The sequence below is a fragment of the Microtus pennsylvanicus genome, chromosome 9 (genome assembly GCF_037038515.1).
Source record: "Microtus pennsylvanicus isolate mMicPen1 chromosome 9, mMicPen1.hap1, whole genome shotgun sequence".
NCBI lineage: Eukaryota > Metazoa > Chordata > Mammalia > Rodentia > Cricetidae > Microtus > Microtus pennsylvanicus.
In genome coordinates, this window is record NC_134587.1 from 47090991 (window position 1) to 47228699 (window position 137709).

Below are 137709 nucleotides of genomic sequence, written 5' to 3' on the forward strand. Positions count from 1 at the left end.
TTTGTTTTGAACTCTCAGGCAGTATTCTCAACCTCATTTTACTTATTCATTTTGAGACAGGGGCTCGCTGTGCAGCCCTGGCTGTCCTGGAGCTCATATGTGGACCAGGCTGGCCTCAAACTCACAGAGCTCCGCCTGCCTCTGCCACCTTAGGGCTGGGATTAATGGTGTGCGCCACCACAACAGGCTCTTAGCCCCATTTTACTGACAGGGAAACTAAGGTAAGTTGCTTAGTGGATGGAGGCAGGGTCCAGACCTGGGTAGCAGGCTGCTCCATCCTGTTACTGTCCACTGGGCTACTTGTGCCTGTTGTAATTCCAAATGTTGGGATATAGATGGAGGTGTAGGTCTTCAGCTGGGGGGATGTGGCTCCGTTGGTACTTGTGGAGCCCTGGGCTTGAATCTCAGCACCAGAATGAACTGGGTGCAGTGGTACGTATTTGTCATGCTGGCGCTTGGGAGGCAGAGACAAGGAAATTGGAAGCTGAAGGTCACCCTGAACCTGGAGTTTGAAGCCAGCTCTGCTACAGGAGACCCTGTGTCAACAGGCAGGTAGACATGGGTCCAACAGTCTGGACCTACTGACGACCTGAGGGAACAGAAACATCAATAGCGATGATCCTTGGGTATTCCTGTTTTGGGTGCACAACCTCTCTAAGAGTCTCTGGGAAGGTACCAGTCACCCCTCTCTGAAGGGGCCAGGAAGGTACTGATGCTGAGTGTTGTTGGAGCGCAGTGGGCTGCTTCCTGCCTCCCAGCTACTGGCTCCCGGCTAGTTTTACCCAAAATAATTACACAGAAACTGTATTCTTTTAAACACTGCCTGGCCCATTAGTTTCAGCCTCTTATTGGCTAACTCTCACATATTGATTAACCCATTTCTAATAATCTGTGTAGCACCACGAGGTAGTAGCTTACCAGGAAAGATCTTAACCTGCGTCTGTCTCAGAGAGGAGAATCATGGCGACTGCCCTGACTCAGCTTCTTTCTCCTAGCATTCTGTTCTGTCTACACTGCCTACCTAATTTTCTGTCCTATTAAAGGGCCAAGGCAGTTTCTTTATTAACCAATGAAATCAACACAAAACAGAAGACTCTCCCACATCAGCTGAGTCTAAGAATGGCAAAAAGGAACCAGGCAGAGTGTGGAGACACCAGGTAACAGAGAACAGCATATACAATGCGCCCTGAATGACATAGCATTTTTCCAAAGGTCACCGGGGCACTGGTCTCTGTGACCCTGTTCCACCTTCTCCCTTACCAATCACAGGCAGATGTCTATAGCCTTCTCTCTGGGGATGGACTCGAGATTGGATCCCAGGTGTCCTGAAGGACATAACCTCCGTGGTGCTGTCTGCAGGAGTCATGATGAGTCAGGGAATGGGTGCCGGGCTGACGGAGGAAGGGAACAGCCTGCAGATGCTATCAGAGGCTGGCTTCCCTCCAAAGGCTAATGTGGGACATTCCCAGCTTCTCTAATGAGTTAGAGGCAATGCTGCGCTTTTGACAAGTGTTTTCAGCTTGGCCACTTGGTGAAACTTCTTGACAAGCACCATCCGTTTCCGGACTTGAATGGCAGTAGCCAGATCTGTCACCAGGAGGGACTGGACTGGACTCTCACCAAATAGGACTACAAAGAGGCCTCTCAGCTAACCTGTCCAGCAAGCCGCACTGCAAGTGGGGTAGGAGGTGGGGAACACGCATGTCCTCTGTCTTCATTGACACAGACATATATACATGCATACTAGTTTTTTTTTAAGGGTGGGGGTACGGGACTGGAAAGATGGTTCAGTGTTTAAGAACACTGGCCCTCCCAGAGGACCCAGGTTCAATTCCTAGCATTCTCATGGTGGCTCCCAACCATCTGTAACTCCAGTTCCAGAGTAATTGACACCCATTTCTGGCCTCCAAGGGCTCCAGACACACACATGGTGTACATACGTGCAGGCAAAACACTCATACACATAAAAAGAAAATGAAAATAGAAACAAAAACAATCTGACCACACAACTACAGCAACCAACAAAGTGAGCAGGTTTAAAGACAGACAGGACAATGCAAGGAACTCCGAGCTAGCAGCCAGTCTGCACGTATGTGGTCAAGTGATTTTTAGCGAGGTTTGCAAGATCACATGGGAGGAAAAAACAGACCTTCATCAAGTGGTCCTGTGAAATTTATAACACACCGGTTATAAATATTAACTCAAGGTGGATCAAAGACCTCAATGTGAGGCCTGAAAACTGCAAAACTCTCAGAAGACAGCAAAGGGCAACAGCCTCGTGACACTGGATTCGGCAATGGTCTCCTGGCTACGACATCAAAGGTAACAAAAGAAAATTGGACCTGATGAACGTTTTTGAAATCATAAATTAGCAAAACAGTATCAGGGGGCTGGAGAGATGGCTTTGTGATTAAGAGCACTTGTTGCTCTTGCAGAGGACCCAGCTTCAGTTCTCAGCACATAGTATATGGTCTCACAGCCAGCTGTAGCTCCAGTTAGGCTCTGAGAGCATGCACGCACGCACGCACACACACACACACACACACACACACACGCACAACCAAGACAAATCTTAGGGCTTGGGCTGTAGCTCAGTGGCAGAGCACTTGACTTGTACACATGAGTTCCTGAGTTTGATCTCCAGCATTGCAAAAATAGTAAGAATGTCTCAGAAGTTTAGAGAATGTGTTCCTCTTGCAGAAGATCGGGATTTGATTCCCAGAGCCCAAAGGGTAGCTCACAACCATCTGTAATTCTAGTTCCAGGAGATCTGAGTACCCTTCTCACTTTCAAGGAACCTGGTATTTACACAGTTCACATAAATACATTCAGGAAAAACATCCATACACATAAAGTAAACACATGTAAAGTTTTTTGGTTTGGTTTGGTTTTTCGAGACAGAGTTTCTCTGTGTAACAGTCTTGGCTGTCCTAAAAACTCACTCCTAGACCAGGTTGACCTTGAACTCACTGAGATCCACCCACCTCTGCTGCCCAAGTGTTGGGATTAAAGGCGTGGACCACCACTGCCTAGTTTACATGCAAAATTTTTAAGTAAATTTAGAAAGGGTGCACTCAAAATTTGGGCATGATCTGATGGTGCGGGTCTACAATCCCAGACATTCAGGAGGCTGACCGTTCAAGCCCTGTCTCCTCAAGAGAGAAAACAGGACTGAAGATCCAACATGCCTTAGGTGGGAGTGGACTTGCTCCATGAGCAGGAGCCCCGGATCTATACCCAGCTCCACATCAGCCAAAGAGGTGGCATGGTGGATGCTCCTGTAACCCCAGCGTTGAGGAGGTAGAAGAAGGTGGATCAGGAATTCAAGGTCATAATGATTTTGAGGCTAGCCTAGGTTACACAATACCTAGTCTCAAGGCGGGGCGTGGTGACTCACACCTTTGATTCCCAGCTCAAGGCAGGAGGAGGAGGTGGCAGAGGCAAGGTAAATCTCTCTGAGTTCAAGGCCAGACTGGTCTACAAAACGAGTTCTAGGACAGCCAGACTGTCACACAAAAATATCCTATTTTGATAAACAAAACCAAACCAAAATAACTTGTCAAAACAAAACCCCTAGAAAATAGCAGGCCGGGCGGTGGTGGCACACGCCTTTAATCCCAGCACTCGGGAGGCAGAGGCAGGCGGATCTCTGTGAGTTCGAGACCAGCCTGGTCTACAGAGCTAGTTCCAGGACAGCTCCAAAGCCACAGAGAAACCCTGTCTCGAAAAACCAAAAAAAAAAAAAGAAAATAGCAAATACGGAGGGTATGAACACAGGGTAAGAACACAGCTGCTAAGGAAAATACTTCAGTCGTGCCTCAAAAAGTGACAAATAACAAGTCAGAACAACTCTGAGATTCCATCTTACACCTGAAAGAATGGCCAAGATCAACTTATGCTGGAGAAGTTGTGGGGAAAAGGGAACACTTCTGCATTGCTGGTGGGAGTGCAAGCTGGTACAGCCCCTCTGGATGTCAGTGTGGCGATTTCTCAGAAAATTAGGAAACAACCTTCCTCAAGACCCAGTAATACCACTTTTGGGTTTATATCCAAAGGATGCTCAATCGTGCCACAAGGACATGTGCTCAATTATGTTCATAACAGCCTTGTTTGGGGCTGGAGAGATGGCTCAGAGGTTAAGAGCATTGCCTGCTCATCCAAAGGTCATGAGTTCAATTCCCAGCAACCACATGGTGGCTCACAACCATCTGTAATGAGGTCTGGTGCCCTCTTCTGGCCTTCAGGCATACACAGAGACAGAATATTGTATACATAATAAATGAATAAATATTAAAAAAATAACAGCTTTATTTGTCATAGCGACAGCTTGAATTTTGCAGGAAAATGGATGGAGCTAGAAAACATTATTTTGAGTGAGGTAACCCAGACACAGAAAGACAATTATCACGCATACTCACTCATCGGTGGTTTTTAAGCATAAAGCAAAGAAAGCCAGCCTACAAACCACAATCCCAGAGAACTTAGACAACAATGCGGACACTAAGAGAGTCTTACTTAGATCTAATCTACATGGTAAGTAGAAAAAGACAAGATCTCCTGAGTAAATTGGGAGCGTGGGGACCTTGGGGGAGGATTGAAGAAGGGAGGGGAGAGGCAGGGAGGGGAACAGAGAAAAATGTAGAGCTCTATAAATATCAATAAAAAAAGTGATGAATAGCTGGGCGGTGGTGGCGTGTGCCTTTAATTTAGCACTCAGGAGGCGGGGCACGCGGATCTCTGTGAGTTCAAGGTCAGCCTGGTCTGTAGAGCAAAATTCAGGACGTCCAGGACTACACAGAGAAACCCTGTCTTGGAAAGCCAAACAAAAGTGAAAAAGAGAATTAGCCACATGATCCAGCAATTCCTCTTCTGAGAGATACTTGCTCCCTGCCCCCCCTTCACAGCAGCCTCACTCACACGAGGTCACACGTGGGGGCAACTCCAGTGTCTGTTACCAGATGAATGGGTAAGTAGGATGTGGTCTACACAACAGACCATTATCCAGCCCTGGGAAGGCAGGATGTCAGGATCTGTGCTAGAACATGGACAAGCCTGTTCTTTCTTCTAGGTGGGTCCTGAGTTTTGACTCTGGCCGTCAGGCTCGGTGGCACTTGCCACCTTTCCCCGCTGAGTCACCTCACCACCCACACATATTCCTTCATTCCTCCTGGCTTCGTTAGGAGTCAAACAGGGCATGTTGAGCAAATGCTCTCTCACCAAGTTACATCCCTCGCGGCTCTGGGCAAGAGTTCAGGCTCCGTCAATGACTCCCTGACTACACCCAGGCACAATGGTCATGCTCTCTTTCTGTGCCTCTGTCTCCTCATCTGTGAAAGGAGACCTACAGCTGGGCAGTGGTGGCGCATGACTTTAATCCCAGAACTCGGGAGACAGATGCAGGCAGAGCTCTGTGAGTTCGAGGTCAGCCTGGTCTACAGAGTGAGCTCTGTGACAGCCAGAACTACACAGAAAAAACCCTGTCTCAGGGGGAAAAAAAGAAGAAGAAAGAAGGAAGGAAGGAAGAAAAAAGGAAGAAAATAAAAAGAAAAAAGAGAAGTAGGAAGGCTTCCATGCAGGAATTTGAGGCTTAACCTCTGGGCAGGCTCCTAAGTGCCATGAAGGGCAAGGTCCAGCAGCTCTGAGCAGGAGGAAGAAAAGGGGACACGCCCATCACACAGCACATGAAAAGGGGACATGCCCATCACACACCACAAACTGGATGTTTCTGCTCAGCCCGCTGCAGCAGCCACAGACTATTTCAATAAGGAAACTTATTCCTGCCCCCGGGAGCTGCAGGGCTCTCGACTCTTGGCTTTAAGTCCTCACTGTCCTCCGGCTCAGTTGCTCACTTACTCTCTGTCCAGTGGTCACTTTCTGGACCCTGCTGTACAGGCCCTAGGTTGAAGGCAGTAAAACCTTCCTGGGCCTTATTCCCTCTGAGATGGAGAAGATGAGGGTAGCCTTGGAAGGCTGTAGTTGGCATTGCAGCATATCTTAGTTATCTCAGGGTACAGTGTTCAGGCTTAGGCCAAAACACGGTTGTTATTACCACTGTTTCCAGCAAACACAACGGGGAACATCGTGACCTTTAAATAAAGCAGGGTGCCCGACACCATGCTGCCTTGGGGTTGTATCAAGAGAGGGTGATTTGGGTCTCTCTTGCCGTAACAAACCTCAGGGGCTATGGTTCCCCTTTCTCTCCAGTGCCTATAGCAGCACCCTAGCACACACAGCGAGGACTCCATTTTTTACATTTTAATTTATTTCTTATTATGCCTATGGGTGTTTTGCCTGCAGGTATGTCTGTGCACCATGTGTGTGCTCTGTCCGTGAAAGCCTGAAGGATGTTTGATCCCCTGGAACTGGAGCTACGACCAACTGTGATCTCCCATGTGGGTGCTGGGAATTGAACTTGGTTCCCTCTGGAAGAGTACTCTGTGTTCTCAACCTCTGAGACATCTCTCCAGCCCTCCATTTTTTAATTCACTTCTCACAAACACCTTCAAAATAGACTAGGATGATTCATATCTTAGAGCTCCAAAATGGAAGAGCAGAGAGGTTAAGCAACTCGCCCAACCTCACTCAGGGGCAGAGGAAGAGCCTGAGGCTGAAGCGATCCTTGCTAACTGAGGAGAGGCTGGGTACAGAGTCTGGAGTCTCTGGGTCTAAAGGGAGAACCAGAGGACAAGGCCTGGAACAAGACCAACCCCGCCCTGCCCTCCACGGTTCCCCAAGTGTGGGCTGAAATGTGGGAGGTGGCAGAACCCTAAGCTTAGGCAGAATGTTAAAAATTAGGGTACCCAGATCCCAGGCCGTCAGGAAGTTGAGATTGATGGGAAACCCCAACAGTGCAAGTTCCCTGCTGTCCCTGGGGAGGGTCGAATGAGTAGAAACAACACATCCGATGGCTGGGCTCTCTGTAGCGAGTTGGTAGAGTGCTTGCCTAGTGTGCATGAAGCCTGGGGCTGGATCCTCCACATCCTGCCAACGGGGTGCAGCGGCACACATCTGGAACAGGAGCATGGTCATCCGTCCAAGGGCATCTCTGGCCATATATCAAGTTTCAGGCCAGCCTGGCAGCTGTAAAGTCCTGTCTCAAGTAACACAGTATTATTATGTTATATATTATGTGTATATTAGTAGCCGACATCTGATGAGTGCTTCTAGGTAATTCACAAGGCCCTTCATATGCATTATACAATGCAGAAAGGTATATTCTACACCATAGACTGTATAAGTTTCTTGAGTACTGTCAGATACACAGGTTAGCAGGACCCCAGAGTGAGAAAACTGAAGTGCAGGAATGCCACACCTGGCTCCAGGTTCCAGAGTCGAAGGCACAGAGGTTGCCAGTCTCCTGACTCATACCTGTGCCTCCCCTGTCCCTTCTATCTCCCGCTGTTCCCATCTTCCCTCATTTCACCACTACACGCCACCACCACGCTGCCAACGTTTTTAAAAAGTTGCCGTCTGAGGTAAATGTGCGGAGCTCAGCGAAGGTTGAAGCGGCCTGTATGTGCAAGGTCTAAGGACAGGGCAGTGACCCTGGAGTGAGCACAGCTCTGATCACTGGGTGAAAGGTCCTGCCAGGTTATGTAAGCTCCATGCCTGCCACCCGTATCTGGCCACTGGATCCAGAAGACCCAGTCTAAGATGAGCAGGTGTCTTGGGAGGAGGCCTAGCGTTTGGCTAGGCTGACCAAGAGAGATCTCAGCCAACCTATTCCCCACCCCACCCCCACTCCACTTCCTGGGCATCTCTGTGGAATGCCCATTTCCCTGGGCCTTACGTAACCGAGCAGAGAAGGTGTCCTTGTCTTCCTTTACAGGTGAGGACACCCAAGGTGAAACAGGTTACTGATTTCCTTGAAGTCACAGGACCAAGGAGTGGCAGGGCTGGCTTCTGAAGCCCAGTCGTACCTTGGACAGAAAGAAGGCAGGTCCAGGCAACTGTGTATATGGGAGGTGTTTTGAGACCTGGCAGCAGCTAGAAAGGAAAGGTGGGTGAAGGGGCTAACTTCTGAGTCCTAAAGGCCATATGGATCTGGTTTGGGCTTACTGTCCCCCGTCTGATACCTTCCATGGCTTCCCATTACTCAGATAAATGCAGCATTGTTAATGTGGCATTGTGCGATTGGGTCTGTATTCCTTGCTAGCTTTGCCCATCCCTCTGGAAGATTCTGGACTTTCTCTTAGTATGAGCCAGATGTCTCCTCTCCATCAGTGCTGCCTCCCCTACCTGACTTCTACGTCCTCAGAGAAGCCGGCCTTGACTACCCGCATTCCATCACATCAAGCCTCTCTGGTCCCCATGCTGCTGGTCCTGCTGCCCAACCACTGTCACCAGACGTGGTCAGTCACCATGGGAACCACATCCGCCTGAACTTTTCTGCAGCCAAAGCACATAGTGAAATACACCTGGGACAACGACGTGAAAGAACAAAAGGCCCTGTTGACTTGGAAGGGGGAGGCAGGAGGGGGGACGGGGGTAGGGGACTGAGGGGGTGAGGTCTTTGTGAGTCGGGGGTGGGCCTGCTAGGCTCATCTGTGGGTTGTACAAAGAACAGCACCCTAAGAGTGGGGCCAGCCCTCCCTGGCTAGGAACATGGGCAGCCAGGGCTACTTTGCCCTGTGGTTGTTTGTAGGCCTTAGGGGATGGCCTTTCAGAGCTGAAGTGGGGTGTGGAAGGTGAAGCAGACCCCAAGGGCCGAAGGCAGAGATGGACAGCTCTGTGAAGACCCTCATGGGTCTCTGCGTAATCACACCCCAGGTTCACCCTAGGAATCAGGTCTCATTTTTGCTACATCAGGCTAAAACTTTTATTTATACTCATAAATCAAAACTCCTGATCCTTTTGCCTCTCTCTTCTGAGTGCTGAAAATTGTTAGACCTGGGTATGACAACATATGTCTACAATTTCTAGCACTCAGAAGTAGAGGCAGGAAAAAGGATCAGGAGTTCAAGGTTAGCTTTCTCCACTAAAGTCTGGGGTCAGCCTGACCTATGGGAAGACAGTGTTTAAAAAATAAAAATGCAAACAAACAAAAATAAATAAAAAAGAGAACAGGAGTAAGGCATGGTGGCATACACCTTTAATCCCAGTGTTCGTGAGGCAGAGGCAGGAGGATTTCTGTGAGTTTGAGACTAGCCTGGTCTACATAATGAGTTCCTGACCAGTCATGAATACACAATGAGACCTTACTAAGAATAAAAAACAGAGGGGGCTGGAGAGATGGCTCAGTGGTTAAGAGCACTGACTGCTCTTTCAGAGGACCTGGGTTCAACTGTCTGTATGTAATTCCTGTTCCAGGAGATCCAACATCTCACATAGTCATACATGCAGACAAAAACACCAATGTACATAAAATACAAATAAATAAATTATTAAAAATCAACCAAAAAAAATAACAAAACTAGAGTTGGCTCACCAGGGAAAGGCCTGACAACCTGAGTCCAGTCTCTCAGGCACATGGTGGAAGGAGCGACTCCTGAGATTTGTCCTCTGTGGTGTGCTCTCATTCACACACATACAAACACATAAGCAAAGAATAAATAATGCAACAAACAACAAAACCATGGAAGTGAAAACCTAGGCTCCTTGACTGGGTACGACAGCTTTAATCCCAGCACTTATGAGGCAGAGGCAGGTAGATCCCTGTGAATTCAAGGGCAGCCTGGTCTACAGAGCTAGTTGCAAGACAGCCAGGGCTACTCTGAAGTGAATTGACTCCTGGGTATTATCTCAGGCTTAGTCAGGGGTCCCTATGAGGAAAAACACTAAACCAAGTCTATAAACGAGAGCAATACTTAATGTATATATAAGAGCAGTTGGTATTTATGTTATAAAATAAATCACTACAAATAAAATATTACCTCAGTTTAGAAATAGACAATGGAAATAGACAATGAAAGTAGAAAATTCTGGCCGGGCGGTGGTGGCTCACGCCTTTAATCCCGGTACTAGGACTGTTATACAGGGAAACCCTGTCTCTAAAAAAAAAAAATTTATAGAAAAAATACAAATAGCTTAAAAATAGAAAAATGTGCTGAAGAAAGCTAGGCAAGCAGAATAATACTGTTTTTCTTGCTTGCTTATTCCAACGGATTAGGAAGGTGGGAGAGGCGGGAGTGTGCCTGGTCCACGCACATTGGTGGGACACGTCAATAGCATGTGTCCAGCCTTTTCAGGAGGCAGCTTGGGGGCATCACTCAACAGCAAATTTGCAAACACCCTTTGACTCAGTAAGCCTTGGGCCCGGCGCTGGACGGCTGACTCCAGATCTCGTGCTGTGAACCATGACTTCCCTGTGAGTGATGGACAGGCCTGGGCTGAAAAGGGCAGAGTTGGCAGATTATTCAAAGGACTGTGGACTTGGCCGTGGGAGGCATAAGCAGGGTGGATTGCCGTGGGTGAGTTCTTTGGAGTCTTTATCTCCTTGTGTGGCTGGCTCGGATGGGAGCAAGGAGCCCAGGACAAATCAATATGTCCTTGGTCAGCTGCTTTGGTGGCTCGGCTGCCATTCCGGTTCTGCAAATAATTGGAGCCCAGTCACCGGTGAATCAGCACTGACTGCCCTTGGCAAGCCGGGCCGGGAAGCTGCTTGGTGTGGCATGGCTGTAGGAAGAAAGCTCTGTGCTGGGGGTCAAGTGACAGAGAGCCTGGGCCAGCTGGGTGGCTGCCCTCAAGGGGATTCGGACAAGTGACATTTACCATGCCTACCTTAGTTATTCCTGTGTCTGGCTCTCTCTTTTGATCATTCCCTTCCCTCTTCTCACCCCCCCCCCCCCACTTCTTCCTTTCAATTAATATGGCCAGGTGTTGTCTGAGTCCTGGGCAGGGGAGAGCAAACGGGACCCTAGGTTCGGAACCCTAGGCTCTCGTTTTCTGTGCATGTGGGTGTTTGGTACCGTGAGGCCACAGAGTCAGGAGCAGTCACTGAATAAAGGGAAGGACGATGTGATGTGTGGATGCGTGAGCTAGCGTGGACATTGAGTGATGTTATCAGATGGGCAGTAGGGGTCCGAGGGAAGCAGGCAGAGGGTCAGAGCAGTTGCTTCTAAAAGACTCTAAACACCAGGCTGAGAGAGAAATGTGGCATGACATTTGTTATATATATATATATATATATATATATATATATATAATATATATATATATATATATATTATTATTATTAGAGACAAGGTTTCTGTAGCTTTGGAGCCTGTCCTGGAACTAGCTCTGTAGACCAGGTTGGCATAGAACTCAGAGAGATCCACTTGTCTCGGCCTCCTGAGTGCAGGTATTAAAGACGTTCACCACCACTGCCTGACATGGTCTTATAACTGTATGTTATTAAATGACAAAAACTAATTCAGGTCTGGGATGTAGCTCAGTTGTAGAGTGCTGGCTGAGAATATGGAGTCATGGGTTCTGGGTTCTGACCCCAGCACTGAATAAACTGGGCGTGGTGGGACGCGTCTGGGAGGTAGAAACAGGAAGATCAGAAGTTCAAGGTTGTCTTTGGCTACACAGCAAGTTTGAGGGCAGCTGACTCCGTACTGGATCCTGTCTCAAACAACAACAAATTCTACTATGAAAATCAAAGGCCATGAGTATTTTCTTTGAATGAACTCATTCAAAGTGTGTGTGTCTGTTTGAGTACACATACATGTCTGCATGCATATATATGTGCGTGCGTGCATATCTGTGTGTGCATGTGTGTGCGCGCATGTATGTGTGCATGCACATGCGTGGTGTTGGCACTCAGTCTCCCTGTGCTAGGTAAGTGCTTTACCACTGAGCCACACCCCCACCCAGAAGAGCCAGGAAGAATGAGTCAAGTAATCATGTCTTTCTTTCCAAAGCTTCTCCTCGGGTGAAAGCTTCTGGTAGCAACCCTTTGGGTGTATCCCTCCAAGATCCTTTTCTACATTCACATAAATAGCTCCCCCCCCCCCACAAAACCAAGCTTATCCTTTACACACTGTTCTGTGAGAAACGTGGCCACCTTCCACCTCAGCACACACCAACCTCCTGCTTGACAGTCTCTCAGGAGCCCATCGATGTCACCTGCCTTCACAGGACACTTCTTTGCTTGTTTGTTTTTTGTTTTTCGAGACAGGGTTTCACTGTGCAACATCCTCGGCTGTCCTGGAACTAGCTCTGTAGACCAGGCTGGCCTCGAACTCACAGAGATCCGGCTGTCTCTGCCTCCCGAGTACTGGGATTAAAGGTGGCTGCCACCACTGCCAGGCCTACAGGACACTTCTGGAACTAAATGGAGCGGGGAATAAAACACAGTCCTTGCCCTGGAGGCCTCCTCCTTCCTCCCAGTATCTCCTTGTGATACACGCATGCCGGGCTAATGTTTCTTTGTAGACAGCCTCACTATATAGTGCTGGCGGCCTGAAGCTCATTATGTGATCCATGCTGGTTTGTGTATGGATCTTCCCATGCACGTGAAAGTATTACAGTTGGGTCATTTGTTTTTTTTTGTTTTTTTTTTTTTTTTTTTTTTTGGTTTTTCGAGACAGGGTTTCTCTGTGGTTTTGGAGCCTGTCCTGGAACTAGCTCTTGTAGACCAGGTTGGTCTCGAACTCACAGAGATCCGCCTGCCTCTGCCTCCCAAGTGCTGGGATTAAAGGCGTGCGTCACCACCGCCCGGCCAGTTGGGTCATTTGTGAAAGGAAGTTTGAGAGCTGTGTGTTGAAGACATATGCTTATAACCCCAACACTTTGGATGCTTGAGGCAGAAGGACTACATGAGTTTGAGGACACTCTGGGCTACGTAGCAGGTACAAGGGCAACCAGAGGAGCATAGCATAGCCCTTGTCTCAAACAAAAGGAATTCTGCACAAAAGTTGTTTTTTGTTTTTGTTTTTGTTTTATGTTGGGGTCCTTGTTTGTTAACTAGGCTGACCTGGAACTCTTAGCTGGAGCAGTTTCCTGCTTCAGCCTCCACAATGACTGGAACTATACACATTAAATTTTTTTGTTTTTGTTTTTTTGAGACAGGGCTTCCCTGTAGCTTTGGAGCCTGTCCTGGAACTAGCTCTTGTAGACCAGGCTGGCCTCGAACTCACAGAGATCCTCCTGCCTCTGCCTCCCGAGTGCTGGGATTAAAGGCGTGGGCTACCACCGCCCAGCGTCGTATTAAATTGTTAAATTAAAAAAATGATTGTGTGTGGTAAGTGTGAGTGTAGGAGCACGTATGCCATGGCGTACTCGTGGAGGTCAGAGGACGGCTTTCAGGAGTCTGTCTGTCCTTCTGGGGATCAAACTCACATGATCAGGCTCACCCAGAAAGCACTTTTACCCACTCAACAGTCTAGTCCAACAATCTTTATCACTCTGAACGACTATTTTAAGGAGTGGAAATATAATCACTCATCCAAGCAGCCAGGCATGTCCACCTGTCTACCCACCCATCCATCCATGCATGTACCCATTCCTGTATCTGTTTGCTATGTACCCATCCACCTATACCTCTACATACACATATGCATGCATTTGGTTACGGTTTAGGAACGTGCACCGTGTGGAAGGTTTTGGAATGGATAAAAGGACCCTGGGGGTGAAGTGCTTGACTGTGCAGTTCCTGCTATAACGGGACAGAGAGCTGTCAACAGCAGCAGGAGGCTGGCGTGCATTGAGGTGGCAGGTGCCCATAGAGTACACCCGTGGCCAGAGATGGTGTCCTAGTTGGCTTTCCATTGCTGTGATAAAGACCGTAACCAAAGCAACTTGGGAAGGAAAGGGTTTACTTGGCTTGCACTTCACCACTGAGGCAAGCCATGACAGGAACTTGGGGCAGAGACCAACCAGCTTGCTTCCCATGGCTTCCTCAACCTGCTTCCTTCTATAACCCAGGACCACCTGCTAGAGCGGGCGTGGCCCTCTCCTGTCAAACATTAACCAAGAAACTGCCCTTGTCCACAGGCCAGTCTGGTGGAGGCATTTTCTCAACTGAGGTGCCTTCTTCCCAGATGACTCTAGCCTGTGTCAAGTTGACAAAAAAAAAAAAAAAAAAAAAACTGCTCACAGGCCCAGAAGGTGAAGATCCTCTATGGAGTCCCTGTTTCTGCTGGTTGCTCTTCTGTTCTGACAGCTGTGGTCACACTAAATTTCTTCATTCCTGCTTACTCTGTTCCCATGCCTGAACCCTTGCTGACTTTCGCTTAAATCTAATCAAGAGCCCTGCAGAAGGCATTCAATCAAATTAAAAAAACATTGAGAATATTCAGTGGGTGGGATGTCCTTCTTGGACTCTTTAGTCTTGACCAGGACTTTGAGTAATTTTAAAAAAATGTATCTGGGGGACTGGAGAGATGGCTCAGTAGTCAAGAGCACTGGCTGTTCTTCCAGAGGACCCAGGTTCAATTCGGAGCATCTACAAAGTAGCTCATAACCATCTGTAGCTTCCATTTCAGGAGATCGGATGTGCTCTTCTGGCCTCCTCGGGCACCAGGCTCAAATGTGGTGCACAGATGTGCATGCAGGTAAAACACACATACACATAAAAAGTAAAGATACAGAAAACTTCATGTCACTTAGAGAGGCACAGTCACGCAGCCATGTAAATCTGCCCAACTGTCCCTTTTCTTCACTCTCTAAGCAAGCTCTATCTCTCTACGCAAGCTTTTCCTAACACTTCAGGGCTTTGCTCCTGGTCTAAAGTTCCCTTTTCTTCCCCGAGGCTGCTGGTAGGCCCTGTGGCTGACCTCCATTATCAGCCTAACTCAAGGCAAGGCCTTTTCTCTCTTTTCTGGCTTCCTCTTCCAGGCAGTTCTAAAGATCTGCAGTTTGACGCTCCCAGTTTTCCTCTTAAACTCTACTAAGGCAAGGTCCAGGAGTCAGTCTTGTTTCTCCATGGCAGGTCCCGGGGCTCAGACTCAGGCTCCTGTGCAGCAAGCGCTTCTGCTAAGCCACCTCTCCAGCCCTCGCTGGCACGACTCCTGGTCCACATGAACTACCTACAGGACTGGCTTCAGCCTCCGTCTCTGTCCCTGTGTCTTGCTACATGGCCCTGGCCAGCCTGGAACTTGCCGTGCAGACCAGGATGACCTCCAACTTGCAGCAATGCTCTATCCTCTAGGTTCTGGGATGACAAAAGTGTGTCACTGTATCTGGGTCCCCCTTGTGTTTACAGTAAAATCTAAACTTTAAGGCCCTCAAGGGCCTTTGTAATTAGTGCCCCTCCTGCTTCAACCCTCCTTCTACCCCTTCTTATTCCATTTCAGTCACATAGAGTCCCCTAAATATGCAAACTTGTGCTTCTGCCCCAGTGCATCACGTGCCTGGATCTCCGAATTACCGAAGTCTCAGCTGAGATGGCATCTCTAGCAGACCTTGGCCAGCACATCTGAGTCAGAACCTCCAGCTCCGACAGTCTCCCTAGATTTCCCCCCAGAACCGTTTGTCTGAAATGGTCCCGCGTGGCATCAGTTAGGTTCCTTATTCATCTGATCAAGGCCTCGACAATGTCGAGCAGTAAGGGTTGTAAGAGTTGCTAACTGGGGGCGCAGGAGGACTGTAACCTGCTGCGAGGAGACTCCCATAGAACACTTTGCTCAGCTCCCTGTCCCTCTAGTCCTGAGTCTTTCCTGGGCACATTCTAGAAAAGTTGCAGGGGAAGAAATGACAGCTTATAGATAGGAAAGTTGAAGATGTCTCCTTTGAGGTCCCTTTCCTTCCCTTCTCCTTTCTTTCTAAGATAGGATTAATCTTGGTGGGATCCTCCAGCTTCAGGCTATTGAGTCCTGGGATTACAGGCACGTGTCAGCATCACTACTACACTCGGGAGTGGAACCATCCTGGCAGAAGTAAAGGCACTCCATTGCCCATAACTCGTGCCCTCTATTTTCAACCTAAACCTTATGTCAATAGCCTAGTGACTTGGGAAGTCACTGGGCTTACTTGTTCCTTTCCCCAATGTAACCACATTGGATAAATCTACTTTTCACTCTTGTCTCATTTACTGGAGTATTGAGAACATGCAGCCAAGGCTAGCCTCTCTCAGAAGAAGTTCCTTAGCATTCTCTTCTGCACACCCAAGCTTGTGTACTAAAAACTACCAATGGTATGCTGGCTAGATTCTGAGCTCAGTTCTGTGGGCTCCAAAGCACATAGTCCTCACTCTAAGGAACAACCCACTGCCATTTGTAGGTCCTGAGCCTCAGGGGCACAAACTGAGCCCCAATGCCAACGTACCAGCAGAGCTAGGATTCTTTGTTTTTGACACAGGGTTGGTTTCTCTGTCTAGCCTTGGCTGTCTTGGAACTCCCCATGTAGAGGCTGGCCTTGAACTCACAGCTTCACCCAGCAGGAGCCTCTGCCTCCCAAGTACTGGGATTAAAGGCGTGCACCACCACACCCAGCTCAGAGCCAGAATTCTAACTAGGGTTTGTCTCACACCAAATCTTGCATCTTGTCCTGGTACCACACTTTTTGCACCATCTGGGAAGTGAGAAGAGGCACTTACTGGGTTCCTAGCCTTTAGACTGTGCAGAGTCAAATGGAGCCGAGCCTGGTAGCAAAACTTACTCCGTTTTCTGTTGGCGTGGCCCAAAGTTACACACAGTGGAAACTGAGGAGCAAATTAAGCCTCCAGACATCCTTGGCTGATTGAGAAATCCCACCAGGGGCTCAGGTAGCCACAGGCTCTCCACTTATGGAACAGGCCTGGGGGGTGGGGGATGGTTGAGAGGCAGACAAAGAATTTAAACCCTCTAGGCCAAGTTTGGTGTGGAAGTACAAGCCTGTAATCCTAGGGCTTAATCAATACAGGCAGGAAGATCATCCCAAGCCACCTGACAGTCTGTGGCCTACCTGGGCTAAAACCAGGGAGGTACCATGTCAAAAGCAAACAAGTGAAAAACCAAAGCCAGAGCTGGCAAGAAGACTCAGGCGGTAAAGGTGCTTGCTGCCCAGTCGATGATGTAAATTCAGTCTCTAGGACCCGCATGGTAGAGGGACAGAGCATAAGTTGCTCTCTGACTCAAAGGCACTGTGCCACATGTGACCATTCACATAAATAAATGCAACTTATTTTTTTAAAATGACAAAGCTTTTAGGCCTCTCTTTTCTCATCTGTGAAAGGAGATGCCTAGCTACATCAGGGAGGGCTGGATTGGTTCATTTTTCTCCATTCTGACTGTGTTTTCTACTTTACAGGACAATTAAGAGCGGCAAGATTGCCACTCGTGCTACTAAAATGCAAGCCCAGAAATGGGAGCCTTCATTCACATGTCCAAACATATCAAGTCCTGCAGAGACTTTGCATCTTGGATGCCAATCAACCCCACTCTCTTTAATCCTCCACAGTGAGGTCCTACAGGCCTTATCTCTTGCAGGAATCAAAAAATGGCCTCACTCTCCCGTCCCCCATTACCCGAGGCCAGAACAAGAAAGTCACTATTTAGCTAAAAAAAAAAAAAAAACAGTAAAGAGGGAGCTCACTCTTTGCTCTGGTGTACAAGAATGTGCCAGATTCTAGACCAATCTTCCTTTCTCTCAAATCAGAATGCGTCCACGGGTGCTCAAAACTTTGTGAGCACCACGCTGCCTGGTCAGCAGGAGACTGGAGGCTGCCACTGTCTGTACCCTGATGCTAGAACTGCTTTGCTGGAGCCCTTCTTTTGAGTTTCCTGCCAGATGCCTGCTCTGACCCCCCCCCCGACATGTCTTCTTGAGCTCTTCAATTGACTGTAGCCCCCTCTGTGATCCGGTCTGCTTGGAGGGGTAGAAGAGAAGCCCACCACCAGACTTCCCATTGGGTGCCTGCTTGAATCAGAGCAGAGCCCCTACACATAGGCGGAATGGATGAAAAGAATTATAAAACGCCGATGGTTTGGATAGTACGAGGCTCTCCAAAGAGTCCTCCGCCTCCAGAGCAGTTAATCTAGCCCTAACAATCCTGGAAACAGAAGAACAGAAGCCTTAGATAACAGCTAGGAACGTGGCAAGCTGGGTCACAAGGCTGCAGGGCTCCACGGAATCTTCACAAACTCCAACTCCAGAGCAGACGTTGTCAATTCAGAGGCGAGAACGACCTGCTCGGGTCTTGAGTCACCTCTCAGAGAGTCGTTTTCCTGAGAAATAGGGGGCTCACTACCTCCTTAGCCTGCTGCATTGCTCCACGAGCTCGGGTCTTGGAGGGACCCGGGCAGGCCGTCCCAGCCTTAGTTTCCAGATGGTTTCTCCAAGTCATTGTTTCTCCTTCTCTTGGGCTCGCGCGCGCTTTCCTCCAGTCCCTGCCTGCGCCAACCCCCCACCCCGCGACCTCCCACTCCTCTCCATCCCTTTCACCCCCACCCAGGCTCTCCTCAAGAAGGCGGGTCCAGCTCTGCTAGCTCACCAATCCGAGCGCCCAGAACCGTCTCTGCCTTCGCGAGCCCTGCCCCACGCCATAGTCAGCCAATCGAAATTCGTGTTCGTACAGTCGGTTCGTCCAATCACAGGTGGGTTGTGAGTCCCGAGTGCCCCGCCCCTGCCGCGCTCGGCCGCTGCTCGGCTGGCGCCCGGGCTTCGGTATTCTCCGAGCGGCGCCGATTTGCGTCGGGCTCTGCCGGCTACATCCGGAGGTGCGGGTGACGGCGCCGCTGTGCTCCCAGGGTGCTGGATGAGGCAGAAGCGACCCAGCCGGGTCGCAAGGCGCCTCAGGCTCGGTCAGGGCAGGCTCGGCGTGGGTCCCAGGACTGAGCCGGAGGCCGAACGGTACACGTTCCCTGCCCGGCAGCGCCTCCCGGAGAGGTCCCTGCGGAGTCCGGGCGAACGTTTAGGTGGCTTCCGCTTCCCGGGGCCTCACCTGCGCAGGCCGCGGGGCGCCAGGTGCGGAGGCGTGTGCGCCGCCTGGGCACCTCCCCCGGCCGCCAGCGGGGCGGAGGCGGGGCCGCAGCCCGGGCCTCCCGCGGCTCGCCCGGTCGCCTCAGTCTCACCGGTCAGCCGGGCCCCGCGGTTCGGGATGCTGCTGCCTGCTCGCGAGCCGCTCTCCACGCTTGCCCCCGCCGCCGGGGCCGCGCCTCTCTGTTTACATGCCGGTGGAGCCCGGGCCCCCCGAAGGTGAAAGTAGCCGACTCACAAGAAGACTGGTCCCTCAGACTCGGGGCTCCGGACTCAGATCCTGCCCTGCAGCCTCCGCCGCCATCTGGACTGGATCCGGCTCTGGTGTTTTTTGAGGAGGGGGGGGGGGTGTGATTTCGGGAAAGGGATCCTGGGGATTTCTGGGACCCCTCTTTTTTCTTCAATTTTTTTTTGCCCTGCGGGCTTAAGACTCAGGGAACTCGCTCATGGCTTTTTTGATGAAGAAGAAGAAATTCAAATTCCAGACCACTTTTACCCTGGAGGAGCTGACTGCGGTCCCCTTCGTGAACGGGGTCCTCTTTTGCAAAGTCCGGCTGCTGGATGGCGGGGATTTTGTCAGTTTGTCGTCCAGGTAGGCATTGAGGCTTTCGTTTTTGCAGGGGAAGGTGTGTGTGTGTGGGGGGGTGCTGGTGAGTGAGATCTTGATAAGTGGAAGCCTCAGGTGTGAGGGACGGGCAAGGGGCTTCCGGGCGTTACACGTGTCTGGGAAGATTTGCTCTAGGCAGGACTCGGGGCCGAGTGAGCTGGCAGTGTGCCAGGCAGGCACTTGTCTGCAGGTTACCAGCCCGAAACCTTTTAGGGTCCTGCCTGCATTCTCCAAGTCACCCGTTTTGCAAACTTGCATGGAAAGAGCTGAATGAAATTTGCACCTTGAGTAAGTAGGGGTGTCCCAGGCCACCTTGCCACCGAGCTGGCCCCTGTGGCTGTCATATGATTGAGAGCCTGGGCCAGCCACAGGTTTTCTGGCACTCTCCCCTTGGCTTGGAAACCCAGTCCCAGGCACTCCCTGGATCTGATTGTGGGTAGTGGCTGGATTTTGGGTTGCCCAGCCTCCTCTGAGTGACTGCCCTCGTCTGGCTGAAGCTGGACTGCTTTGCATTGCAAATGTTCTTGCCAGGAGACTACCTTCCTCACTGAAAGAAGCCCTCCAGATAGGTTTTGTGTCTCTCGCTGTCCTGGTAGGTCCAGCTTTCCAGGTTATTGCTGAGTGAGATCTGAGTTCTTAGTCTAGCCTTTGCAGAATGAGCTCACTGGGTCACACAGTCCTGGCCTGGGCAATGGAAGTTCAGTTTTGTCTGTTCCCTCTTGTGCACAGTGAACCACACAGGTTTCTCCGTAGGGAGGAGTTGCAGTAGATAGTCCCCCAATACCGCGCCTGGTCTAGGGCCTGGGCTGCCCTACTCTTACCTCTCCCCTTCTTCTCCCCGTAGGTTTGTGGGCCTAGGTAGCTGGAGACGCCTCACTATTCTGAGTTCTCAGAGGTGTGCTTTACTGGTCGGGATAATGGGCCCCGAAAGAGGAAGGAAATGGTTGCTGGGGACCTTGCCTGAGCAATAGTCAGCCAAACTTGGCCTGTTTGGAGACCTGTTGGGTGAATCTGCTGGGAGGAGAGAAGCTGTGTGGAGAGAGTGAGGTGTCTGTCCTATGCACCGTCCTCCTCTGCTTAGAGCTGCTTATCTGAAGAATTTAGACCTTTCTGGTGGGGGTGGCTGCAGTCTGTGAAGCCTGTAATACCTACGCTTCATCTGCTAATGGCACAGTGTCAGAGGATTATGCCCAGAGATGGGCCTGGAGACAGCCACTTCTAGACTTGGGTGAATTACCCAGACTCCCTGAGCCCTGATCTCAAGAGCTAGCAATTACCGGTGCTCTGCTCACCGTTTTACTGGTGCCTCTTAACCCCTTGACTGTGCCATGGAGCAGGCGTAGAGGTGCGGGCCTGGGAGAGCGTTTTTACAGAGGTGAAAATAGAGGCTCAGAGAAAGCGGCTTTAGCTGCCATCTTGTGCCTCTAAGCCTCAGTTTACCCTTTCATAAAATGGGGAATCCTCACCTTTCGGTGTGCGGAGGATGGAGAGTATATCATGTCTCTCAGGGAGGTTGTTAAACAGCAGTTACTAGTACTCCCCTCAACCCCAGGTCATTGGCAGGGAGCTAGGGGGACACGGGATGTCAGCAGAGGTCCTAGGATTGGGCACAGTACCAGGAATTTGTACCACATTTGTACTAAGACCCTTAGCCAGCCACCTGTCAGCTTTTTCCTTGCCCCCGCTTGCCCCCACATCCTGGAAAGTCTGGAAAGTTCCGGGATTTAGCACACTGGATTTTACCTCTGTTTTCCCGTCTTCCTTCTGGCAAGAGTCCACAGAGTCTCTGAGCCCAGCTGAGCCTAGGTAGTCTTTCCTGGTTCCCATCCTGGATAAAGCCTCTTAGAGGGGAGTGGCTAAAGAGGAAGAACTAGCACTGAGGTCCAAAGCGAGTGCTTACTCACTGGGTGCTGCAGCTGTGGCAGCGGAGAGCATTGATGTTGGAACCTGAGCCACTTTGAAGTGGCTTTGGTTTCTGTATGCTTTTACCCAGGAGGTGGGGGTTCCTAGGTTGCTGTTCCCTTTGCCCGCACCCCTTCCACACTGATCCTGTAGCCCAGAAGCCTGGGCCACCCCTCCACTCCTGTGACCTTATTGTTTAAGGTAGGGACTTAGGTGACTGGACCTGCTTAGATACTGGGCCTAGATGTGGCAGAACATCTTGCCAGCGCAGGGACCTCTGGATCGCTTGATGTGCTATTGGCAGCTTGGGTGGTAACAGACTAACAACAGCCCTAGGCCCCACCCCTGCAACCCCGCCTTCCTAGCTGGTGTTTTCCAGTGTGTTGAGTGCCATGGCAACAGCTGTACTCAGCTCTATCTGACCCAGTTGGAACAGGTGGAGCAGGTGACTCCCGGACTTGTTCCTTAGCCTCATCTTCCAGCACCACCTTAGGAGCAGCAGTTTATATGGCAGCGAGGTTCTGGGGCCCAGACTGTGCCAGGCAGAGTGCTGAGTGTTTTGCATCGGGTATCCCCACTAATCTTCCATTTGGAGGGACACTGAGGCCAGAGAAGTCAAACCGCACACTGGAGGTTACCAGGTTGTAAGTGGCAGTGGGGAACCAGTTCTTTTCTCATAATGACTTTCTCTGATTGTGTACTCGATGCCAGGGACTTGCTGAGCCACTCAAATACCTGACCATATGCCCTACTTAGAGGTGAAGTGACTGGTTCAGTGTAGCAGAGATAGACCTTGATTGCAGCAGCTCCAATTCAGAGACCTGTCTTGCCTTGGTGGCATGAGCTAGAAGCAACTACAGTCCCATGTGACATTTCAGACCCTACAAAGGCTTCTTTCAGTGGCTTGGGTGGTACAGTCGGATCTGGAGCTCTACAATGGAGAGGCACTAAACTGGGTTTTGTGACACTCAAGGTAAATAGAGTCCCCAAGACTACAAGGTGGGTGGCAGGGGGACTGAAGTAATCAGTGTATTTGTGCTCAGGCTTAGGCAATCACGGGCACAGTGGGCATTCGCCATGTGTTCTTGCCTGGGGCCTTCCAGGAAGGTAATCCAAGTGATACCTGGGAAGGCTTTCAGGTTTGGAAGGTATCCAGGAACATACAGTGGTCCCATCCAAGTGTGGTGAGTCTGGCAGAGTTAGCATGTCTAAGTGGCCCTCAGGTCAGAAGGACCCCAAACCTCCCAGGGGCCCTGCTCCTTGGTGGCATTGGTTCTTTGGCTTGCCACATACGTGTGGTTGCTGTGTCGGGAGAGGAGTGCAAGGGAACACTTACTTACAAGATGGAGAAGAGAGAGGAGAGGAGGATACTGTCCTCTTAGCCAGTGGACGGGGAAACCACAGCCTAGGGTAGAAAAGTGACTTGCCAGGGCTACTCCATAGGAGAAATAATGGACCCTGTTGGACAGACTGTAGTCTAGCTCTTATCTCTGTGCCCTGTGCTTCAACCCACTAAGAAAGTGGGTTGGCCAGGAGGAAGAGAAAGACCCCTTGCAAGGTCACCTCCTGCTTTGCACTTAAGTGCCAGGCTATCTGAAAAACCGACCGTGACCTGAGGAGGCCTCCCTCATCCTTGTCCTTTCTTCTTGGCCAGCTTCAAGTCCTCAGTGAGCCTTCAGTGGGCTTTTATTTTTGTATATAGAGCCTGATTGCTTACCACACAGGCACTGCCTGCCTTCTGTGGGCACACCCATGTGCCCGTCATGTAGGAGTACTCGGGAGCCTCTGGGATTCTTGCAGCATGAAGGACTTCTTTGGAAGAATTAGCTCTGCATCCAGAGGCCTGTGCCCAGGTTCAGGCCCTGACTCTGGGACAGGCAGGCAGGCTTGATTGTTCGTCATCCAAGCCACACATTTGGCCAGGGTTCCATCCCTGTCTCTCAACGTCCCTCACTGAAAAAGGAATGCCACTGAGTTCACAGCCCTGCAAGGCGTACTCTGGGATAGATTGGTGTGGGGCTCTGAGAAAGCCTAGTGGAGATGGACGCCTTCACTCAGGATTCTCTAGCAGTGTGAAGATACAGGAGAAACCCTAAATTGGGTAAGGTATTTATTGTCCTGCTCAGAATAGGGATGCTGTGGGCTGAACAAATTGAAGGTAGGAGGGAGCTAGTAGACACGGGTCTTTTCTTCGTCCCTGACTGAGACTTACTAGGATGCCTAGTATGCCAAGCTAATCTGGGACGGGTCCTTGTGGATCCCAGTGGGCCCTGGCAGACCAGCTGGGGAAATGTTTTTGTTCAGATTCTGTCCATTTTGTTTTCTCCCAAGTCGTCTCACCCTTGCCCGTAGTTCACTGTCTCATGGTAAACATACCATCACTATGGGGAGGGCGTCCCTGAGGAAGCAACATTTGATGGGACTGTTAGAAATGGAGAGGGGTCGAGCTGAAGATGGGGAAGAGCCTGTGGAGAAGCCTCTGGCTTGAAGGCGTGTCTGGGCAAGGTGGGATTGGGGTGTGGGAAGAGGGGCTCGAGGAAACAAAAACTTGTTGAACTGTTTCTAGTCTTGGCAGTCAACAGGGGACAGGGGAACAACGTGACATCATTTATCAATTAAGATGGTGGCTCTTAGGTGCTGGTAAGAGTCTATAGGCAGTATTGATCTAGCCTGGCAGAGTGGTGGAAGGCAGAGAGAAGAGGGAATGGACTAGAGAGGGAAGGAGGCAAAATGGGCAGGAAGGTTCCCTATCCTAAAGGCATGACACCATACTTTGAAGGTGCTAGAAGACAGGGTGCATAGTAGTCAAAGATGCCCTGGAAACTATTGCACATGTCAAAATCCAAATTTTCAGTTTCTTTTCTTTTTTTCTTTCTTTTTTTTTTTTTTTTTTTTTTTTTTTTTTGGTTTTTCGAGACAGGGTTTCTCTGTGGCTTTGGAGCCTGTCCTGGAACTAGCTCTTGTAGACCAGGCTGGTCTCGAACTCACAGAGATCCGCCTGCCTCTGCCTCCCGAGTGCTGGGATTAAAGGCGTGCGCCACCACCGCCCGGCTTTTTCAGTTTCTTTTAATGGAAGATTGGACAACAGTACTGTGAGGTAGCATTCAATGCAGAGGCCTTGTTACTGGGTTTTGAGAGCCCCCCCCCCCAGCATACTCTTAGATCTTTGGCATATTCTGAGGGTCTCTTACCAGTTTGGTTCCTGAGGCCCTGAGGTCTTTCCTGTGCAAGCACGGGGAGGGGGCCAGAGGACCTGTGGTAAGAAGCCCCTCTGGCAGAGGAAAAGGAAGGAGTGGGCTTAGAGGATGGCTGGGCAGCAAGGCCGTGGTCCAGGTCCCCTGTCTCTTTGAAGTCAGATCATACTGTGGGTTGGTAGCCTTGGTAAGAAGCTTCCCAACCTGTTTCAGGCCTTAGTAGCTGCTGCTTGCTTGGACCCGGTCTTTGCTGCCAACTGGCTACACTGTTGGCATGTGCCACCTTGGCAGTGCCTTAGCCTGCCTGGCAGCTTGGTAGTAGACCTGACCTGAGGAGGCTGCTCCCTGAGGCCTGCTCTTTGCCTGGAGCTCCTGCTTGGCTGGGGCTTCTTGGCAGTAATAACAGTGCCTGCCTGTAGGTCCTGCTTACCTGGGAGTGACTGGGAGGCCCTGCTTTGTCAGAACCTGGAAACCCTGGCTTGTTTTAAAGGGGCCCTGCCTGTGCATCTGGGTGCCAGCTAGTAAGTCTGCCTCCAGGTCTCAGGAACTTAGGTAGGGACTTGGTATTTAGAGTAAGGGAGCCAAGGACAAGTGTGAGAGGGGGAGAAACCTGGAGCTAGGGTGGGGTGGGAGGGCATAGAGCTCCTCTTCATCTACTTCTGGCAAGTGCTTTGTATAATGGGGACATTAGACTTGTCCCCGGGTCCTGGTAGTGTTCTGAGCTTGCTGGCTACCCAAAGGTCAGTCTGCATTTCTGTAGGCTTGAAGCTGCCCAACCTGTACCCAACCTAAGTGTCACCAGAGGATTGTGGTTGCAAACTTGTGGTCTTTTTGCTTTGAGGCTCTTGGTACCCGTGGCTTAGAAGAGCTCTTCAATATAGACCTGAAACTGCTTTTTCCCCATTCTGTCCAGATGTTGCCTGGCAGTAAGCAGCCCTCTGCTCTGTAGCCACCTTGTTTTAGGTGTCTGCTGAACCCTAGCCTCTCGCCTGAGCCTCTCTTTGAAGCAGGGCTGCTGGGGCTGGAGGATGTAGTGGTAGTGCTTGCTGGAATGGCAGCTTGGCTTCTGGTTCTCAGTGGGAACACTGTGTTACACTCCGTCCTATTCCCTCCGGGCCAAGTGGTATGCCTCTTAGTAGCTGATACTTCCCTGGGGTTCCGGGCCACTGTGGTGCTGCCAAGAGAGGATGCCTATTCCTCGGGCTTGCTTCTTTGTCATTAGCAGGGGTGGGCGCCAGCAAGGAGTACCTTAGGGTCTGAGCTCAGGGCCTAGCGGGGTTTGCAGTGGGGTCCACATACTTTCTCTTCCCTATTGACTTAGTCCTTCTCTACCGAAACACAGCAAGCAGACAGCCCCTCACAAAGGTGCAGGGTACTGACTGTAAACCTTCTGGTAGGGTGAGGTAGATGAGAGAAGCCAAGGTCTTTCAGTGGCCAATATACTGTCCCCTGTCTTTCTGGTTACTCCGCTCTTCCTCAACCCCCTTACCGTGCTTTTCCACATGAAACTGTTGCTCAGCCCAAATGGCCGCTCCTGGGGAGTCTCTACCTGCCCTTGGCCTTGTCACCTGCTGTAGCCTTCATTTCAAGGTTCATTGTGTCTAGCTCCTTCCCCGAAGCAGGAAAGAGTTCAAGGCCAGAAAAGCCTCCACTGCATCTTAGTCTTTGGGCCTCTTGCTATGTGTTGGCAGTGTCCCAGGCTGGGACGTCTCTCTCCTGGCTCTGAACCAATGTGGTTGTTGGTGTTGACTGTGTGGTGGCTACTGCCAGCTGCTAAGCCCAAGCCTACCCCCAACCCAGTGCCCAAAGTATCAGCCTGTGCCAGGAGGAACCCTTACCCGTATACTGGGCAGCTGGCTTAAAGGCTGCAGTTGACATGCAGCCACGGCCATTGGCTCAGTTGGGTGTGCCACTTGCAGAGGAGAGCGGGTGCACAGGTTGGGGAGGAAGGAAGAAAGTGAGCTTGGGCACTGCCATTGATCTTGTAACTGCCGAATTGCTCTGTGACTGTGACCAAGGGCTTTATCCCTGCAGACTGTTTCCTCTCCTAGAGGGTGCTCTCTTGAAGGCAGGAAAACTGCACATGACCAGACCCTAGCAGCTACTACCGACTAAACCTGCAAAGAGAGGAAGTGCACAACCTGCTATCAGGAGGACAGAGGCTGGTTCCTGTTCACATGTGATGTGCCCTCTTCACCCACCACTTCCTGTCTGCAGACGTGTGCAGACAGCACCTGTGGCTTCCCTGGGTTGTTCGTGTCAGTTTCCTGGTCACCTTATGTGTTGGGGGCCATGGGGATATAGTCTGTACCTCTGTAGGATCCCACCTGTGGCACATGAACTCCATGCTGAACAACCCTTGAGGGAGAAATGTGAATTGGGGTAGGTAGGGTTAGAGACTGGTTGTGGAACAAGAAGAGCTGAGCAGGAAAGAGCCAGTGCTTTGGAGGGGAGGTTCTTGGGGCTGGACTTGACAGTATGCTGAAGAAGCGGGTGGGTTTGAATCCATCAGACTTGCTCCCCACCACCCGAGACAGGGTTTCTCCGTGTAACAACCATAACTATCCTGGAACTGACTTTGTAGACCAGGCTAGCCTCGAACTCACAGAGATCGGCCTGCCTCTCGAGTGCTGGAATTAGAGGCATGCACCAACACACCTGGTTCAGACTTGCATTTGATTTATTTCTTAGTTCATTACTTTTATGCATATGGGTGTTTTGCCTTCATGTAAGTCTGTACACCATGTATGTGCAGTGCGCATGGAAGCCAAAAGGCATCAGTCCCCTGGAACTATAGTTACAGATTGTTGTCAGTCTCTGTGTGGGTCCTGGGAATGGAACCTTGGTCCTCTGGAAGAACACCCAATGCTCTTAACTGCTGAGACATCTCTCTAGGCCCCAGACTTGCTCTTTAGAACTACCAAAGGCAGCAGTATGGTAGACAGTTTAGGGCTGCCAGTTATAGTAGGGCAAGTGTGTTAAACAGAGAAAGCCATCTTCCCAGACATTGTCTTAGACCAATTCGAAGCTGGAGCCATACTCTGCAGCAGCCAAGGTGAAGCAAAGGCCATCCTGGTCTACAAGAGCAAGTTCCAGGACAGTTTGGTACCACAGAAAAAGGCCCAAGGCAAGAGTCCATGAGTTCAAAAATGACCTGGCTCAGAAAAGATGAAGTTATGTTTGTTGGAGTTGGGACCATATCTGGAAGGGGCTTTTAGGCTTGCAGAATTCTGCTTAGGTTTAGTTGCACAAGTATGTTCTCTCTGAGGACTTGTGAGCTGCATGTCTCTGTTGCAGAAACAAGCCTTGAGATGCCCATACCTCTAGGCTCTAGGTGGGCACCAAAGCTTTCAAGACAAACACAAGGGTGCCTGGAAGTCTGAAGTTGATCTTTGGGGTTTTTCCTTGGTCTTCCTGGCAAGCCAGCCTGAACCATTCCAACCTGATGAGCATCATTCTTGTTTATAGGGCAGTGGTTCGTTTTGGCAACTGCAGGCCATCTTCTTGGGCTGGGGATTTTCCTTTACCACTTGTAACCCCAGCACAACAGAGCTTCCAGGCTCGAGTTTAGCAGTTTGAAGGCTTGGTGGGCTCCTGAGTTATTGCCAGACCACTGGGTATCTGGACTTTGCCTGTGGTGGGTAAATGAACTGCTCCATAGGCTGCCGTGGTGAACCTGTTACTACACATCATAGCTTCTGGCTCAGAGCACTAGCCGGCATGGCTAGTTTCAATTCGGAGCAGTCGTTGGAGGGGGTCTGGGGCTGGAAGCATAAAAGGAAAGGTTTTAATCCCAGCACTTGGGAGGCAGAGACAGGAGGATCTCTGTGAGTTCGAGGCCAGCCTGGTCTACAGAGCGAGTTCCAGGACAGCCAGGGCTGTGACACAGAGACACCCTGTTTTGGAAAAAAGAGAAAAGGGAAGGTTCATATTTCTTACCCCCTCTCTCCAGTTGTTGTTCTTCTTTCTGAGGTTCACCTCTTGGAAAAAGTGTGATTAGAGCTGGACCACTGCCCTGGCCGTGATACTTGTGGTCCCTACCTGAGGCCCATAAGCAGGAAGAGACCATTTAGACATATCTGTCTCAGGGAAGTGTAGAGCATAGAGGAAACGGGGTTGCGCTACTAACCTTACATCAACCCCAAACCCTCACCTTCTGTTGGCTTTGAGGCAAGGTCTCACTGTTTGGCCCCGGCTGGCCTGCATCTCACAGAGATCTGCCTGCCTCTGCCTCTCAAGTGCTGGGATAAATGGTGTACATCATGATACCTGGCTCCAGACCCTGTCTCTGGGATGATGGATGTGTCCCACTAGTCTTGAGATGTACCCTGAGCTCAACAACTCATGGGGTTTGTATTTGCTAAAAGGACGACAGGAAACAACTGGACTTGGTTGTGAGACTGGCTCTGCCCATTATGGGTATAGGAAAGGCAGCCTTTCTTTTTTGGACAAAGGGACTTTATTAGACTGCCAGGATCACAATAGGACTTAGGAATTAGCATTGGGGCCCTTCTTCTTGCCAAAGGTGGGCACAACGTTGACAAAGCGACGGTTGTACTGTATCCATCGCTTGGCCCGGCCTGTCTTCTTCTTCTTCTCCTGCTTGGCCACCTTGGCACTTTTCCAGCACGGGCCAGGGAACCATGAACTTTACCTCCCAGCATACGGCCAGCTACTTCCAAAGTGGTCAGAGCTTCCACGCCACACTGGCCTAGGGTGGCCTCATCCTCCAGCGGCGAGCCAGCCAGAAGCAGGACTTGATCCTCCGGGGCAGTGCCTTCTAGTGAGGTCACATGAGCTTTGATCTGGGCCACCGTTTCTTGGCCGGTCACCTCGAGGGTGTGTAGTTCCTGGGCATGTACAAAGAGCTGCATGTTGGCGACTAACCCGTGGATGCCGAGGCTGCTGGAAAGGCAGCCTTTCTATGTGGGCAGCAATTGAGTGGGCAGCTTGGAACTCCAGGTTGCAGAAGGCATCCCTTGTAGCAGCAAACAAGGACCCAGCACATGACTCTGCTAAAAAAAAAAAAAGGCCCAAGTCAAGATCCATGATGGCACTTGAGTAGAGTTCAAAGGCATTCTGGTTCAAGAAGTTGAGAAGGTTGCTTATCCTCGATATGTGGGACCTGTGCCTGTAAGGGGCCCACTTAGCCTGACTCCTAGACAGTGCTCAGTAAATGTGAGTGGAGGTAGTGACAGTAGTGGTGGTTGACCCAGGATGATGGCCTTCGAGTCTGCAGAATCTCAGGTGTGCACCGAGGAGGTGAAACCCAGTGAGTCAGGTCCTCATGGTCCTGTTTGACCCTGGGCCCTCGGTCCCGTGGTTGGAAACTTGGGTAGCTGCTGAGGACAGCTGGAAAATCAGGTCTGAGTCAGAGTCAGGCTGTGAAGAAAGGTGACTGACTAAATGGCTCCTGATTATCCTGTCGCCTCAGAAGTTCAGAGAGCCATGGGGGAATCCTCTGTGCAGCAGGGACACCTGGGTAGAGAGCAAGGTGTAGTCACATCTGAGAAACTCCTACCTAGAAGCAGAGTGAGAAGAGATAGAGTACAAAAGATCTCTCATTCAGATGTCAGATCCCCAGATCCATCTTTGAGGACAGGAGACAACAGCGAGTGTACCAGGAGAGGCCCTGCTCCCGGGATCTTGGCTCTGTGAGACAGAGGCCTTGGTTGCTTCCTTCCGCACGTATAGGCCGAGTCCTGTGTGCACAGGAGGTACTTCAGGAGGGTCTGGGTACGGGGGTCCCCATGACGAGTTTCCAGTCATTTCAGGAACCAGGCCTCAGGGACAGTAATCCTTCTTTCCTCTCACTCCTTCCTCTTCCAGTGAATCAAACACCACCCAGGCCTGAGTCAACCAGGAGCTGGTCACACATTCCTGCCTCCTGCCACACCTCTGGGCATCTCAGCTGGGTTTTAGGCCTAGGAAATGGCCAGATCCAGGGTCTAGGGCAAGGAAGAAGGCTGGGTCGTGGTTTTTGCATCTTCCGGATCACCTGCCCCCGATTTCCTCTCTGCAGACACTTTCAAAGGGCCAGGCTCCTACTACGTTCAGGTCAGCTCATAGCAGCCCCATGAGAAAGTGTAGGATGGTGACTGAGACCCAGGAGCTCTGGAGGTCATTGGGTGGCAGAGGCCTGCTTGGACCCATCTTTGCCTCTCCAAGCCTCTCAAGTGAGCCTACTAGGTACAGGAAGGGAAGTTCCCTGACAGATCCAGCTCCACAGCTCTGTGTGTGCTAATAGTCTGGATTTTAGGAGAGGAAGTTGGTATCACATCCCAGTATAACCATCCACTGTGTCTTCTTGATTTGAATTCCTAGGGCCTCTAGTTTCCGGTCCTTACATGGAAAGGTAGTGTTGGACATGGGTTCACATCTCAAACCTCTAGTCAGTAGACCTTGGGCAGCTGAATTCTTGGGCCTTGGGTTCTTGGCCTGTGACATAGGGGTGATGGGCTATGAACTCTGTGACCATCTCTCCCTTGGTATGAGCTCAGTTTGAAATACCATCTCTTCCCTTCCGTGTAATATTTGTGGTAAAGGATGAAACCACAGGGCCTAGGGTTCTCGCATGACAGATAGTCATGCTATTTATCACTGAGATCTGAGAATGGTTCTCCTATGTTGACAGATTTCTTGGGATCTGCAGTGTTGGGCTTGGGGTATAGGCTACCCCTCAATTCCTGTAAGACCTGCCTCATTCATGTCCCTGGACTCTCTGAGAGTCAATGTCCTGATCTGTGAAGGGGAAGTAGGTAGGGAATCAGCCAGTGAAAATCGCTGTACTTGGCATGCAAGAGGACTTCCAGGAAGCAGGAGCGGGGGGCACCTTTGCTTAGTGCATGGGATTGGACCTGCATTGCATTCAAAACTAGCAGTTTAGCCGGGCGGTGGTGGCGCATGCCTTTAATCCCAGCACTCGGGAGGCAGAGCCAGGCGGATCTCTGGGAGTTCGAGGCCAGCCTGGTCTACAAGAGCTAGTTCTGGGACAGGCACCAAAGCTACAGAGAAACCCTGTCTCGAATAAAAACCAAAAAAAAAAAAAGAAAAAAGAAAAAAGAAAAAAAAACAAAAAAAAAACCTAGCAGTTTGCTGTGGATCTCTTCACTAGGGCTTGAGGATACAGCCCAGTAGTAGAACTCTTGCCTAGCATGCACACTGCTCTGGGTTTCGATCCTACCACCAACAATAAAAAGAAAAGGTAGTGACTACTGGCACCATTTCAGAGCCTGGTTCACAGGCATTGCCTGGTGGTAACATGAACTGTCTGCAAACCCTGGTTGTGGAGCAGAAGGTAGAAGGGGACGGCGACATGCCTGCTTCTGTAAACAAAGGATCCCACACCTACCTGTCTTGGGCTTTTTGTAGGTCAGTCCCCAGGTTACTTGGCTGAAAAATACCAGGATTCAAACCCAGATGTGTCTAACTAGCGCTGATGCTCCCAACCCAGCAAGCTTGAGCACCCTGTTGGAACCTCACCCTGCTCTGTTGCACAGTTTCTAAAGCTGCAGTCTGCCCACATTGCGCTTGATGGGGTCACCGGTTAATGTCAGCCCCTGAGCCATCTCTAGGGTTCTTGTCAGGGGGGAGCTGAAAAGGCAGCATGGGACCCTGAGGTGCTTCCTTAAGCTCTCCAGTGTTAGGCACAAAGTGGCTTGGCTTCTAGGAACTTCTTGCTGCCTCACTATGGGAGGAGGGACTGGCAGGCTGAACTGTAGGGAACTGTTTCCCCTGCACGTGGCCCTGAACTCCTGGCAGGAGCCAGACACTGTTGGGCTGCCACGTTGGCCCCTCTGGCCTGCAGCCCCTGGACGGATGCCCTGACTGGCCCCTGGGGTGGGCCACTCCCCAGGCAGCTGTGCCGTGCTCTTCGGGAAAGCACTGGCAGATGTTGCTGATTTAAATTGTTTCCTATTAGACTCTTGCTCAGGCCAGGGCTGCCTCTCATCTGGCCGGAGCATAGATTGCATCACTAGCACCACTCATTCCTTGAGGAACCAGGCAGAGCCTGGAGTTCAGGCTGTTGCTGGGCAAAGCCAGGGAGGGACAGCCTGGATAGCAAGTGTGGATACCAGTGATGGAACTTGCTCTGATGCCTGTGGACTGAATCAGAGAACTAAGTCTCCTAGGACCCAGGAACACAGCTAGGGGTCCTGTCAATGCCTGCTTCTCTCATCAGAGTTACCTGGAAGTTGAGTGAAGAGTGGCTTCCAAGGCCCTGTAGTGCATCTCTGCTGGAGCTGGTTTTGTTAAGTCTCAAGGCAGCTTGTCACATCTGGAGTTGTTCACCTCTAATTGGCAGGGTGCAGCTAAATGTGCCACAGCCACAGGACAGCTTCTCAGAAAGAAAATCCCTGCCCTGCACAGCCCGTGGTCCTGCAGGTCAGTAGACACGTATGTGCTCACTTGTGTCTGGAGACGCCTGTCCTGCTGGGCTTCATGCCCTACTTTGCTCAGATTTGAGCACCTAACCCTCTTCCAGTGCAGTGCCCCATACTGAGCATGCCAGTGGTGAGTAAATGTTCTGATGGGCATGTACATTTGTGTGTGTCCACGTGCATATGCACGCGTGTCTGTATGTATCTTGTATGTTGGGGGATAAAACTCAGGTGGCTAGGACCAAGCACCTTTTCCTAGTGAACCTTTTAACTGGACCCTGATGGACACTTACATCTGGGAAAGTGAGTGTTGTAGGTGGCTCTAGGGTCACCCTGGAGCCCTGTCACAGAGACTGAGCTACCATACTATTCCCTGGGGTCCCCTTTTCCTTGTAACTGCCAGTCCTGCTGCTTGCAGGGAGAGTCCCCCAGGGTCCATGGGTTCCTAGCAACCTATGGCTAGGAGGGAGCTCCCTGGCAGTCAGTCCCTGTCTCCTGTGCGGTGAAGGTCAAAGCCACCGAGGCTCTGGGCCCTGCTGCACCTTGTAAGGAGTGATGCTGCTAGGTACAGTATTTGTTGCAGCGAGCTCATTCCTAGGAACCATGAAGCCAGACTCTGGGGTGGCTCCTAATGGGGACATTACATTTCTTCTGTCAGAGAAATTGTTGGAAATGGCTCACTTCAGCCTACCTGCCACCTTTCCCTGTTCTCTGGGGTTCCTTTAAGAGTCTTGGTTGTTGTGAGCCAGAGGGCCTTTCCCTCCTCCGTGTCCATGTCCACGTTGTGAACCAGAGAGGCCTTTCCCTCCTTCATGTCCATGTCCACGTTGGAGACCTTTCCCTCCTCCGTGTCCATGTCCACGTTGTGAACCAGGGAGACCTTTCCCTCCTCCATGTCCATGTTCATGTTGTGAACCAGGGAGACCTTTCCCTCCTTCCTGCTTCAGTGCGGGGAGGACTGAAATGATACAGTGAGTTGGGAGTCTCTGGCAGGCTGCTGCGGGGAGACCTGGTGTTCTATGAGTTTGTTTCACCCCCCTGGACCTCAGTTTCGTAACTGTAGAACAGAGGTGGTGTTTACACAGGCCTTGGGGTTATTGGGCCGTTCTTTCAGTCCTGTGCTTGAACCTGGAATCCCACAGAATAAGCTCAAAGCTTGGGGATGCTTTATTGAAGTAGAGGGCCGGGGGCATAGAGAGTGAAGATTTTTCTGCCAGCTCTGTCCTGGACTTTTAGGGAAAGAGGCCATGTTCACAGACAGCTGTGGTCCCCGTTAGTATGGGACCCTGATGGTGACCAGCCACATTTCCTGGTCGCAAGACACAGCAAGGCAGATGCTAGGCAGATGTGGCTCTGCAGAGACACTGGGTTGATGTACTTCCTCCTACCCAACTTGAACTGATAGTGAAAGAGCCCCGTGCAGTGGGCACGCCACCTCCTCCTTTTGGGCTTTCCTGTGATGTTCCTATTGCTGGAGACTCCCTTTATCTTTACCCAGCTGACACCGCCCACCCCCCTGAAACCCTGACTGTGACGTCACTGCCCCCAACATCTGTCCTGCTCTGTAGAGAGCTCTTTACTGGCAGCTGCCAGTTGTTTCCTTGTGTAACATGTTTCCCCTCTGCCCCAGGACCCTTCAAATGTTCATGCCATGCCTGTAGCCTGAGCTGGCGCCTGCACTCTCCATGGATACCGTACAGAGGTCTGCTTGACAGTTGGATACAGGTCCAAGGTTCTTGCTAAGCCGTTCCGTGTCCGCCTGAGCTAGGCAGAGGCAGTCAGAAGAGTCCTAGAGCCAGGAGAGATCCGGGAAGTCCAGAGCATCTGAGACCACTGTTTTGTGGGGCACTTACTCTATTTTAGGACAGTTCAAAAATAACTGCAAGGTGGTCACAGAGACCACAGTGGTTAAAGCCTTGCCCTGTTGCTCTCGGATTTGCACGTCTAATTGTATATCTTAAAACTAAAAGCAAAACCTGTCTCTTTAATTACCTGTCCCTGGCTGTGGCAGCGGCAGCAGGGAGCAGGGATGCATGCCCTGAAACCCCAAGCTGGAATCTGACTTACAGCCTTCCCACCCTGACAGCCGGTTGCCCACATTCACTTGGCATGTCCCCACTTGACAGTGCCTCAGGGGGGTGAGGGTGGGCCCTGGCCTTGAATCAGATACTTGTGGTTCAAATCCCTTGGCTTATTATAACCACCCATCCTAACTTAATTTCCCTCTCCTTTAAAATTTTATCATTTTTATGTTTTGGTATTTTGAGACAGGGTTTCTTTGTGTAGCCCTGACGGTCCTGTCCCCGACTGTCTGTAGACCAGGCTGTCCTCGAACTCACAGAGATCCGCCTGCCTCTGCCTCCTGAGTGCTGGGATTAAAGGTGTGCATCTCCACCAAAGGGCTTAAAGTTAAATTTTGATGAGGAGAACTACTCTTAGACAAAAACAACTCCTCACCTCAGTTCTAACAGACTTGACTGAACCGTCCCCTTCCTTATGGCCACTGTCCCTTTATATCAGCATGAATAAGCCAGGTGTCCAGGAAGCCAGCAGTTCAGGGTTCTGGTCTTTTCTTGGGTTGGGATGATCTCCGAGCCTTGGTTTTTGCCATTTTATTTAGTTATCTGGGGCTGAGCATGCTAAAGTTTTGTGATTTTACACTTGCTATTGTCTGGTTGCATCCTGAGCCATTTTATCAGGGCAGGGAGTAGGATGCATGCTGTTTACATCTTAAGTATAATTTGTCTTTTCACTTTCTTGATTTCCATGGCTGGCCCACTGTGCTCCTGATGAATGGGGATATAGATTGGGCACTGCTGTGCATGGGCCTGTGGTGTCCTGGCAGGCTCAGTCTCTGCCTTCCTAGCACCTCCCAGCCCACTGAAGTTGCAGAGGTATAAGGTGATGCTGAGTCTCAGCACCTGTGATACTGGAGTCTCCCGGGGTGAGAGGGGCTCCCATGTTCCCTAGAGGGGCTTTTCTGCCTCTGATAGTACTCCAAGACTTAGAGAGGAGTCCCCTTGCCCAGGCAGGCACTGTGAAAATTTACAACCAATATTAACAGTTTGGTGAGTAAATGAGGAGCTGGGAACTTAATTCAGTGGTGGAGTGCTTGGTTACATGTGCAAAGCCTTAGGAAGACAGACAAGGAAGGGAAGGGGACTTAGCTTGTCAGTGTAGAATCTTGCCTGCCTAGCATCATAAGGCCTACATTCCATCCCTGGAGGGAAAAAAGACAACAGTATCTCTCTTCCCTGCCCTTCCTCGTCTGTAGTTTCCAGACACTCAAGTGCCCAGTGGTGGCCCTCATTTGCCGTGATGTCATGGGCATCTCTGAATTCTCTGTGCACACCATCTTGTGTCCTTTTGAAAACAATGGAGATGATGTATTGTAGAAACCCCTTTCCTGCGGTCCCGCCGATGGGCAAAACCATCCTCCTCCCCTTCCCTTTCTTTCTTTCCTTTTTTGAGACAAGATTTCATTACGTAGCCTTGGCTAGCCTCAACTCAGAGATCCATCTGCTGATGCCTCAGGAGTGCTGGGATTAAAGATGTGAGCCACTAAGCCCTGCTCCTTCCCCTTCTTCCTTTTTTTTTTTTTTTTTTTTTTTTTTTTTTTTTTTGGTTTTTCGAGACAGGGTTTCTCTGTGGCTTTGGAGCCTATCCTGGAACTAGCTCTGTAGACCAGGCTGGTCTCGAACTCACAGAGATCCGCCTGCCTCTGCCTCCCGAGTGCTGGGATTAAAGGCGTGCGCCACCACCGCCCGGCTTTTTTTTAAATTTTATTTATTTATTTACCTTTTTGGGTATGTTGTTGTTGTAGTTTTGAGACAGGGTTTCTCTGTGCAGCCCTGACTGTCCTGGAGCTAGCTCTGTAGACCAGGCTGGCCTCGAACTAACAGAGATCCACAAGCCAGTGGTGTTTCCCGTTCACAAGGTGCTCTCATCCCTCAGACCATTTCATGACATCACCAAGAAACCTCATACATATCAGCTGTCGCTCTTCATTTCCTCAACTCCTTTCCCTGGCAACCACCGGTCTGCTTTCTATCTCTCTGGATTTGCCTGATCTGGGCATTTCCCACAGATAAAATCTACACTAGGCTCTCCTGCACGCCTGGCTTTGACTTAGCAATAATGTGTTCAAGGTTAGTAGCACTGGGTAAGTGCCTCCTTCCGAAGGTCAGCGACCTCTTGAGCGGGCCACGGATGTCCTTCCCACTCACCATTTGTGGTGTTTGGGTTGCTTTTGCTTTTTAACTGTTGTGAACGGTGCTGCTTGGTGCATTTATGTGCAGGTTTTGGTGTGTTTGTGTGTTCTGTCTCTGTTGGGTGTGGACACGGGAGTAGAATTACTAGATCATGTGGTAATGTGGAATTGCTGGCCTCACAAGCCCATGGGGCTTCAGCTGCCAGGTTTTCCTGCTTTTTGTGCCCCTGAGCCAATGTCTGAAGCTAGATAGCCTGGATTTGAGCCTGCTTTGTGAGTTCTGGTCTTGCAGTCCTGCTGGGGCTCCAGTGTCACCAGCTGTAAAAGGGGTAGGCATAGATCCACAGCCACCCAGGCTCTGTGAAAAGCAGATTCCTGACTACAGCCCTCTCTCACATCTGGTAGGGAAGCCATCTGTGTGCCTGCCCATCCAGTTAGGTGGGATGCACTGAATGAAGAAGACACTGAGCACCAGTTCTGGCAGGATTTGGGCGGGGACTGTAGGGGTGTCACAGTTCAGCTCTCCAGGCTGTGCACTGCTGCCGCTCCAGATCTTATTGAGCTCCTCACGGCAGTTGGTTGGGGTGTAGATGAGCTGCCCCCAGAGTTTCCATCAAAGAACAGCCATCTCAGTTATGCTGGGTTGTTACTGTCCTCACATTCCAGGGCTAGAAGGTTAGAATTCCACCTGATATCTCAGAACTTTCTGTTTCTTTGTAGACTGGCTGGCAGACTTTCTCCAGCTCTGTGAGCAGGCTGTGGGGACTACCGGCTTTGCCGTTCTTTGAATGGTGCCTAGCACTGGGCAGCTGCATACAGCATTAGCTATTGTGGTTATTGTGTTGTTAGAGTCTGACTGAACCCAGCTGTGGGCCCAGCAGACTGGTGGGAGATCTGGGGCACTGACCAAGCCTTGATCTCTTATCTGTGCAGTGGGCTGAGTGAGTTCATCCTGGGAAGACTGAAGTGAGGGTCACATAAGGAGGCCAACAGGAGTCGGGCAGGGGCTGGTAATGGGAGTGTAGGAACAAGCAAGGTCAAGGTGCTGAGAATAGAAGCTCAGCACATCTGTGGGCCCCCTGAAAGGCTAGCTGCCCCAGCCTTTCCTCACCCACGGCTGCTTTTTGATTCTTTGTTTTTCTTTTTGTGTGTGTGGGGGGTGGGGGTGGGGGGGATGGAGACAAGGTTTCTCTGTGTAGCCCTGCCTGTCTTGGAACTCACTCTGTAGAACAGGTTGGCCTTAAACATATAAGGTGAGCACACCACTGCCCAGCTGATCCTTTGTTTTTTATTTCATGCTTTTTGTTTTTATAGTCATGCTATTGTAGTTTATGGAAACACTCAGGCAGCAGGGCCCTGCCCTGCCCCCATAGGACTGGAGTGGGGGTGGGTGCCCGTATTAACCACATATTCACCTGTCCTGTGTTCATCTATCCTGTTTCTGCAGGGAGGAGGTACAGGAGAATTGTGTGCGGTGGCGGAAGAGGTTCACTTTTGTGTGTAAGATGAGTGCCAACCCGGCCACAGGCCTGCTGGACCCCTGCATCTTTCGAGTGTCTGTGCGCAAGGTGAGGCGGGTTTGTGTGACTGGGCCTAGGGTTGTGAGCTCAGAGCTGAGGATGGGTGTGAGACTCTCCACCTGTGGGTGTAGGCGCTTTTCCTACCAAGTCCATTGCAAGGAGAAATGTGAGCTGTTAACCTGCTCCTTTCTGTGTTCTGTTTTCATGGTGCTTTGGGGCCATCTCTGAGAGACCAGGGTTTCCTAGTCATGCCTTATGTGTCTGTGTCTCTGCAGGAGCTGAAAGGCGGGAAGGCATATTCCAAGGTAAGAGGGCCGTGTTCCGCACCACCCTGTGCCTTCTTCCTTTTCCTGGCACTTACTTCACTAGTTGTGTTAGGGATTGGTTAAAACTTAGCAGACATTACCCAGCCTCTGCTTCCTAGTGCTGGGGCTGAAGGGATATGCGACCACTCCCAGCTTCTATACTCGGAGTCTATGTTTTCTGTGTGTGTGTTGTTGGAGATTGAACCCAGGGCCTCATGCATGCTAGGCAAATATTTTACCACTGCTCCATTTAGGGAGTGCCGTGTGCATGCGTGTGCTTGTAAGCAGCAGTTGTGCAAACTGATGCACAGATTCTGCGGCTTCAGCTCCTCACTTACCCAGGGTATCATGGGTATCTTGCAGGTCACCTCAGCTTCCTGTACTCTTTCTAATGGCAGCGGTGTCCCACTGTGTGGCTGGTGACTCAGATTCAGCCATTCACTGCTGCTGTAGACTGTGTTGATCCTAGGCTTTCATTAATGCTTCCCTTCCACCCCCACCCTTGCCCCCACTCCTGACTTCAGCTCTGGGAGTAAAACCTTTTCTATGGGAAAGATCGGGAGAAGATGACCTAGCTTTGAATGAGCATGTTCTGTCCTCCATCTCTTGTCTCTGGGGGACTCGTGGCCGGCTCAGCACAAGGCAGATGACCTCTGACCCTGTGGGAGATACCTGAGACAAAGGTAGAATGGCTCAGACATCCCCACTACTAGAGCTCCAGAAGCCTACAGCTCTGTCTGCCTGCCCTGGCCGGGCAATGGAGGGGCTGTCAAATTGTCAGTGTACAGCCAAGGAGCCTTCAGCTCATATCAGATGCTGCCAGACCTTCCCTGCTTTTCCATGGCAGGACCTTACCTTTATCCCGTTATACAAATGAGGAAACCAGTACCTACAGAGGGACTGGACTATAAAATGGGGGCCGTCTGAGTCATTTCTGATCCTGTAGTCTGTGTCCCTAAATATTGTAGTCGAGCCCTGTATGTAACTGGTGCACAATAAATGTCCCAATTAGTTTGCTGTCCTGGTGATCCCCAAGCCTGGCTCTCTGTCACTTCAGCCTCAGTTTCCCCTGTTCTGCTGTCTCTCACATCTCACCTGTACACATCTTCAGAGGAACAGGTCCAGACTGGTTGGCAGAAAGTCTTACCCAGTAAGCTCGTGCATGCCACACAGTGTCCATATGTTAAATTCTTCCCTCTACTGGGGACGTCATGGGGACCCTGCCTGCTCTGTAGTGTCTCGTCACCTCACTCTGCCACCCAATTCCCATGGGCCTGCCCGCTCTTCTGCCTGCTCTCTGTCAGCTCCCGACAGCATGGCCTTGTTTCCTTGGGAACAATGTGTCTGTGTCACAGACAACAATGTCCTTTCATCTCGGGCACACTGGCCCTAGTGCACCCTGGGACTCCACACAAAGGGTGCTTTGTGGCATTCAGGGATGTGAGCTCCTTGCTTTGCCACATTGGTGCTGCTGACCCAGGATCCTGTCCTTGAGTCCTGGTTATGCAACAGTCAGTGTGGCTATGGGGTGAGCCTGTCCTCCTCTCCCCACCCCTACCAAATTAACCCCTCGGTGCCTCTGGTGCCCAGCACCCACACTCCCTGCAGCCTCCCACATTTTCTGTTCTCCTCCCAGCTTGGCTTCACTGACTTGAACCTGGCTGAGTTTGCAGGCTCAGGCTCCACTGTACGCTGCTGCCTATTGGAGGGATATGATACCAAGAACACCCGCCAGGACAACTCCATCCTCAAGGTACCTGTGCCCTGCTACCTCTTCTGCCTTCCCAAGGGGCAGGGACAAATGTACCTCCTCATCAAAAGATACAAGTTCTCAGGGAGGATGTGGGCCCCTGGGTTATGACCTCAGTTTTCCCATCCATGGTTGGGTGTGACCCCCACCTTCCAAAAGGGCTTGATAAGTACCTTTGTCAAGATGAACCTTGTGCCATGTGCCTGTCCTTTTCTATCTCGTGGCCCTGACAGCAAGCACAGCCTGTGGGTGTGGTATCTGTCATTAGCTCCAAGTTTCATCATCTGCCCTAGCTCATAAGCAGAGCTAACATTTAATCCCGCCAGTCATATAGCCTGGGTCCCAATTGTTGCCCATCATGATCTGAGATTTCCTGGCTCCTGGTGAGGTATCAGTGAGTAGAACTGATGTTCTGAACCCATGTGAGCTCCAAGGCAGGCCTGCCCTGCTGGCCACACAGGTCTCTAGCAGCCCAGGTAGCTCATTTCCCTCAGGCAGCTGCTAATGTATCTTTTTTTTTAAATATTTATTTATTATGTATACAATAGTCTGTGTGTATTCCTGTAGGCCAGAAGAGGGCACCAGACCTCATTACAGATGGTTGTGAGCTACCATGTGGTTGCTGGGAATTGAACTCAGGACCTTTGGAAGAGCAAGCAATGCTCTTAACCTCTGAGCCATCTCTCCAGCCCTGCTAATGTATCTTCTTCCGAGCAGAAATACCCAGGTGTCTGCATCAGAACACCTTCGTCCCTTCCCACACCCTTTAGAGTCTGGCTGAGAAAACCGGTTTGTCCTAATACCACATCTAAGCTGACCTAAGAGTGGCCTGCTGTGCCCGGCACAGAGCTGGGCACAAGGTAATCGACAGGACTTGAAACACATCTGAATAGGGTGTAGGCTGGTAAATGTGGTAGCATGCTGTGTCATCCCGGAATTTGAAGCTGAGGTAGGAAGATCATGAGTTTGAGGCCGGTCAGAACTACACAAGAATCAAGAACCTGTCTTTAAAAAAAAAAAAAAGAACTGGGCAGTGGTGGCGCATGCTTTTAATCCTAGCACTTGGGAGGCAGAGGCAGGCAGATCTCTTGAGTTTGACACCAGCCTGGTCTATAAAGTGAGTTCCTGGACAGCCAGGGCTGTTACACAGAGAAGCACTGTCTCAAAAAGGAAAAAAAAAATGGTGATATGTGCCTTTAATCCCAGCACTCAGGAGGTGGAGGCTGGTGGCTCTACATGAGTTCCAGGGCACAAGACCCTGTAGGAAGTAAGAAAGAATGGGAAGATCAGACTGGTTAATGGAAAGTCTTTCCCAGTAGGCCTGTGTACTCTGTTAGAAAGAAACCTGGAGCCAGGTGACCTCAGCCAAGGCCAGCTCCCCTACATCCTGTCTGCTGAGTTTTGTGAAGTCAGCTGTCCTCAGAGTCTTGCTTCCCCCACCTGCAACTGGATCTGTCACCTACTTTGTAGACCGTTATCACGGCCAAGTGAAACGATCCATAAATAAGCCTGAGCCCAGAGGCTATGGTGACATCACACTGGGGTCTGGGATCTGAGCACTTCTTTCCCCGTCTGTTACTCTCTGCCTGTTACTCCTTCTCAGCCCATATTTTGAGACTCAAACTTAACCGTTGGCAGAATCATTTGCAAGTGGGTTCTAAATTCTATACTGGTTGGATATTTTACTTCATTTAAAAATCAAAACAAAAAAACTTACTGGGTGGTGGTGTCTGCGCACACCTTTAATCCCAACACACGAAAGACAGAGAGGCAGGCGGATCTCAAGTTTGAGGCCATTCTGGTCTACAAAGTGAGTTCCAGGGCAGCCAGTGCTACAGAGAAACCATGTTTGGAAAAGATATAAAACAAACAAAAACTTTGAGCCAGCCCCGTTTGCCATGGTTGGGCCCTGTGAGTACTCCCTACTTCTTGTGTGGCTCCTTGAGCCCTGTTCCCCAGCTCCGAGTTGGGGAGAGCAGGTGTGAGAGAGTGTGGCCCTGGAACTCACAGTCTAGTTGTGATGTGTAATTGCAGGTGTGGGTGAGTGTGGCCTGGAACTCACAGTCTAGTTGTGATGTGTAATTGTATGTGTGGGTGAGTGTGGCCTGGAACTCACGGTCTAGTTGTGATATGTAATTGCAGGTGTGAGAGAGTGTGGCCCTGGAACTCACGGTCTAGTTGTGATGTGTAATTGCAGGTGCCGACTTGTATGCTCGGGCGCTAGGTGCCAAGTGGGCCTTGTCACTCCTCTCCCCGGGCTGCCCAGTCTGTCCTCCACACAGGACACCGGGCTCACTGTGGGCAGGTGAAGCCCAGGGGCTGATCCAGGCTGGGTGTTGGCAGCCAGTGCTGATTTCTCTCCTCTACCAATAGGTCACTATTGGCATGTTCCTGCTCTCTGGAGACCCCTGTTTTAAGACGTGAGTGTCACCCTGGCTATCGGTGGGGTTGGGGACCATGAAATAGATTCTTCCTTCCTCCAGGTTCTGGGGTACCCATCTCCATCTGATCCTGAGATTGGGCACCCCAGTCACACCCCTCTGTCCTCCCAAGGCCGCCATCTACTGCCAAGTCCATCTCCATCCCGGGCCAGGACTCCTCCCTGCAGCTGACATGTAAAGGTGGTGGGACCAGCAGCGGTGGCAGCAGTAGCACCAATTCCCTGACTGGGTCCCGGCCCCACAAGGCCCGGCCCACCATCCTGGGTTCAGGTACCATCTTCATCTGCCTGTCTCTCCACTGCCTGTGACTATAGCTTCTCCCCTGAACATCCTGTCCCAGGAAGATGCTTATCAAGAGGAGGGTACAGGCATAGTGGTGCACACCTTTAATCCCATCACTCAGACAGAGGAAGGGAGGATCTCTGATTCTAGGCTAGCCAGGGCTACATATGGAGACCCTATCTCAATGAGGGTGGTGGGGTGGTGGAAGAGGATGCATGCTTCTGCTGGTGCTGTCCTTGCTCTTGTGGTCTGAGGGCCATGATGGCCCCTCTCAGGGCTACCCTCAAAGCTGGGAGGCGGGGGGCTGAGGTGATTAGTGAGCAGATGGCATGTGTGGCTCTCCAGACCTGAGAGCTTTGCACCTCACTACCAGGCTTGACTGCCCTAGGTGCTGCCGCTGCTTCCTGCCTTGGCTTGGCTTGTCCAGGAGTGGGGCTTCCCAGCACGATCGCCCTTTCTAGCTGGTAGATACTGGGCCACAGAGGAGAGAGCTGTCTAGACGGGGGCCCTCAGCACACATGCTGTCCTGTGTAGACTAAAAGGCAGTAATTCTCTCCTGAACAGAGTGGGACCTAGCAGCTTGTTCCCCTGCCTTATACAGCGAGCCTGAGCTGGTGTGGTACATGTATGAGCCCCGTGTGAGAGATGGAGGCAAGAGGAACAGAGTTTAATCTACATAGCAAAATCAAATCCTCCTGGATTACTTGGGACCCTATCTTAAAATTTAAAAAATAAAAATAAAAATCTGGGCATAGTGGTACAAACTTTTTAATCCCAAAAGTCAGAGGCAGGTGGATCTCAATTAGAGAAGCTTGGTGTGTATAGTGAGTTCTGGGTCACTTGCCTAGTGAGACCCTATTCAAGAAAAAAACAAAACCCTGCCTGGCTTCGGTGGGAATATGGCAGACCTGAATGCAGCCTGTAGCTTGAATATCTCTGCTCATCTCTGGAGTGGAGGAGGTTGGTAAGGCGGGGATGTGTGCATACGCAGAGCCATGCCAGGTTCCACCTACCTTTTGTTCACAGCTGGGGAGTGAGGGCCGGAAAGGGGGTTTGAACTGACCTAGAACATAGCTGTTGCCTGTCTCGGGGTCTTGTCTTTTTCTGTCCTCCCTGCTTTTCTTTTTCCCAGATTTGCCAACAAACCCTAGTTCATTCTAGTTTCAAGGCTTTTAGTATGCTGTTCCCTGTGTCTGGAAGGCCATGGGCCTGCTGCCTTCTCTGTCCCCTCTGTGGTAGCCTAACAGTCTCAGCACTAAGCTCTGTCCTGGGAAAAGTCTGATTTGAGCTACAGACTGACCAGGCCTCCATGGGTGCTGTCCTGATCCACACACCCACCATGGTTGTGGATAACTTTCTCATCTTTTGTCCTCAAAGACCTGTAGATAGTCTACTTGAGAAGGTCCCAACAGCCACTTGAAGAATGGGTGACTTGAGGTAGATTGCTGCTCCTCTAGCCCCTGATCTTCAGTCTGTGGTGAGCTGGCCCCTTAGTGACCTTGCTCCTCTCCCCAGGACTTCCAGAGGAGCCAGAGCAAAGCCTGTCCAGTCCCGAGGAGGTGTTCCACTCTGGCCACTCCCGCAACTCCAGCTATGCCAGCCAGCAGTCCAAGCTGTCTGGTGAGTGGTCAGGCTTTAACGTGGGGATCTCTGGTCTCCCACAGCCTTGGGGCCCTGTCATCAATCGCCTTCCCAATATTGTCCACCCCCCAGGCTACAGCACAGAGCACTCTCGCTCCTCCAGCCTGTCTGACTTGACACACCGCAGAAACACGTCCACTAGTAGCAGCACCTCTGGTGGCCTCAGCATGACTGTAGAGGGTCCTGAAGGCATCGACAGGGAACACCGGCCCCCAGAGAAGCCACCTCGACCTCCTGAGAAGCCACCACGACCCCCACGACCCCTGCATCTGTCTGACCGCTCATTTCGGTGAGTCCTATGAGTCCTATTATTTGAGACCCCTTGGTAAACAGAACCCTTCTAGTGCTCCCTGTACTTTGCATCTGACCACACAGGGACCACAAAATAGATTCCCCATCTCTAAGTGTTGAATGGTTATGATTTTACCAGCTGCTGGCTGCAGGAGCACAGCCCTGGGCTAGGCACGTACCCTTGCTATCCAGAGCTGCTGTTTGTGGTTTTGTGTATTAGTCTGTAGACCCAGCCGATCGTGTTTGAGCCTTAGATCCCCTGCATACATGTTCAACTTGAAGGGTACTTAACTTTAGTCCTATTAAACACCTGCCGTTGAGGATGAACATAGAGTGTGCTAGTGCCATAGGTGCTGGGGTTATCCTTGTCTTGATGTTGCGCCTGTCACTGCCCTCTCCCTCAAGGCGAAAGAAGGACTCAGTGGAGAGCCACCCAACCTGGGTGGACGATACTCGCATTGATGCGGATGACATTGTGGAGAAGATAATGCAGAGCCAGGACTTCACCGATGGCAGCAATACTGAGGGTGAGCTGGCCATTTCAAGCCATCTGGGGGTGATGATAACCTCCAGAGGCTACTCCTGCCTGCTCAGCCTCTGTCTTCCCTTGTGTCCCCACAGACAGTAACCTTCGGCTGTTCGTGAGCCGTGATGGCTCCACCACGTTGAGTGGCATTCAGCTGGCCAACAGGTAGGGACTGGAGACAGGGAGGTGTGGTAAGGCAGCCACAGGGACCACTGACCTGGCTTTGAGCACCCATTTTGTCACCAGTGACCTTACCCATTCATCCTCAGTCCTTGCTGTGTCTTCAGAGTGCCTTCTCACAGTCCTTTGTGTGTCTGTGAGTCCAGTGTGTCTGGCTCCCCAGGCCTTTGAGCCAGTGAGTGAGAGTAGTGTCCAGCATACAGGACTGTCCTAGGGCTTTCCCTTGTGTTTCTGGGAGCTAAGAACATGTCCTTTGAACTTCTGGATCCAGAGCCCAAAAACCTTTGTGAAGTGTGTGTCTTGTGCTACTCTGCTGACCCCTGCTGGCTGAGGCCAGAAATTACAACTACCCTCTCCCAGCATTCCTCTGGGCTGCCCTGGGTGGAAGAGCAAGAAACCTTGGGGTTCTTCTTACAAAGGTGATAAAGACCTTAGACCACTTGTAGAATGAGAAGCCAGGACTTGGAGACTGGAGGAGGAAAGCCTGGTTCTGCAGGACCCAAGCGGTGAAAAGAGCAGATGCACTCCCTTAGCATTTTCCACACACACCTTTTTTTTTTTTTTTTTTTTTTTTTGGTTTTGAGACAGGGTTTCTCTGTAGCTTTGGAGCCTGTCCTGGAACTCACTCTGTAGATCAGGCTGGCCTCGAACTCTCTGAGACCCGCCTGCCTCTGCTTCCCAAGTGCTGGGATCAAAGGTGCACACCACCACTGCCTGGCTTTCTTGCCAAGATTTGTACCTCCAAACCTGTTTCTTCATTTGTCAAATGACCCAGGGAACAATCTCTCCTTGTCTGGGTGGTCCGTCCAGGTGTGTATGTACACAGCTGATGTCCAGAGGGAATGAGGCACAGTGTGGACCCGTTTCTGTCCCCCCTGGGAAATAGCTAGCCATCTCCGGGCGTCACTTCAGCCCCCTGTCATCACTGGTAGCCATGGTGGCATGTGGAGTACCCACAGGGCTGGCCCAGGGCAGCACTCAGTAACTGGAGCATCAGAGGGAATAAGCTCACTTTTCTCTCCCCCGCAGAGTCTCCTCTGGAGTCTATGAGCCTGTCGTGATTGAAAGCCATTGAGGGACCAGGTCTGAGGAAGGGCCCTGCCGTCTCTTGTACCCGGGTCAGCGGCGTTCCTGGAGGAGCCGGAAGCTGCCCTTCGGATCTGCTCTGCATCGCGCCTGTGCCTCCTTGTACTCTAGCCACACCAGCCCCAAAGCATCATTCCATTGTCCTTCGTCCACCCCGAACCACTGGTCCCGGGTGCCACTGTGAATATTGTCCTCTGAACCACTAGAAAATGGGGAAGATGGAGCTGGCCAGGACTGCCCAAACTAGAGAGGACCTGGGCCCAGCAAAGGACACAGCCACTCCTTCATGTTGGGGTACTTGTGGCTGCCACCCTCATGAGCTGCTTACTGCAGGAGCAACAGCTTCAGCCAGTCTAACAAGGCTCTTGCTCCTTCGTCTTGCCCTTGAGGAGCTGGACCCTCCCCAGAATCCTGCCACTCTGACCCTCCGCTTAGTGCTTCAGCTGTCCTTATGTCCTGAGGAGACCTGCTGGCAGCTTTCTCCTGGGAGCCAAGACCTCAACCCCACTTCCCTCATCAAATGTTCTCCTGCTGCCCTGCAGCCTGCACTTTGCACGTGCTTGTCCCCGACACAGCCACCGATCCTTGCCCTTATCCTGGACTCCTGGGTGCTGTCTGCTGTGCAGCCAGACCTAGGGTACAGTCGCCCGGCTGGAACGTGGCACTGCCCCTTCCCTCAAATTATCCCCAGTTCAGACCCAAGAGCAGGGCCTAGAAAGGTCTGAGCATCATGGTGCCATCTGCTAGGGCTGGGTCCTGAGCAGCTGGCCTTCCTGCAGGAAAGGAAGGGTGGGGCCCAGCTGTGCTGGGTAAGCAAAGGCCTCTCTTCCTCTGCTCTCCTGTCAGCAGGCCTGGGCTGGGTTCCAGGCTGGAGAGGCAGTCAGCCAGGTGGGCTGTGACTGCACGGACTGGAGCTGGTTTATTGCCAGACAAGCCTCAGCCCTCTGGGCAAGGGGCATGCTTTCCCTGGGGAGTCTGGTCCTGTGCCCTGCTCAGGCTTTCCCCTTACTACCCACCCTCTTGGTACCTCCCCAGCCCCAGCACTTTCTGTGTCTTCTGTAATTTGCTTAAAGGAGGCGGGTACTGGCTGCCAGTTCAGCCCTGGATAAATTCCCACCCCCAAGTTTCACTCATTTTGTATGAACCCAGCAGGCTGGCGTTTCCTTAGCCTTTAGGTATTTTCCTTTTCCTCCTAAGTTCACAGCTTGGAATTCCCACCTCCCCCAGCAAGGGGAGGTAGGTGCCTCTGTTCCCCACTCCACCTACATCTCAGCAGGGCTGGGGACAGGGAACTGGGGTGGGGGTGGGGTACAGGCCACTCGTTCTGTGGATGGGGGATAGCTGGACTCCCCAGGTTGGGAGGTCCCTTGCTCAGTTTCTGTCTTCCTTAGTTAGCAAAAGTTGGGGTTGTGATTTTAGAGCCTTCCTGGTGTTAGGGCCGGGGCATTTCTAGGGATTCCGTTGCCATTGTTTTAAACACCTGACGACTCTTGGAAATGGATGTTAGAAGGCGCTGCCGAGGCAGAGCAGAACATGGCTGGAGAAGGTTCTGCTCAGCTCAGAGAGTCCTTTCCTGCCCAGCAGGTTTTTGGCACTTTAAGGGACGCTGGCAGCCTTGTTTCTAGGTGAGGTGACCTCTAGAAGATGGAGAGAGCACTACCACTCTTGCTTGTCTATGTCTGGTCCAGAATTCCAGGGCTCCAAACAAAGCAGTTAGTCCTGTCAGGAAGGACGCCTCCAGCCCAGGTCTGAACCAGAGGGTCTCTCTGCTACGTTACTCCTGTTCTAGACACTGGGCTGAAAACACGGCCACAACCAAACTAACATTGGCAGGAGCCAGAGACGAAGAGTCCTCTTGAGCTCTGTGATTCCCACATGCTGCCCAAGCACCTAGACTTCAAATTCTATATACAGAGATAGGCTATATTAAGAGATATTTTTGGAAAGGAATTGGTCTATGCAATGCCAGTTTGGAGCCTTCTTGAAAGACAGTTTACTGTTTCTACTAGGAGATATAAAGGTCTACAATATTTTTAGGGTTCTTTTCTGGTTATCCCCACAACTGACCACACTGTGTGGTCTGGCAGGAAGGAGAAGGCGGGTCTTCCTCTGTGGGAGGTGAAGGAGGAATATTTGGTTTTGCTTTACTCCCACCTTTTCTAACAATGTTACTGCTGCTCCCCATTTCATGGGCTGTTTGTATCTCTGTCTCTGCTTACAGTAGAACATAATGTCATTGGGGAAATCAGCCTAGTGTCGGTGTTTGATTGGGGGGATTAAATGTTGATGTTTTTGTTACTCTGTTTCGTTGTTTGTTTTTTAAATTATCTCATTACCATGTTCACTTGGGGGCCAAAACAACAGAAGCTCGCCATATGTCTTATATATGTTGGATGAAATGCTGGGGAAAGTTTAGGAGGCCAGGGTTTGCCGGTCTGCCCCCAGTCATAATCTCCACACACTCAAAAATCCCCTGTGAGTGTGTGTTTTGGCTGTCCTTGAACTCAGAGAGCCACCTGCCTCTGCCTCCTGGTGCTGGGATTAAAAGTGTGAGCCACCATTGTCCTGCTTTGCCTTTCAATTCTATTTGTGAGGAGTGGGCACAAAAAGGACATAGAAGGTAGCCAGGCAGTGGTGGCACACACCTTTAATCCCAGCACTTGGGAGGCAGAGGCTGGTGGATCTCTGTGAGTTCGAGGCCAGTCTGGTCTACAAGGGCTAGTTCCAGGACACCTAGGACATTGAGAAACCTTATCTCGAAAAATCAAAAAACAAACAAAAAACCCCACACTGGGGCTGTGGAGGCACAAAGAGGGAGCTGCTGCCTTGGGGGTGGGGACACAGGGCCATCCAGAAACGTGGCAGTCAGAACCTAGTGGGAAACCAGCCAACATAAGGGAGTATCATTCCCTCAGCCAGTGCAAATCCTTATCCGTGCTGGCTTGCATGTCCCTACCTCCCCTAGGCCAGTGGCGGTCATTCTACAACCTCTTTCACAATTTCAGGATCGGGAAATAGAACCTTTAAATTCTGGTGTCTGCTTCACCTTTGGCTTAGATTATGGTCTGTCCGCTGACCCTCATTTTCCCTACGTGGGGTGGGGGAAGACTTCCAACCCTGGGATGCATCTCTTTCTGGCTTGGGGCTGTGATGTTTAAGGGAGGATTATTGGTTGGGAAGGTTATGACGGTGCTGTAGCCACAAAAACCAGGAAGTCTGAGTCAGCAGCCAGTTTCCTTTAGAGACTACATTTCCCGACGTGCAAAGCGGTTGGGGGACGTGCCCGCACGTCTGACCTAGACTGGTCCAAAGACTACAACTCCCAGAGTACCAATCTCGATTTACAAGCCGGAAAGTTCTCAACCAGGAACCGGATGTGTCCGGCGAAACACTGGGGAGATGGTGAGCCGGGGTTGCGGTGCCTCTGTGAATTGGGGGTATCAATGGTGGGGCCTGGAGTCTCATTTGGGGTCGGGCTTTCCGAACCCGGATCGCTCTCCCGACCGCTTGTGGACAGGTGACACGGGGCCCGGCGTGGCTTCCTAAACTGGAGCACCACTTCTAGTCAGCCCCCGTATACAGCTGTTGAATGAATGAGAAGCTAGGCGTGTAAACTGTCTGCGCGGACCCTCCATTAGTGCACGCCCTCGTAGCGCCATCTCGCCAGCTGAGCCTTCCTTTTTCTCCAGGCCACCGGGACAGACCAAGTGGTGGGATTTGGCCTCGTCGCCGTTAGCCTGATCATCTTCACTTACTACACCACTTGGGTGATTCTTTTGGTATGTGCCCCCGCCCCCCAAACTCACCTTCATCCTGCCCTATATTTCTTAATAAGCCGACTCCTAACACGATTCAAACATCTGCATGCCAGGCACTGTGCTGGGTGCTTGGCCTGCCATAATTTCACGAAATCTCCACTATGATTATTGATGGTGTCTACATTTTATAGGTGAGGTTGAGACCCAGGGAAAAGGGTAAGGCCCAGCCTCTTTCAACTGCTGCACTGTACGGTTAGCCAGCACCTTCTGGGTGTAGCAATCGCCAGTAGATTTTATTAACACCTTGAGGCTTTCTCTCTCTCTCTCTCTCTCTCTCTCTCTCTCTCTCTCTCTCACTCATGTGGGAAAAATCTGTTAGTTATTGCTTAAAAGTGCATTGTGTTTTAAAAGGGGAACCTTGCAGTCAGTACCTGGTATCCTTTAGAAAGAAAATTTAGGTGGGTGGAGAAATAGATAGCTCAGCGGTTAAGAGCAGTGGCTGCTCCTCCAGAGAACTGGGGTTCAAGTCCCAGCACTCACATGGCCAGCTACAACCATCTATAATCCATTTCCAGGAGATCCAGCAAAAGGCCAGGCAGTGGTGGCACACGCCTGTAATCCCAGCACTCGGGAGGCAGAGGCAGGCGGATCTTTGTGAGTTCGAGGCCAGCCTAGTCTACAAGAGCTAGTTCCAGGACAGGCTCCAAAGCCACAGAGAAACCCTGTCTCGAAACCTCCCCTCACCCCAAAAAGAAAGGAGATCCAGCAAAAGTACCTGGCACACTAGTCTTAAGTGTTAGCTGGGTTGGAGATCCATGGCGTGGATGAGGTGCACCTGCATGCACGTGCACATATGTATAATCAAAAAGTAGAATAATTTTAAAAGACCTAGAGTTCCTGCATTCCAAAGGCAGAGAGAGGAAGGGAGGTCTCTGTGAGGTCAGCGTGGACTACATAGCAAGCTCCAGGTCAGCCAGGGCTATGTCATGAGACCTTGCCTCAGAAAATAAAAAGATTGGTTTCCAGCACTCAGAAGGCTCCCTGAGATAATGCGGTGAGACTTTGTTAAAATACATATCCACCTAGAAGAGCGAAGGTTCCCTACCTCTTGGGGATTCCTCATGATTCTTGGCTAGACTCAGGATACCATCAGGACAGCTCCAGCCCCTTGGACAGAGGAGGTGGGCTGGCTTCCTGTTCGGGCGGGGTAAGACAAGCAGTACTCACCAGAGCTCTTGCCCTTGGTGCCAGCCATTCATCGACAGCCAGCATGTCATCCACAAGTACTTCCTGCCCCGTGCCTATGCTGTCCTCATCCCACTGGCCACAGGCCTCCTGCTGCTCCTGTTTGTGGGTAAGTCTCCCATTCTCCAGGGGTCTCCTGATCCGGGGCAGGGTGTGTGGAAGACTGGCCACTCTCACCCGAGTGTGCGTCCACTCTCTGACACTTGCTGTACATCTGCTTAGAAGCTCCTTGTCCCCAGCTCTCCCTGGGGTTTTCCTGTTCCTCCTTAACGACCACAGGCTCTTGGGGCAATAAGGGCATATCTCCCTCCTGCGGTCGCAGCCTCATCAGCACTCCTAGGCCACCTACTCTCCTGCCACCCTTGCATCTCTTATTGCTCCCGTGGGCTGGGGACTGTGTCTTCATCATTACAGCGTTCTAAGCTCATGGGAGTGACGCTGAGCTAGTGCAGAGTGATTCGGGGGACGGGACAGTAGGATGGGGTGCTGATGGGTAGGAGGGCGGATATGTGAGTAGATGGATAGGAAAATCATGCCCCACAAAATCGGAAGCACTCAGCAAAGCTCCTTGCATTCACTTGACGATGGTTGACTGGCCCACAGGGTGTTTGCTTGGGAGCCCGACCTTGCGTGTGGGTCATCTTGCCCTGCCATCCAGTCTTCACTTAGGCCAGCCCAGTCTCTCACTCTGTCTTCCAGGATTGTTCATCACCTATGTGATGCTGAAGAGCCAGAGGGTGACCAAGAAGGCTCAGTGAAGGGCCAGCGATGAGGCTTCCAGAACCTTCTCCATATCTCCTCCAGGGAAGAGGCCAAAGGTCACAGCCTGCGAGACAGCCTGGCTGTGCTGCAGCCCTCTTTAGGAGGTGGGACAGCTTCCAAGTCAGCTCTGACAAACTGGAACCCTCTCCCCTCTTACTTGTCCTTCCAGAAGCCAAGAGGAAGGTTGATTGGGAAACCTCTCCCTCATTCCCTTTGGGCTCAGGCCTGAACATGGCTGGTCCTGTCCACCTCACAGTCCAAGCCCCCTGCCACTCCCACAGGGTCCTGCTCTCGTCTGTGTTCCTCTTGTCATGTGCTGATAGACACAGCAGGCTCCACGGTTGTGTGCAGCCTCCCCGCCTCCTGGACAAACCCTGTCCCTTCTCATGGCAGCTCTCTGTGTCTGACACTGTCCAGACTCCATGAGGACTTCTGGACCCAGAAAGCCCTAGGGAAAGACTGACAGACCACAGAACCCAGGCAGCCACCCCAGATCCCAGCTGGCCTGTTTGGGAAGATTTACAAATAAATATCAATCGTGTTGGTGTTTGTCTCTCTGCCGTCTTGCTTTGGGGAGAATGGCTGGAGGGGGTCAGATTGCCTCATTGTCCTACCTCTGTGCTGTCCCTATGCTAGACACAGGTAAAGCGGGAACTGGGATAGATATGGTCCTGGCTGGGGAAAAGTCACAGCTGGGGAGTCGAGAGGAGCCTAGCACACCTTTTAAGGTCTTATATAGCCTAGGCTGGCATTAAAATATGTAGCTGAGGATGACTTTGAACTTCTGGTCTTTTTTCTTTCTTTTTTTTGTTTTGTTTTGTTTTTTGTCTCCATTTGTCCAGGGCTGGGACTCCAAGGTTGGGACACCACATCTGGGGTGAACATAGGGCTTCATGCTTGCTAGGCAAGCGTGCGTCCCTCACCCTGGCTCTCTTTCCCCCATCTCTCATCTACATGACCCCAAATTGTATCAGTTCTCCCTCTTTTCTCAAGCCCTCTCCAGCCCCCTTTTGAATACAAAGCCACCATCTCTTTTCCTAAAAGAGAGAGGGTCTCCACTCTGTGCTTCCCCTACCACTCTGGCTTCTCAAAAATACATTATCTGGCTAGAGAGATATGTTAGCAGCTACTCCAGGGGACCAGAGTCGAGTTCTAACACCCACATTTAAGTGACTTCCAGTCGCCTGCAATTCCAGCTCCAGAGGACCCGACCTCTCTTCTCGATTCCACTCTACCCCACAGACACATTTAAGCCAGCATGTCTGGACACCTTTCTCATCTATCATGCATGGCAGGGACTATCTCTAATCACTACAGCCACTGTGGTCTCTTACTTGTGGGGACGCACCAAGGCCCCCTGCACCCCCTACTCCCATCATTCCACTCTATACTTCTCAAGCACCAGTTTGTGCTGGGCGCTGAGGCAGGAAATTTGCTCCATGTGGCTTCTGCCCTGGTGGCAACTCCCATTTCAGGAGGATTTTGATGTAATAAACCAGTACATGAGCAAGACAATCTCTGCTCATGTCAGGGGTGATGAGAATAAAGGTCATGTGACCCAGAGTGCAGGGGAAGTGCATAGAGTCCTGCAAGGTGGCAAGAAGGATCATGGCAAGTAAAAGTCCAGACAGAACTACTAGGGAGTCCAGGAAGGGGGAAAGAACCCTCGAGGTGGAAGCTTGCAGCTGGCGCTCGGGCAGTGGGTGTTTGGAGACCAGGTCTAGAGTAGGTCAGGTGGCCTGGGCCGTGGTGAGGAGGTTGACTTCTGTTCCACTGCCAAGGGAGATCACTGGAGGCTTAACGGACAAGGGTGACATCATCCCGTCCATGCCTTTAAAAGATGAGGCTAGCAGCTGTATACCTCCTGTTAGTTCACCATGAAAGCCCCGGAGTCTGGCACCGCTCTGGCCCCCGGTGGGTGCTTCAAGTCATATGGAAGATGTACGACCTGGCAATAGTCACTTCTTTTTATGTTTTTAGTTTCTTCACCTGAGAGACAATCAATGGGAATTTCATGCCTAAAAATAGCCAAAGAACACAGTTTAGACTACCTCCCTCCAGACCCAGCACCAGAAACCAACGGCCTCGGTACAGAAGGAAATTGAAAGGAAAATCCTTTCGCCGACATCCTAAACAAAGTCCTGAGGCCCCACCCAACCAGGCCCAGGGTAGGAAAGATGCTGCAGCAGCAGCGGAGGTGGGAGTCGCAGGCAAAGGCCAGCGCCCCCCTCGCGGATTGGACGTGACCTGGACAGCATCCTCACGATTGGCCTGTCGCAATGCAGAGGTGGGGCCTGATCCCTGCATCGCGGTCTCAGGGATACAGCCCAAGCCAGAGAAGCAGCAGCTAGGGGCGATGGCCACTCCAAGCCCGGGGTCCTGCGAGGTAGGTGCGGACCGGAGAGGGGACAGAAGAGGGAAGGGTGAGTGAATAGGTCCCGCCTTCCTCTTGGCCAGAGGTGTGGACACGCCCCCATCTCAGCAAGGGTAGGACTTTGCTCTGGGAAGACCAGGACATGCCCCATATGGGCACAGGTATGAAGGGGGCTATAATCAGGTGGGTGCCCCCCCAGGTCTCCTCAGTTTCCTCATCAGAAAAATGGGAATGATAAACTCCCATAAGGCTGTTAAGAGCACAAGCTCTCAGCTTTGAGTATATGACGGGTCTCCACTAAAAAGGGAGCCACTGATATGATTTCAGCATCTACTTGACCTTTCTTGCTGGCACAGAGGAGGGAATCGGAGGCATTGAATCTCCCAGCATCCTAGTACCTGCTGGCAAGGCTTCCTCTGAAGGCAGCTCAGACACAACAGTAGCAGCTAACATGTAACAGACCTTACATGATACAGAGGAAAAAATAAGACCCCAACTAACCTAAGGCCAGACAGCCTCTGAGAGCCAGTCAGACTCAACTGGACTTGACAATGGAAGGCATGCTGCAGGTGGGCGGATGCAGGACCGGGAAAGGGATGGGATCAAGAAACATGATGTAAAAGACACATAGAATAAAGAAAATGGGAATTAAAAAGGAGGCATGCTCCGTCTACATCCTATTTGGATATCGCATGTCAGGTGCTACATGGCCCCTCAACACCAGGGGCGGCCATAGCATCATCCCTGGGGACACAGGTTCAATCAGTGGAGATAAGATTTGAACCTGTGCTTTTCCCTTCGGGGACACCACGGTGTGCTCTTTGTTTCCCGTGCCTCCTCCCATCAGACCTCCTCCCCGGAGGCTGCAAGCAGGGCAGTTTCCCCAAGGAATTACCATGGCTTCTTTTGGCGTCTCCGAGACAAGCACAATCGAGTCGGCCTGTTTGAGGTCAGTCCAGGGCACGAACTGCACAGAATGACACGCATGATGCAGGAAGGGCTGTGGGCTGCCACCCAGGTCTTCATGGACAACCCACCCAAGGTGAATGACGTGCAACTCGTACTCCAAGAGGGACACCCGGCCGGCTTTCGTGATACTGGGATCAGAGAGACCTAACAGAAAGAGGGAGGCAGGGATTTGTGTCAGGAAGCAAAAATTCTGGGGTGGGAAGCTGGAAAGCCTGGGAGGTATGAAGGACTCCCTGCTTCAAGAGGTGGATGTGTGCTCTAGGTAGGCCTCTTGCTCTCTCTAGGTAGGCCTCAGTACCCCCATCTGTATAATGGGTGGAGGGTTTATATGGTTGAGAAGGGACCCCAGCTCCACCCAAGCCAACCCAGCCCATCCTCCCTGGAGCCTGTCAGGCTGGGGCCATGCTGGCTCAGCAGAAAGGGTCACCTAACTGCCAGCTCAGCAACCCAGTAGGCGGGTGAGCCTGTATGTTGTTTGTGTGTGCACACGTGTGTACCTCCAACTACCACATCTGGAGGAAATTCCCTAGAGCATAGCCTGACTTCACCTGCAGAAGATCCCCTATGGTTCCTCTGCTGGAGGCTGGGCTGGCTGTCCATTCATCCACACACATTGCCCTTCCGGCTGAACCCTCTTACCCTGCCTCTGGCTGCCAGTGCTGAGGACCCTGTTTCTCCAATCCATCCCCCTTCAGATTTTGGCCCAGAGGCCACCTTCCCCAGGCAGTCTTCTCTAGTCTGGCTCCCCTAGGCACAGCTGGCAGACTGCCTGGCTGGGATGGAATCTGGCTGCACACAGCCAGCATGAGGAAAAGCACGTCTCAGGCTTGAACTCACAGCCTGGTCCTCAAGACTCAGAGGTGGGTGATAGCACACACCCAGGGAGCTGAGCCTCACGTCCTGCCCATCCTTCCTCCAGCCCTGGGTGAATGTGAGGGAGGCCCAACTGCCCAGCTCAGGCTGACAAGACTCATCCAGTCCCTGTTTGCTAAAGTAACAGACAAGGCCAGGTGTTGTATTCGCAATCTCTGGGTGGGCGATGGCGGATCCCGACTTTCTCTGAATCCCTCTACTCATCCCTGCAGGGACCTCTCACCCAGAAGGATTTCTCTGAAGTCATGACCCAGGTTCACGAAGAGGTAAGGAGCCCAGAAGGAATAGGAGTCTGCCTTGGCTCCTTCCCCCTCAGCCGTGAGTGCCACTGATGGCTTGCTTGTTCCTGGGACCTGGCTGTGTCCTGCCTCTCCCAAACTAGAGGCAGCTACTTACATAGACCTGAACCCGCATGGATGGTCTCCGTTGGGGCTGCTTTCTCCCCCACAGGGATTCGAGATGGGCACCCTGGCCGGCCCAGCTTTTGCACGTTTGAGGCACTTTATGGGCCTGAACGAAGAGGACTACCAGGCTACTCTGGGCCCCGGTGGCCCCTACCTTCAGTTTCTCAGCACCTCCAAGAGCAAAGCCAGCTTCTTCCTGTCGTGAGCTTGCAGCAGGGGTGGGGCGGGTTGGGGGCTCGATTCCAAGCTGGCGGGATGGCCACAGGCAGAGAGGGTCAGGGCCAGATGAAGGTGGAATGAAGCGAGGGAGGGTAATCAGACACATCCATTCTCGTGCCCAACTAGGGGCAAGAAAGAGATCGGGTCGGAGCTGCTCCAGTCAAGTCTGGACAGTAACTGCCCTTTCTCACTCGCAGCCACGACCAGCGCTTCTTCCTGAAGACCCAGAGGCAGCAGGAGGTGCAGGTGCTGCTCGCCCACCTGCCCCGCTACGTGCAGCACCTGCGGCGGTACCCACACTCGCTGCTGGCACGGTTGCTGGGTACGCCGCTGGGGGCATGTCCTAAACCGCAAAGTGCCTGGAGAGGCGGGGTCTGTGGACGGGGCGGATCCTGGGACAAATCTAAAGTGGCCGATTTGGGATTGGAGTATTTTGGGGTGGAACAGCACTGATTCAGAAGGGAGTCTGGGGGCGGAACTGGAGTGACAAACTTAGGGACGCTCTGGGTCTTGAGGAAGATGCGTGACCGTTCACACGGATCCGTGATTGCGGAGTTAGAGGCCTTCACCTGGAGCCTTCTCCTCTTTCAGGAGTGCACAGTCTGCGGGTGGCTCGCGGAAAAAAGGTGGGTGTGGCGGAGGCGAGGTAGCTCAGCAGTGGGGGCTGCTGGAGGATGCGGTCCGGGCTCCCCTCACTCCCCACCCCTGTCCCCAGAAGTACTTCATCATCATGCAGAGCATCTTCTACCCTGTGGGCCGCATCTCTGAGAGGTGAGTCCTTCCGGAGTCGATGCAGGGTTCCGATTCCACGGGACGGTACAGACTGAGGCCTCAGTACGTTTGCGTTAGACCACCAAATATGATCCTCCCAAGGTTAGTAGGCGGGAGGCAGATCCCCACCACCCACTTCTCTTAAAAAGGCATCAAGCTCTTTCCATTCTTTTCTCCCCTTGCCTTGTCTCCCCAGTGATGGGATCACAGGCCACCACACAATAGTAGCCACCTTCATTTTATAGTTGAGAAACTGAGGAAGTCTAATAGGATCAGAGAAGAAGACAGGTAAGATGATTCAGATGGTAAAACCACCTGCAGACAAGCCTGAGGACTCGAGTTCAATCCCCAGGACCCACACAGTGGAAAGCATTAACTCTTTCAAGTCAACTACAGGCACCATGCACTCACACATAGAAATAAGAAAGGACCGGGCGGCGGTGCACGCCTTTAATCCCAGTACTCGGGAGGCCGAGGCAGGCGGATCTCTGTAAATTCAACGGCAGCCTGGTCTACAAAGCAAACTCCAGAACAGCCAGGTTTGTTACACAGAGAAAACCTGTGTCAGATAAACCAAAAATAAAGAAATGTAGTTAAAATTGGAGAACAGACCCACCCTGCTGGTGGAATCCTCTTCTGGCAGGCAAGATACAGAGAAACAGGCAAGGCCGGGCTTACACCGGGGTTGGGCTTGCAAAGGCCTGAGTTCAAAATCCTTGCTCTGTTATTTGCTTACCCTGTGACACAAGCAACTTAAAGGGATGCTCGAGACTCTGTGTCTCCATCTCTAACATGGGGACACAGTCTGTGGGGTACTGATGTTTGGAGGTGTCTTAGCCCTTGCTTCCCATGATTTCTGTGTGTACCCCACCTCCCAGGTATGACATCAAGGCTTGTGAGGTGAGCCGCTGGGTGGAGCCAGTTGCTGAGGGCAGCCCCTTTATCCTGGTGCTGAAGGACCTCAACTTTGAGGGGAAGACCATTAACCTGGGTGAGTCCCGTGGTAGTCACTGTCTCCTCTTCCTCCATCCAGGGTGAGGTTTGGAAGAGGGTCCCTAGTACCGCCCTGTGCCCAAATTCAGATCCTTGCTCCAGACTTACACAAGGGGGGGGTATAAGGATGGGGATGGCCATGACATTCACACTTTGGGGCAAGTGCAGGTGCAGCCCACACATGAGGAGGACTCAGGTGGGGTCTGGTGATCTCACAGGACCCCAGCGGAACTGGTTCCTCCGCCAGATAGAGCTGGACACGGCCTTCCTGCGGGACCTGAATGTGCTGGATTACAGTCTCCTGGTGGCCTTTCAGCTTCTCCGCGAAGATGAAAAGGATGCTTACACCCTTTACAGTACAATGAGGTGAGCCTTGCCCTCGGGTGCAACAGCAGGGGCGGGTGTGGAAAGATAGGTAGTGGGGTGTAAGGGCTGCCTTCCCTCTGGTGGCATGGCACAGGCCTGAATGCTGGGAAGTACTGTGTGTGTGTGTGTGTTTGTGTGCGTGCACGCACGTGCATGTGTGCGTGTGCGTGTTTGTGCGTGTGCGTGTGAGCACGGCTACTAGAGGCAAGGGACCCGGATCACCACAGCAGAGAACAGAACTAAAGGAGTCTAACTGGACAAGGCCTTTTAATGGTGTTTTGAACAGTCTGCCCATTTTCTGGCAGGGCCACCACCGCCCGGCAAAATGTGCTGCCCAGGCTGCCCAGGCTGGTCTGGAACTCGTGATCCTCCTGCCTCTGCCTCCTTCAGCAAATCCTACCGGCGTGCGCCACCACAACCAGCTCACCAGAGGTTTCTGAGCAGGGATAAGATCCATTTAATTTTGTGCCCTCTTACCCAGTCATTCCATCTCTAGGCCCCTGAAGTCTGGCGCCATCACCGCGTACTGTGTAGGAGTAGCTGCCACTCTGTCCGTGTTGGCTCTGACCCTCACTGAGACCATGGGCTGTTTCTCACTTTCCAGATACGACAGCCAAGCTCAGAGCAGGCGAGGGAAATCAGTGGGCTCCTGTTCTGATAGCATTCTCCAAGGCTTGCCCCTGGGGTTGAACAGAAAGGCTGTTTAAGAGACCAAGTCTGCTGGATGGATTCTTTAAAGCAGACCTTTAATCCCAGCACTCAGGAAATAGAGGCAGCTGGACCTCTGAGTTCAAGGTCAGCCAGGGCTATATAGTGAGACCTTGTCTCAAACAACACCAACCCTGAACCCAAACCCGTTGGTCTAATGCAGGGGAATAAAAGATTAGGATGCCCTCGGCTCTCCTGCACCTTCTATTTCTGCCTCGTCTACTGCAGAGGTTTGAGTAGGATCCAGAGTGACAATGGCCCACACAGTCACAGCCCAACCACATTTTATGGCTGGGGTCACCATAACACGAGAACTGTATTAAAGGGTCGCAACATTAGGAAGGTTGAGAACCACTGCCCTATAGTGTCCCCTGCAGGACAAAGTAGAGAAATTGAACTTGCTTTGCCTGGGATTTGGTGGCAGGAACCTGCTCCTAAAAAATACTTTTAAGGAACCCGGCAGTGGTGGCGCGCGCCTTTAATCCCAGCACTCGGGAGGCAGAGGCAGGCAGATCTCTGTGAATTCAAGGCCAGCCTGGTCTACTGAGCGAGTTCCAGTACAGGGTCCAAAGCTACAGAGAAACCCTGTCTCGAAAAACCACACACACACACACACACACACACACACACACACAATACATTTAAAGAGCTCACAGGTCTATGAGCTGCAGTTAGACTCTCAGTCCTTTATCTCTATGTGCCGAAGGCTTCTGGGCTTGGACTACCCACAGAGACTTAGGAGATACACGATAAGGGCCAGCTTGTATGATCTAAATGTTTGAGATTGGCAGATTGGCCCTCCCCGACAGAAATATAATTTAGTCTACAGCCCTATGTCCCATTCATAGTCACTGGCCACAAGTGGCTTTTGAGTCTTTGAATATAGAATTAATTTTTTTGGCCTGGTGACGTAGCTCAGTTGTTGTTAAAGAGTTTATCTAATACACCAAGGCCTGGCATGGTGGCGCACACCTTTAATCCCAGCACTTGGGAGGTAGAGGCAGGTGGATCTCTGTGAGTTCGAGGCCAGCCTGGTCTACAAAGCGAGTTCTAGCACAGCCAGGTCTGTTATACAGAGGAACCCTGTCTTGGCGGAAAAAAAGGGAGGTGGAGAACCCAAAAATTTAGAAAATAATATTGAGTGGGCTGGAGAGATGGCTCAGTGGTTAAGAGCACTGGCTGCTCTTCCAGAGGACCTGGGTTTAATTCCAGCACCCACATGATAGCTCACAACTGTCTGTAACTCCAGCTCCAAGGGACTTGACACACGTGACAAAACACTAATGAACATAAAATAAAAATAAGAATTTAAAAGCCATACCTTTAAAAAGTAATAATACGGAATCAATATATTTGGTTATGCAGTGTGTGGTGGTGCAAACCTTTAATCCCAGCGCTTGGGAGGCAGAGCCAGGTGGATCTCTGAATTTGAGGCCAAAATTCAAGTGAGTTTCAAGACAGCTAGGGCTGTTACACAGCAAAACCGTGTCTCAAAAATAAGACAAAAATATTTTATTCCAACAGCCCAAATGTGTATGAGACCATTTGCATTATTTTCAATACTGCCCTTTTAAAATATTTTATTTTTGCCAGGCGATGGTGGCGCACGCCTTTAATCCCAGCACTCGGGAGGCAGAGGCAGGCGGATTTCTGTGAGTTCAAGACCAGCCTGGTCTACAGAGCTAGTTCCAGGACAGGAACCAAAGCCACAGAGAAACCCTGTCTCAAAAAACCAAAAAAAAAAAAATTTATTTTTAAATTACATGTGTGATCATGAGTGTACTGCCTGCGGAGGCCAGAAGATGGCGTTGGAGCCCCTGGAGCGGTAGTTACAGGCAGTTTTGAGGGGCTCTTGGTGTATGCTGGGAACTGAACTCTGGTCCTCTTCAAGAGCAGCAAGATGGGGGCTGGAGAGATGGCTCAGTGGTTAAGAGCATTGCCCGCTCTTCCAAAGGTTCTGAGTTCAACTCCCAGCAACCACATGGTGGCTCACAACCATCTGTAATGAGGTCTGGTGCCCTCTTCTGGCCTGCAGACATACACACAGACAGAATATTGTATACATAATAAATAAATAAATATTTAAAAAAAAAGAGCAGCAAGATGGCTGAGTCACCTCTCCAGGCCCTCAGTACTGACTTTGAAGTTCAGTTTATATTGGAAATTGATATTTCCCATGACACTGGCTATATTTCAAGGGCTCAGCAGCCACTTGTGGCCAGTGTCTGACTGTCAATTACGCTATTCCTCAGCTTCCTTGTTTTTCTTTTTTTTTTTTTGGTTTTTCGAGACAGCGTTTCTCTGTGACTTTGGAGCCTGACCTGGAACTAGCTCTTGTAGACCAGGCTGGTCTCGAACTCACAGAGATCCGCCTACCTCTGCCTCCCGAGTGCTGGGATTAAAGGCGTGCGCCACCATCGCCCAGCTTATTCCTCAGCTTCCTAATGTAGCTCACTGGCTGGGAGGGGACAGCTTTATCCTATTCCCACACCTAGGTCCATACATGGTGCACCAGATTTGAGGTGGACGGAGAGCCAGAACCGCCGGCTGCTGCTAGACGTCCCCAATGCCCTCCATATCTTGGATGGGCCAGACCAACGTTATTTTCTGGGCTTGGTGGATCTGACCACCGTCTATGGGCTTCGCAAACGGCTGGAGCAGTTGTGGAAGATGATGCGCTATCCAGGCCAGTCCTTCTCCACCGTCAGCCCGGCTCGCTACGCCCGTCGCCTGTGTCAGTGGGTGGAGACGCACACCGAGTGACTCTCACCTGTCTGCATTCTCATCTGGACAATGGGCATGCGCCCGCAACAATTTTCCAGCGGTACCCAGGGAGCTAGCCTGCAGTTACTCCAACTAGCCACAGGAGGGCAGCATCCCCTAACTAATGCTGTAACTACTCAGCCCTATTCGATGATGGTGCTGTGCCCTGATTAGAGGAAGGACCCCCCCAACCCCCATCCCCCTTAGCTCATTTACTATTAAAAAAATGTTGATATTCTCTTTTTACAGGCCGCGAAATGAAGGCTCACGGGGTGAAGGGGGTGAGAAAAGACCACAGCAATAAATGCTGGAACCAGCCTGCACCGTGCCTTGGGCCTGGGAACTTACAGTCTTGGCCACCCAGCTCCTATAGCCCTAACTTCACACTCTGTAGACGGGAGAGAGTGGAAGCTCTGCCCCCTTGTCCCAATGGGAGAACAAGTCCAGAGGCTTTAAGGTGCAAGACCAGTCCCGGATCCTAGGCCTCCCAATTCCCAGCTCTGATTAAGGCTCCACAGTGCCCCTCTGGAAGACAAGTGGGTTAAGATGAGGCAGAGCAGTTGTCCTGGAGTTGGTCGTGGCGGGAGGGGGGGAGCGGGCCTGGGGGGGGCTCAGAGTTCACTGTTGATCTTGAATGATCTCTCAGTCACCTGTCAAATGGGGAAGCCCAGCTGCTAGTCTAAGAGTTTTAGGCTAGCCATTAGAACCCCTAACTACCTGCTTTCCTTCCTCTTGAAACCAGCATGGCTTTTGACCCCAGTCTGAGACAATTTTGCTCAATGGCCTTTTCTTCCAAGATGTTCTAGAGCCTGGCTGTGTTTCCAGGACATGGTGCTAACCCCCGGTGCCTTCTTGGTCTAACGTATGAAAGATATACACAGACCTCAGTAACACAGTCGACATGGCCTGGGCAGCTGCCCTATAGCAGGCTCTTTCCTGGGATACACAGCTTTGGGGAGAAGCCTGGGGCCAAAGTCCTGGGGAAAGGAACCATTATCAAATCACCTCCCAGGTGGTGTCAGGAGGGAAGGGACCTCAACTTCTAAACTGAGACCAGACTGGTCAGACACGTCCCTTTTAGCTCCCAGGCCAAGGACACAGTGAAGGACCTGGAATTTGGGAGAAAGGAAACCTCTTAGCAAGAAGCAGCATTGTGGGGGCTGTGGAGGGGGTAGAGAGATGCCCCCAAGACTGGCCAGCCAGGACCCTGGAAAAGTCAATAATTGTTCTACTGCTGATCGGCTATGGCCAGACCTTGAAAAGTGGCTGGTGGGCCAGGCGGTGGTGGCACACACCTTTAATCCCAGCACTCAGGAGGCAGAGGCAGAAGCAGACAGATCTCTGTGAGTTCAAGGCCAGCCTGGTCTATAGAGCGAGTTCCAAGACGTGACCGAAAACTACACAGAGAAACCCTGTCTTGAAAAACCACACACATACACAAACACACACAAGTGGCTAGTTGGACAGGATGGGGAGGGGAGAACAGACAAGGCTGCCTCAGTGTAACGTTCCAGAGCTGTCATTTTTCCAAACATACACACCTGGGCCCGTTCTGGGTGTTCCTGGATGGTCACTTGGTGCTGCCACAGCTGCAGGGATTTCTTCTTGGTTGGCAGGAAGTTGAGAAATAGTGTTCAGCTTCTGATGCTACCCAGAGGTGTCCAACCAGAGATATAGGAAGGTAGCAGTTGCCAGAATAGGAACTGGGATCTTCTGCGCCTGGTTCCTAAGGGACTGACCTTGAACTCAGAGCCCTGTGCCACACACAAAGGTGACAACTCTCCTTCTGCCTGGGAACCTTAAGAGGGCCTGAGGCTGTGAGAGAAGTGGCCTAAGACCGCAGTGACCCAGGACTGACTGCTCGCTCTCCTGCCTTGTTTTGTATGTGTTGGTACTGACTGAGGGCATCACAGACAGAGATGGGTCTAATGGGCGCATGGGTGTGAGAACAAGGGAACTCCCAGAGAGACTTCACGGTGCACAGCTGGGCAGGGGTTAATACCTGTGATCCCAGCACTTGTGGGGCTGAGCAGGTTCCAGACCTGCCTGCTCTGTGAGTTTTCATCAACTTGATACAAAGTAGGGTCATCTGGGAAAAGGGAACCTCACTTGAGGAAATGCTTCCATCATCGGCTTACAGGCAGGTCTTTCTTCCTTTCTGTTTTTGACTACTGTGGGCAGTGCCTCCCCTGGGCAGGTGGTCCTAGGTGGTTCAGTAAAGGTGGTTGAATGTGAACCTAAGGAAGAAGCCAGTAAGCAGCACCCCTCCAAGGCCCCTCTCCAGCTCCTGCCTCCATGTTCCTGCCCTGACTTCCCTTTATGATGGGCTCTGATGGGGATGTGTAAGTTGAAATAAACCCTCTCCTTCCCAAGCTGTTTTTGGTCGTGGTGTTTGTCACAGCAATAGAGAGCAAGCTGGGACAGCTACACAGAAAGATCCTGCCTGAAATAATAAAATAAATTTGGGGTGTCGCATTGGAAAGGGTGGTTGGCCACGGTGTTCCGGAGGAGCTGAGGAATGAGCTGAGTGACAAGGAGCCCCACTAGCATGTGACTGGAGCAGTCCAGAGAGAGAGAGTTCTGCCACAAGTGCAGGGCCCTAAGCTAGGAACGAGCTGGCTATGAGCTCAGAAGGTGGCCGCAATTGAGGGGTGCCATTCTCATCCCCAGGGGCTCTGAGGACGGTGAGAGGGTAGTGGGAATGCCACACAAACCAAGCCAAAGCGCATCTCTGGGATACAGAATTTTCTGGTGGTGTCCTGAGCCACCTCTGCCCTTTTTTACTGAGTGATTTTTCCCACCTTATGGAGGTGGGGGAGGGTAGGGCAGGGGGACGACGACGTCGACAACGACTCTGGTAAAGGCTGCATTGACATAATCAATACAAAATGGGTATATGGAAAACAACCTGAGCCATTAATCCCAGCTCTCGAGCTTGGCTAGCAGAGGTAGCAGGATCCTGGTTAAGTCCGAGGTCTGTCTGAAGCACGTGAAACTGTCTCAAAAACAAAATCATGCTTCATTACTGTAGATCTGAATTTCAAGTTCACATCTTGTACTTCATTTGAGCAGACAGCCCTACGAGCCTGAAACCCAGGGCTGCTTGATTCGAAACTCTTGCTTCATTTCCTGTCGCCTGTCACTTCTCGGGCCATTTCAGAAATGGAGAACCTCAAGTCTCCCCGGCCAGGCAGTCTTTGCATGGTGGCTCAGACCTTCTTGAGGTTTTTTTTTCCTCTTTCTTCCATGCCCTTGGCACACACCAAGTAGGGTGGGATGCTAAAGTAGACAAGTCTCGCCCCCGACGTCGAGACCTCCACGCTCGCCCCCGACCCGTAGGCCCCGCCCCCTGTGCGCAAAACCTCCGCCCCTCCGCCAGGCGCCGCCCATGTCCCCGGGCTGTGCTGCTCGATCTTCCACCCAGCAGAAGCAGCGGCTGCTGCACCGCCTCCTACCCGGGGCCGGTTCCAGGCCCTCTGGCCGGGCCCACTGGACATGGAGCTCCGAGCAGCGCATCGTGAGCCCCCGGCGCGCCTCAGCCTTCCCGTCTGGTTAGCGCCCAATGTGGGGAGGGGACGATGGAATTTAGCAGGGTGAAAGAAAACTCCTCCTCCCGCCCGCCCCAGGCCTCTCCATGTCCCGCGGTTGAGAGATGGGATGGGTAGGAAAGAAATCGCTGCTCCTGGCTTTCTTTGCCTGGCTTTGACCAGTTGGTAACCTTGAGCCGAGAGTGTCTCCTCCCTGCCTGTCCTTCCCCATCTGCACAATGGGGATTGGTTTGGCAAGGTCTCTGAACCCACATCCTTTAGGACAGGGCACGTTGTCGCATGCTTGGAGACTTTAAGACTATTGGTTCCTGGACCATTTGCCTTGACCTGGATCTGTACTTTTTTCCCTTGCCTCAGTTTCCCTCATATCCTAGGACCAGCTTCCAGCCTTTCCCATCCCAAGCTCTGGAGACAGCAGCCTCCGGACTGCTGAGGGCACAGACAGCATGAAGGCCCGGGTAAGTGACATGGAAGGAAGAAAGCGCACTGGGGAATTGGGGACAACCTGGCAGAGCTTTACAGTCACCTTATGCCAGGAATTATAGGGGACCCCCACCCCTTTTGGTGTTGGGAGGAACTCAGAGCCATGTAGATGCTAAGCACATGCCCTAACACAAAGTCCCGCCCACAGCCCCTGTGGTAGCCCCTTTGGTTGCCCCTGTGCCACCCCCTGCTCCTGAGGCTCTGTGACCCCCGTGAATGACTCGGTTCCCCTTTTGGTTTCACTTTGCTCTTCTCATCTTGAAATGGAGGTAATGATACGGTGTCACCATACGGTGTCACCATACGGTGTCACTTGGTCGAGGGGGTGAGAAGTGTGAAGGTTAAGATCAGCGACTCTTGCCTTTACTGGTGAGCCCCTTGAATGTTAGGGTGGCAAGATTAATCACCACTGCCTGAGCCAAGGTCTCTAAGTCCCTTGTGGGCAGGGGGCCAGTTGCTATGCAGAGCCGGAGGCCTCAGGGGCTGTGAACCCTGTCTCCTGGCCACACAGAGAAGACTTATTTTTAGAAGCTGATGTGGCTTATGGACAGACAAGGAAGGGTGGGCCCCTGGCAGGATGTGCCAGGGGCTGTTCCGCACCTCTGGTTTTCTGGGCACACTGGGCATCTCCTAGTGTTTCCTCTGGAGTGGCCGTCTGAGTGTCACAGGTACTGAGATGCATGGCCCAGCAGACAGTGGCCTGGCCGGGCACTTTGAGTATACAGGTAGCCGCCCCAAGGTGAGAGGGGCAGAGGGTGACCTCCAGTGGCCTTTGGAATATCATCTCTAGAAGTGGGGGTAACTGAGCAGAAGCTTTCCAACTATTGAAAGTGGCTTTTATTGTTTGTTTTTGGTTTTTGAAACAGGGGCTCAGTCTGTAGCCCAGGCTAGCCTGGACTCGCTGTGTAGCCCAGGTTGGCCTCAAACTTGTAACAATCCTAGCCTAGACAAGGGATGAGCTGTCATTCCTGGAGACATGTATCTAACCTTTCTTATGTCTAGGTAATGGGTGGTTGTGAGGCATCGGGGCTTCTTGGGAACTGGTGCAAGTGCAGACAGCTCTTGTCACCTCTGAGCCTTCTTTCCAGTCCTTGAAGGCATTTCTGAAATGATGGGTCTCCATCCACCTCCTATACTGCCCACCCAGCTTCTAGCCAAGGGGACACACTAGGCCAACTGGGGGTGGGATGATGGAGGTGGGGCCATGGGGGCAGCCCTGGGTCAGCTGGGGGGCGGGGTGATGGAGGTGGGGCCATGGGGGCAGCCCTGGGTCAGCTGGGGGGCGGGGTGATGGAGGTGGGGCCATGGGGGCAGCCCTGGGCCAGCTGGGGGGCGGGGTGATGGAGGTGGGGCCATGGGGGCAGCCCTGGCAAGGGCTGAGGACCATCGAGACCCCAGACTGTAGAGTGTATCTGGGTTCTAGGTGAGAATTTGGGTTCTGCAGTTTGGATTTAAGACCCCAGCCTATACCCTGCACCCTGCACCACTGCTCTGTGGCCTCGAGCAGTATGTAGGCTTTATCCCAAATGAGTGTCCTGACCTGGAAGAGGGGGTTTGGGGGAGGTATTTCTAGTTTCAAGGGCCAAGACTTAGGCATCCCTGAAGAAGCTTGGATTCTACTGAAGGCGGTAACCCCAGGCCCACAACCACTGTCTCTTCCAGGGCCGCCTTCTGCTCCTCGTACTGTGTACCTTGACGTTCTCCGCTGTCTACATCCTCCTGTGCTGCTGGGCCTGTCTGCCCCTCTGCCTAGCAGCCTGCCAGGACCGCCCCCTCCCTGTGGCACCCAGACCCACTGTGCCAGGGCCCCTGCACTTCAGTGGCTACAGCAGCGTGCCAGATGGGAAGGTGAGTCGGCCAGGAAACGCTCGGGAGGGCAGCATGCCCCCAGCTCTAGGGAGCAGGGAGAACTGGGCTGGTGGCAAGCCAGCCTAGACGCTGAGCTTGGCTTCTCTGCTGTGTGACTCCTGCCAGTCACTTCACCTCTCTGAGCTCTCAAGGTGTAGGAGGAAATAGGGTTTGCACTACGCAAGCACTGCCTGGCTCCGCCCAGCTACATTCTGGGGAGAAAGGGTGGCTGCCCACCTGGGACTGCCCTTTTGTGTCTGTGTGCACCTGTGTATCTTTAGAGTTCTGGGTCTCCATACCGTATACTCAGCAACTGTGGCTTTGGCTCCTGCCGTGTGTCCGGCATTGTGTGGCGGCTGAGGACATAGGTCAAGGTTATGTGTGGTCCCATGACTCACGAGACAGGGAGGCTGGAGTCCAAGTATGACGAGACGGCCGTGACTCCTGTCCCCATAGTTGCTGTACCTGGTGTGGCAAAGGGACGTTCCATCCTTGACCCTGAGAGCCATGGCCCTATGTGTCAACATTCCGCCTTTAACAGCCCCCTGATGCCATCCTGGCTCGTTCTTGGCACTAATGTTCTGGTTCTTAGTTTGCTGGCTCTTAGTTGGTCCTAGGGGCATGCTTAGAAGCTCTGGCCTGCCAGAGACATGTGGGTCCTCATCCCTTTGAGTCCCAGGCACCTCCTCATCTATAAAGGGCCATTCCAGCCATACTTGCCTCTGTTGGTCTGGCTCGAGACTCAGAGGGCGACAGACAGCAGACAGGGCCCAGCACCGCTGCCGCGTGGCTCTTTGGTGAAGAGATGAGAATACCTGGGGCCGGGGCTCGAGCTAAGTCTAGTGTTCCTCGTGAGCAAGAATGGGTGCTAGGTTCAACCCCCAAGACCAGAAATGAAACCAAACCAAACCAAAGCAAAAAACTCCTGGGGTGCGAACTCCCCAATCCCCCAGAACGGCCAGGTCGGGGGACACTGTCCAGTCTGGTCCTCCTGCTCCGTGTCTGAGTGCTGAGTTTATAGCTTTGCCCCACCCCGCCTGGGTCGGTCGCCTTTTTTTTTTTTTTTTAACACTGTGGTACAGAAAATATGAGTTCTTAAATCAACATTTTGTCCAATAAAAAAGTAACGTACCTGAGTGGGATTTCCCAACGTCCTTTACTGAGTGGAATTAATGTCCCTGTATCTTTCGCATGCCTCTATAAACTTGATTTCCTCCAGGTGAGGGCCCAGCCTTTCCCTGAGAGCCCCGACACTGTTTGCATCTAACAGATTGGATACAATGGCCCTTCTAGGGCCTGAGGTCTGTGTGGTGGCTTCATCTGTCGTCCCAGCATTTGAGTCCCATGTCAGTCTCTATGTAACAAAAGAGGTGGGGCAGGACCAGGGAAATGGCTCAGTCCTGAAGTGTGTGCCGCCCCGCAAGGGTAAGGACTGAAGTGTGGACCCCCAGAACCCACAGAAAGCTAGGTCGGTATGCTAGCTTGCTGTAATCCGTTCTTTGGAGAGGCAGAGGTGGGACCCCCAAGGAAAGACAGTTAACTAGACTAGCCAAACAGGGTTCTCAGTGTGTCACCATTGAGACCCTGTCTCAGTGTATGAAGTGGAGAACAAAGAAGAACTATATGCCTCCACGTGGATGAGTGTCCACGCGTGCAAACACACATAAAGTAAACAAACAGCCGGGCGGTGGTGGTGACGCACACCTTTAATCCCAGCACTCTCGGGAGGCAGAGGCAGGTAATCTCTCTGAGTTTGAGTTCAGCCTGGTCTACAGAGCGAGTGCCAGGATAGGCTCCAAAACTACACAGAGAAACCCTGTCTTGAAAAACAAAAACAAACAAACAAATAAAAAATAAACAGATTAAATCAGCTTTATTGAACTGTATGATTTGTAAAATGATTTACCAATTATAAATATACAGATCAATGGAGATATTTTTTTTCTTATAGACAGGGTCTCACTGTGTGTCCCTGGCTGGCCTAGAACTCATTGTGTAGACCAGGCTGACCTTGAATTTACAGAGGTCTGCCTGCCTCTGCCTCCCCGGTGCTAGAACTAACAGCTTGCGCCATCACCCCCCCCCCCCAGAGTCAGTTTTGACAGAAGTTGGAGAACATGGCTAGCCCTCACCATGGTGACACAGAACTTTTCTGTCACTCCCAGTTCTCTCATGCCATTTTGCAGCCCTCTCTGGCCTTGAGAAGTGCTAGGGCAGGCCTAAACCTTGGAGAGGCCCTTTTTCCATCCCGCTGTGTTCTAGCCTACTGACTTTGGCAGCCGGTCTGCAAGACTGCCCTGTGTCCCCCAGCTCCTTCTTTCCTTGTGCTTTTTCTATTTGCATTCTCAAGAGAACCAGCAGAGGTATTCACACCTGCTTCACAGATGAGAGGTAGCACGCCCTTCCTCGGGCAGTAGAGCTAGGAAGGGTTGGAGCCAGGATTTAGGCTGGGAACCAGACTGCCCAAGCTGTCATGGGTTGGCCGTGGAAGACCCCCTCCTGAAAACCCACCTGTTATTCGGTGCAATATGGGTTGGACTTGGACAGGATGTGTGCATGTGTGTTGGGGGGGGGGGTTGTAGGTAGTTCTGAAGTGCTGAGGCTTGTCATGTTTACTTACCAAACACTTGCATGACATCCAGCCGGTGCCAGGGGCCATTCTAAGAGCCTTACAAATATTTGCTCCTATAGCCATAACAAGGTCCCAATAGGGACTTCTTAAGGTCTTGGGGACAGCCACAGTGCTGGCTATAGCTTGGGGAAGTCATTTTCACAAGCCTAGCTTGCCAGGTGGACAAACTTTGTTCTTTGGGGGCAAACTGGTTGCCACCTGTAATTCCAGCATTTGTGAAGTTGAAACAGGAGAGATGCCACAAGTTCAAGACAACAAAGTGAGACTTTATGTCACAGCCAGGTGACCTAATGGATGAAGGCACTTCTTAAAAACCTGATGAGTTAGTTCTGCCCCGGAACTCAAATGGTGGAAGGAGAGACTGACCACTCAAGCTGGCCCCGGATCTTCTCGTGTGCACTGTGGCATGGGCTCCGCCCCCCACAAAGTCCCTAGCGCCAGGGGAGATGGTTCATTTGGTAAAGGTGACCGGTGGGCAAGCATGAGGACCAGAGATTAGTCCTGAGCATCCATGTAAGAGCCTAGCATGTACCTACCATCCCGTGCTGGGAGGCAGACAGTCCCTGGGGTGCCTAGCATGTACCTGCCATCCTGTGCTCAAAGGCAGACAGTCCCTGGGGTGCCTAGCATGTACCTACCATCCCATGCTGGGAGGCAGGCAGTCCCTGGGGTGCCTAGCATGTACCTAACATCCCGTACTGGGAGGCAGACAGTCCCTGGGGTGCCTAGCCAGCCAGTTTAGCACAATTGGCAAGATCCTGGTTCTGTGAGAGACTCTGCCTCAAAAAACTAAAGAGTGCTTGAGGAAGATACCCACTGTCAACCTCTGACCTGCCCCTGTGCACACAGATGTGTGCAGCACACCCACCCCTGTGTTCGCACAAATGTATGTAGACAAATTTATAAATGAAAACAAAACCCAGTAAATATTAGTCCTTGGAACTGATCCAACTATAGGCCTGTAGTAGGTGGGTATGGTGGGGACAGGTGGTACAGGTGGGTGGGTATAGTGGGGGCAGGTGATACAGGTGGGTGGGTATGATGGGGGCAGGTGATACAGGTGGGTGGGTATGATGGGGGCAGGTGATACAGGTGGGTGGGTATGATGGGGGCAGGTGATACAGGTGGGTGGGTATGATGGGGCAGGTGATACAGGTGGGTGGGTATAGTGGGGGCAGGTGATACAGGTGGGTGGGTATGATGGGGGCAGGTGATACAGGTGGGTGGGTATGATGGGGGCAGGTGATACAGGTGGGTGGGTATGGTGGGGACAGGTGGTACAGGTGGGTGGGTATAGTGGGGGCAGGTGATACAGGTGGGTGGGTATGATGGGGGCAGGTGATACAGGTGGGTGGGTATGATGGGGGCAGGTGATACAGGTGGGTGGGTATGATGGGGGCAGGTGATACAGGTGGGTGGGTATGATGGGGGCAGGTGATACAGGTGGGTGGGTATGATGGGGGCAGGTGATACAGGTGGGTGGGTATAGTGGGGGCAGGTGATACAGGTGGGTGGGTATGATGGGGGCAGGTGATACAGGTGGGTGGGTATGATGGGGGCAGGTGATACAGGTGGGTGGGTATGGTGGGGGCAGGTGGGAAGGGTGGGTGGGTATGATGGGGCAGGTGATACAGGTGAGTGGTTATGATGGGGGCAGGTGGAAAGGGTGGGTGGGTATGGTGGGGGCAGGAGGGATGGGTGAGTGGTTATGATGGGGGCAGGTGGAAAGGGTGGGTGGGTATGGTGGGGGCAGGAGGGATGGGTGAGTGGTTATGGTGGGGGCAGGTGGAAAGGGTGGGTGGGTATGATGGGGGCAGGAGGGATGGGTGAGTGGTTATGGTGGGGGCAGGAGGGATGGGTGAGTGGTTATGATGGGGGCAGGAGGGATGGGTGAGTGGTTATGATGGGGGCAGGAGGGATGGGTGAGTGGTTATGATGGGGGCAGGAGGGATGGGTGAGTGGGTATGGTGGGGGCAGGAGGGATGGGTGAGTGGTTATGATGGGGGCAGGAGGGATGGGTGAGTGGGTATGATGGGGCAGGTGGAAAGGGTGAGTGGGTATGGTGGGGGCAGGAGGGATGGGTGAGTGGTTATGATGGGGGCAGGAGGGATGGGTGAGTGGGTATGGTGGGGGCAGGAGGGATGGGTGAGTGGTTATGATGGGGGCAGGTGGAAAGGGTGGGTGGGTATGATGGGGCAGGTGGAAAGGGTGGGTGGGTATGGTGGGGGCAGGTGGGAAGGGTGGGTGGGTATGATGGGGCAGGTGGAAAGGGTGGGTGGGTATGGTGGGGGCAGGTGGGAAGGGTGGGTGGGTATGATGGGGCAGGTGGAAAGGGTGAGTGGGTATGATGGGGCAGGTGGAAAGGGTGGGTGGGTATGATGGGGGCAGGAGGGATGGGTGAGTGGTTATGATGGGGGCAGGTGGAAAGGGTGAGTGGTTATGATGGGGGCAGGTGGGAAGGGTGGGTGGGTATGATGGGGGCAGGAGGGATGGGTGAGTGGGTATGATGGGGCAGGTGGAAAGGGTGAGTGGTTATGGTGGGGGCAGGAGGGATGGGTGAGTGGTTATGATGGGGGCAGGTGGAAAGGGTGAGTGGTTATGATGGGGGCAGGTGGAAAGGGTGGGTGGGTATGGTGGGGGCAAATGAGACAGGTGGATGGCGGCTAGTGTTGAGGTTTTCTTCTTTCTCTATCTTCCCCTGTAGCCCCTTATCCGAGAACTTTGCCACAGCTGTGCCGTGGTTTCCAGCTCTGGCCAGATGCTGGGTTCAGGCCTGGGTGCCCAGATCGACGGTGCTGAGTGTGTACTACGCATGAACCAGGCGCCCACCGTGGGCTTTGAGGAGGACGTGGGCCAGCGCAGCACCTTGCGCGTGATCTCGCACACGAGCGTGCCGTTGCTTCTGCGCAACTACTCGCACTATTTCCAGCAGGCCCAAGACACACTCTATGTGGTGTGGGGCCAGGGCAGGCACATGGACCGGATGCTGGGTGGCCGCACCTACCGCACGTTGCTGCAGCTCACCAGAATGTACCCGGGCCTGCAGGTGTACACCTTCACTGAACGCATGATGGCCTACTGTGACCAGATCTTCCAAGAGGAGACGGGCAAGAACCGGTGAGCTGGGGACCCCGGTGCCTGGGGCTTGCCTTCTTCAAGAGCCTCTTTGTGCCGGGAAATGCTTTAAGATTGGAGGTGCCCTCTGAGGTTTGTCCCAGATAACTGAAGTAAGGGTTGCAATCAGAACAGCTGCCTGCAGGCTGGGGGTGTGCATCCGTTGGCAGAATGTTGGCCTAGCATTCATGGGGCCCTGGGTTCCAACTCCCGCATAGAATAAACTGACCTTGCACGCCTTTGTAATCCCAGTACTCGTGAGGTAGAGGCGGGATGGTCAGGACTCCAAGGGCATCTTCAGTTACATAGGGAGTTTGGTTGAGGTAAGCCTGGTCTACATGAGACGCTATCTCAAAAATGAGCAAACAAAAAAACTCAGCTGTTTTCAGGTCTCAGGCCCTGAGCTAAGCACCGTGCATCAGACGCCTCTTTAATACCTTGTTCGAGGGCCCTCAGAATTCCCCATGTACCTCACCTGCATGCCTGTGCCCCAACCCCCATCCTCAGATGCTCACACTTGTGCCCAGCTGCAGTTCCTTGCGCATGCTCTCTGTTCCTTCTGCCTAGAATATTCTAAAATTTCCCATGATTGTCTCTGTCTGGTCTGGATGAACTGTCACTTCCTTAGGAAAGTCCTCCCGGACCACCCCCTCTGAAGCAGCGCCCCCCCCCCGTTTTCTGCATCTCACTCCTCTTTCCTAGTCTTTTTAGCGCCTGTCACCATCTGACCTCACTTTGTGTGTGTGTTAGCTCCAGGTGGGGCAGGTGCCGGCTGTGCTCAGCATGAATGGGGGAGCCAGCTGCAGCCTCAGAGGGGGTGACCCTCTGCTTGGAGAGTACCCAGAGAGCTGAGACCTGGGGCTGCCACAGAACCTTGACCCTGGCGGAATGGGGGCATGGGCAAGGCTAACGGATTCCCTCTTCAAAGCCACCGGGAAGTCTCCCGATTTCACAGCTAGTCACTGAGGCTGGGAGTTTCGGGGGTGAATCAGGTGCCCTACAGCGGAGGAAGGGTTCTCCCACAGATTCTGTCCCTTTTACCACTGTGCTCTCATGTACTGGGGTCTCCCCGGGCCCCAGCCGCATCAGCAGCTTGGGTAGCAATACTGATCAGACTTGGGTTTGTGTACAGCTCTGCCCTTGACCCATTGCTGACCTCAGGCTGGTTTGCTGCCTCTTCCCCATCCCCCCCAGGACTTTTCCCTAACTATCAGGTGGGGCAGAGATGTTAGGGGGACCACTGACATGTCCCATCCTCCTCACAACCCCTTCCTAGCTGTGAGGGGGGGGCAGGAGTGTCAGGGGGAGCTGCTGACATGTCCCATCCTCCTCAGGACCCCTTCTTAGCTGTGAGGTGGGGAGCAGGGATGTCAGGGGGACCACTGACATGTCCCATCCTCCTCACAACCCCTTCCTAGCTGTGAGGTGGGGGGGGGCAGGAGTGTCAGGGGGAGCTGCTGACATGTTCCGTCCTCCTCAGGACCCCTTCTTAGCTGTGAGGTGGGGAGCAGGGATGTCAGGGGGACCACTGACATGTCCCATCCTCCTCACAACCCCTTCCTAGCTGTGAGGTGGGGGGGGGCAGGAGTGTCAGGGGGAGCTGCTGACATGTTCCGTCCTCCTCAGGACCCCTTCTTAGCTGTGAGGTGGGGAGCAGGGATGTCAGGGGGACCACTGACATGTCCCATCCTCCTCACAACCCCTTCCTAGCTGTGAGGTGGGGGGGGGGGCAGGAGTGTCAGGGGGAGCTGCTGACATGTTCCGTCCTCCTCAGGACCCCTTCTTAGCTGTGAGGTGGGGAGCAGGGATGTCAGGGGGACCACTGACATGTCCCATCCTCCCCAGGAGGCAGTCAGGCTCCTTCCTCAGCACTGGTTGGTTCACTATGATCCTGGCCCTGGAGCTGTGTGAGGAGATCGTGGTCTACGGGATGGTCAGTGAGAGCTACTGCAGGTCAGACTGGCTCCCAGGCTGGGGGTGGGGGAAGGTGTGAGGGCTTCATGATGGCTGACCCAGGCACAGACCTCCTAAGTGCAGGCCTTTGGCGAAAACAAAGACTTGTACTTTTCTCAGAAGGTCGTTGAGCCATCAGAGCAAGTGATATTGTGATATGATATCATCATCTACAAAGTTCACACTTAAGAGCCATGCCATCGCTGGGCGGTGGTGGCACATACCTTTAATCCCTGCACTCAGGAGGCAGTGGCAGGTAACCAGCCTGGTCTTCAGAGCAAGTTCTACAACAGCCAGGGCTACACAGAGAAACCCTGCTTCGAAAAACAAACAAACAAGAACCACGCATCAAGTTACTAAAAAAGGGGTTGGTGGAATAGCTCAGTGGACAGTGGGTAAAGGCACCTGCTGCTAAGCATCCCCATGACCCACATGCTGGAAAGAGAGAACTGACTTCAATGTGTCTTTTGATCTCCACATGTACTGTACACTGTGGCAGGGTCTTGCCCACCCACGCACACAAGTAAGTAAATGCAAAAATAATTTTTTAAGTTGCCAAAAATATACATGGCAAGATGGGCCTTGGGTTGGACCCACCTGATGGAATGATTTTTAAAGGGTTGCCCATCCCCTTTAGAGCCTGTATCTATTTTTTTAAAAAAAGATTTATATATTTATATATTTTATGTATATGAGTGCTTGCTTGACTTTATGCCAGAAGAAGATCTCAGATTCCACTGTAGATGATTGCTGGGAATTGAACTCAGGACCTCTGGAAGAGCAGCCATCTTTCCAGTCCTACCTATATCTATTTTACTAGAACACCACAGAGAGATTAAGTTGCGGTATTACTTAAATACTGTGAGTTCAGATTTGGAAGTGGAATTGTATTTTCCCATGTTACTTTATTATATTTCAATATTATCATAAGTAAGGGGTTTGTAGAAAGTCACAGGTTTTCACTCTCTTCCCTTCAGACCCTGTGTCTCGGGCACACGAGATGGTAAGAGCACGGTCCCTGCCATGGGTGGCCCACAAAAGACGGGGTGTGCAGAGCCCGCAGCTCTGGGCATGGCGGTTAGGCACCAGTCTTCAGAGCACCGTTTGAGTGACTTGCTCGCCCTTGAGTGTGCTGCTCGCTCCGATTTCCAGACAGGCTGTTTAGCTCAGGGAGCTTCTCTGACCCAGAGTTACCCAAGAAGCAGTTTCTGAGTTGTGGCTGTTGGGTCCCACAGCTGCTGGCCTCCTGACATCTGTCCAGATGTGGGTGTCCCCAGAGCTGTAGGAGCTGAAGCGTAGTCCCAAGGCGGGCAGCTCTGAGGTCCCGTGATGTCCCACCTCACCCTGTTCCCTCCCGACAGTGAGAAGAGCGGCCCCTCGGTGCCTTACCACTACTTTGAAAAGGGCCGGCTGGACGAGTGTCAGATGTACCTTTTGCATGAGCAGGCACCACGGAGTGCCCATCGCTTCATTACCGAGAAGGCTGTGTTCTCCCGCTGGGCCAAGAAGAGACCCATCGTGTTCGCCCACCCGTCCTGGAGGGCCGAGTAGTTCCTGTTGCCAGTGGCCACCAGGCCTCCGCTGGGCCTGCAACCCTTTCCAGGCCTCCACACTCCATTATGAACATTTTGTTATGACTCTGGCCTTCTGCCTGATGCCAGGTGGAACCTGGGTTCTCTGTTACCCCCACACTGCGTACACTTGGAGAAATCTTGGGCCTTGTGACTTGAAGGGGAGTCAAGAGGGTGCCGTTTATACCACCCCTGCTCCCTGGCAAATCCACGTCTTCATCTTGGGGTTTGTCGTACTTCCGGGTCGTTCAAGTGGCCTTTGCCCTGGGGCCGATCACCAGCACCATGCCCGATGCCCCTTCACCAGCGTCACGGCTCTGTGCCAGTCTTGGTCTTTTCTCTACCTTTTCCTAGCCACATGGTGCCATGTTCTCAGGCTGGTGCAGCCTGGGACCTGGGATTTGATGGGTGCAAGGGCCTTTGAATTTGAGCATCAGCCTCCCAGGACTGTCTCAAATGTGTGTCAGTAAATGCATATTTTCTGGACACTGTGTCTTGTGTGGTAACAGATGTGGGATGGAGTTAGGACACAAACCTGTAGCCTGTTCACTGGAGGGCAGACAGCTCTGCAGCCCTTCTCTAGACCCACAGCTGTCTGCAACTCCAGCGTTGTGTCTGGGCATCAGCACCGCGGCCTCCTGCAGCACCTCGGCCTCCTGCAGCACCGCAGCCAACCTCCTGCAGCGCCAAGGCCTCCTGCGGCACCTCAACCTCCTGCAGCGCCTCAGTCTCCTGCAGTGCCACGGCATCCTGCAGCACCTCGGCCTCCTGTAGCGCCGCAGCCTCCTGCCCCCATATCCCCAGGCCAGGTCTGACCACAAGACTATACTGGCCCAGGAAACTAACTCTACCCTCAACAGGCACAGAGCAGGGCCAGTGAGGACTCAGGGTAAGACAGAAACTCCACCCAATGTCACTTTTCTGTCCCATGAGTCAGAGCCCAAAAACTTTGCTGGTCAAGCTGCCTATTAACTCTGGGACTTGGTCCTTTTACAGAAAGGCAGAATGCAGCTCAAAGTGGTGCTGTGTAGAAGGAAGGGGTCTGGGGGCAGCCCTTTCTCTGAACATTGCTCTTTTTTCACCCTTGAAGTACTAACACAGTCACCATCCTGCTGTTCGTGATGACGTGACCCTGAGGAGGGAGCAGCTGCTCATTACAGATAAGGTAGCCCAGGCTACCTTTGGTGAGGTGGCTGAGCTGGGATACCCTCAGGCCTGAGAGTTCACTACATCTGCCTCCTCCCCTCTTTGGACAACTGAGGAGTGGAACCCGGAATTCAGCTCTTGGCTCCAGAGCTCAGGACCCTCTGGGTGTGACCTATGCAGCCCCCCACAGGCCTGTGTCCGTTTGATCTCCCCCACTACAAAGTTGAAATTCTTTTTTTTTTTTGTTTTGTTTTGTTTTGTTTTTCGAGACAGGGTTTCGCTGTGGCTTTGGAGCCTGTCCTGGAACTAGCTCTGTAGACCAGGCTGGTCTCGAACTCACAGAGATCCGCCTGCCTCTGCCTCCTGAGTGCTGGGATTAAAGATGTGCACCACCATCGCCCAGCTTTATTTGGTTTTTCAAGGTAGGGTTTCTCTGTAGCTTTGGAGCCTGTCCTGAAACTACCTGTTGTAGACCAGGCTGGCCTTGAACTCACAGAGATCCACCTGCCTCTGCCTCCCGAGTGCTGGGATTAAAGGCATGCACCACCACCGTCTGGCTTGAAATTCTTTTTTTAGAAAAATATATGCCTTCAGCACCAGACCCCATGTCAGATGGTTGTGAGACACCATGTGGGTACTGGGAATTGAACTCAGGACCTTTGGAAGAGCAGGCAATGCTCTTAACCGCTGAGCCATCTCTCCAGCCCTGAAATTCTTTATAGTGTTAGGTTTTGGTTGTTAACAAGGAACCTCTCACTTAAGTCTTGTCCACGGGCTCCCACAAATGACAGAACCCGTCATGCTGAGGAGTCTGGTGGCCTAGCCCTCTTTCCCTCCGCCCCATTTTCAGCACTGACTGGAGATTTGGCATCTGGCCCACAGCACTGTCCTTGTCCTCTGCATATCCTGTGCCAGGTGGCCTAGAAGCCTTCTCATAAGTAGGAGGGGGGAAGGGAGATGATCTCTGAGCTGAGCATGCAGGCTGGATGCCAAACCACTTCCGCAGGCGTGGCAGTGCCGAGGGGCTGTGGGTAGGAATAGGATGGAGGTAAGTAGTGGGTGAGATGGAGGGCCCTGGCAGCCGGCCTGGCTCCAGTCTGGCTGCACGCTCACTCTCCGGTCTGTGGCTCTGGTTGATTAGAACTTTTTGAGGTCCCAGTTTCCCCATCTATAAAGGCGATCAAGTAATTCCTACCTCACAAGACTACATGAGCTCAGAGATGCTAGGCTGCCCCTGGGACTTAGAGCACACTTGGCTCTTGGTGTGTGTGAGTAGGCCACCATTTAACCCCTGCCTCCAGTGATCCTCGTCCACCCTGGTATAGCTAGTATCAATGCAAAAAAAAAAAAAAAAAAAAAGCTGGGCGGTGATGGCACCTGCCTTTAGTCCCAGTACTTGGAAGGCAGAGCTCTGAGTTTGAGGCCAGCCGGGTCTACAGAGCTCCAGGCGAGGCTCCAAAGTTACAGAGAAACACTGTCTCAAAAACCAAAGAAATTAAAAAAATAATTCTTACCTTAATGGGAATAGTTAATTTTGGAGTCATTTTGAGTATCTGTAACCCAGGACACAAATTTAGGTTACTCCGAATTCCATGTTCCAATATGGAAGTCGTTTCATGAAGGTTCATAATTTCACAGTACAAAGAAAGACATAGATCAAGGTGAGATTAAAATACATCGGTTGTGTGCACCACAGAGAGGCAGCCACAGCAAGACGGGGAAGCCTGCTATTGGCCCGAGATGTTATCTGATGGCGTTCTTAGCTTTAGAGTTGCAGAAACTAGCAGTCTGCCAAGTTAACAACTTTCAAAGGTTTTTATCTATTAGTTTCAGGATATTTTGACAAAGATAGGAAGGAATGGCTGTTTGAAGCTAAAGCTAGCTCAAGATAAAGTGATTTGGAGCCTGTGTACCATCTCTGTAGGTACAGCTGCTTTCAGTTCTCACAGTGGGTATGGGTTTCCCAAGCCAGCCGGTCTTCCAGCAGGTGCCCTTGCCCTGGATGTTCAGAACCCAAAGATATACTCCTCCCATCCGGATTTAGGCTGTATTTCTTCTTGAAGGTTAGTCACGTTTTCTAACCACCAGGAAACGCTGGCCCAACCCTTGGACTCTTGGACCCTGCCTCTGGGTGAGGTGTTTACTATTAGCTTAGTCCTGAGACTATAGTCCCAGGAAACTGCTACTTCCTCCTGGCACACAACGATGCCCTCTGACAGGTCCAGTTGGTGCAGGGTCTACTGAAGGCTCTCCTGTGCTGAAAATGAAGAGCCCCCTCCTTGGTCACTGTGGGCCTGGTATCTGCTGGAAGGTGAGTAGGGGATAGGGGCCACGCGAAGCCTTGAGGTGTTGTGGGGAGTCACTCAGGTTTCAGACTCTCTGAGCTCGTGCATCCCCATGTCTCTGCTCTGGTTTCTTGCCTTTCAGAAAACTCATCAACTTCTATCTAAAGTCCAGAAAGGAAGCGAGGTGGGTCCCACAGCCCCTGGTGTCTTAGAGTTTCTTCTCAGGGACCTCTGGCTGGGGTATGAATTTCTCTGTGGTGTCTACTCCAGCGAGGAAAGGAACCCCATGCTTACCGGAACAGTTGGGCACCTCTGTCCAGCTCCTGTCCATGGAGACCCAGGAACCCCAGCACCAGGCTCAGAGCTCTCTGCCTCTGTCTCCAGCCTCCTCCTTAGAGGTTGAAAGTTGGAGTCCCCAGTCTTAGCTTCCAGCTGAGCTGAGCACAGATCTGTCTATGGAACTGAGACAGGAGGGAGAGGAAAAGACTCCAGAAAAATCCTAAAAGCACAAAGAAGTTTGCTGAAGGAAGGAATCAGGTATACTTAGTGAATCAGGTGTACCGCTAGGTGCACCCGAGTTCTAACCCCAGCAGTGGGGGGGGGGGACCATTTGGTAAAGTGCAGGAAGTAGGGGTAGCTGGTTGTCACACATACACCTTCCCTGGGGAGAAAGGACTGTAATGGAGTGAGCGTCTCCAGAGATGAGGTCACTCCCACATTCCGGGCTCTTTTAGGGACTCAAGTAAGGGGTGCTTGGAAAGGGCTTAAAACAGAGAAAAGCACCTCAACAGGACCTTATGTCTTTCTCACTGCCCCCCCCCCCCCGTTTCTTTCTTTCCTTTTTCTGAAACAGGGTTTCCCTGTGTAGCCCACACTATACTGGAGCTAGCTCTGTAGTCAAGATTAGCCTCAAATTCCGATCTGCCTGCCTCTGCCTCCCGAGGTGTATACCAACTCTTACCCACAGGATTAGTACCACAAAAGGGGCTGTTACTGATCTTGGGGTCCAGGAAGGGAAGCCAGCCCTCCAGGAACATGCCCAGAGATCTGACCTGCTTGAATGGGGGTCCCTGGCTGTGCTTTGGTCTGGGTCCGGGTCAGAGCCGGGGTAGGGAGAGAGCTGTGATGGGGACAGGGGTATTTCCATGTCTGGCACAGCCTCCACCCCGCTGACTGTCCTTCCTCATGACAGCCATGTGCAGTCACATTCATCAACCTGCCCTTCCTTTCTTTCTCCTCAAGCACACTCACGCCCTTTCCTTTCTGCCCTGCAGGGTGGGGTCAGGGGGCCTGCAGTGCGGGTGAGCCCTAGAAGTGTGGAGATTAGAGAGCAGGGTTCCTGTGTTCTGCATCCCTCTGGTTCATCTGCCTGCTTCCTCACCATGGCTGGAGGCTGGAGTTTATCCCGCGCATACTTGCACACACTCGCACACACTCAATTTTAAAATTAATCTACTAATCTAATGTGTTGGGTGTTTTGCCTGTGTACACATCTGTGCACCATGTACACATCCGGAGCCACCGGAGGTCAGAAGAGAGTACTGGGTCTCCTGGAACTAGAGTTACAGACAGTTGTGAACCACCGTGTGGGTGCTAGAAATCGAACCCAGGACCTCTGGAAGAGCAGCCAGTGCTCTAAACCATTGAGCCATCTCTCCATCACACTGGTTTAAGAAAGCAAAAGTTTAACTTGGCAGCACATGCCTGTCATCCCAGAGCTTTGAAAGGAGGCAAGAGGATCAAGCTCATTCCTTGACCACCTAGTGAATTTTTTTAAATATTTATTTATTTATTATGTATACAATATTCTGTCTGTGTATATGCCTGCAGGCCAGAAGAAGGTACCAGACCTCATTACAGATGGTTGTGAGCCACCATGTGGTTGCTGGGAATTGAACTCAGGACCTTTGGAAGAGCAGGCAATGCTCTTAACCTCTGAGCCATCTCTCCAGCCCCCACCTAGTGAATTTGAGCACCAATCACAACTTACTAAATGAATGCCACGCAAATGACTTATAGCGATGACCTCACCCTTCCTCCTACCAACCCTTAGGGCAGAGGTTCTCAGCCTGTGGGTCAAGAGTCCAATGACCTTCCTTAGGAGTTCCTAAGACCATGGGAGGAAAACACAAATATTACATTATGATTCATAACCATAGTAAGGCATGGAGTGGTAGTGAAAATAATTCTATGGTTGGGAGTCACCACACCATGAGGAGCCACAGTGCCAGGAAGGCTGAGAACCACTGAGCTGGGGGTAGGGGGTGGGGAGTAGGGGGGGTGTTAGCACTTCCCTTCCTTGTGGATTCTATCCCACACCTTTTGTGGATTCTACCCCACACCTTTTGTGGATTCTACCCCACACCTTTTGTGTGCATTTACAAGCATGACAATTGTGTCAAAGCAGGAGGTAGCAAAAGGAAGTAGGGGAAAAGAAAGGGAGGATGGGATGTGGCTCACTTGGTAAAGTGCTGTGTAGAGCAAGCTGGGGGACTAGAACTTGGGGGACTAGAACTTAGTCCTCACAACCTACACGGAAAAAAAAGTCCTAGGTGTTGAGGTCCTTGTTCTGCAGCAAGGAAGGAGGCAGAGACAGCTGGATCCCTGAGGCTGTCTGGCCAGCCTCACACAGGGCAGAACAGTGCAGAGTTTCTCTCTGTGTTTCTCCTAACAAGAAGGCATCTGCAGAGTGTGGAGGTCAGCTCCTGGCTCCACAGTGACACCAACACAGGCACTCATGGGCAGAGACACTCACACACAAGCTGCATGTGCGATTCAGTTTTAAACATCTTAAAGGCCTGGAACCGGAGAGATGGCTTATCAGTTGATAGCACTGCCTGCTCTAGCAGAGGGCTCCTTTCCCAGCCTTGTGATGGCTCAGCCACCTCTCTCAGGGTCCAGGCGATCCAGTGCCTTCTGACAGCTGAGGGCACCAGCCACGCATATGGTGCGCAAATATACATGCAGGCAAAACACCCATACACTAAAGGAAATAAAATCTTAAAAGAAACGAAAACCACCTTTAAATTAAAATAATAATAATAATAATCTGGGCCAGGCAGTGGTGATGCACACCTTTAATCCCAGCACTAGGGAGGCAGAGACAGGTGGATTTCTGTGAGTTTGAGGCCAGCCTGGCTCCAAGGCTACACAGAGAAACTCTGTCTCAGAAAAAAAAAATCTGGTATGGCTTAGCAGTTAAGAGCACTAACTGCTCTTTTAGAGAACCTAGGTTCACTTCTCACCCGGCAGCTCACAACTGTCTGTAACTTCAAATCCAAGGGATCCAATGTCCTCCTCTGGCCTCTGTGGGCACCAAGCACACAAGTGATATACAGACAAACATGCAGGCAAAACATCCATATGTATAAAATAAAATTTAAAAACTAAAGAAAAAACCTTATAAATTTTAATTTACTGTATGTGTGCATGCCTGCTTGTCTGTATGTAAATTGAGTGTGTGCTGGTGCCCTCAGAGGCCAGGAGAGGGCATCAGAACCCTTGGGATTTCCTGCCTTAGCTGCTTCAGCAGCTGAGCAGACAGGCTGTGCCACCACACTCATTCTGAAATAAACTGGAGGTCTGAACCAACACTGGCTCCTGAGTCATGTTGAAACCTGTCACCTCCGGCATGACTCTGAGACCTGGGCGTTCACAGGCGTGCTACCCTAAAGAACAAAAATATCTTGTTTTCTCTTTCTTCTTTTGCTACTTTTTTTTTTTTTTGCTACATTTTATTTATTTATGGGGGAGGGGAGGCACAGAATGCTGCAGTGCACAGGTGGCGGCCAGAGGACAACCTGCAAGAGTGGCGTCTCTCCTCCTTCCATGAAGGTCCCAGGGATCAATCTCAGGTCATCAGGCTTGGTGGCAATCGCCTTTACCTGCTGAGTCATCTCTCCAGCCCTGAACTTTCTTCTGAAATGGTGATATTCTGATTTTGTGATGGGCCGAGCTGTCTACATCATATTAGTAAATTATAATGCATGCGGATGCCACGAGCCTCTTGAACTCAATATCCATGGCTACTGTAATGTGTGCGCCTCCTCAGGGTTCTTAAAACTTTAATCAGTGATACGGGCAAAGGCTATCTCCTGCCCTTGGCAGTGCTCTGTAGGTTTCTTCTTTGTTTGTGTTCTATTCAGCACAGTTCTATTGCTGTGAAAAGACAGTGACCACGGCAACTCTTACATTTAATTGGGTGCTTGATTCCATTTTCATCATGGCAGGGGGCATGTCTGCCCGCAGTAGCTGAGAGCTGGCGGGGGTGGGGAGGGGAGCAGAAGGGAAGGGGATGAAGGGAACTGATGTTCTGTTGCCCAGGCTGCCCTTGAACTTGATCTACTGTATCCACTCCCCTAGCCACGTGGGTAGCTTTGCTTCCCTTCCCACGTCCTTTTCACTCCTTAGGTCTCCAAGATTCTCCAGCACACCTGTAGCTTATTCACCGCCCTTGCTGGGTGATATTCCGCAGGGTAAATGTTTCATAATATTAAAAAAAAAATACCGTGCCCGGCAGTGGTGTTACATACCTCCGGAGGCAGAGGGAGGTGGATCTGAGTTCAAGGCCAGCCTGCTCTATGTGGTGAGTGAGTTCCAAGACAGCCAGGGCTACACAGGCAAGTCTTCTCTCAAAACACCAAACCAGACCAAACAAAACCTTCCGCTCTCCCATTGCCAGATATCTGGACTATTTCCACGTTTGTATTTAAACGGTGCTACTGTAAACATCACTGGGTACATCTGCAGGGACTTCTAGGTACCCACGGTGTGAAATGGAAATTTTTACTATGTTGTTTTCCAAAGTGATTACACAACAAAGCTCTTCAAACTTGCTCTCTATACTTAGGTGTCCTGCAATGTCCCAGCCAACCTCTCCCAGCAAGCCACGCTCTTAGAGCACTATGGACAGGCAGGCCGTGTCTGTGTTTATTTTACCAGTTTCCTAACAGGCTCCTTAGGTGGCTTCTGCACATGCGTGTGTACATGTGCATGTTCACGCATGTGTGGAAGTCAAAGGTGAGTCTCCAATGTTGTTCTCTCATGGACCTTGAAGACCCAGATAGGGTAAACCAGACAGAGGGATCTCCCTGTCTTCACATCCCCAGAGTAATCCCAGAGCTGGGACTACAGACACATGACCGCAACAGATGGTGGTGCACGCCTCTAATCCCAGAACTGGGACTACGGACACATGACCGCAACAGGTGGTGGTGCACGCCTCTAATCCCAGCACTCGGAAGGAGAAGCAGGTAGATCCCCGTGAGTGTGAGGCCATCCTGGTCTACAGAGCGAGTTCTAGGACAGCTAGGGCTACACAGTGAGACTCTGTCTTGAAAAAACAAACCCAAACAGCAACAAAAACAAACGTACAACATCATGTCTGGCTTAACCATCTCATCAGCCCTCAGTCGCTTTTTCTTTCTTTCTTTCTTTCTTTCTTTCTTTCTTTCTTTCTTTCTTTCTTTCTTTCTTTTTTTGTTTGTTTTTGGAGCCTGTCCTGGAACTAGCTCTTGTAGACCAGGCTGGCCTTGAACTCACAGAGATCCGCCTGCCTCTGCCTCCCGAGTGCTGGGATTAAAGGCATGCACCACCACCGGTTAGCCTTTTTTTTTTAATTTAAATTTTATTTTATGTGTATGGGTGCTTTGCCTGCATATACGTCTGCGTACCACAAAGATGTGTAGTGTCCATGGAGGCCAGGAGAGTCAGATTCCCTAGGACTGTGCTGGGAATGGACCCCAGATCCTCTAGAAGAGTAGCCAGCATTTTTTAAGTGCTGAGCCAACTCTCCAGTCCCGTGATGCTTCCTTTTAGATGCATAAAATAATACAATGAGCCGGGCATTAATGGCGCATGCCTTTAATCCCAGCACTCGGGAGGCAGAGGCAGGCGGATCTCTGTGAGTTTGAGGCCAGCCTGGTCTACAAGAGCTAGTTCCAAAGCTACAGAGAAACACTGTCTCGAAAAACCAATGATAATAATAATAATACAATGAATAGGTGGGTAGGATGAAGAGAGTTGAGCCAAGGTCACCCTGGCCAGCCTGGAAGTCACTATGTCTACTAGGTTGGCCTCGAACTTCCAACAGCCTTCTGCTCTCCTTTTATCTTCTTCTTCTTTTTTTTTTTTTTGGTTTTTCGAGACATGGTTTCTTTGTAGCTTTGGAGCCTGTCCTGGAACTCGCTCTGTAGACCAGGCTGGTCTCGAACTCACAGAGATCCGCCTGCCTCTGCCTCCTGAGTGCTGGGATTAAAGGCGTGCGCCACCATCGCTCGGCTCCTTTTATCTTCTAAGTGCGGCTTAGAGGCCTGCACCACTAGGCTCAGCAGAAGCTATATTTTGAGACAGTCTTTCCATTTTCCAGCCGTATTGAATTAAAGTAATGTATCAGGTTGCCCAGGGAGTTACTACTGAATCTCAAGGTGGAGGAGCCCAGGGAGTTATTGGCCAGAGTTCGAGTCCAGTGATCTCCGCGTCTCAGTCTCCCTGTCTGAGGTCTTGGTTGGTGTCCACACGGAGGGAGAGAAATCAGATGGGATGGGAGGCTGTTGGAGAGCATCCTTCCTCTCTGGTACCTCCCTGAGGCGGGGCCACCCACAGCCGGAGGCTCCGCCCTCCAGGCTGCTCCCCCCCCCCCCGGTCTGTGAGCGTCGGCGCTAGGACCCCGCGGGCCGGAGCTGCGGCGGGGCCTGGGCAGCCGGAGCAGCGCGGACCCCGGTTCTCGGCTCCCGGCGCCATGTGAGGGGGTTCGGGGGCCGCGGGGGGCCTGGCGCTCCCCGGCGGAGGTGAGCGGGCGCTGCGCGGGGTGGGCAGCGGGGCGGGGGCTTGTGCCTGCGCCGCGGGGATGGAGAGCCGCTGGGGAGGGGGGTCCCCGGGGCTCCCCGAGACCCACTTTCCTTGCTAACCGCGCCCCGAGATCTAAAGGCTCGCGGGGTTCACTGGGCCTCCCGCTTTGGAGATGGGGGACCCTGCCGCGGTCCCGCTCCCCTCTCCTACGGAGCAGTGGTCAGGGTGCCCGACCCCGGGTTGAAACAGCCGAAGAGGGGGCGCGGGACTGAGCCTCCCACGCTGCACTTGGGGGTACCCTGCTCCCGGCACCCGGAGAAACCAAGCCCCAGACCGAGCTCAGGGTGCGGCCTCACCCGCAGCTCAGCGCTCAGCCTCCGCACGTCCAGCCCCGCGGCTGAGTACGGGCTCAGGGGTGCCACCTCCCAGCAGGGTCAGCCGCTCCCCACCAGGCTCGTCCGCTCCGTGCCGAGCTGGACGTCTGGCGCTCTCGGGGACTGGTGGGGGACCCCGCGGGAGGCCCTTTCAGGCTCCGCCCTGTAAACAAACGCGTCTAAGGTTCCCTCTGCCTGCTCCGGCGGCCTGCAAAGCACGTTGACGCCCTGATCCCTCAGTCTCCTCATCTGTGAAATGGGGAGCAAGAGCACTTACCAGCCGCGTTGCTAGGATTCTGTAGGCGGGCGATGGGGCATGTTCCGTAATATAGGGGTGGCCCCTGGCTTGGGATCAAGGGGAGGATTGTTTCTGGGACAGGCTGGTGCAGGGGCGGGCATTGAACCCTAAGGCTAAGGACATCTGATAGAGCACTTTCAAGCCTTGGGCGCCCTTTATCACATCTACGTGAATCCTTCCAGTCACCCCAGGAGTTACCAGTTCTTATTCCCATTTCGCAGATGAGGAAACTGAGGCTCAGAGAGGTCACATGGCTTGCTCGAGGCCCCCCAGCCAGTAAGTGTGGACCCGACATTCGCACTGGCACCTGACATGCTGTCCTGACTATGGCCTTCTCAGAGCAGGACCGTGACGGGGCTGACCAGGGGGACCGTGGTCCTGGCTGAGGGCACTGCTCAGGCAAAGGTGGGAAAGTGGGGCGTGGGCCTGGCACCTGGAGTGCTCCAGGTGTCTGGAGAAGGGGCATGCGCAGGACAGGGTAGTAAGACCGAGGTCTCTCTGGGAGCTGCAGCCAGATCCGGGAGCGCTTTGAATGCTGGAGATGGCAGGGCTGATGGGGCGACTCCAAAGATTCTGGGTTCTGCACGCCCGTCTGTCTTTTGCTGTAACGGTTTCAGTCCAAGGACAAGCCGCGCCTCCCTTCCGATGAGCCTCGGTTTCCTGGAGTGCCCGGTGGGGACCGATGGGAGTCTGGGGTCTCCATGATTGGAGGTGCAGGGACGGCCCAAGAGAAACCCGAAGTCTGGGGAGAGCAGAGGGGGACGCCACGGGATGGGGCCGAGCCCGGCCATGGGAGGGGCCAGGCTTGGCCAATCAGGAGCGGGGTGAGTGTGTGGCGCTTTGGCCTGAGGATTCCAGCTATTCCTGGTGTGGGAGTAAACAGCTGCTAGGTCAGGGGGCGGAGATAGTGACGGGAACCGAGAGGCCCCCAGGGGAGCTCTCTGAAGCGGGGATCCCCTCCGAGGATCCAGGCCGTTTTCTTCCTTTTTACACCATCATTAGATTTGCCTGTTGGGCTGTAGCTGTCGGAGGTGGACTGGATCCGAATACTTATAGCCTGCTTATAGGTGGGGAAAGGGAAGTGTAGAAGGGTTAGGCCCAGCGGTTGGGGAGAGGCACACGGCTGGTCCGGGGCAGGCAGGCCTGTGTACGGCTACAATTGTAGCCATCCCTCAGCTGAGACACCACTGGACTTCTGAGAATCGTGGCGGTGCCCTTGACCCCCAAGATCACACTGGCCGATGACTGAATTCATCGAGTCATATCGTTCAGAGGTCTGTGAGGTGGCGCTTGGGGTGAATCGACGACCTAGGAAACCTGAACCAACTCAGCATGAACTATGAGTGGGAACCAGGACAACATGGGTGCAGCCCTGAGCCTTTAAGTTTGGGGCATGTAGGAGAACTGTTGGGTAAGACCTGTGATCCAGCCGCATCTAGGGAGGGCCTCTGGCCATAACCCTTTCTGGTGGCTTGCAGGTGTGACCCCACCACCTTGCCCCCCGGGCCACCTTCAGGACGCTGGCCCCTACCCCTCAGCAGACGCCGGAGAGAGATGAGTAGCAACAAAGTAAGTCCCCTTCATTTTTTATCCCGGTCTGAGCTGCTCACAACCTTAAGTGGGAGGGGCTCTCCCGATCTGAGCCGCAGGCAGCCTTCAATGGAAGGCGCTCCAACCCACACGGGAGGCCTGGGTTCAAACTCCACTTCAGCCACTGAGCCATTGATCTTTGAAGGTCTTGCTTCTTTTTGGGCCCAGTGTCCTCTCTGATGTCCTAAGCTTGACTCGTCTGTGGGAAATTACTGTGTGAAGGTGTCTGTGGATGCCGTGCAGAACACAGGATAGGGAGGTGAGCAGGGGCCTTGGGAATGAATGGCCATGTTCAAAATCAGAGCACCTGAGTTCCCCATCATGTGTTCAGGTTTCCTGAACACCTGCTATGTGTTTGACACCCCCCCCCATACCTTTATCTGGGCTCCATGGCAGAACGTGAGATTTGAAAGCGGGGCATGTGCTTGTAGCATTCTAAGTTTAGGAGAAAGATAACTCAGTCCTTTGACAGAGATGGTTTAATACAGAGAATTATCAATGGCAATGGGGCATGGAGCAACAGGGAATGGAACTCTTAATCCCAGCACTCAGGAAGCCAAGGCAGGTGAATCTCTGCGAGTTCCAGGCCAGCCTGGTCTACAGAATGAATTCCAGTACAGCCTGGCCTAAATAGAGAGACCTGTCTCAAAGAACAAACAAACAAGAAGAAATGTGGGGATCTCTGACTTGTCATGGTTAGACTTAGAAAAAAATTGTGTGTGTGTGTGACAGGGTCTTGAATATCCCAGGCTGGCCTCGCTATGTAGTCTAGGAATTCCTTCCTGGTCCTCCAGCCTCCACCTCCCCAGTGCTGGGACTTCAGGCTTGTTTGTGTAATACTGAGATTGAAAACCAGGGCTTGGGCACGCTAGTTGAGCACTGTCAACTGACTCCCCCCCCATCCCAGCTGCCAGACGGGGGCTTTTGGTGATGCAAAAATGCTAAGCATTCAGTGGGACCTACACTCTGAAACTTGAGGTTTGGTTTGTTATGCTACCCCTGCTGATACGGGGTGGGGCCGAGGCCTACAGCTTCCAAAGAGCCCCTCCTGCTGAGAGGAACGTGCTCTGGAGTGCAGTGCTGCTGGGCTGGGACGCTACTGAGCTGGGACAAGGCTGAGCTGACTGCCTGGATTAAATGCCTCTTCTCCCTTCTGATATTTCCTAGTTACAGTGGGTTGATCAGGACGCAATCTGATTGTTAGATCCAGGACCAGGTGTCAGCCCCAAGCGCAGGCCCAGCTGGAGACAGGGCTGCAGTCTGCCCACCACATGGCCCTGTGGGGACAGGTGATGGCTTCTGGGGGCTGCCGGTGGCTGAGTGCCCTGGAGGAGCTGAACTTAATAACTTGTGGTCCAGTGGGAACTAAATGTCTTTAGGGGTCCTGCCCATACTGCCTTTATTCTTAACAGCTCCCTCTACTGGGGCATCCTAAAATGCTTTGGCAGGGAAAACACTTAAACAGAGCCCGGATCCATTTTCACCAAGCAGGCAAAATAGGTGAGCATAGAGTGAGAGGTGACATGTTACTTTGTATTTATGCTGGCTTGCTTCTGGGGTCTCCTGAGGAGACAGATCCAAGGGTGTAAGCACAAGTTCCTCATATAGGATGGTTTAGTAACTGGATATAGCCTTCACAACATACGAGGTTTATCATCTCTAGATAACTTACACTGCCTAACTCGGTGTGTGCAGCGAAACTGCTGGTGTAGGGCACCTGCTTGTCATCCCTGCCCTGAGGAGCTGGAGGATCAATAGAGCAAAGCCAGCCTTGGTTACATAGTGAATCGGAGGTGGCATTGGCTATGTGAGACGACTTCTAAAAAAAAAATCACAAAGAAGGGACTAATAACAAGATAGGAAGCCTATGTGTGTATGTATGTTCAGTACTGGTCCAGTCATCCTAGGCCTGACTACAGTTTTGGTTGTGATTTGTTGAATCTGCCTTCCTGAAGGTGTGTGAGGCCAGCCGTACCCTGACAGCTTATGGAGAGTTACTGTCACTGGAAGGTCTGGATCCTTTGGGTGTCGCTCTCCCCACCTGTGTCACCCACATCTAGTTCAGGCCAGAAACACGTTTTTCCTGCACTCCATAGCCCAGGCTAGCATCAGACCTGCAGCAACCCTCAGGCCTCAGCCTCCAAAGCACTGGGAAGTGTGCAGCACCATGCTGGGTGCTCTTCCTGGGCTCCTTCTGCCGGCCTCCCCCAGGTTGAAGGGGTAGCAGTCTGCAGGCGACAAGACTGGACTGGATAGTTCAGAGGTAGAGGAACTGTCTCGGCTGCATGAGTCCCTAGGTTCCATCCTAGGACTCGGGTAGAGGGAATAAGAAGGAACGTGACTGGTGGATGCCAGAAGGAAGTGGTACCTGAACTCATCTGGTCTGGTATGAAGGGCACGGTGTTGTGTGTGAGCCTGAACCCTCAATGGCCTCTTCCCTGTCCAGGAGCAGCGGTCAGCAGTGTTTGTGGTCCTCTTTGCTCTCATCACCATCCTCATCCTCTACAGCTCCAACAGTGCCAACGAGGTCTTCCACTACGGCTCCCTGAGGGGCCGCATGCGTCGGCCCGTCAACCTCAAGAAGTGGAGTTTCTCCAACGCCTACTTTCCTATCCTGGGAAACAAGGTAGAGCAGATTCTGTGGGGAGATCTGTGGCTGCTGATACGGCCCACCCCCCAACTCTTCTCTCCCATACCCCTCTGCCTCCTAGGGAAGAGGATGGGTGAGGGTCATGAGTCAAGATCATGGCCCTTTGCTTGGGGTGGGATCTTGGACAAGTGTTCGGCAATGAACCTCAGTTCTCATCAGGGTCCTGACTTTAGTGTTAAAAAGTTTGTTGTTGAGCAGTGGTGGTGCATGCTTTTAATCGGGAGGTAGAGGCAGGTGGATCTTTGCAAGTTCGAGGGTAGTCTTGTCTACAAAGCAAATTCCAGGATAGCTGGGACTGTTACACAGAGAAACCCTGTCTTGAAAAAAAAAGTTTATTGTCGGGTCCGTGGTGGTGGCTCATAGAGAAAGCACGTGCTGCCAAGCCTGATGACCTGTGTTAGATCCATCTCTGGAATCCACAGAGTGGAAGGAAAGAACCAACACCTGCAAGTTGCCTCTGACCTCCACACATGTGGGAATGTGTTGTGGGATGCCACCCCCGCGCACACATGCACACACACGCATTAATTAAAAAAAACCAAAACTATATCTTCTGTTGTCTGTGGAGTCAGACTCCCAGTTTCGTGGATCCCTGGGGACACACCCCGATAAGCTTGGGAGGAGACCCCTGAAGCTCTGGAGAACACAAAGCAGAAACAATAATGGCTGCCCAGTGCTATTATCTCCCTAGAAGTGCTCAAGGCTCAGGATGTGAATCACCTGGCTAACACCCTGCCACGTGGGAGAGATTTGTCCAGCCCCTGCTAAATTGCAACTAGATCCAAAGGTCAAGTGACTGGGGTCTAGTGGTGGGTTTCCAGCACTCTTGCCTCTATGGATCTGGTTGAGTACCTCTCTTTGCCTTGGGGTATCTGTGGAATTCATGTATTCAGACTCTCTTCCCTTGCTGATTTCCTTCAGAGCCTTTGTTATCCAGAGCAGGTCTCTGGGCTTTGGACGCACCCTCCCTGGAAGGGACCCATAGTTGGGGTTAAGAGGAATGGGAGAGTGGATGGGGAGAGAAAGGGACAGTGTGGGTGGCTTGAAGGGAAAGGAGTCTGAGCCTGGCTTGTCATGTCCCCGGCCTGATGGTGGGAAAACTGGTTAGGGGAGTGTGTATCTGGGTTGGAGCTTGTTGAAGGCTATGGAAAATGGCCTGGTGCATTTGAGGTTGAGGAAGTGTCCTTTTAGGGAGCCCGGCCACACAGCTGAATTCCAGCCAGTCTCCGTCTTCTGTTTCTCAATGTGCTGCTGTATTTCTGTCTCAAGTTTTTGTACTTGCTCTTCCTCTGGCCTGGAACATCTTTCCCTAAGTGGCAACTTACTCTTCAGGTGTGATTCTGACTGGTTTTTTGTTTGCTTGTTTGTTTGATTGCTTTTTTTTTTTTTTTTGGATTTTTCAAGACAGGGTTTCTCCGTAGCTTTTTGGTTCCTGTCCTGGAATAGATCAGGCTGGCCTCGAACTCACAGAGATCTGCCTGCCTCTGCCTCCCGAGTGCTGGGATTAAAGGCTGTTTGATTGTTTTTTGTTTTGTTTTTAGAAACAAGGTTTCTGTGTAGCCCTGGCTGTCCTGAAACTTGCTCTGTAGACCAGGCTGGCCTCGAACTCAGAAATCTGCCTGCCTCTGCCTCCCGAGTGCTGGGATTAAAGGTGTGCGCCACCATGGCCTGGCTCGAAAGACTGTTCTAAAGAAACCTCCATCTCTTTGTTTCTGATCACCTCCTTCTGCGTTTTTCCCTAGTGTGTATTATGCTGTCTCCCGAACTTAGTGTCTTCCTTTTGTTGTTGTTTTGTGTAAGCCTATATTAATTATATAATGGGTTTCTTACGACATTTTCATGCATGTATACGATGTATTTTGGTCATCTTCCTTCTCTTCTCCCAGCTCTAAGCACTGCCCCAGCATCTCTAAACTGCCTGTGGAGACTCTGGGAGTGATGCTCGAGATGGCAAACATATTGAGGGAGAGGACCTGACTGTCTTTTGTTTCTCTGTCCCCAGCTGGTTTGGAACATCCACAGAACTAGGCTGAATGTGCTCTGAAGGTCACGAGGGTTCCCAGCTCCCGCAGGCCAGGCTGTTAGAGTACAGAACCCTGAGCAGAGCCCCATTGACAGCGTCCCTCTCCTTGCCCCACAGACGCTGCCCTCCCGGTGCAACCAGTGCGTGATTGTAACCAGCTCCAGCCACCTGCTGGGCACCAAACTGGGCCCTGAGATTGAGCGGGCCGAGTGTACCATCCGCATGAATGATGCTCCCACCACTGGCTACTCGGCCGACGTCGGCAACAAAACCACCTTCCGCATAGTGGCCCATTCCAGTGTGTTCCGTGTGCTGAGGAAGCCCCAGGAATTCGTCAACCGAACCCCTGAGACGGTGTTCATCTTCTGGGGCCCCCCAAACAAGATGCAGAAGCCACAGGGCAGCACCCTGCGAGTTATCCAGCGGGCAGGCCTTGCGTTTCCTAACATGGAGGCCTACGCCGTCTCTCCCTCCCGCATGCAGCAGTTTGACGACCTCTTCCGGGGTGAGACGGGCAAGGACAGGTACCAGCCTCCCACCTGCCAGCTGCAGTCATCTCTGGCCTGATACTCCCAGCATGCACTATGTTGAGGGTGTGGCCACTTTGTGCCGTCCTCAGCGTTCCCCAGCTCTCCTCAGCTGTTAACCGGGGTCATCTTCACAGCATTCACCGTGGCCTCCCCCACCTGTCTGCCGCCACTCCCTACCCCCAACCCCTGCTTCTTCCCAGCATGCTGTACTCCAAGAGATCAGGTGCTCCCAGGATGCTCTGCGCTGTGGCAGAGGTGTTTCTAGCATCTTTCTAGGTACTCTGCATAGTACGGCTCCTAGAGTCTAGATTGTTCCCAGCATGCCTTGCTATAAGCACACAGGTGCTCCCAGCATGCTCTCTTCTAAGGAACTATCTTTCCCAACATGCTCCTCTCCAATTAATCTCCCTAGAAACCTAGTCAGTCCCCTCCTATATAAATACAGTATGGGCCATGTGTGATCTAGAATACTACAGTAGCTGTGGCAAACAAAGCTAACGATAATAGCAGTGGGTGCATCTAACTTCAGTATTATTTAAAGTAATACGCTTAACATACAGCTTCTATACATATATTGGTAGATTTATACCTAATTATTATTATTATTTTTAAATCTGTTTATTTATTATGTATACAGTATTCTCAGTATTCTGTCTGCATGTATGCCTGCAGGTCAGAAGAGGGTACCAGATCTCATTATGGATGGTTGTGAGCCACCATGTGGTTGCTGGGAACTGAACTCAGCACCTTTGGAAGGGCAGGCAGTCCTCTTAACCACTGAGCCATCTCTCCAGCCCCCTAATTATTATTTTTTAAAGATTCATGTATCTGAGCCTTTGGCCTGTGTGTATCTGTGCACTGCTTGCGTACCTAGGGCCTGAGCAGGTCCTGAAAGGGTGTTCTGTCTCCTGGAACTGAAGTTACAGGCCGCTGTGAGATACCTTGTGGGTGCTGGGAATTGATCCCAGGTCCTCTGCTGAGCAGTCAGTGCTCTTAACCACTGAGCCATCTTTCCAGTCCCTTTTATACCTAAGATTTGTAGCTATTACTAGTAGAACTCCTGCACAGCAGGGGCTTCCTCCCAGACCCTGGGTTAGGCACAAACCACACCCAAACACCTGCTTTCACAGAGAGATCCTTTACTAAGCAGGGGAAGAAAAGTTAAAGTGGCTGGCGGGCAGGACCTTGCAGGGGTCATTCTTACGAGGAGAAGGGGAGGTCTGTGTTAGAATGGGCTGGGGTCCCGCCTCTGGATAGAGAGGAGACAGATGGGTCACATGGGCAAATGTCAGGTTATAAAGGGGAAACCCTGTGATAGGTGAAGTGTTTAGTCTTATTGGGCATGTTAATTAGGTGAGCCAAGGGGGCTTCTGATTGCTGGACCCTCAGGAGGAAGAAGTAGCCTTATATGGGACTAGATCTTTGTTTTTTGAGACAGGGCTTCTCTGTGTAGCCCTGGCTGTCCTGAAACTCACTTCATAGACCAGGCTGGCCTTGAACTCACAGAGATCTGCCTGCCTCTGCCTCCCGAGTGCTAGGCTTGTGCCACCACTGCCCAGCTTTTTTTTTTTTTTAGATCCCCCTGCCCTCCCTTCCCCTATAGATATCATTTGGTAGAGTTTGCTGGTAAAACTGTCTGGGCCTGTAGAGCCTCTTTGTAGAAGATGATTTTTTTTTTTTAGTTTTTAGTTCTAGGGGTGGAACTCAGGGCCCAAATCTTGCTGAACACACATTCTCTTACTAAAGCTGCATCCCCAGCCCCGGAGTTACTGGATTAATTTTCTTTAATATTATATTATAGAATGTTTGGGCAACCTCTTTCATCTTGGGGAGTTGGCCCATTTCTCATATAAGTGAGACTTGTGTCTGTAGCTGTTTGTGGATTCTCCTTAGCATCCCTAAAGAAGAGGGGCCATTTCTTTCATTCCAGTCTTTGGCAGCTTGTGCCATGTGCTGTCTTTGTTTTTTGTTTTGTTTTGTTTTTGTTACACTTGGTACTGCTGTGCTTTTCTTTAAAATGTTTCAAAGAACCGCTTTCCACCAAATACACGAAAAACATTTATGACTTAAGTTGTAATTAGGGCTGTAGAGATGATTCAGTGGTTACGAGCACCTGCATTCTTCCAGAGGACCTGAGTTTGGTCTCTAGCACCTGCACTAGGACCCATTGCTCACAGCCCCCCAGAGCCCTAGTTCCAGGTGATCTGCTGCCCTCTGCTGGTCCCAAAGAGCCCTGCATTCATATGGTGATGTTTGTGAGTTTGAAGCCAGCCAGGGCTACACAGAGAGAACCCTTACTCAAAACAAAACAGTGTGTGTGTCTGTGTGATGTAATCAACTTCAAAACACTATGAATGACATAGTCTATACTCTGCTTTTCATGCTACCTTTGGACACACGTAGCTGGTGGCTGCTGTAGCCCCAGGGTACGAGCCCATACCTTTATACCTTGCTCTGTGGTCACCTCAGCATCATTTTCTCGCTAGTGTCCCCATTTTGGTCCCAGCGGAGACACAGCTGCCTGCTAGCATGCTTTATGGTCATGGTTACTCCCTGTTTAATTAGTTTCTAGAGTTCATGGTGTTTCCACTACGCCCTTCCCCTTCGGCAGCCTTAGTACTCCCACAGCGGGTGATAAACAGTGTCTGGATAGACAGTAGGTAGAGCGTCTGGGAACCTCCATGGGGGTTGACCGTTTTTCCTTGCTTGCTCCCCATCCCTGCCTGCATGTCCCTTCATTGAGACTCTTCTCTGCCCCCAGGGAAAAATCCCATTCCTGGTTGAGCACGGGCTTTTTTACCATGGTGATTGCGGTGGAGTTGTGTGACCATGTGCACGTGTACGGCATGGTCCCTCCCGACTACTGCAGGTGAGCTCCCCTGGTCAGTACCCCTGAGAACCACACCCAGTTACTGATGGCAGGGTAGAGCTGGGAGGTCTGGAGTCATTGCTGAGGCTACGTTTTGAGGGCCTCTGATGGATAAATTCATGCTGTTCTGTAGAGATGGGCTCCTTGGAGCTGCCCCAGGGGCTTCCACTCCAAACCGAGTTTGGGGTTTGTTGTGCTGACTATATGAAAATTCCACGGAGTGCTAGCCACGTCTTAATGAGTGCCAACCATGCACCGAGCATCCTTTTTTTCACACACTGCCAGGACACTGTCCTCCCCATTTTACGAGTGCAAATGGAAGAAGGTGTTTAGTGAGGGGACCTAAGGTCTCAGAAACCGTAAGGGGTACCAGGCCTCTGAGCCCACAGTTCTTCACCATTGCCTCATCCCCAGCCCCAGAAAGAAAAATGTTCCGTTTTGTTTAAAAGAAGCTTGATGGTGCCACAAATTTAATCCACCATATACCCACTGTATAGATGGAGAAACTGAAGCTTGGGGAAGGACAGAGATTGACGTCACTGGGACTCTAGGATGGGTGAGGGGTGGGACCAGAACAAAGCCCTTACAGGTGTCTGCATTGTCCCCGGTGCCCCTGACATCCCTGTCTGCTGTGCCCAGCCAGCGGCCCCGCCTGCAGCGCATGCCATACCACTACTATGAGCCCAAGGGGCCCGATGAGTGTGTCACCTACATCCAGAACGAGCACAGCCGTAAGGGCAATCACCACCGCTTCATCACCGAGAAGAGGGTCTTCTCATCCTGGGCCCAGCTCTACGGCATCACCTTCTCTCACCCCTCCTGGACCTAGCCATCCCATCCGTGCAGTCTCGGAGAGATGCAGGCAAAGTGGCTCTGGTTCAACCATTGACCATGGCCATCTTCCAGCCAGTCTGGGCTGACTGGAGTATTTCCCAGCCAATCAAATCAGGGCCTTGATGAGGGTTTTTCCTCCAGCCAAGCAGGGCTGGGGTTATCTCTTGGTCAATCAGGGATTTGGAATTCTGTATGGTTTAATCAGGTGTCAGGGGGTCTTTCTTGTCTAGTCAGGGTCTGAGCATAGTCAATCAGGGTACAGGGGTCTTGCTGAGTTAGTCTGAGGCTTAGGTCATGTTCTTTCCCATAGGCCTTGCATCAGAGCCCCAGGAATCGGCCCCATATCATCCCCTCCTTAGCTGGGACAAAGAGGTCCTGTCCCAAGGATCTGGGGACTTTGTGTTGTCCCACAGTTCTGGAATCAAAGATACTATATGGGGTAGGAGCTGTCAGGAGGCCAGGCCAGAGACTGTGGAGTTCTGGAAATGGTAGGGAAGGCTGGGAGGTAGGAGACGGGCGTCCAGGTCCTGGCTTCTTCCTGAGTGACCTTGGACAAGCCCTCCTCTCTTTCTGGCACACTGTGAAGACCTCACATTCCTGTGTGCAGACAGAGACCCTTACTCCACCCCAGCTCTCATTGTCACTGGGGCACTCAGCTCCCTGGGGATGGGAGCCTGGGGTGCCCTTCCCCACCTCCTAGAGACGTCAGGGTGTTTTTGTGTAAATGCCCTTATGGTTGAGGAACTCTGAGGAAGTGGGGCAAACACACACCTGTTTTCTCAGCCCCTCTCAGTCCAGCTGCCATTAGCCTGGCTCTCGAAATGCCAGGCGTCTCTTCCTGCCCTGCAGCAGGTGAGTGTTCCCTCTGCCCAAAGGAGCCTTTGGGATGGAGGCCAGGTCTCCCAGCCACACCAGGGCAGCCTTTGTTTAGAGATGCTGAGGGCTTTGGGGAGAAGTGCCCCCTCTCCAAGTTTGGAATGGGAATAGAGAAAGAAAGGAGCTGGGTTACCTGGGTTCTGTCCCCTGCTCAAGCACTTTACTAAAGTTGGGCCTGGGTGGGGTGTGTTTAAGGCCCACTCTTACACAGCCTGCAAGCGAAGGCCTTCCCAGCGGAGGCTGTGGAGTGTCTGTGCGAGGGTGGGGGCTGGCCAGCTCTGAGTCCTCGCACTCTGAGGTAATGGGGGTCAGCGACAGCCCCAGAGATCTGGTTTTGTAACGATTTATACAGAAATAAACACACCTAAGCCCCAGCTCAGTATTCTGTGTCTTGAGTCTGCATTTTTGCTTGTGTCCTCTCTCCCAGCTGGGAATATGCTAAGGACCAACCTGTAGCCTTTGGGTTAGGAGCGCTCATGAGCAGTGTCAAACCTCTCGATTCCAGCTGCCTGGGGAGTCTTGGGTCCAGACAGGATAGATCTGATATTGGGCAAGGCATTTTGTGTCTGGAGTGCCAGTGGTTAAACACTGCTGGCTGGCAAGGAGCTCGGGTTCAGAAGCGGGAGGAGCACCACGAGCTCTCGGAAGAATTCTGAAGCCTCAGAGAACAGCTGAAAAGGAGAAGGCCCTGGAGGCAGGAAACCGGCCTTCTAGGTAGAAGGAGCTTGGCAGATTGTAAACATGGCTGCCAGCCTCTTAGTGTAAGGGCTTGTTTACTCCAGACAGGCAGGAGGTGAAGGGTCCCTGACTCCAGAGAGGAAATTACAGCCTGTTACAGCAGATAAGAGTCCCCCGGGAGCAGGCCTAACAAAGGGTGACTGTGAGAGACAAGGACAGACTGCGCAGGGGCTAGGAACGAGAGCTGTCCTGGGCTCCAGGCCAGGCAAGACGGTGGGCCACCAGGGCCGGGGAGCCAGAGAGACACCTAGCATTTGTTCCTTGTCCTGTGTGGTTTGTTAATCATCAGATGCCACAAACCATATTACAGTGTCAGCGGGGACCAGTAACTCAGTGACAGCAACAGTAAGGAATGGTAAAGCAGGGGGACTCAGGGCCAGCTGGCCAGCAGCCGGGACCACTCACCTGAGGGTGGCAAATCCTTGGTACTTGTCTGTAGCCCTCTGTGGGGCAGCGGCTGGCTAGGCAGGAGGTTAGAAGGTGGCAGGGCCAGGAGCTAAGCTACCACTGTGATGCAGGCAGTGACAAGGGACCAGAGAAGCAGAGGCTTCTTACCGTGTCATAATAGGGGTGTCCTGAGCCTTGAGTGAGCTTGGAGATGGCACACCAGCTTCATATGGAGGCCTTTGGGGAGCTGGATCCTCTCAGGGGTGTCCCGGTAGAGTTTCACCCGTAATACTGATGCCTCCGCTCGCCCACAGGTGAGTGTGAAGAAGAGGTTAGATGCTGAATATGGGCCTGTTACTGGGACGTCAGTTGAGCTGAGTAGAGATCCCAGGGCCTCGTCCTGTCCTGTCCCCCCAGATTCTCACCTCAGGTGGAACCCATTGGAAACCTTTGGTTTCTGAAGCCCACCTCTCTGTGACTCTTAAATCCAGGCCCTGTGTCTTTGTCTGCACTCCTGGGTTGGGATGGGGGGTTCTGTGAAACCATGGCTCACGTCCCCCCCCCCCCCCTTCTCTCTCTGCCAGAGGCCCTAGCCTCTCTGCCTCCTATTGCGTCTTTCCTGTGGCTGTTGGTGGTCGTGTTCCACCAGTCCACCTGGGACGTGCCCCCTCCTGTCCCTTCTATCAGTACTAATCCCAGCTGGTCCTGCTGGGAGCCTCAGTGTAGTGGCCCAGGGCCACCTACCTCTCGAATTCTCACCCCTGTGGGGCTCCTATTCAAGCCCTCACATTCTTTCTGTGGTCACATGTCTAATTTTACTTTTAATAATATGTTAGTGTGTGGGCATATGCATTTGAATGCAGGTGGCCAAGGAAGCCACAGGGAGGAGCTGGGGCTAAAGGCTGTTGTGAGCCTTCCCAACCGTCCAGAGGACAACTGGGCCTGAACTTGGGTCCCTGGGACAGCAGAACCCATCTCCCAGCCCTCAGAATATCTTTGTGTTTTAAACTGCTTTCATCCTCGTTTGTATAGTGGTGAGAAAAAAAAATAAATAAATAAAAAAAAATAAACTGCTTTCACTTTTTTGTTGTTTGGTTTTTTGGACACAGGGTTTCTCTGTGTAGCCCTGACTGTCTGTAGACCAAGCTGGACTTTTTTTCTTTTTTCTTTTCTTTCTTTCATTTCTTTCTTTCTTATTTATTTATTTATTTATTTATTTATTTATTTGGTTTTTCAAGACAGGGTTTCTCCGTGGCTTTGGAGCCTGTCCTGGAACTAGCTTTTGTAGACCAGGCTGGTCTTGAACTCACAGAGATCCGCCTGCCTCTGCCCCTAGAGTGCTGGGATTAAAGGCGTGAGCCACCACCGCCCGGCTTACAATCATTTTTATTCAGATGAGATCAGACCTGGGCAGGTGAATTTCATGTCTCGCACTAAGGGGCTGCTACCCAGCAAGTTGGCTTTCTTTTCCACTTATGGCAGGGTCCCTGCCCCCCATGCATCCTGCTATACCATGGCCCCCAGTCAGTCACGGCGGGCATGAAGAGCCTTCCGTTATGAATTCTGTTTCCACAAGCGTTAGCTTGAATGGGTTTCTAAGAGTAGGATCTGGTAGAAGTTTGGATGACATCATTGATCTGCTTTCCCCAAAAGCTGTGTCACGGCACACACCCACCGAGGTCTTCTCAGAGGGCTTTCAGAGCAACCCAGTACCTCTGACTCACTGAGCCCCCCTCCCCCCACAACTGCAAAAGTGAGGTTGCTTGATGATGTCACAGTTGGCAGAGTTGGGACTAGATCAGGCATCTTGGTATCCGTGCTGCTGCTGTTGCTAAGGCAACACCCAAACTTCTGTGGCTCCCTAGCATTTACAAGACAATTTGCAGTTTCACCCCAACTCGCCATTGGAGCCGCTGACTGTCAAATACACAAGTTCTTAACCTTGAGGGTCCTGGGCTCTCATCTGTGCCTGCTGTTTGAGTACCTGTCACCCAGTGCCCGTTGTCCTGCAGAGTGACTTCCCACCCAGGAGCCTCAGGTAGCTTCTGGGTCCTAATCTGGGTTCCCTGGACACAGCTGGTCGGCTGCTGGCTTAGTGCTCCACCCACGTGCTCACAATGAGCGCTCTCTTATGGTTGATACCCCCAGGCTGGATACACAGAACATTCTGAAAGTCTGTATCTCAAGTGCTCAACTATGGGACACTGCCGGCAGCTTCTTGGGGTCAGGGCTGGCTTATCTACCTAACCACCAGATCTTCGGGGTCCCAGAGGAGCTCAGAGTCTTTTCCAACAAAATTGTCTCAGGGTGGGGGGGTCTCAGAGCATGAGGACTGTGGCCCTTGAACCCCAAGGTCCATACCCTGGTCCCCCTCCCTTCTTACTTGCCTCTTTGCCACCAGCACCGTGAGATCTTACACACAACCCGTCCTTGTGAGCATCAGTTTCTCCAGCTGTAGAACCCTTGTCCGTGGGGAGTGATGTGGGCACAGGGGAGTGGTAGACTTCTGTGTGCAGGTTCAGTCCCTGGGGTGCCTGTTGGGGACGCTCACTCTTGAGAGGCTCTCCATCAGAGTCCCTGCTTCCTCCTCTCCCCTCCTCCTTCCCCCCTCTCCCTCTTCCCTCCCCTCTCCCTGCCATCTCGCCAGAGTGCTGGCTCCCGGCATGCCATGCGTGCGCGCTGACAGCCTTATAAATAGCCGCCTTTGCAGGCAGCTGAGAGGACTGGCAGGGCACGAACTGGCCCCAGCGCCCACTACACCCTCCCCCAGGTCAGTGTGTGACTGCTCCATTGTCTGCCCGTGCGGATCCCACCGAGGGAGTGGGGAGACATCACCTGTGGGAAGGTGGGGGTGCTTGTGTCAGGCTGCCCTTGGGTTCTGTGTGTCTCGTGTGTTTGTTGTTTGTATCCATGGTTATGAACTGAGCATTTGCATGTGTGTTCTTTCAGCTCTGGGTGCATGTGTCCTGTGGCTGTGTGTGTGAGAGACTCCTACCAGCCTCACAGACCCCTTTGTCCCACCTGGCATTTCTGGGGCTTCAGGTCTGTGCCCTTGGCAGATCCCGGCTGAGGCCCTAAGGAAAGGGGACAGACAGCCTATGTCCCCGCCCCGGAGGACCTGGGGACCTGGGTAATGGCAGCCTCGGCACTCCTAGAGCTGTAATGTCACTTTGAGTGTTGGGAGGACCTGGGGCCTCTAGACAGTGGAGTCCTGCCAGCACCTCCTGCTGGATCAGGGGCTGTGAAGGAGCCTTGGAGCCTGACTCACAGCTCTGGGCAGCTACTTACCCACGACACTTGAGTAACAGGCAGACTGGCAAGAGAGGGGACAGTGGCTGCCCAAGGTCACACAGCTGAGAGATGGAGCTGTGATTTGAACCCTATCTGCTCGCCAGCTTCTGTGAGAGCATCTGTCAAGGCCTTGTGATTAGAGATGGTTGTCCTATGGGGCCTCTGCTCCCTGAACTACCTAGAAGACAACTCTGCTCATATTAGGAGTCACTGGGGCCTTGGCCCAGGGAGCCTTATAAGGCCTGATTGCTTAGTCTGTAACTTTACTCTGCCTGGGACCCCTTGCCTCCTGGAGGCCTCCTCACGACCTAAGTTATTTTAGATCAAGGAAGTGGCAGGTGTCTGTGGGGCAGAGGAGCTTAGGTTACCAGGAGGGGTGGGGCATGTGGAGTAGAGTGGCCTCCTAGGACATCCTGGTGGCTGTCCAGAGCCTGGGACACTCCTCCTCCCCTGGGTAACTGCTGAGGGGCTTGGCAGCTCCACGCCCCCTTCTGCACAGTCTGCAGGACTAGAAGCTGTCAATCTGTCTGCTCGTGTATCTGTGCAAAGTTGCTCAAGGTCCTTGTCTGGTGTGGGGCTCCAAGCCTGAGCTTGAACCCAGAGACTGGAGCTAGTCTGCCTTCCTCCCCAGCCTCAGTCCCCTCCCCAGATGACAGGTAAGATGGAATGAGGGTCCCAGTCCAGGGCTCATCTCCTGCCAGGCCCAATCAGGAACAGGAACAAGGCTCATGGTGCAAGAGAACAGTCTGGTACCCTCTGCCGGGTGCCCTGCCACCAGCAGTTCAGAGGGGACACCTGTGGAATTGTGCGGCGGAGTCTTGGAAGGCTCCCTGAAGTAGGTGAGACAAGCTGAGGTCTCCAGTAGCTTTGGAGAAAGACATCCCCCAAGAATTGGACATAGCACTGCAAAGGCCTGTGGGTAGGTGGGCAGGTGCAGTCAGGAGGCAAAGGCCTGTGGTGCGGGGGAGGGGCAGCCAACTTGCCCAGCCCCTGCCAGATAGGTTGAGAGGTGAGGTTCAGGTTTGATTGGGGAGGCAAGAGGACAATACATGGAAGGCTGTGAGCAGGAGGGTCACATAATTGTTTGCCAAGGAAAATACGTGTGTGTGTGTGTGTGTGTGTGTGTGTGTGTGTGTGGTACCCTGAGGCTCTGTGGAGGTGGGCCATGATCTAGGGACATAGACCACAGGTAGGGAATGAGAAAATAGTTTTTTGTTTTGTTTTTGTTTGTTTTGGTTTTTCAAGACAGGGTTTCTCTCTGTGTAGCTTTGGAGTCTGTCCTGGAACTAGCTCTTGAAGACCAGGCTGGCCTTGAACTCACAGAGATCTGCCTGCCTCTGCCTCCCGAGTACTGGGTTTAAAGGTAGGCACCACCACTGCCCAGCCGAGGAAGTAGTTTGAAAGAGGCTGGAGGGGTTGGGATTTGTGAAGAAAGGGTGGGCAAACTGGGGATGGTGAAGCAAGTTCCCTGTGGGGTGAGTGGTAGGACCTCGCATGAGGTGAACTTGGGCCTGCTTCAGTTTGAAAACTGAAAAAGGGCCGGAGAGCTGGCTCAGCAGCTGAGAGCACTTGCTGCTCTTCCAAAGGACCCAGGTTCTGGTTCTAACGCCCACGTGATAGATAGCTCACAACCACCTGTAACTCTAGTTCCAAGAGATGTGTCATCCACTTGTGGCGTCTTCATGTTCTGTGTGCACATGGTTCGCTTACATACATGCAGGAAAACAGTCATCCATATAAAATTAAAAACAAAAAAAGGAACCAGGAAGAACCAAGTGTGGTGAACACTCCTGCAGTCCCTCCCAGTGCTGGGGAGGCGGAGGCAAGAGGGTTGCTGTTAGTTTGATTTCAGTCTATGCTACACAGAATGACCCCTGTCTTAAAACAGAACAAAACCCAACAAACTGTAAAGGATCGTGCCCCGGGAGTGTCCCTGGGTCTCTGTGTCTTAGAGTACTCTTCTTCCCACCTGTTCTGTCCCCAGGCAAGAAAGCAGGACACTCGGGCCAACATTCCCGTGCCCGGGGAGTGGGGAGCGTTGTCAAGGCACCTGGCCTCATGCACTAGGGACTCTTTCTGTACACTCCACAGTGCTGTTCACGCCCCTCTGTGACCTCCACCCAGGTGCCTCCAAACAGACCAAGGCACACGCTGGAGGGGTGATAGAGGCAGTAGGAGCCAGCAGAAAGGTGACTTTTCCAAGGTCGTTCTGCCTCCCGGGCGTCTGTCTTCCCTTTTAGCCTCTGTTTGGAAATTGCACGTTGGAGCCTGGCACTTACCTGCGGCTGCTGTGGGTGGGGCTTGGTGGAAGCTGAGTCAGGGGTGGGAGGAGAACCCCTCACCCCTGCCTGTGCCTTGTCTTGCAGAGCCGCCGAGCTAGCTCCCTGAAATCAGCAGGATGGAAGGTATGAGGCCCTCTCCTGGCTACAGAGTGTCTGTGTGTCAAGGGGTGTGAGTTCTCACGGGTTGTCTGGAAGAGCTGGCGGAGGCCCCAGGCGTCCTCCTCTGGCCTGTCACGATATGTCTGGCCTCTCCGCCTAATATGCAAGGCCTCTTTGAGGGCCCCAGAACTCACCTATGCTAATATTTATAGTCAAGCCTGCCCTTTTCTGGGGAAGGAGGATGCTGGGCATGGGGCTACGCTGTACAGCAATTCCAGTTGTATCACCTCCAAGCAGGGGGGTGGGGGGTGGGTGGGACAGGCTCGTGTCTGGCCCTTGCTGGGACTCAGTGTCCCTGTCGCCAATCAGGTGGATCCTAAAGTCTTGAGTCTTCCTTGCTTCTATGCTCTGGGATACGGGCAGAGTACCAGGGTGGGCTCTGGTTTCTGGCAGCACATTCCCCGGTCCTGGGCCTCTGCCTGGGTGGCCCTTTAGAGAGCTGGTCAGACATGAGTGCTGCTACTGTCTAAAGCTAGCGGCCGCCAGTCTGTCCCTTAGCTGCCTTAGGCATTTCCCTGACAGTTCCTCAAGGCTCTGGCCCCCTAGCAGCCTGAGCTTCCTGGGTCAGGGACAGAATTCCACCTCCTCCTGCGTCAGGGACAGAACAAAGAGGCTGCTTCTTGGTGAGATCCCTGCCCAGTTCCGTCTCCCTAAGGGGAGGAGACCTGGGAGAAAGTCCTGGGTTCCAGTTTGAGTTCAGGTGTCCCTTGGGTAAGCCCCTCCCTCTGTAGACCTCAGTTTCCCTCTCCACAGGGAGTTGTGAGGTCCTTTTGCACAGCATCAGGTAGGGGACCCAGGGCCTCACTTATTCCACTCTGTCACCTACTTCCACCCCAGGCTGTGGCTTCTAAGGAAGCAGTCTGGGAAGTCTGCTTACCGTCCTGTCTGAGTAAGAGTCCCATTTGCCCACAGGCCTCCTCCCTGGCAACCATCTCTATGGCAAAAATATGTTGTGGTTGTCAGCCCAAGTTACTACTACTGGGAAGGACAGCAAGGGGGAGGGCCAAGCCAGGGAGCAGAGGGGAGGCGGCTGCTCGAACAGGATCATGGGCTGCTGTTCATCTAGTGAACCCCAAGAAGAGGGAGACAGGAAAGCCGGAGGTGACCAATACCTGGGATGGGGTACCCCCAGAAGGCGCCACAGGGTTACCATCCTAGTCCCTTAACCTCCTCTGAGTTCTTAGCTGAGTTCTTAGCCTCTGGGCTTTGTTCAGAACACCCCGTGCCCATCCCTGCTCACTCTGTGCAAGCCTGGGTCCCCGAGGTACCTCTGTCTGCTTGTCTAGCCAATCACTGACTGAGTCCTGTCTCCTGTTCTCTCCACAGAGAAACTGAAGAAAGCCAAGATCATCTTTGTGGTGGGTGAGTTGTAGACAAACACATGCTGGGCAAGCGGGAAGGATCTGAGCAGGCGCTGTGGAAGTCTGGGACTGGGGTTCTTCCTGTTTTGTTTTTTTTTTTGTTTGTTTGTTTTGTTTTTGTTTTTGAGACAGGGTCTTTCTGCATAGCCCTGGCTGTCCTGGAACTTCCTCTGTAGACCAGGTTGCCCTCAAACTCACAGAGATTTGCCTACCTCTGCCTCCCGAGTGGTGGGTTTAAAGGCCTGTGGGGTCTTCTGAACCTTCTTTCATTGAGGGACCCTATCAGTGTCTTTCCTTGGGGCTTCCTTTTTGGGGTTACTGAATGCGTTGGTACTTGCAGGTGGGCCTGGCTCAGGAAAGGGCACCCAGTGTGAGAAGATTGTGGAGAAATATGGCTACACCCATCTCTCCACTGGGGACCTACTGCGGGCAGAAGTCAGCTCAGGATCGGAAAGGGGCAAGATGCTATCATCCATCATGGAAAAGGGACAGCTGGTGCCACTGGTAAAGGGCCCTGCTGGGGACTGGGGTGGAGGACAGTGGCGTGGTGGCGGTTCTGAGCCTGAGCCCCTGGGGTCAGCCAGCAAAGCCTGTGACATGCTGTCAAGGGTGACCAGGTCCCTCTCTAGCTTGGAAGCCTGTGTGGTTGGTTCCCCATTGCCCTTGGTCAAATGTTGCTTCCAGAAATGACTACGACCCTGCCTCCCACTCTGCATCCCTAGGACCTTGGCTGTTTGTCCTAACTCCCTTATGGCTGGAATGACCTCCTTTGTTGGCACTCAGACCCCCTAACTTTAGAATGGAGTAGTCCCTTTCTGTTATGTTGTTTATTGGGTTCCACGGCACCCATGTGGCAGTCAGAGGACAACTTGAAGGAATTGATTCTATCCTTCCACCTTGTGGGTGCTGGGGATCAAACTCAAGCCATCGGGCTTGGTGGCAAACACCCTTACCCACCCAGCCATCCTGCCCACCCATTGGTCCCCTTCTTTACTCATATTTTATCCCTCCTTTCTGTGTCATGCTTAGAATCGTAAGTCAAATGTGTCCCCATCTGTCCCCTCCCCAAGACCCTGGACATGGCTAGGGTGGGGACAGGAAGCCTGCAAGAGCTGGTTCAGTACCCTGGAGAGAGGGGCTTTCTGGGACTCATGCATGCTCCAGGAACGAGGGCAGCTTGGGTAGACCAACATGAGCCAAGGCCCAGAGGGGTAGGGAGAGAAAGCTCAGGAGCCCCTGTGCTGCACAACAGGATACGGTGCTGGACATGCTTCGCGATGCCATGATGGCCAAAGTGGAGTCTTCCAATGGCTTCCTGATTGATGGCTACCCGAGGGAGGTGAAGCAGGGAGAAGAGTTTGAACAGCGGGTAAGAGGCCCTTGATCGGTTGTTGGCCAGAGCCCGGCTGCAGCTGAAAAGAAGGGAGGGGTAATGGAGGCTGCAGGGGAAGGGTGGGGAAGGTCACATGAGACCCATCATAACTGCTGCAAGGAAAGGCATGATTTGAGAGACTTCATCTTTGTGGGACTTGTCACCTCAGAAACACACAGCCCAAGGGTCAGGAGCAGTACTGGCCGGGTTGACCAGAAGATGGGGTCAGGGTGATATGGAAGAAGGATCCTCAACTCTGACTGGAACCTTGAATGCCAGAGACAGGACCCATATTCTTTCCCAGCCGCAGGGAACCTGGCTGGGGAGAGCTGGCATCAAGAATGACAGTTCTGCTGGGTGGTGGTGGCGCACACCTTTAATCCCAGCACTCAGGAGGCAGAGAATGACAGTTCTAAGCTTCAGCAAGCCTTTGTCCATTGGGAAAACAAGGTCTACAGAGTGAGACGCCTCCCCCAAACACATGTGCACAGACGGACCTTTGTGCACATGACCCATTTCTACACAAGCAATTGGCAACATAGGATGCATACACACACAGTGCATATACGTGCACACGTGTGCTCTGGATGTAGCAAGCACTATAGGAGTGCATGCATGTGAATTCATATGCTGGCACATGCATGCATGTATGCATACATTTACACCACATACGGCCACACAGGGGACTGTGGGGCTGTAGGTGCTGTGTGTATGTATGTGTGTGTGGGGGAAACAAAGGTGGGGTGGAGGGCTAACTGGGCATTCTGGTGGGCTTGGGGCAGAATACGTCCAGTTTCACTCCTTCCCACCTCTGTAAGGCACAGCCAGAACAGGGGACTGTATGTTGCAACCTCTAAGAGTCTTAAAGACCTCAAGAAAATGCTTGCCTTGTTCTGAGCATTAGCTTGCCAATATGTGAAATGGGGGTTAGTCTAGCTTTCCTTGAGGCTGCGGAACCTGTAGCAACCCCATTTCCCCAGTTGTGTGACATCACCTGCAACCCTCAGGGCCACATCCAGCAAATAAAAGTGCCTATCAGTCCTATTACGATAATAGCCTATTAGTGCTATTATTGCGAGGGACTACAGATTTCACCCAGGGCTTGGTGGAGTCCTCTGGTATCCAAATAACTGAAGTTCTCATATCTTGACACTAGAGGGTGCCAGAACTGTACTAAAGGAGGAGAGGGCCTAAAATGTGGCTTGTCCTGCTAGCTAAAATGCTGCTTTGGGGTGGGCAGTGTCCAAGGCCTACTCCTCAAGCTAGATGTCCATTTCCAGATTGGGAAACTGAGGCTCCAGCCAGGGATGAACTGCCTCGAGATTTAGCTGTTACCATAGCCCCACCACCTCCACCCAAAGTCTGCTCTGTTTGGTCCTGGGGACTCAGAGTGTCTGGGCACCTGATGACTGATGGACAGGAGGTGACAGCCTTGATCTGACCTTTGTCACCCACAGTCTTCTGTAAGAGAAGAACTTGGTAAACTGTCCAAGGTCAGCAGGTCACGTGATCACTCCTCCCTTAAGGTAGTTGATGCTTGTTACTCTAAACCCTCAACCACCCAGGAGACAGACCCCAGACTCAGAAGGGCACTTGGTTGGACAGAAGCAGGAGAGGAACTGTGTGTGGCAGTCTGGGTAACAGCCGCTTAGAACCTCTGGAGACTGACTCAGCTGGACTCCGAGGCTGTAAAGAAGTCCTAACCTGGGGCTGGAGAGATGTCTCAGTGGTTAAGAGCATTGCCTGCTCTTCCAAAGGTTCTGAGTTCAATTCCCAGCTACCACATGGTGGCTCACAACCATCTGTAATGAAGTCTGGTCCCCTCTTCTGGCCTGCAGACATACATACAGACAGAATATTGTATACATAATAAATAAATAAATAATAAAACGAAGAAGTCCTAACCCAGGCCCAAGGCTATCCAGAGAAAGGTGGCTTTCCCTCCCTCGTCCTAGGAAGGCCAGGCATCCTCCTCCTTCCCTCACAAACCCAGCCTAGCTGGTGCCAGGCCTGGAGAGCTAGTGGGGAGAAGCCGGCTCCCCGCTCTGAGGGGTGGGGTGCCATTTCCAGCTTCAGAACAAGGCCCAGCCTGGGCAAGGGACACTGGAGAGGCACTGGAGGCTGGACTGAGATCCAGGGCTGCCAGGCCTTATTCCTTCACACGGCTCCAAGCCATCTTTGTAATAATGAGTGGCTGATACCAGTGATAGTGACATCATTCAGATTTCCTAACAGTCTTCACCCTGTCCCTGCTCTGGTTTCTGTCAGTCAGGCCTTATCCAGTCTTCAGCTCCCGTCTTGGCTGAGGGAAGTGGGGGGTCACTAGGAAAATACCTAATCTGTCAAGGGGAGGGAAGCCCAAGGGACCAGGAATAGTCAGGGTCACATCTGAGAAGACTGCCTGGGGGATGAGATTCTAGCTCAGGCTCAGTCAGTCTCAGATGTGGCAAAGAGACAGGTCCCACAGCTGAGGGACCTGTGCTGGCTTTGCACGGGATGGAGACCGATAAAAGCATAGGCCAGTGTGGTCAAAAGGAAGGAGGGAGGAACAGGATGCTTTACCTGTGGCGAGGACATTGGGCTTTCTCTTGGAGGTTCTAGGAAGCTGTGGAAGAGGTGTGAACAGAGTGTGTGAACAGCCCTCTGGCTGCCTTGGGGAAAGGATTGACGATCTGAGTGGGTCTCGTGTGGGGCTTCCGAGTTGGAAGCAGGAATGGGTCCCAATGGTACAATGTCCTCCCTACACAGATTGGACAGCCCACACTGCTACTGTATGTGGACGCAGGCGCCGACACCATGACCCAACGACTCCTGAAACGAGGGGAGACCAGTGGCCGCGTGGATGACAATGAGGAGACCATCAAGAAGAGGCTGGAGACCTACTACCAGGCCACGGAACCTGTCATTTCCTTCTACGAGAAGCGCGGCATTGTGCGCAAGGTGGGGTTCTTAGGAGAGGGACTTAGGCCAGCCTCTCCCTCTGTTTCCCTTTCTCCTTCTCCCCCTACTTCAGTGAGTCGCTATTGGAGTGGGGCTGTGTGTGGATCCTGCTGTGGCATCTCTGCCCTCATCATCTGTATTCCTGCAGGTCAATGCCGAAGGCACTGTGGACGCTGTGTTCTCCCAGGTCTGCAACTACCTGGACTCCCTGAAGTAACTGGAGACCCTGGCCAGCTCCCAGCCCGCCCCACCCTTGCCCCCTGACCCCAGGCATCCTGGCTCGAGCCCAGCGTCTCCACCCTGCCGGGCTGTTCACAGACACAGGAAGCCACCTTATCCTGTTCCATGGACATCCGAGCACTAAAGGAATTGCCAAGGACGTTTGGGCTCACTCCCTTTTCTTTGCTTCCTAGTGAGGTGATTCATGCTGCCACAGCTGAGGGTCTGGCACTGCCTGCCCATTCTTGCCTGTGCCTCAGCCCAGCCGTCCTGTCTCCCTCCAGCTCTGCTGGGATCCTAGGCCTTCCTCAGCCAAGCCGTGTCAGGCCTAGGGGCCTCTGGGTTGACAGACAGACTGCTCCTGGGCTCTGAAGTTCAGCCCCTTTCTCATAGCCTTACCGTATGGCTTTGACTCTAAGCCATCATCTCTCTCGAGTGAGTTTTCTCTTTTCTTCTTTTTTAAGACAGCATTTCACGTGTCTCAAGCTGGCCTCACATCCGCTATGTACCTGAAGACAGCCTGATCCTCCTGCCTCTACTTCTGAGTGCTGTACCACAGGTGTTGTCTACCACTGCCGCTCCTGGTTTATGGGGTGCTGGGGATCAATCCTGTGACCGTGTATACTAGGCCAGCACGCTGTTTCTGACTGGGGCCTGGGCTGCAGTGGGCATAGGGCACGGGCACACCAGCCGGGGCCACGTGGCTACCAGGTGGCTGGCCCTGTGCAGTGGAGATACAGCTAGGTGGGACGCTGAGGTCAGGGTAGCCTTCCTGAGGGGGACTCGGTGTGGCCCTTCCAGGCCTCACCATCCTGTGAGCTTTTTCCTCAGTTCTAAAACTTATTACATTGTGTCCCAGGCCTTAGCCTCAGTGTTAGGACAAGGACATACTGATCAAGGCATGTGAGTTGTCATAGACATGGATGTGAGGTCAAGGACCAGGCCTGGAACCTGGAGAGGACACCCGAGATGCCCAGAGGAGCTGTCACCTCTCATCACATAGGAAGGCTCTCTTGGTGCTCACTGGTCCTTGACCTCTGCCCCCATCACTAGTGACTTCCCCTCCATGCCCAGACAGCCTGTAGCCGGCTGCCCCAGCTGCGCCAGGGGCACCTGCCCCTGGGGGTGACTGTGCTTGTCCCTTCTGTTCCTGCCAGGGGGCCACCTTTCCGTCTGCACCCTCTATTCAAGCTGTCCTTTAAAATAAATAAACATATTTCAGTTATAACGGTGAGTGTACTGAAACAAATCAGTGTTAGCAGGGAGAGGGCAGAATCACCAGGAACACACTTTTGCTCAGCCAAGGTTTGGGGGCGAGCTGGCTACACCTGTCCTCTGTCCCCCATGTTGACTTTAGGAAAGTGGAAGGTTCTGGAACCCCCATGTCACTCTGTAGCAACTCCCACCCTATTGTCACCATATAGATGCGCGTGCACACACGCATGTGCACGCATGCAAGCATACCCATGCACACACAATTGTGCAGACATACGCTCTTGCATAGACTTCTCCCCACAGTCCTTCTGGACATGGTTGTCTTAACAGTTCACGGGGGATGGGAAAGCTGGAGAAAGAGGCCTGAAAAACCCCGGCTGTCTTTGTGAATTACAGCTCAGTTAATTCATGTGGGGCCCAGTTTATGAAAACCTGGCTGATCAAATCGAAAACTCTGCACCGCTGGGTCACTTTGTCCATTAGCATCTGGAGGGATCTAGTTCTAGGGCCCTTGAACATACCTATGTCCTTTGTAAAATACTGCAGAGGGCATGGGCCTGTGCTCCTACGTGACGGGGTAGGGGTGGGATACTAACTGTTGGCCTGGTAGTTTATGCCTATATCACAAGACAGGAGGATTGCCACAAGTTGTTGGAGGCCAGCTTGGATTATAGTGTAAGAACTGATAAACATTAAAAAAAAAAAAGGAGGCTGGTTGTGGATTACAGCTCACCCCTGTAATCCAGCATTCAGGTTGCAGAAACAAGAGCATCACTGAAAATTCAAAGCAGCGTATGTACGGAAGGGTCTTCAAGCAGCGTCGGAAGCAGAGTGAGAGCTTCCCTCGGACTCTACTCCCTGCTAAAGTAAGAAGAAAAAATAAACAAGAACAAGATCCTACAGATACCTTCTAGTATACTCTGTGTGGTCTCTGGAGTGCTCATAATTCATTAGACAGTATATGCATGTGTCACTGTGACGGCACGAAAGTCATTTCCATACAGATTCAGGGTGGCCTGGAACTCACTATGTAGAACGGGCTGGCCTCGAACTCATAGAAATCCACCTGCCTCTGGAATGATGATACTGAAGGTCTGCCCCACCACATCGTCCCAAGAATCACGCTTTAAAATGAAGCTTGCTTTGTTGTCAGGCTGATTGTGAACTCTCAGGCTCAGACCTCCTTCCCCCATCTCCCAGGCTCTGAGGTGACAGGCAGGTGTCACCACATGCAGCCCCCACCCTGCCACCAAGGGGAACTCCAGTCCTAAAATATGACTTGGAGGAACCAGGACACTTTCTTGAACATAGTCTGTGTGGCAGCAGTAGGGTCCCCACTGTCACCCAGCCAGTACAGAATCCTTGTGTGGCTTCCGTGTCTCCCTAATCTTCCTTGGAGCTGATTGGCTGAAGCCAGGATGTGATGTAGGACCACAAGTTGATTGCATTTAGCCATCAGGTTTTTTTTTTTTTTAAGATTTATTTATTTATTATGTATACAACATTCTACCTCGATGTATGCCTGCAGGCCAGAGGAGGGCGCCAGATCTCAGTACAGATGGTTGTGAGCCCCCATGTGGTTGCTGGGAATTGAACTCAGGACCTCTGGAAGAGCAGCCAGTGCTCTTAACCTCTGAGCCATCTCTCCAGCCCCTAGCCATCAGGTTTTTGAGGACTGCTGCCAGCCATGGAGGCCCTGCAGGACCTCATGATCACACGAAGCAGGGGTTCTGCCACTGAGCTCCAGCTGAGACAGACCTCTCTCCATAGAGGACAGCTCTGTCCTCTGCTTGGGTCTGTGGTAGGACGTCTATCCTGCTGAACTTCCTCCTTCGGGGTCCCCCTCTGGCTTCCTCCTAGAGCCAGTCCTCCCCTTTGCATTACTGTCCTGCACACCTGTGGCTAGCTGGAAAGGATGGCAGTGTTCAAGTTGAGCCTCAAGGACAAGGAATCCTTGTAGGTGGGGCTTATGGAAGGTTTACAGCCAGGTAGGAAGGTCTGTAAACCCAGCCCTTGTGAGACTGAGGCAGGAGGATCGTCATGAGCTCAGTATCGGCCAGGGCTACAATGGCACCAAAACTAGGGTCTGGAGAGATGGCTCGGTATTTAAGAGGCCTTGCTGCTCTCCCAGAGGTCCAGAGTTCTGTTCCAGGGACTCACGTGGGAGTGGGGATGAGGGCTCACAGATGCCTGTAACTCTAGTTCCATGGGACCCAAGCCCTCTTTCTGGATACCAAGGGCACATATTCATGTGCACACACACACACACACACACACACACACACACACACACACACACGTGTGAACACAAGCGCACACATGCACACAAAAATAATGTCTTATTTTTAAATCAGGTCTACGGCTGGACAGGAGCTCAGTGGGTAGAGTACTTGTCTAACACAGAGAAAAAACTCCAGGTTTTAACCATGGCACACACCTGTTATTCTAGCATGTGGATCAGAAATTTAAGGTCATCCTCAGCTACATAGCAAGTCTGAGGCCAGCTTGGGTTTCATAAGACCTTGTCTTAAGTAAATAAAATAAAAACAAAGCAGGTCTAATGCAGGGGTCGCCTCCGCGCAGCTGGTCTCAAGTCACACTGCAAACAGCTCAGGAAAATCACCAGCTCTACAGTGGGAGAAACCGAGGTCAGAGATAGGCAGTACCCTGCGGGTGGGGACCAGGGTCTTCCCTGGAGTCACCACGAGAATATGGTGGGTGTGGTCAGCATCAGAAGGTCACCAGTGCCGTCATTGTCTTCTGGTCTCTACAGACGTTCCAGGCAGCTGCTCATTGTGATCTGGAGGATTGTTCTCCATAGCTTGTAGGATTAATGCCCCTATATCCACAGAGTCTCAGAGAGGGCACACTCCGTGGAAGGCATTGGTGGGGTGGTGGCCTCATTTGCCTCCCCTGGAATGCACCCCTGTGTCTTGGCCTCAGGGCCCCCTGAGCGCCTGGCCGGAGGCACTGAAGTGGGAGAGGAAGGAAGCAGGGAGCAGAGGAGGCCAAGCCTGTCGCCTTCCAGCCCAGAGAGGGGCCTCGAGTAAACAGGAAGGCCTGGCGGCTCCACGATGGGGGTGTTCAGAGGGCTGGGGGCCAGGCGCCCTTCTGAACATGTGTGGACTGTGAACACCGGGGTTCCACTGGGCAAGTAGCTCAGAGAGGTTGTTGGGCTTCCCCCAGGCCACACAGCAGCATTTATTACCCTCCCCTGCAGCCAAGGCCCTCTGTCTGGCTTCAGTTTACCCTCTACAAACTCAGAACACATAATCCAGAGCTTCTGGAGCCCTGCTCAGGGGAGGCCTTGGTCTCCTGAAGGGTTCTAGTGAGTTTTTCATATATGTATATGAAAAATGTCTTCATAAGTATATATTTAATCTGCTTAAATTGTCAGGAGAATTAAGACAACAATTCAGGAAGAATCCTCTTTATATATTTTTTTTCTGAAACAGGTTCTCCCTATGTATCCATGCTGGTCTGGAACTCAGCATTCTCTTGAGTGCTGGGGATACTTGAGATTTTGGGGCACAGGTTGCCACAGGAAGGTCTATGTGACTCCCGTTGGAAACAGAAGGTGGCTTTGAAGGACTTTGCTCTTCTGATGCAGAGACTCTGACCCTGGGGCCAGCTGCACTGGGGAAGTTGTCCTCTCTCTGGGAGACTCTGTCTTCAGGCTCATAGGCCTCCACACACACATCTTGGGGTCTCAGTCTGTCACTTAGGAGACTGGGCACTGGGCAAGCAGGTGACAAGGTCCGTCCTCTGGTGTGTCTGGAATGCCCGCCGTTCCCAGTGCCCACAGTCAGGTGGTGTGATTCACAACCATCCTTAGCCGTAGCTCCAGGAGATCCGCTGCTTCCTTGGGCATTACATGCGTGGGCACATGCTCGCTGTGCGGATACACACATAATTAAAAATAAGACAAACTGAGCTGGGCATGGTGGCACATGTCTTTAATCCCAGCTCTCAAGAGGCAGAGGCAGGTGGATCTCTGAGTTTGAGGCCAGCCTGGTCTACAGAGTGAGTTTCAAGAAAGCTAGAGATACACAGAGAAACCCTGCCTCAAAAAACAAACAAAACAGAATTGGCCTTAAGGGGAAAAAAGGAGAGAGCAGCAGCCTGGTGCTTGACCTCAGGAAACTTCTACTCTTGATGGGAGAAGGACAACATATCAGTGGCCTGAAAGCCCGTGGGTCACTAGAGAGAGACATTTCATTTTGTGTGTACAGGTGTTTTACCTGTGAATGTGCCTGGTGCCCACGCAGGGCACTGGATCCCCAGAACTAAAGTTACAATTGGTTGTGAGCTGCCATGAAGTGCTAGACGTAGGTGCCCTGGATGAGCAGCCAGTGTTCTCAAAGGCTGAGCCATCAGGAGAAGCCATCTTAAAAGTGACGGTCAGGGGCTGGAGAGACGGCTTGGCTGTTAAGAGCACTGGCTGCTCTTGCAGAGGACCTGGGTTCAGTCCTCAGTACCCACATGGCAGCTCACAACCATTGTAACACCAGTTCCAGGGAATCCATTGTCTCTTCTCACCTTGGGCACTGCACACATGTGGTACACATATGTATGCCCAGGTACACACACACGCGTGCACATACACGTACACACACACACACGTACACAAAATTAATAGTAAAAGGGCTAGTCAGAGGAAGCCTTGCTGACTGTGTGCCTTTTGAGAGGAGACTGAAAAGAGGGGAGAAAACCCTGAGGTCCTTAGAGACGTCAAGCGGGGAGCTGAAAGAAGGGTGGGGTGATCGTGGTGCTCTGTGAGAACCTTGGCTTTTACATTCTGAGTGTGATGGTTGCCCAAGTGGAGCAAGGTGTAGAGCCAGGCTTGGCTCTCTCGGGCCGCCTGCACGAAGTAGAGAAAGGGTTGTGGAAAATGAAGAAGGAAGCAGAACTCAGTGAAGAGATGACCTCGATGTTCCCAGAGGGAGGGATTGCAGAGGCCTGGGTTCTGCCAGCCCTGGGGTCATGGGGGAGGCCTGCATGAGTGACAGCCAAAGGCTGTAGTGACAAGAGAGACCTAGAGGCAGGCAGTTTGTGAGACTGACCAGAACCCTGCCTGGGGCTAGGGAGTCAGAGGCATCCTGGAACCAGAGCTGGGGAAAGGCCTGTGGGGAGGAGCGGAGGGGGTGCTGGTGTCTACCAGGCATGGGAAGCTCTTTGTCTGCAGTATCAAAGGGAACAGAATTTTCCAGTTCCGAACCGGGGAAGCGTGGAAACAGTCCCCAGAGATGCTGAGAGAGTGTGGGTCTGTCAGATTAAGGTGGTTTGGGTTTGTTTACTTAAAAAAAGCCTGATATAATGCAGGCTACCCTGGGCCTCACTGTGTAGCTGAGGATAACTCTGAATTATTCTCCTGCTTCAGCCTCGGTGCTGGGATGAAAAACGTGCACTCTGTCAACTGAGATGTACCCCAGATCCAGTCTGGTGCTTTGTTTTTCAAGACAGGGTTTCTCTATGTAGCCCTATCTGTCCTGGAACCAACTTGCTCGTAGACCAGGCTGGCCTTGAACTCACAAAGATCTTCCTGCCTCTGCCTCCTGAGTGCTGGGATTAAAGTCAGGTGCCACCATTGCCTGGTTCAGCTGGCTCAGTTTAGCTTTTTAAAACTTTGGTGTGTGTGTGTGTTTAGCTTTTTAAAACTTTGGTGTGTGTGTGCGACAGAGAGAGAGTGTGAGAGAGAGAGAGAGAGAGAGAGAGAGAGAGAGAGAGAGAGAGAGAGAGAGAGAGAGAGAGAGAGAGAGAGAGAGAGAGAGAGAGAGAATGCCAAGAAGATCAGAGACAACCTGAAGGAGTATTTATTTTCTCCGTCATATAGATTCTGAGAATCAAACCCGAGTCATCATCAGGCTTGGTGGCAAGTGATTTACCTGCCCCCTACGCCTCCTAGTTTGGCTTTCTTTTTCAAAAACATTCTTTTGCTTTATGTATATGATGTTTTTGCCTGTGTGTGCGTATGCACGCCATGTGTACACCTTTTCTGGAGGCCAGGAAAGGGTGTCAGACCCTCAGTTAGGAGTTATGTGTGTGTGGCCACTGGGAACCAAACCAGGGTCCCCAGCTACTCTTGTTGAGTCCTTTTTCCACTCTGGCTTGGCTTTTGGAACAATAGGCAGACTTGAACTCATGGAGAATCCCCTGTGTCTGAATTACTAGCTATGATTACAGGCCTGTATCACCATGGCCTGCTGAGTGTCTCTGATCAGAAGCAGCTCCTAGAAGGGACTTCAACCTCACCCCTCAGACTAGGAGGAACCCATCACATGTTCTGGTCAGGACTCACCGATGGGCACAGAAGTCCAGCAGCTCGTGGTATAGGACTGCAGGGGACTGGCACAGGACACGTGTTGTTTGAGGCCATAGGGGCAGAGACAAGTTCACAGAGGTCTGTCCCCTCATCTGAGTTCAAGTCCCTCAGGTGACCTGTCACTGGGCTAGAACGTGACATCATCAGTCACCAAAGTCGGAGAGATCCTGATTTGGAAGTAAAAGTGAACAGAAAGGGAAGGGGTGCAAGGGTCATGCCTGGGGTGGGGAATGGAGAGGAACCAGTAGGAGACAGATAAGGTGATCTGGAATGTAGGAAGGAAACCAGGACTGAAGGTTCTAGAAACAAGGGAACACCAAGGGGCTGAAATTTGCATATGCTCTGCCTCTGTAGGAGGGCCCAGCCCTACACACCCTCTGCCTCTCTCCAGTCCTGGGTCCTTGTGCATCTGGACCTTTTTGTTTCTTCCACCGTAAAATGAGGATGGCCTGTGTAGAGGCCTTTGGCGCTGGGCCTGGTAAGCTCGTGAGTCGGGAGCCTTGTCATTCTTACCTTGTACTTTGAATCCCACAGGCGGCTGGCTGCCCTCCCTCTGTGCAGCTGAGCACACTGGGGCTCCTCAAAATAGATATGTCTTGCCCAAGGCTCCTTGGCTGGCATGGGGCAGAGTCAGGTACCCAGCCCCCCTTCCCCATGCCTGAGCGGATCTGACCCCGCTGTTGGGGATCAACAGCCCCTGGCTGCAGGCTGGGGCTGGAGACTTACAGCCGCCTTGGGGTCCTTAGGGGCCTCCTGACATTCCTCTGGTGGCCAGGGGCCAAGGTAGACGTGCTCCATCCCTTCCTGCTGCTCAGGCCTTTTGGCTCTGTCAGGAGGAAGATGGAGCCCAGTGTGGAAGCCGTGCACAGGTCCTGGCTAGGGGCCATGTGTCTCCTGGAGTGTGCACAGGGGGGACCGGAGAACATCTGCCTTGGAATTAAGGCAGGAAACAGATGGCAGGCTCCCCAGGGACAGCTTTGGGAGACTGTGGTAGGGGATATATCGGCATAGATGAGGACATACAGGGAACTCTCACCCTGTGCAAACGCCTGCTCGGCCTGTTGGGTGAGGAGGGGGACCCAGTACCTGGGCAATGTAGCATCACTCTGGCTGGGCTATGATCCTTAGGGGAGAGAAACGGCTGATGTGGGGTCAGCCTTTTGGGAACAAAGCCGAAGACTGTACCCTTCTTCCTTGCCCTTGTCTGTCCTTCGGGAGCAGGGGAGCAGGAAAGTGGATGTGTCCCCAGAGGGAGAGAGCACATTGGGAGCAAACCACAGATTACTCAGATCGGTGCCTGGTTGCGCTGTGTTATGATCACTGCACTGCTGGGGACAGAAGAATCAGCCCAGGACTGGCCTTATGTGCTAGGGATCAGAAGCAAGACTTTTTTCTCTGTGCCTCAGTTTCCCCATTCCTACAATCCTCTGTCCCACCTTGACTTCCAGGACACTTCAGGATTTCAATAAATATATCTTGCTGGGCACAGTGGTACACATCTGGAATCCCAGCACTTGGGAGTCTGAGGCAGGGGGGGGGGGTATCTTCTCAATCCTTCTAGAAAAAGGGAAGTATCATAAGAATCAAAGTCCCACTGGGCAGTGATGGTGCACGCCTTTAATCTCAGCACTGAGGAGGCAGAGGCCGGTGGATCTCTAAGTTCGAAGCCAGCCTGGTCTACAAAGTGAGTTCCAGGACAGCCAGGGCTACACAGAGAAACTCCATCTTGGAGAAAGAAAGGAAGAAAGAAAGAGAAAATAAAGAAAGTCCTTTGACTCGGTGAAGGGACAAAGCAGCAGAGGCCATCAAAGTCTCTGCCCTCCTGGGACTTGTAGTGACATGCACTGGGTGTGGGGCGCCACCCAGACTTCGAGTGCCTGGGACCCCTCTGTGCATAAAAACTTCCAGGTCTAGCGTCTCCACACCCTTCACTCCCTCAAAGTCTCTGGTCAGGGCCCTTACAGCTTACTGGTTGGGCTTTCTTTCCCTGGTCCTTGTCTTTTTAAATTTTTAAATTACATTTTATTTTTTTTACTTATTGTGGTTTTATATGTGTGCGTATGTGGACACACGTGTGTCACACATGTAAGGTCAGAGGACAGTTTTAGGGAATCAGTTTCTCTTTCTTCATGTAGGCCCCAGGAATCAAACTCAGGTTGCCAGCCTTAGTGGCGAACACTTCTATCCTCTGAGCCATCTTGTAGGCCCTTCTTCCTTTTTCTTTCCATTCCGATGTTTGGAGAGAGGGTCTTGCTATGGAGTCCTGAGATGCCTTACCTTGTTGTGTAAATCAGGCTGTTCCCAAATTTGTGGTAATCTTCTTGCTTCTGCCTGTGAAGAATTGGGATTATTGGTGAGCCCCATGAGCTACTGCTCCACAGATCCCGCCTTGTACCAACCTGGAGCTTCCCCTCTTTTCTGGAGAATACACTAGGTCTTCTGATCTGAATGGAGATGGCCTGGGAAGGGCCTTTAAAAGGTCCCTGAGAACCAGGCATGGTGGCCACATCTCTAATCTCGGAACACTGGAGGCAGAGGCAGGTGGATCTTTATGAGTTTGAGGCCAGCCTGGTCTCTGTAACTAGTTCCAGGACAGCCAGGCGACATAGTGAGACCCTGTTTCAAAAAACTAAAAAACAAAACAAGGCTAAGGGAGCAAGCCTGGGCTAAGTAAGAAACGGTAGTAGAGGGTGATTGGATCATCCTGGGATAGCAGTGTGTGTGGAGAGAGGTTAAGAACCCTGGAGTGGCAGGCCAGCCCATCTCTGAAGGGCCAGGGACACAAAGCCTTGATCCTGGGGGGTCCAGAGTGTCCCCTGATTATATCACCTCACCTTGCCCCCCCCCAAGTCTGCTTGGCTCGAATGGCAGCAGGCATGGAGCCTGGGTTGAGGGCAGGCAGCCATGAGGTGTCCACTCTCTGAGCTCCTTGGCAAGCTGGCTTCCACCTATGTAAAACAAAGCCCAAAGGAGTAGACCTCTTGTCAATGGTGACAATTTGGTACTGATAAGGTGAACGCCCAGGGTGGGCCCTGGTGTGGAGTTTAGTCTTGGAGCTGGGCTGACTGTCCCCAAAACAGATTCTATTAGGGCATGTAGAGAGAAGCTCACGCCACCCTGTTACTACCCCCGTTCTGCCTTCTGGGTCCTGTTGTCTTTGTCCTGCCATCCCCAAGAGGCCTGGTGAGGTAGGTCTCCCATGCTTGCCTGGGTGGGAGCAAGCTAACCTTCCTCCCAGCCTACACTCAGGGACTACGCCCACTCTCCCTGCCTCACATCAACCCCTGCAGAGAAAACTGCGGGCCTGGTCACCGAGGCAGGAGACACCAGAGGGCACCTAGGAGGCAGACCTGAAACCCCAGGCCAAAGTTTTCTTCAGAGGCTGCACTTGGAGCCTTCTTCCTCCCTAAGACAGCTGCCCCCCACTGGCCCCATGGATAAAGTCCGTGTGTTCAGGCCCCCAGAAGGTGCTTCTTGGCCTCTCTGCATCCTTGCTATTGCCCCAGGATCATCCAAGTTCTTCCTGCTTCGGTGCCTTAGCTGAAGCTTGGTCCTTTTTTGGTTGTCTTCACTTGTGTCTGGACTCCCCCGGGGGCTGATCCTTCTCCAGGTAGTTCAGGCTTTCTTCTCGGAGTGTTCTTCACCCTAAATGCCACCTAGTAACATGATGGGCACACATTCTGTGTTTGCTATTTGCGAAATGAGCATGGGCCTTTCTAGGATTGTCACCTTAGCTGAGTTAGCGAGGGTTGGCAAGCAGCTCCTGCAGGACCTGGCCCAGGGCTAAGTGCTGTAGCATCTGGTCCTCGAAGTGTCCCAGTAATCTGGAGAAGAGAACAGAGCTGTGCCCTGCCTTACAAACAGGTAACTGGGATTAAGGACTAAGCTCCAGGCAAACCCAGGGCCATCTGACTTCAGAGATACCTGTTCCTGCTTTGAGACAGGTCTCACTATGTATATATAGCCAAGGCCTGCCCCCAACTCACAGCCCTCCTGCCCCTGTCTCCACGGGGTAGGAATTAGAGGCGTGTGCCCCCAGAGTCAAGTGCGTGTTCTGTGCCTTTGGGACTGTGTGGGCCCAGTGAGTAAAGCCTCAGCTGCTCTATGCTAACCTGGGAATGTTTCTTCCTCCTGTTGGGCCTCAGTTTCCCTGTCTGTAACACAGAGGCACAGCCAAGAGCAATGCTTCTGGAACTCTGCATTGCTGCTGGCAGGGACCAGCTAGAATCCCAGGCACCCTCCTTCCAGAAGCCCATCTTGGTCCATCACTAGTTTCCTCATCTGTAGAAGGAACCTGAGTTATCGGGGCTTCATCCAGAGCTTGACCCCAGTCAGGCTCCCAGATGTGCCCCCAACAACAAGTCTTGGCAAGGGTAGATGGAGGGTGGGGTGCATGGGGGGGGAGGTCTGCCGACTGGGTCCTCCCATCACCCTGCTTCCCCCATCCCAGGGCCCCCCACCCAGCGACAAAGCCTGTGGCACTTCCTCTACCCGCCTGGCAGGCAGCCTGGCCCGGCCCCTTCTCTAAGGAAGCGCATTTCCTGCCTCTCTGGGTTGGACTGGATGAGCTGAGCTCCCTGCCGAGGACGGTCAGACCCCTGCATCCATCTGTGTCCCGTCCCCAGGCCAGGAACGCTACCAGCTGCTGTCCAAAAGAGCCCAGTGTCTCTTTCCCACCATCCAGTCAGCTAGAGACTCAGACTCCTGCCCTGCTGTGAGTCTCGAGCTCACTTCTCCTGACTTCTCAGCCGCCACCTCAGAAGGCTGGAGCAGGGACGTGGTCGCTCCGGCCGCCTGCTCCCTTCGGGTCCCCGTGCGAACCCACGCCGGCCTCGGCGCCCACCCGCAGCGCTGCCTCTGGATACCGGATAAGGCCCAGCGCACAGACTCCCAGCTGGACAGCATGGACCGTGGGATGCTCCCTCTGGCCACTGCCCTGCTGCTGGTCATCTACAGCTTCGTACCTACAAGTAAGTGTCCAGCGCCCTGGCTGGGGACGCAGCCAAGACCAGGCCCTGGGTGTTTCAGGTCTAAATCCTGTGTCCTGAGCTCATAGCTGGTGGTAAGAGGCAGGAACAGGATCGCCAGCTATTTCAGCTTAGTGGGACTGGAAGATTTCACAGGATGCCAGACTTAAGCATTAAGAGTCTGGGGAGAAGAGGGATAAGCTGTTTACTTTAGCCCCGGGACCTGCTGTGTTCAACTATCAAGGCCAGGAGCCAGAGGCTGGCCATCTGGGAGTACACCCTCCTGTCTCAGAGGTCTCTGAGCCTTGAGCTCCCGTTTGAGGAGGTTCAGAAAGGGGCACAGGAGAAAGTTAGGCTCTGGGTCCAACTGTGACCTCCATGTTTCCTTACGTTATCTTAGGAGATGGTCTTGAGGCCTCTGAGCCAGGAGGGGCTGAGGTAAAGGTTTGTGGTGACATCATTTGTCAGAGAGTTACCAGTTTGAAGTCCTCCTTCTTTTCCTGGGCTCTGCCCACTCCCGGAACCTCACTGAACCCACAAAGGCCATGTGCTCTGCCATGCCTCTGTTCCTCTTCTCAAGAAGGGCACAGGGTCATTTAGGGGTTCTGTGGGTCTTCTCAACCAGACTGACTATTAAAAGTGACCTCAGGAGGGATGGTGAGGACCCTAGACCACAGTCTTACTCAAGGTCGGTCTCAGTGGGGCCTGCTCCTCAGTCACCCCTACCTGCGGATGGCTATCCACCCACCTGCAGATTCAGGGGTTTGTTCAAGGGTTGGGATGGACTTCCAGTAGGCAGCAGTGTGGGGAGGATGTGGGGGCCATCCACGCATCTTTTTTTTTTTTTTGGTTTATGGTTTTTGGTTTTTTCGAGACAGGGTTTCTCTGTAGCTTTGGAGCCTGTCCTGGAACTCCCTTTGTAGACCAGGCTGGCCTTGAACTCACAGAGATCTGCCTGCCTCTGCCTCCCGAGTGCTGGGATTACAGGCGCGGGCCACCACGGCCCAGCTCATTCCCACCCCCCACCCCCGCCCCGCATCTTAAACTCTGTAATTGATGGGAAATCTCTTGCCACCACCTCATTGGTCAACCGGAAATTGAGTCTTAGAGGCTCTGAGTGACTTAGCAGGGATTTGACTCCAGGCCTGTGGTCCCTAGAACCTTTTGCTCTGACCATGTGACCCTGCAAGATGGCTGCCACAATCACCCCATTTCTCAGGAGAGAAACTGGAGGCTCCGACCCTCCAAGTCCACCTACTATGCTGGGACAGGACTCCAGGCCTCTTCCTCTGGGCTTGGGGACACATGCACAACCTTTAGGGTCTGACTTGTAGCACGGAAGGTGGGGTGTCAAAGTCTAGAAAACTTTCCAGATTTTAGGTAGGCCGATGGCAGTGGCATGAATATCCATTCTCTCGGGGCTCATTTCAATCCACTAACCCTCAGTTCTCATTTGGCACCCCAGCAATGGCCTCTCTCCCCTACAAACCTGAGGCACAGACACCCTCCAGGGTGTGAAGCAGCGGTTCCCAACCTGTAGCTCTCATACCCATCGGGGGCTGTGTCACACGACCCTTTCATAGGGGTCTCAGATATCCTGTGTATCAGATATTTACATTATGATTCATAACAGTGGTAAAGTTACAGCTGTGAAGTAGCAATGACTTTGTGGCTGCGGGACCAAAGTAAAGGGTCAGCATTAGGGAGGCTGAGACCCACTGGTCTACAGATGATGGCAAAATAGGTAAAATAGCCAGAAAGTAGGGCGTTCTGATTGATAGCAATTTCCAGGTTGTGCAGTTCAGTGGTAGAGCTCTTGCCTACCATATGGATGGTCCTGGTTTTTAAAAAAATTACACACATGTACAATTTATTTTTATTTTATTTATTGAGAAAAGGTCTCACTATATGACTGCCTAGGACGCAGAACTCAGTGGACAGGGGTGGCAGCCACTGGTGCATCATCTTCTCAGGATGGAGGGGCAAAATCAGAGCAATCTTCTGGGGCACAGCTCAGTAGAATTGTCTAAGGCCGTGTAAAGCTCACATCTCAACTTCAGAAGTCAGTTTAAGCCAGGTTGGCGACACACTACTGTAGTCTCAGCGTTCCTGGCCAGATTAGATTACATAGTGAGTTCAAGGCCAGCCTGGACAGTAATATTCTGTCTTTAAAAAAGTCTTCCCTAGAGAGTTACTTATCACCTCTGTAAGAACATGTGGCCCATGGGTACCTGTAATAAACCCTAACAGCCATATCACACCCAAAGACCCACCAGCAGGGGTTTCACTGAAGAAGTAAGGATGTCATGGATCCAGCAGCTACCGCAAAACCAGAGGGTACATACATTCACTACGACACACAGATGTATAGAACACAGTTAGGACCCTAAAGAGCAGTCCATACCAGTGGGTACATTCACTACGACACACAGAGGTAGAGAACACACAGTTAGGACCCTAAAGAGTCCATTTCTTCTAATGAAACAGTGATGCTACAGTTTGCACAGAGAAACTTCTGGAAGGATGTGCTCTCTGTGTGACTGTTATCCGGTAAGGGATTTTTCTCTAGAGGGCTTCCTAAGACAAATTCTTCTGTCCTGGATTTGTTTGTTTTATTGTTTTATATGTAAAATTTGTTTTGTTTTGTTTTTTTGAGACAGGGTTCTCTGTGTATCAGCCCTAGCTGTCCTGGAACTAGCTCTTGTAGACCAGGCTGACTTCAAACTCACAGAGATCCGCCTGCCTCTGCCTCCCAAGTGCTGGGATTGGGATTAAAGTCATGCACCACCACTACCCAGTCAGTATGATTGTTTTACCTGCATGTACATCTGTGTGCCCAGGAAGGTATAGACATTTGTGGGCCTCCGGGTTAGTGCCAGGAATTGAATCTAGGTTGTCTAGACGAGAAACAAAAGCTCTTAATCACTGAGCCATCTCTACAGCCCTGGAATTCAGTTCTTAAAGAGCAGCTTAGCCATGTGTTTGTTCTTTTTTTTTTTTTCGAGACAGGGTTTCTCTGTGGCTTTGGAGCCTGTCCTGGAACTAGTTCTGTAGACCAGGCTGGTCTCGAACTCACAGAGATTCGCCTGCCTCTGCCTCCCGAGTGCTGGGATTAAAGGCATGCGCCACCACCACCCGGCCATGTGTTTGTTCTTTAAAGAAAGCAGATGAGTGAGGGATGCTGGGAATATAGCTCTGTGTCACACACACACACACACACACACACACACACACACACACACACACAATTCCCAATTAAGGCTGGACTATCACTCAGTAGCAGAGCATTTTTCTAGACTATTCCAGGTTCAAGCCTCAATACTGGAAAAAAAAAACCCTCCCAGGACTATTGGCAGCTATAAACTACCTTCTGGACTTTGCAAGGTAATTTTGATCCTTCAGAGTCTTGTGAGACTTGTGTGAGAGTCTTGTGGGCCCCTCATAAGTGCCATATTCTTTCCATGTCATCACTGAGACTCTATAACCATCTGTTTGCCATTCCGGAATATTCTGTCCCATCCCTGTGCCACCATCTGAACAGCGAATCCCTTGTTGAATATTTAAGTGGTTTCTCCTTTTGTCCCAGTTTGGTGCATGTATCTGTCCCTATATTTTGGTTTGTTTCATTTGGAAGCTTCTGGTACTTGTGGCCCAAGCCTGGCGTCTAGGATTAGGCGCTGTGGCTGAGTGGTGTTTCTGGACTGTAGACGGCCATCTCCCTGAGGCTGGGGCAGAGTATGACCCGGAGGCTCCATACTGCTGACCACCTGGGTAGGGATCTGGGACTCACCGCAGTAGGGGCTGGCCACACAGGGCAGAGACACACTCCAGAACCTTCAGGAAGGATAGGGGGATGGGATGGGACAAGGACTGTGTTAACCAAGACAGTGGCTCCCTGGGCGCTACGCGAACATGGATACTAAGAGTCTCCCTCACATCACAGCCACCTGTAACTACAGTTCCAGGGACTCCTCTCTCTGGCACCCACAGCCACGTGCACACATGCATGTAGTGCACAAAAACTCATGTAAGCACACACACATACACATAGAACAATAGTATAGATCCTAAATGTTAAAAGGTTCTCTCTTACCTCGGCCAAGGATCAGAGAAGCTGAGATGGAGGGACAGAGGACATGCTCCGTGTCACATGTGGGCCAGTGCTGGGAACTTGGAGCTCAGGCCCACTCCATGTGCTCCAGGGCCTCCAGGCAGATGTGGGTGAGAGAGAGGCGATCAAGCCCAGTGTACAGGTGAGGGTGTCCAAGATTTCAGTACGCGACAGATCCCGATTTCTACCCCAGGTCATCTGCTCCTGACCCGGCCTCCTCTCTGGGCCCGCTGGTAGCTAGGCATGGGAGACTTAGACACCTTTGCCTCCAGACTGCTTTGGGGCAGCAGTCCTGCAGGTTGAGGAGAGTCCTAATCCCAGAGCAAGCGCAAACACCACCAGTGCATAAATGGGGCGATGAGGATGCCAGTTGACATTTATTGGGTGCTTGCTGTATACCAGCATGGTGGTGCTCACGCCCAAAGAGTTCACTTCTGTCAGCCTTTGTGACAGACGCAGACTGGAGTCTAGACGATAAGAGAAATTGCCAAGTAACACAGACTAGCGTGTATAGCCTGGCCCCCAAACCTTGGAGCAGTCGTTTCCATGAGAGGTATCTGCAGGGACAAGCACCTTCCTATGACCCAATCCCCTCATTCCAGGGACTTGGCACCTTGTCCTGGTCCTGCAATGGCCTTCCCTCTTAGATAGGACTCTGGAACCCTGCCTCTGCTGTGAGTGTCCTGCCTTGCATTTGTCCCAGATAGAACCTCAGAACATCTCAGGCCACAGAGGGAAAGCGAGTCCCAGAGCAGTAGGAGGGAGGCGGAAGTCAGAGATAAACCTTAGAGCTGCTGCACAAACGTGTGTTCTGGCCCAGCCCAGCCCAGCCCAGATGATTGACAGGGACATGCCGAGCCAGACTGTCCGTGTGTTTTCCTCTGGGAGCGCAGACACTTAGGAACTAAACAGCCACAGCCAAGTGTGGGCGAACCTGGGAGACTGAGGCAAGAGAAGCAGAAATTCAAGATAAACTCCAGTTACACAATGAGTTTTAGGCCAACCTGAACTGTAGGAAACCCTGTCTCAAAAATAAAGCAAAACAAAATAACAACAAAACAAACAAACAAAAACTAAAAAACAAACAAAACCCACACTGGAGAGATGGCTCAGGGGTTAAGAGCACTCAGGACATGGGTTTGGATTCCCAGAACCCATGTCACATATCTCACAAATGCCTTTTGCTTTTGTTTTTGTTTTTTGGGACAGGGTTTCTCCATGTAGCCTTGGCTGTCCTGAAGCTAGCTAGCTCTTGTAGACCAGGCTGTCCTCAAACTCACAGAGATCCGCCTGCCTCTGCCTCCCAAGTGCTGGGATTAAAGGCATGCACCACCACCACCCGGCCCTCACAAGTGCCTTTAACTCCAGCTGTAGGGGATCCAGTGCCCTCTTCTGACTTCTGCAGGCACCTATACAAATATGCACACACTAATTAAATGAATCTTAAAGAGAAAAAACCAAGGCTGAAGAGATAGATATGGCTCACTGGTTAAGAACACTTGTTCTTGCAGAGGACCCAGGTTCTGCTCCCAGCACCCACATGGTGTCTCACAACCATCAGTGGTTCCAGATCTAAGGCATCTGACTCCTTCTTCTGACCTCTGAGAGCAGCAGGCACAGACATGGTACACATACATACATACATACACACATTCATACAGATAAAAATAAGTACATCTCGGGGCTGGAGAGATGGCTCAGCGGATGAGAGCACTGGCTGTTCTGGAAGACCAGGGTTGTTCAGTTCCCAGTACCCACATGCTGTTTACAAGCGCCTGTAACTCCACCTCCAGGAGATCCAACACTCCCTCACAGACACACATGCAGGCAAAAGGCCAATGCACATAAAATAAAAATAAAGCATTCTTAAAAAGAAAGAATATTCAAAAATATATATCTTAAAAAAAAAAAAACAGCCCAGGCCAGGCGTGATGACACACGCCTCTAATCCCATCACTCGGGAGGCAGAGACTGCAAGGGGGATCTCTGTGAGATTGAGCTTAGCCTAAATTAAAGAATGAGACCCTGTCTTAAAATTTAAAAAACAAGGCTCAAGAGATTGTCCAGCTAGTAAAATGTTTGTTATGCATGCATTGAGAGCCAGAGTTCAATGCCCAGAACTATAATAATAATGATGATGATGATAATAATAATAATAATGTGTGGTTCTGGGCACATGCAACCCCAGTACTGATGAGAAGACAGGAGGACCCCTGGGGTGCACTGGCTAGTCAGCTGAGCCTGCGCGGAGAGCTCTAGTCTAATGAAAGACTTTGTCTCAGAAAATAAGAAATATGATTGTTGAAGAACAACCTGGGTTTAACTGGTTTCACACACACACCTACACCCACACACAAGCTAGAAACAAAACAGCCCAAACCTGTCAAAGTCCCACTGAGCACCTGGGACTCTGGGACATCAGGTCCTGATGAACCTAAGAAAGGAGATCCTCCCTCCTTCCTCCTTCCTTCTTTCTTTCCTTCCTTCCTTCCTTCCTTCCTTCCTTCCTTCCTTCCTTCCTTCCTTCCTTCCTTCCTCCTCCTTCTCCTCCTCCTCCTCCTCCTCTTCTTCTTCTTCTTCTTTTTTCAAGATAGGGTTTCTCTGTGTAGCCTTGGTTGTTCTGGAACTTGCTCTGTAGACAAGGCTGATCTCGAACTCACAGAGATCTGCTGCCTTTGCTTCCCAAGTGCTGGGATTAAAGGTGCGTGCCACCACCACCTGTCTAGGAGGTACCTTTTTCAAGAAGAGGCTAACATGGGGAGTGATGGCACATGCCTTTAATCCCAGAACTTGGGAGGCAAAGGCAGGTGGATCTCTGAGTCTGAGGCCAGCCTGGTATACAGAGTTAGTTCCAGGACAGCTAGGACTGTTATTTAGAGAAACCCTGCCTATAGTTTTGAAAGTTGAATATAAATTGATCAGGTGATCAATAAAAAATGGCCATTGGAGTCAAGATAGATGGCTCCAGGAGCTCTTGCTGTTTTTGTAGAGGACCCAGATTTTGTTTCCTGTGTCCTCTTCTGGCCTCTGTGGGCATTGCACACACATGGTGCACATACATGCAGTTACACACTTATGCACATAAAACTAAAATAAATAAGTCTTAAAGGATGGAGGAAGGGCAAAGGCAAGAAGCAAGGTGCATTTGGATGAAGTGCTTGGGTGACTGGGAGGACATGGTGCCACCGCAGCTCCTGAGCAATCTCCATTCATGAGCAGGGGAATGCCTGTGACAGCCTGGAAAGGCTCCCCAGCTCTTAGAGGGTGGTGTGGAATTTTCACTACCCACTGTAGAGATCATAATGCTGAGGCATGGAAAGGGGGCTGGGAGGTGGTGTGATTAGGGGGGAACCTCTAGCATGGGTCAACCTCTTCACCTTTTGACCCCACTTTGGGCTGCAGTGTGCGAATTTGACCATGTAGGTGTTGGGAAACTCTGGGAAAGGCATACAAGGTGGGAGTTGAGTCTCACTGGTGGCCCAGCTGGAGATGGGACATCTATGAGGTTGTCACTGGACTCTGAAGGAGTAGAGGGTGGCTGGGTGGGTGATGAGGTAATGAGAAAGGCTTCTGTTGAAAGCACCTCCCTCAGTGACACCCGTGGGTACCAATACTTAATGAATCAAGAACTGACTGTATCTCGCAGGTACACAAAGCACATGCTGAGTGCTAGAACTTTAAAGTCAGGCCCTGGCACTGGGTCTCCTAGAGAAATTCTTTAGCCTCCCTAACCCTGTAAAATGGGCATAAGAGCCACCCACCACTAAGGTCTGCTTTGAGGATCCAAAGAATTTACTCACACAAGACCCCCAGAAAGGGAACATGATGGAAGTTTCTGTGATGGGCATTGTGCCTGCAAATAAGGAAACTGAGGCCCAGTCTATAGTCCTCGGAGAGGTACCTGGGACATCTAGCTCCAGAACGACTTTATTTGATGGTCTCCAGGAGCTATTTGGGGTGGATTGAAGGCCGTCTATGGGAGGCCCTGTGCTTATAGATGAGGAAGGAGGAAGGGAGGCGTGAGGATGCTCCAGACTCGCTCAGGAGGTCAGGGTCACCCAGTTCTCCAAGGGTGACTTCTGGGCCCCCAGAGGCGCCTCCTCCAACAGTTCCCGGGAGGCCCCGGCATTTCCCTTGGTGCCAGGGGATTGTTTTCAGCTGGCCTGGGCCCGCCTTGGGCTGCTGGAGACAGGCTCAGGCGTCACACTCCCTGTCTCCCCATTCTCGTCTGTGGGGTGGGGGCAACCAGTATTCGAAAAGGCCCCAAAATAAATGGGCGTCTTATCTGATCTCCCAGCCTGGCCTGTTATCTGATTATTACATAATGGCCAGGCCTGTGGCCTCTCCTGCTGGCGCTGGCTGACGGCATGGAGGAGGCGGCCCCAGGCAGCCCGGCAATGCCAGAGGAACTGGGGTTCCTGGAAGTCTGGGGACAGGGGCAGGGAAAGTCCAGATCTGTAGGTCAGACCCTGGGTCATGTGGGGAGAGGAGCTGGAGACCCAGAGGCCAGGCATATGTTGTACGACCTTGACATAAGTATCCTGTCCTGCAGGATGCAGTCTCCCCCATCTAGGTAGGAGCAGCCAAGCAGCCTGTGCTTAAGAATGGGCAGGAGTTGGGGTGGATCAGAAGGGAAATAGACAATGGGAGAGGGCACCAGCCCTTGAGTCTACTGTGGTGAGGGAAAGCTCGGTGGCGACCCTGGCCTCCTACTTCACCCCAACCCTTAAACAGTCAACATCTACAGCAAATGCAGCAAGAAAACTACAGAAAGACCCACCATGTGCCCTGCTTCAGGACATGTTCCCAGCAGCCTGCAGGGCCACAGGGTTTCCTCTCTTAGTGCCGTTATACAGACCAGGAAACTAAAGCCCCGAGTGCTCAAATCATTACCCAAAGCGACAGCTAGTCCGAATTAGATGCTGGCTCTGCCTCCCAGGAACTTGTGTTGAACAAAATAATATATCCCAAAACATATTGGTGTCCCTAGCATACTGCAGATGGGACGAGAGCAGGAGCTGGTAAGGTCTGGGCTCCTACAGCCAACGGTCCTGTCCCAGTTCTCTTCCCGAGATGGAGATGCGGGGCAGGGTTGACGGGTGTGAGGCAGCCATATTACCTCCTTCTCTGACCAAACAAGCTATCTACAAGGGTGGGGAAGAAGGCTGCTCAGGCCCCAGGCGCCTGGGGTTCAGGAAGAACCAGCCTCCCCCATCCTCAGCACTGGCGTCAGCTGGACGTGAAGCCTGGCCCTCCTCGCCCATCTTTGATCTCCAAGAAAACAGGAAGTGAGCTCGACAAGATGGAGACATAAACTTCCAAACAGTCTCCCCTTCTCTGTCCCTCCTCCGCAGCCCCCCTTCCCCTCAGCACATTCCTTAGGACGAGGTGTAGGGGCCTCATTTCCTCTTCCTCCTCTGCTGGGTCAGGGTGAAATTCCATTGCTCTCCCTTGGGACCCGTGTTTCCCGGCCGCCCTGCAGCAGGCTGTGAGGCCTGCTCCATCACCTCCTTCCAACCTGGGCTGATCCCCGTGAAGCAGGAAATTCCCTCCACAGAAACAGCCTCCTAGGGATGGACACCTTGAGGTCAGAAGAGGGAAAACCGGCTCCCTATCTAAACCCCCACCTTTCTTTAGACTGAACTGACCTTAAGACTTGGGGTCGACCATGGGTCCTGCTGCTTAGGGTCACCTGACACAGCAAATAAAAATAGTGGAGAGCTGGGCACAATGGCGCACGCCTTTAATCCTAGCACTGGAGAAGCAGAGGCAGGTGGATCTCTGTGAGTTCGAAACCAGCCTGGTCCATATAGCCAGAACTAAACAGTGAGATTTTGACACCAAAAAAAAAAAAAAACATAAAACAAACATATAAACACTTCCCCTGCAAAAATAGACAATGAATGTTTCTGTAGTATAAATATATAATTTTATATTAAAAATTATACCTTGAAAAAATGATACATGTTTATCTGAAATTCATATTTTATTAGTACCCTGGCTTTTATCTTCCAGCATTATACTTAGTAACACTATGACCCTGGAGAGACTTTCTCTGGCTGAGCCTCAGTTTCTCCATCTGTGGAGTGTATGAAGTGATACCTGCCGTGTAGGGTAGCTCTGAAGAGGACATGACAGCTTACGCTCTGAGTTCATACCAAGTATGTAGGATGTTCAAAAGGGAATGAGATAGCCAGGCGGTGGTGGCGCACGCCTTCAATCCCAGCACTTGGAAGGCAAAGGCAGGCAGATCTCTGTGAGTTCGAGGCCAGCCTGGTCTACAAGAGCTAGTTCCAGGACAGCCAGGGCTACACAGAGAAACCCTGTCTGGAAAACAACAACAACAACAACAACAAACAAAACAATCAAACAAAAACTCAACCTAACAAAAAGTAAATGTGATTGTATCCAGGCGTGATGGTGTACACCTGACACCCCAGGGTTTGGGAAGTGGAGGCAGGGAGATCAGGAGGTCAAGAGCATTGCTGGCTATAGCACGAACTTAGAGCCAGACTGGGCTGCATCAAACTCTGTCTCCAAAGAATAATAATATCTGCTTTTTAAAAGAACAAGAATATACTGGGTAGTTTTTTCCCCTAGTGCTGGGAACTGAACCTAGGGCCTTGCAGACGCTAGGCAGACATTCTACCACTATGTCAGTTCCGGGTCCCATTGCCCTCTCACCTGACCTGCTTCCCCGCTGTGCTTTACTGACAGGTCTTGCAGAAAGAGTCCACTGTGATCTACAGCCTGTGGACACCACAAGGGGTAAGGTGACATTCACCACCAGCCGGGTCTCTGAGGGCTGCGTAGCCCAGGTTGTCAATGCTGCATATGAAGTCCATGTCCTCTTCCTGGACTTTCCCAAGGTGAGTACCTCTGGCAGGGCCGGTGCTGATGGGACATCTGGGAGGGCCCATAGGGAGTGGCCTTCTGGTAGCAGGAATGTAAGCATCGCAAGATCCAGCTGGAGGGTGAAGCCGCTCACTAGGTGAGGGTGCTTGCTACTAAATGTGATTACGAGTCCAGCTCTCTGCACCTACTGTTAGAAGTAAAGAACCGACTGCCTCGAGCTTTTCTCTGACTCCTCCTGCACACACGCACATGCGCGTGCGCGCACATACACGCACACTACACACATAAATGTTAATAAACAATTTTATTTGTTTTTGGGTTTTTTTTTTTTTTTTTGGTTTTTCGAGACAGGGTTTCTCTGTGGCTTTGGAGCCTGTCCTGGAACTAGCTCTGTAGACCAGGCTGGTCTCGAACTCACAGAGATCCGCCTACCTCTGCCTCCCGAGTGCTGGGATTAAAGAATAAACAATTTTAAAGAAAGAATCCGGTAGAAAAGAGCTAGGCGAGCGAGCCAATGTGAACCAGGGGGATTGTGGCCAATCTCTGGTGACGGGGCTCTCATAGATTTTCAGTGGAAATGATTCCACTCTAACCTGGACGTTAGAGAAAGCTAAGTTCCCGACTCCCTCGCTTCAAACATCCGTGATCAAACCAGCAGAGCCAGCCTCAAGTCTGCTGTCCCACTGAGCCCCCTCGAGGCCAGCCTCCAGCTTGTTGTGATGTGTAACCTGTTT

At 52.0% G+C, this 137709-nt stretch overlaps 7 protein-coding genes and 1 pseudogene across 23 annotated transcripts in view; 7 read left to right on the plus strand and 1 right to left on the minus strand.

The window, feature by feature from the left end:
* Nucleotides 1-19177: 19177 nt before the first annotated feature.
* Eeig1 (estrogen-induced osteoclastogenesis regulator 1) lies at nucleotides 19178-49441 on the plus strand. Its single transcript, XM_075985846.1, has 11 exons — nucleotides 19178-19414; nucleotides 38564-38684; nucleotides 38912-38941; nucleotides 40578-40694; nucleotides 43065-43111; nucleotides 43245-43402; nucleotides 44930-45034; nucleotides 45128-45344; nucleotides 45752-45873; nucleotides 45968-46037; nucleotides 47082-49441. Exons 1-11 carry the CDS (start codon nucleotides 19269-19271, stop codon nucleotides 47125-47127), a joined length of 1179 nt encoding a protein of 392 aa, XP_075841961.1. The 5' UTR covers nucleotides 19178-19268; the 3' UTR covers nucleotides 47128-49441.
* Nucleotides 28962-29427, minus strand: LOC142856816 (ubiquitin-like protein FUBI pseudogene; annotated as a pseudogene).
* A 1048-nt stretch (nucleotides 49442-50489) lies between the features above and the next one.
* Nucleotides 50490-53448, plus strand: Dpm2 (dolichyl-phosphate mannosyltransferase subunit 2, regulatory). Its single transcript, XM_075985847.1, has 4 exons — nucleotides 50490-50540; nucleotides 50828-50917; nucleotides 52148-52250; nucleotides 52841-53448. The coding sequence occupies exons 1-4, from the start codon at nucleotides 50538-50540 to the stop codon at nucleotides 52897-52899; spliced, it is 255 nt and encodes an 84-aa protein (XP_075841962.1). The 5' UTR covers nucleotides 50490-50537; the 3' UTR covers nucleotides 52900-53448.
* Nucleotides 53449-55192: 1744 nt separating this feature from the next.
* Pip5kl1 (phosphatidylinositol-4-phosphate 5-kinase like 1) lies at nucleotides 55193-65713 on the plus strand. 2 transcript variants are annotated; one of them, XM_075985849.1, is made up of 10 exons: nucleotides 55193-55289; nucleotides 56125-56319; nucleotides 57332-57385; nucleotides 57570-57724; nucleotides 57940-58064; nucleotides 58334-58368; nucleotides 58458-58513; nucleotides 59392-59504; nucleotides 59725-59872; nucleotides 63076-65713. In XM_075985849.1, the coding sequence occupies exons 1-10, from the start codon at nucleotides 55260-55262 to the stop codon at nucleotides 63341-63343; spliced, it is 1179 nt and encodes a 392-aa protein (XP_075841964.1). In that variant the 5' UTR covers nucleotides 55193-55259; the 3' UTR covers nucleotides 63344-65713. The 2 variants fall into 2 exon arrangements, with proteins under 2 accessions (XP_075841964.1, XP_075841965.1); XM_075985850.1 differs by lacking the exon at nucleotides 56125-56319 and having other exon boundaries at nucleotides 55227-55289.
* Nucleotides 65714-66759: 1046 nt separating this feature from the next.
* Nucleotides 66760-78978, plus strand: St6galnac4 (ST6 N-acetylgalactosaminide alpha-2,6-sialyltransferase 4). Of its 3 annotated transcripts, XM_075985875.1 has the most exons (6): nucleotides 66760-66894; nucleotides 67249-67349; nucleotides 69037-69222; nucleotides 74559-74971; nucleotides 76814-76921; nucleotides 78283-78978. In XM_075985875.1, exons 2-6 carry the CDS (start codon nucleotides 67338-67340, stop codon nucleotides 78470-78472), a joined length of 909 nt encoding a protein of 302 aa, XP_075841990.1. In that variant the 5' UTR covers nucleotides 66760-66894; nucleotides 67249-67337; the 3' UTR covers nucleotides 78473-78978. The 3 variants fall into 3 exon arrangements, with proteins under 3 accessions (XP_075841990.1, XP_075841991.1, XP_075841989.1); XM_075985874.1 differs by lacking the exons at nucleotides 66760-66894; nucleotides 67249-67349 and adding an exon at nucleotides 68025-68113 and having other exon boundaries at nucleotides 78283-78614; XM_075985876.1 differs by lacking the exons at nucleotides 66760-66894; nucleotides 67249-67349; nucleotides 76814-76921 and adding an exon at nucleotides 68020-68113 and having other exon boundaries at nucleotides 78283-78614.
* A 2811-nt stretch (nucleotides 78979-81789) lies between these two features.
* On the plus strand, nucleotides 81790-101130 carry St6galnac6 (ST6 N-acetylgalactosaminide alpha-2,6-sialyltransferase 6). Of its 11 annotated transcripts, none has more exons than XM_075985866.1 (7): nucleotides 88576-88711; nucleotides 89606-89660; nucleotides 90863-90953; nucleotides 93421-93600; nucleotides 95765-96171; nucleotides 98939-99046; nucleotides 99686-101130. In XM_075985866.1, the coding sequence occupies exons 2-7, from the start codon at nucleotides 89635-89637 to the stop codon at nucleotides 99873-99875; spliced, it is 1002 nt and encodes a 333-aa protein (XP_075841981.1). In that variant the 5' UTR covers nucleotides 88576-88711; nucleotides 89606-89634; the 3' UTR covers nucleotides 99876-101130. The 11 variants fall into 11 exon arrangements, with proteins under 11 accessions (XP_075841980.1, XP_075841985.1, XP_075841981.1 ...); XM_075985863.1 differs by having other exon boundaries at nucleotides 99690-101130; XM_075985871.1 differs by having other exon boundaries at nucleotides 88606-88711; nucleotides 89606-89789.
* Nucleotides 101131-104533: 3403 nt separating this feature from the next.
* On the plus strand, nucleotides 104534-114733 carry Ak1 (adenylate kinase 1). Of its 4 annotated transcripts, none has more exons than XM_075985852.1 (8): nucleotides 104542-104651; nucleotides 107157-107361; nucleotides 107539-107577; nucleotides 108940-108975; nucleotides 109315-109478; nucleotides 110227-110343; nucleotides 113095-113286; nucleotides 113435-114733. In XM_075985852.1, the coding sequence occupies exons 3-8, from the start codon at nucleotides 107571-107573 to the stop codon at nucleotides 113501-113503; spliced, it is 585 nt and encodes a 194-aa protein (XP_075841967.1). In that variant the 5' UTR covers nucleotides 104542-104651; nucleotides 107157-107361; nucleotides 107539-107570; the 3' UTR covers nucleotides 113504-114733. The 4 variants fall into 4 exon arrangements, with proteins under 4 accessions (XP_075841966.1, XP_075841967.1, XP_075841968.1 ...); XM_075985853.1 differs by having other exon boundaries at nucleotides 104550-104651; nucleotides 107264-107361; XM_075985851.1 differs by lacking the exon at nucleotides 107157-107361 and having other exon boundaries at nucleotides 104534-104651.
* A 10880-nt stretch (nucleotides 114734-125613) lies between these two features.
* Eng (endoglin) overlaps nucleotides 125614-137709 on the plus strand; it is a 37612-nt gene continuing 25516 nt past the window's right edge. Inside the window, exons 1-2 of the mRNA XM_075985855.1 lie at nucleotides 125614-126012; nucleotides 136838-136989. Of these exons, the coding sequence (XP_075841970.1) occupies nucleotides 125946-126012; nucleotides 136838-136989 (219 nt within the window). The 5' untranslated portion in view covers nucleotides 125614-125945. The remainder of the gene's footprint in view (nucleotides 126013-136837; nucleotides 136990-137709) is intronic.

Coding starts and splice junctions, on each gene's coding strand:
- Ak1 (XM_075985851.1), top strand. Junction 108,976..109,314: donor CAAGATCATCTTTGTGGTGG/GTGAGTTGTAGA, acceptor TGGTACTTGCAG/GTGGGCCTGGCTCAGGAAAG. Junction 113,287..113,434: donor AGCGCGGCATTGTGCGCAAG/GTGGGGTTCTTA, acceptor GTATTCCTGCAG/GTCAATGCCGAAGGCACTGT.
- Dpm2 (XM_075985847.1), top strand. Junction 50,918..52,147: donor CCACTTGGGTGATTCTTTTG/GTATGTGCCCCC, acceptor CCTTGGTGCCAG/CCATTCATCGACAGCCAGCA. Junction 52,251..52,840: donor CCTGCTGCTCCTGTTTGTGG/GTAAGTCTCCCA, acceptor TCTGTCTTCCAG/GATTGTTCATCACCTATGTG.
- St6galnac4 (XM_075985874.1), top strand. CDS start 68,051: ATGCATGGCCCAGCAGACAGTGGCCTGGCCGGGCACTTTGAGTATACA. Junction 68,114..69,036: donor ATACAGGTAGCCGCCCCAAG/GTGAGAGGGGCA, acceptor TGTCTCTTCCAG/GGCCGCCTTCTGCTCCTCGT. Junction 69,223..74,558: donor GCAGCGTGCCAGATGGGAAG/GTGAGTCGGCCA, acceptor CTTCCCCTGTAG/CCCCTTATCCGAGAACTTTG.
- Eeig1 (XM_075985846.1), top strand. CDS start 19,269: ATGGCTTTTTTGATGAAGAAGAAGAAATTCAAATTCCAGACCACTTTT. Junction 38,685..38,911: donor TTCGAGTGTCTGTGCGCAAG/GTGAGGCGGGTT, acceptor GTGTCTCTGCAG/GAGCTGAAAGGCGGGAAGGC. Junction 43,112..43,244: donor GGAGACCCCTGTTTTAAGAC/GTGAGTGTCACC, acceptor TGTCCTCCCAAG/GCCGCCATCTACTGCCAAGT.
- St6galnac6 (XM_075985862.1), top strand. CDS start 90,156: ATGGGGCCGAGCCCGGCCATGGGAGGGGCCAGGCTTGGCCAATCAGGA. Junction 90,954..93,420: donor GAGAGATGAGTAGCAACAAA/GTAAGTCCCCTT, acceptor TTCCCTGTCCAG/GAGCAGCGGTCAGCAGTGTT. Junction 96,172..98,938: donor GGTGAGACGGGCAAGGACAG/GTACCAGCCTCC, acceptor CTCTGCCCCCAG/GGAAAAATCCCATTCCTGGT.
- Pip5kl1 (XM_075985849.1), top strand. CDS start 55,260: ATGGCCACTCCAAGCCCGGGGTCCTGCGAG. Junction 55,290..56,124: donor CAAGCCCGGGGTCCTGCGAG/GTAGGTGCGGAC, acceptor TCCTCCCATCAG/ACCTCCTCCCCGGAGGCTGC. Junction 57,725..57,939: donor AAAGCCAGCTTCTTCCTGTC/GTGAGCTTGCAG, acceptor TCTCACTCGCAG/CCACGACCAGCGCTTCTTCC.